The following is a 136,120-nucleotide window of genomic DNA, read 5'->3' on the forward strand; positions in this document are numbered from 1 at the left end:
CAGGAGGTCAGGGCGAGAGGTCCACATTTTCTCAAACCTGAAAGGATGGTATCTCCTATGTACCAGAGGGGAAACTAAAAGAGAAATGGAAGAGTGGTCCGAACCAATTCTGGGAAGCAGAGATAGTCTGCAGCTGAAGGATTGAAGCCAGTCCGAAGATATAAGAGCTCTATCCAGCCTAACCTGAATGCAATCATGGCCTTTTCTCTTGTTTGACCAGGTAAAGGATCCGCCCTTAAGCTCTACGTCCATAAGGGCCAGATTATTTATGAAGTTAGAAAGATCTTGTTTACTTTCCCAATCCGGGGGCATACCTCCCTTTTTCTCTTTATCTTCTAGCGGTGTGTTAAAGTCTCCCATGATTATACCTTTCTTAATGTCACAATCTTGCACCATATTACCAACTTTGGTCCAAAAGTTTTTTCTATCTCTCTTATTATTGGGGGCGTAAATATTCACTAAAAACCAGGAATCATTGGTGTGCAAATGTTGAACTCTGCAGAAAAGAATGTTATCTTCATCATACTCAGCTACTATATTGAAATACTTATCATTGAAAAGTAACAGCAGTCCTCCAGACGCTCCTTCAGAGTTAGAGGCTATGCCCTTCATGCTATTGTTGAACTTAATATTTTCCATCCTTTCCTTCTTCATTTTAGTTTCCTGGATTAGAAACACATCAGGCCTTTGGTCCCTTATCATATTTCTAATAACTTCTTGCTTGTGGATTCCATTGAGTCCACGAATATTCCAAGATAAGATCTTCATGATTTAACTACTGAACATGCTTCCTGGATGGTGCGCTGCGTACCATCCTTAATGTTTCTTCTAGCTTCCTCTTTCCTGATTTCATTCTTGTTTTTCCTTCCCACTAGGTTAGATTTGTGGCCGAGATCAGCCTTGGCCATGCTTCTAGTAGAAGGGGGAGATACCGGAGAAGGGTCCCTGCTATTCTTCTTCTTTCTACTCCTGACTTCTGTCCAAGGATTCTCTTCTCCCTCTAGTCCTTTGTCCAGCCAAGCATCAATTCTCGCCAAATCTTCCATTGTCGATGCAGACAGCCTCTCTATGATTCTGTTTACTATTGAAGGGGGGGGACAACACACCAGGTTAGGGTCCTGGGACATGGGTTCCCCCTCCTTTAGTTCTTCCATGGAGTTTGGGACAAAGGATAGTTTCAAGTCATCCTCCTGAGAATCCAGAGGGGGAAGAGTCATATTTTCACCTGTCTCCTCAGGTTTCTTCTCAGATTCCTTCGCATTGGGGAGAGGTGTTGAATCGTCTTTCACTCCTTTCTCTTCTCCCCCTCCTACGTTTCCAGTCACCCGAGGAGGCCCTGATTCCTCTTGGGGCGCATTAGGAGCAGTATTTGTTTTTCCTTCTGCCTCTCCATTTGCCTTGACTTGCGATGGTTTTTTCCTCCATTCTTTTTTAGGATCTAGAGAATCTTTTATCCCCCCTTGTGGACGAGCCTTTCCCACCGTACTCTTCCCTTTGAAAAGTGGGCATGATCTAGCCTTGTGGCCAGCCTTCTTACAATGGAAACAAGCAAAAGGCACACTTTCATAGTCAATCTTTTGAGATCTGTTTCCCAGACGAGATTGTAGTTCTAAAACTTGAGGCATGTCCTGGCCTTCGATGACTCCTACACAGATTCTTGCATAGTTCAATCTTTTCTTAGCTGCTGTGACAGGGTCAATGGAGAGGAGCTCCCCAAAGGTCCTGGCTATGCCATCAAAGACATCCTCATGCCAATATTCCAAAGGAAGTTCCGGAAGTCTCAACCAAACTGGAACCTGAGATTGGAAATCATTGTTCAAATCCAAGTTGGATGTCCATTTTTGCAATATTAGGTTGGATCTGCCCAAAGACCAGTTCCCAGCACATAGTATACGGGAAAAATCTTCCGAGCAAGAGAACTCGAAAGACATGAAGCCTTTGGCCATAGCAGTCACTTCTACATGCCCTTTAAGGTCCCATTTTCTCCTGGTAAATGTCCTCACTACATCAATATTAGGTCTTGGCCCTACAAATTTTCCTACCAGAGTGTTCGCCATGCTTAGGATATTGTGGTCAATAATTTCCCTAGGGATTTCCAGAGCAAAAATACCTTTCTCCTTATCAGATTTGTCAATGACTTTTGGGAAAGACGATTTACCTGATGGTTTTATCCCGAATAGATTCGACCAGCGTCCCCATGCCCCAGACGACCCACTGCCCACATGGGGGGGAGGGGGAATCTTCTCACCTGGATGGGGCATCATAACCCGTGGGTCCCCATCCTTTGAGGCCTCCTCATCTTTCCCCTCCGTTTCCTGCCCTGCGCTTGCTGCATGCCCTCCTGCAGACGTGCTCTCCTGTCTCCCGCCTTTCTCCAGATTCGAAACAACGTGATTCGAATTGCAGTTCTCACCCGCTCCATCCCTCTCTCTCACCGTTCCCATCTCACGTTCAGCTGTTGATAATCAATTTGTTAAACATTGACAGGACTAGAAATAAAACTGTTCACAATAGCTAGTTTACGGAGCCTGGTAATTATAATTTATAATTTAAATTGTAATTAATGTATCAGAACTACTCTTCCTTTAGGTGAAGCTTAATTTTTCTTGAGACAATATACTCCTATTTTCCTTATTTGGAATATGTGTGACAGTGAACAATACCAATATGTGTGACATGGAATGACAATTTGTAATGTTGCCTGCTAGCAGGCAGCATAACAATAAAAAGACAAAGTATAAATTACTTTATATGTTACATAAATAACTATTATATAATGCTTATTTCATTATAAACATATATCATATATCTACATATTAAATCATTCTTATAATTGAATATTAGATCATTCAGAAATATAGGATAGGATATCTAGATATATAAATTAAAACATTTGGATATATAATTCAAATATATACTGTACAAACACACACACAAGACTAAATAGTAAGTAATTCTTAGTCCCACCAAGAGTAAGATATAGCATTTGGTAAATCAACATTACTCATAGATATGCTATAAAAGTAATCTATTGTTAGACAATGTTTATCGGCATTGTAAATACTTTGTTTCCTTACTTATCTCTTTGTGTACTCTTCTTCCCGTTGATCAGAGTACCAATTCTATTAATATATGTAGTCCTTTGATCAATACAGTATATATGTAACTGATATTCTATGGTCTTTTATTGATTGCCTGATATATCTGCTCTGACTTCTGATCCTTTGATAAGTACTCAAATATATTTTCTAATCCCTAGTTCTTCCAAATATATATCTTATATTCCCCTATTCTTCCATCGAATGCCCATATTCCTCCCTTCTTATTCCTATTGTCTATCTTTATTATTATTGATATCTTTTATGAGCCATATGCTTTTAAATGACCTTTTCTTTGAAAATATGTGTCTGTCCAGCCTTCATTTAGAATAATTATTAGTATTCACTTAGAAAAAATGTCCCTCTATTCACAAATTAATTTCTTGTAAAGAGTGAACAGAGAAAGGAACAGTGGGTGACTGATGAACAAACTAATAGGAAGATATATATTTCACATCCCTCCTATATATCTTTATAGGATTACAAGAATATTATATTAATTAATCAGTTTATTGATTTATATATAAATTTTTTATATAACATGATTTTGGGTTGCACATATTACACATATGTCATTGGTTGTCCAATGGGGAGTGTAGATTATCCAAAACATCCAATGCTATCGCTATCAACTCCATGACAAATTCCTCTACTTCAGGTCTGTCCTACCAAACTCTAGCCCACTTGAAGCATTGAAACATGGTTGTTAAGCCTTGGAGAATCTTCCATAAAATTTTAAATGATGGGCACCCAAAAAAAATTTATTAACAACATTTTGAGCTCCTAGACCTACAACATTTTCTCCTTCACACTCTCCATGCTTTCTTTTCTGCAGATGAAAAAAAAATTGTACTAGTCTTGCAACAAAAACACCAAATAAATCTCAAATGCTTCAAATGTATGAGGATCACATGGATGCAATGAGTGCTAAGTGGACTATTTGTAATCACAAGAGATGAGCTCTTGTAAACCACTACTCTTGCAATTGTTTCAAGATCGGTACTAATTAAACATCACATAATTTGACATGATGAAAAATACCACCTAGTTGTTAATGAAGGAACTAAGCAGATCTATGATCAATGGTTCATAAGGCACATAACTTGTTGAAGGTTTTTCAAATGGCATGGCAAGCTAAGAAGGCTTAATCTTGGGCAAAACTTTATGGTCAAGGAAAGTTGAATCATCACAGAATTGAGTAGGTAGACCTTCTAGGAAGTTGCAATACTTCAACCTTGTAAGTGTCACCTCAATGCAATGGGCACTAAACAAACAATTTAAGTTGATGAGAAATGTTTGTTATGCATTCAAATTGTAAGTGTCACCTCAATTCATTGGGTATTAAACAAACAATTCAAGCTGATGAGTATGGGTTTTTATGAACCACAACTCATGAAATATGCATTAAGTCCATACCTGCTATTTACAGTGAGTATGGGTTTTTTTTAAGAACATACCTGTTGTTTACAGTCAATAAGTTTCTATATCCTCTAAGAAATTTGAAGCAATGAGCCAAAGTCACACGGTTGAAGATGATCATTGTCCCCTCAAAGCGCCATCGTTTGATAAATTGTTGCATTGAAATATGATCTAGAAAGGGCCTTTTCACATAGTATGTTGGCACTATTTGGCAATCATCGATCATGTGGTTATTGCAAAGAGGCTAAGGACCAAACATGGAATCATGGAGATAGTGCACAGATGTACAAAGAAAATGCAAGAAACATCAAAGAGATTGTTAACCGTTCAATGGCCTTAGTAAAGACAAAGCTTGGCACTTGAAATGCATTGTGCAATGGGATTAGTAAGATATCAAATTTTTTGATAGAATGCCCAAAACAAAGCTTGGAATGCTAATTGATGGACATGCATATGGGAAAGCATGATATGTAATGTTTTATGTCAAAAATGGCTTTGACTCTATTGGCTCAGTGCATGAGATACACCTTGAACTTCTCTACACAATCAGCTTGCTATGAAATATTTTAATCCAGATGGTCAAAACATGTACAAAGAACATGAATTGTTTGACTGAAGGCATTCATGACATTGGTGTCAATGGGTCTCTATGAAAGGCAAAGAAAGGATACCAATTCATTTAACAAAGTCCCAAATATCATACTTCCATCACAATTCAATTATGAAATATAACATGCAACACCATGTCTAATTAAATTGCTTCCATAACTCACAAGTTATAACTTTATTCCCTCTAGTTTCATAAAATGATCTACCCCAAAGAATTCAGTTCTTGTGCCAAACACCCAACTACTCTTGTTGTCCATTGCAGGAACATACTCACATGCATCTTGTTTTGTTGTTGAAGAAGCGTGATTGGTATTGAAGAGTCATTGAGCTTCTTGCATGGTGTACAAATAGATTGAAAAAGATTTCTTATAATAATAGAATCATGATAGCTCCTTTCAAACTTCTAGAAACTCTTTTCTATCTTCTTTCAAACATCAAAAATTGCTTGATGAGGACAATGCTTTTCCCAAGGCGATGGAGATATTAGGACCCTGTTATTCTATCCTTATATATATAAAAAAGCTGAAGCACTTGTCACATGCTTAACCTTAAAATTAGTTTACATTACTCCCTTAAAGCCTATATATTTTCTAATTATTGGAGGTTGCCTTCTTGATGTGGTTTGCAATTTCACTGATTTTTAATATATTTAGAAGAAATATCATAGCAATTTAAGCTATGTATGTTAGTATTAGGGTTCAATTTAGGGCTACCCCAAACTCCTGCACTCATGCTATGAAGGATCTTCACACAGCTACACTCGGGAATTCAAATGCACTAGTTAAATTGTTAAAGATAATGATGGACATCAAGCTGTTGATGTGATTAAAGAAAATACCAAGTGTCTATTTATTTTCCAATTATTGGAGGTAGCCTTCTTGACATGGTCTATAATTTTGTGGATTTTTGCATTTATTCAGAAGAATATCATAAAAATTTAAGAGATGTATGCCTTTATTAGGGTGTGATTTAGGGCAGTGGCTATGCAGCCACCAAAATAGCTAATTCATATGAATGGACTATAGAAAATGTATATAGAATACTGCGATTTAAGGCTACACAAAAATCTTGCACTCGCACTATGAGGGATCTTCAGAGAGCTAAAATCAATAATTCAATAGCAATAATAGTTTAACAAATTAGTTTAACAAATTAGTTGTTTAAGGTAATGATGTAAGTTAAGCTGCTGATGTGATAAAAGAAAATGCAAGTGTTGATGTAAAAAAGGTTGCTATCTATTATCCAGGATCCTTCTTTAGAAAACTACTTCTAAGATGTGTTTTTGAGTGCATGTTTTAGGTAGTGTGCAGCTTAAGTGAATAATGTGCAGGTTCCATATGTAATTTGAAAAATAACATTGGAAAAAACAAAATAAATATGTCCCATTTACCTGTTGAATACTTATCTTGTCAATCTGCACTTGTGCATATGCTCTATCTTTTGCCAAAGCAGTAATGTCACTGTAACATGTGTATGCAAGGTTTTTAGTCAAAAATGCAAAATTTTGCAAAATAAAAACAATAAGAACAAATCATTTAAGTACCTTGTTCCTAACACACTGGCACAGCTAACACCACTTTGTCGTGCATTTCCAAATCAATCACTAATAATTAAAATATTAATAAGTAAAAAGTGTACTGTGCGATAAGTATAAACACTGATGGAATCTCATTTGTAAAAATGATTCCAATGAATGGATACAACTTCACTAGTACAATACTTTTTCAATATACATTACCTTCTGGAATAGATATCCACTAGTGAAAAAATTTCTTCAACAATTGGGATTGCACTTACTTGAGTTGCAATAGTAGAGAAGTTGTTAGATTTTAGGAAAACTGTCATCATCTAAGAGCATTGCACTTGTATTTGAAAGTTTCATCTAGGATAGTAGAGGCCATAGTCAGACTTTTGCATGGGACCAATCAAATTTTGCATATTCCAAAGTACTTAGCAAAAAATTGTGTCCCTGGATCATGATCCTTCAATAAGGATTTCATCTCCACTTTATTTTCACAAATTCATACTTGAGACTCATTGTTGGATTTTAAATGGATCCAAATAACCTATCTCTATAGCTAATTAAGCCCCAAATTGTTTAATATATTTTTTAACAGAATTAAGACACCTATAGTGCATGAGAATTATGAACATATGATAGCAACTTGCAAAAAGTTTCATCTGAAAAAACACATACTACAAATAATGCATAATGTCATCACCTACATTAAGATGAATAATATATTCAATGATAATAAACCAGACTCCTGATATAAGAAATTTAAAAATAAAATTCAAAAAAGATGTATCATGATCAAGAAGAATAAGAAGAAATGAGAATCATAGTAAAGATATTTGACACAATAAAATAAATCATTGAATGATTGGATCATGTACAAAAAAAAGAAACCCAACATTGTGAAGCTCAAGCTCCTATTAAAATCTCATAGTAAAATATATAATTACTTAGCCTAAGAATCAATACTCACCAACTTTAGAATATAGATTTTCCAATCCAGTATAGTTCATAGTTTACCTAAATTGCATTCATCATTTTGAAATTTTATTATCCCATGAAAATTTCCAGTGCATGGAGCTCTTCATAAAAGTGATCTAGAACAACACCACAAACCAATGTAATATCCAAAGAAATTGATGGAACAGCTGCAAGCATGGAAGAGCAGCTTAGAGAGTCTAGATAAACAAAGATGATGAAATGGACTTAAACATGGTGCCAAATGTGTGATTGAACTAGGCTAATATGCCAAATTTTGTAATTAGTGATGAAAGCTCCTTTCCCCATGCACACAAGAAGGGTGACAGCCAAATGTGAGATGTTAAGTTAGACAATATGCAATATAAGAAGTCTATGTAGTTCAAAAGAATCCTCTGGTGAATGTTGATTCTAGCTGTAATCTAAAGTTTACCATTTTCTTTAAAAACCAGTATTCAATGTTTGGCTTGTGGCTCATTGTACAGAAATGGGGTTAGTGATAGAAGATTTCACCATAGATTCTAAGCTGCAAATGCTTTTTTTTTTATACTAGTTCAAATTATAACATAGGTAGAATGATTAAGTACTATGGTGGTCAATTAAGGGCTACTTCAGCAAAGATCATTCTGGCTGGAGCTTGACAAGGTAATAAATGAAGCATTGTGTGTGGAAATATAGAAGATTCAGCTACGTATTCAACTAATCAACATGATAACTTGTTACTAGATTGAGGATGAAAGAGATAACTTCAGAGTTAAATCAAGGAAAAGCTGAGTGGGGAAAGGAATAGAGTTGTAATAGAAGATGTGCAAGCAGTAATGAATGATGGCTATCGAAAAATAGCAATACTAAATGGTAATAGAGCAGAGATTACATGGATTTATTGAGTCTTGTACATCAACAGAGTATTGGTACAATTAAGGGACCTGCCATTGAAGGTTATCAAATCCATTTAGAAGCAAAATAATAGCAACCCGAACTACTCAAGAGTCAGCTCATACCATTCATACAATTACTCAAAGAAACTCACAACATTCATAAGGTAAAGAAATCCTTATTTGCAAATCTACAAAGAATATGCAAGCCCGAATGAAAATTTTATGGTATATCTCATAATTTTTTCCATATTCATAAAACCCCAAGAAGAATGCTCAAAATGGTAATCACATTGCATTTTTTCCAAAAAACCAAAAAACAAAAATAAAGATGTAACTTACAGTAGTAGAACTCTTGATTTGGCATTGAAAATATCAGAGATCTCATTGCATACAATTCACAACAAACTCACGCCAAGGGTTGCATAGAGATCTTAATAAGCATGGCGTCCATGGTTGGAAAGAACCCAACAAAATATGGCGTCCAATGAGAAAAGCCAGGCAGATTTGTCCTAATGGGAATAAAGTCCCAATTTTTCTCCCGCTTGTGCTCACACGAATTTGAAGTCCCAATTTTTCTCTCGCCCGTCCTCATACCTTTAGGATTGCCTGCGAATTAATGAAAGTTTTTCTTTTTTACCATTGCATGAATGAATGAAACTTTTCTTTTTTTTACATGTAAGCCCCGTGTTGGTCAAAATTTCGACCAACACGGGACTTACATGTAAAAAAAAAAAGAAATTTTTGTCTTAACATTCCGCCCAACCTAAACTTATTTAGTTGATGGTCAAAAATTTTGGTTGAAAATTGAGGTTAAATGTAGTAGTGACTTAAGATACTACTAATACTTGAAAATAAATCTATTCTATCCTAATCTAATCCACCTCCCAAGTGGGCCCCCTTGGTTGGCTTCTCTAAACTATTAACACAAGATAGAAGCCAGAGACAACTATTTCATTCCATTCAGATATTTCATTACATAACATAGAACTGTAAAACACAACTGTAAAAGTTAATAGTCTGCTCTCAAAACTTTTCTTCTTACTCACTGAAAAACTTAACACACTGTGGTTGATTCCTACATATATAGGAGATTAACACTTTATTCCATAACAAAAAAGTAAATGTCCTAGCTTTAAATCTACAGGACAGAAAATAGGAAGAACAACTGAAGGCGGGAAGAAGAAATAATGGCTTAAGGCAGGAATAATAAAGTCTTAACATCCACTCGCCACAGAGTAAATGCAGAGAAGGCAATGAATCTTCATAGCTCCTCCTTACTCGCTGCCATGTTTTCTAGAACCATTACAACTTTCTCCATCATGGTTGCTCCTTAGCATTTGCTTCTCCTTGAATTTTGTTGACGCCTAACTTTTGAATCCCTCCACTCATCTTTCAATCTTCATTCATAGGTTAGTTATGACACAAATCATGTTTGCAAATAAACATTCATCAAATTAAATTCAAACATAAGAACACACATTTTGATAACTATATGAAATATTGCATACTAGATATAATATGAGCAAAAGATGACATAGTTTCTACCCCATAGGTTCATCAAAGGTTTGGTAAACATAGGTCCATAAGTGTTTTAACAAATACAAATAGAGTATCAACAAAGTATCTTAAACACCACAAAATAAAGGCAAATTTTAGTCACATCATCTGCCCCCTACCAAGCTAATGCTTGTCCTCAAGCACTACACTCTCCAATTTTTGCCCTCCCCTTTTTGTTGCTCTAAAAAGTGTAGTAAAATCCTCTTGTTCTCTCCCACACTTCTCTCTGGTGATCTTCCTACAACTTATCAAGTCTATCAACATTGATATCATACAAGGGCCATAGGAACATTAGAGGTTGCATTGTTAAAGGACACCACAACTCCAGTCTTGGTTACTTTCCTAGTTCTAGATATTTTGGAACTCTGTGTAGTGCAGCTTCTAAGTTAATAGGGCTGTGTGGTTCTAATTTCTTAAGAGATTCAAGTAGTACACTTGTCATGGCTCTCTAAAATGTAAAGTAGGGAAAATTTTCATATTCAACATAAACCTTAGTTCTAGTAGCAAATATCTTCTCCCTTACTGTTGGATTCTTGTTTCCATTGGTCAATGTAAACCAATCCAAGAGCATCTCCTCTGGCTTACTACTTTCTGCTCTCAAAGGTAAAGGTTCTACTTTCTCCTCATCTCTATAGTCATTCAACTACCTATCATAATTCGCTTCATTGGACATCCATGACATGAGAGCTTTTAAATGTACATCTCCTATGTAAAGCAAAGGATTCCACTCAGTCTCTGCAGGAATAGCAAAGTTATGAACATATAATTCACACAATAAGTTCTACTGCCATGGGGGTAAAGTTTGATATAGCCCATAAAATTCCTGTGATGACTTAAAATCTACATTCACATTATTGAGAGTTAACATTAATTGAAACAAAAGAAATTGCTCTTTCAAGCAAAGAGCATAAACTCTAGGTGTTGGCCTACAAGTAAGGGCTTGGTCAGCTAGCTTAAGGGCATGGTCCATGCATTGTTTTTGGCTTTCTAGTTGTTCTTTCAATTCTACAATTTCTTCATTTTGTCACACTATAATCTTATTCATCTTCCTCTTTTCTTCTTTCCACAATGCTTCAACAAACAAATACTATCCATAAAGTTGAAAAAGGACCTTCTGTAGGTGACAACATTGTTGTCTTCTCCTTCATGATCCCTTTTCCTCCTTCTTTGTTCCTACCATAGATGCTCTACCAAACTATTGATCCATGTTGATCTATGTATAACTAAGGCAGTATTTAGATCAACATACTTAGGAACTATTTCATCCCTACGACTAGAAGTGTTTGGTAAATCTGTTGGGGTATCATCTGTACTTTCTTTAATTTATTTTCCACACTCTGCAGTAAGATTATTAGGAGTATTTTTTTTCTCAGGATGAGGGGGAGAATGATTGGAAACAATTTGCATGGGAGATTCCCTAGTGGATGTTTTAGACAACATGGGATCCTTAGAAACCTACCCTCTCATTCTAGGATTTCTCCATACCGGGGTCTCTTCCTGTGTTACAACCTTTTGCCTACTTTTTTGATTCGGTGTCACTACTGCAGGATCAATTGCTATAGGACCCTTCTTTGTTCTCTTTTTTTTTATAATTGTAGGACTTGGTTCTTGCTAAACAGAATTTTCTTCTGGTAATTTTTTGTTTCCTCTTCGCTTTGCTGGTAGCAGGTTTAGGGATTTATTGTACAGGTGGAGGCACATTTTCTTGAATAGGGGCAGTGTCTTGTTCATTTCCTTGAGTCTTTTCAGTTTCAACTCCTTGAATGTTTTGTTCTACAGGCTCACTACTGGGAGCTATGTTTTCCTCACTATGTTGTTCGCTAGGGCCAGCATGGGGTTGTAGGGTTTTAAGTTGCACAAACTCATCCCATGTTAAAGGGGATACATCCCTAAGAGACCTCTCTATTAACAACTTAATTAAAGCATGGTGAGTAACAGAATTCTCTTTCCCTTTCTGAGTCTCCTCAACACTAATGCAAAGCATATTATACAAGAAATTTAGAATATTCACAACAATATTATGCCTTACACAGCTAAGTAGCTTGAAATGATGTGCATGCAAGTGAGAAAATGTGCCTTTACAAGTAAAATACCTAATAATGTGCATCACTAATTTAGGGAATGGTGGTGGCAATGACAACCTTTCACATCCTTGTTTCATGACATCTAATTGATGGTCATGTGGTCTAGTAAATTGGGCCCTTACTGACCTAGCGTCATGCGTGCTCAAGTAGTGCTCTCCAACCACAGGTAACCTTATTACTTTTGCGATGTGCTCCTCTATTGCAACTATTGTCAAGCCCCAAATAGAAGCTTTTCCCTCGTCGAATGTCCTAAAAAATTCTACAGCCATCTCTTCATCATATGTCGTTAAACTTAAACAATAACCTAGCCATCCAAAAGCATTAAATCTTCTCACAGCTTCTACGTCGAAGAGCAACACAGTGTGCTCTACTAGCTCTCTCCTTTGCAAATTCCTACCCATTTCTCAACAATTCCTCTGCTACTCTATTTTCTCCCCTTTTTCTGAATTCAAGCTTCAAACTCTACGTTATTCCTCAGACTCATCACACTGCTTTACTTTAGGAAGAAATTAATTGCCATAACAAATTGTTATACAATAATTAAGCTTTGAATGAAGGTAAATCATAAGTTTGTGTGGAAATCATCTAGAAACAGGGTTCAAATGACAAAAAAATTTAAAATGGGTCACATCATAGCTTGACACAAAAAATCATTCAAAAATAGGGAGTACAATGCCTTACTTTGCGTACTTATGGCAACAAATTTTCAGTAATAAGGGGTAATGCGAAGATTTAGAAAATCATCATGGATAATCAAACATGCCATTGGATAGAAGGACCTTCCTCTGCCCCCTACTAATTTTAGACAAGTGTCTTCAATTGTCAGATCAATACCAATGAGGGACTGACATACACCGCTATTATATATTTCATGCATTATTAAATATAATTGATGAAATCTATGGAATTATAAATGAAAGATAATTTGAAAATGTTATACCTGTCGAGTTGATTGTCGTACCTACCAAAAAGGTCACAAAAATAATGTTAGCAACAACATTCGTTAGCATTTGCAGATTTTATTGAAAATATGGAAAATTTAATGATATGGAAAGTGGGTGGATGGAAGATTAAGAAATGAGATGAGGCAAATGGGTGGAAGATAAAGATATGAGATGGGAAGAAAAAATGAATAGAAAGTGAACTTTATGCAAACATAAAGTTATTATTATGAGCATGCAAACTAAAAACTAATGTTGAAGAGCAACAGTCGAAAGGTTGACACCTCTACAGGAAGAGTTGCTTGAGTCATATTTGAATCCAACTATTGGAACTATTATAGGAAATTGGATTTTTTTTGTGGCCTTTTGTATAACTTGAGTTAGCGACCATTGACAAACAATTTGGAAGGCACTTGATCAAATGTGGTTAGTTGCACAGCTCCGTTCTCAAAGACATGACTGATTTGATATGGTCCTAACCATCATGTCTGCAACTTCCTTGGCATATCCTTGAAGTGGGAGTCATATAATAATGCCTCATCACCAACTTGAAATTTTTTACTAATAATATGAGAATCATGTCATTGCTTCCTTTGTTTTTGTACCAGTTTAGTATGTTCCAAAGCAGCGTTACGCATCTCATCCAAACAATTAAGATGCAAAAGGCGTTCTCCTTGTGCTATAGGAAGTTCAATGTCCAATGCCAAGGTTGTCCTTAGAGTTTTATGTTCAAATTCAATTGGAAGCATTGCCACCTTTCCATATAGGAGCTTAAATGGTGTGGATCTTGTAGTAGTCTTCCAGGTTGTTCTATAAGCCGAAACAGCTTCTTGTAATTTGTTGGTCCAATCCCGACGATGCAAATGGACTATTTTTGTTAGAATATTTTCAATTTGTAACATCTACTTGTCCATTAGTTTGTGGATGATAAGGACTAGATTTTTGGTGCCTGATATTATACTGTTTCATCAATTCTAAGATCAAGTTGGAAGTAAATTGTGCACCTTGGTTAGTAACCAGCTCTTTGGGAACACCATAGTGAGTAAAAATCTCTTCATACAGGAATTCAGAAACTTTTTCATCACGAGCATGCTTCATAGCCTTAACTTCAACCCATTTTTTTAGGTAGTTAGTGCATACCAGAATATAGGACTTCGCATTAGATGGAGGATCAATTGGACCAATGAAGTCCATTCCCCATTTGTCAAATGGTGTGAGCACCATTTGAGGATTAAGAGGCATTTCATCTATTCTTGTTGGTCAACCCATCCTTTGACATTGGTCACACTTCCTTGTATAGTTGACTGCATCCTTATGAAGTGTAGGCCAATAATAACCAGTTGTCAGGCTTTTGAAAGCGGTCCTTTTGGCTACAAAATGTCCTCCGCATGGTTCATTATGAAACACATGTAGAATGTCATATGTGTCATCTTCTCTCACACATCTTCTCATAACTTGATCAAGTCTAGTATATACCAAAAGATTATCTATCCAAGAGAAACAAAAACTTTTCTCTACAAGTAGCTTTCTTTCCTTATAAGAAAACTGTGTTGGTATCTTATTGGCTGCAATATAGTTAGCAATATCTACATACCATGGAATTTGAACATCAATATGAAACAAATGCTCATCTATAAATGCATCATCTACCAGAGTAGTGTCAGTATCATCATGATGGATTCTTGATAAATAATTAGCTACAACATTGGCTTTCCCAGTCTTATCAACTATGGTTATGTCAAATTCTTGTAACAATAGTGACCATCTTGCCAACCTACCTGTTATAGTAGGTTTGTTCATGAGATATTTGATTGTTGCATGATCAGTATGAACATAGATGGAATAACCAGTTATGTAATGCTGAAATTTGTTTAGGGCATAAACTACTACTAGCAATTCTTTTGCAATCATGATGTAGTTTAGCTTTGGGCCATTAAGACTCTTAGTGATATAATAGATGACATTTTCAAGATTTTGGGATTTCTATGCTAGGACTACACCTATGGCATAATTAGAGGCATCTGTATATATGTGAAAAAGTAAATTCCAATCAAGGCCTTGTAAAACTGGGGTTGTGGTCAAAAGATTCATAAGTTGTAGGAAGGCTTCATCACATTCAAATATACAACTAAATCAAGCTTCTTTTGGAAGTAACTTATACAAAGGAATACCTATTTTATTGAATTTTTTAATAAAACACTTGTAATATCCAGCATGTCCTAGAAATGATCTTACATCTTTTGATTTTTTAGATATGGACAATGTTTGAATTACCTCTATCTTAGTTGGGTCCACTTGTATTCCTGCAGTGGATATGAAATGACCAAGTACCACACCCTCCTGCATGAGCATGAAACACTTTTCACTGTTCAGTGCCAAATTATGTTCTTGACATCTCACCAAAACCTTTTGAAGATTCATCATTGCTTCTTCAAAAGTAACTCCAAATGTTGTGAAGTCATCCATGTAGATTTCCATACAATCATGTGATATATCAGCCAAGATACTGATAATTGCTCGTTGAAATGTTGCAGGAGCATTAGATAGACCAAATGGTAAAACAAAATATGCAAAAGTACCCCATGGACATGTAAATTTGGTTTTATCCTGATCTTCAGAAGCAATATTGATTTGATTATAACCACTATACCCATCTAGAAAGGAGAAATACTTCTTTCCAGCTAGTGTATCTAGAGCTTGGTTTATGAAGGGTAAACGAAAATGATAATTTTTAGTAGCCTTATTCAATTCTCTATAATCTACACAAATTCTCCATTTCCCTCCTTTCTTAGGCACTATAACCAGAGGTGATACCCATTTACTATCAAATATAGGATAAATGAAACCAACATCAAGCAATTTCTACAATTCGATTTTGACTATTTCTCTAAGGCTTGGATTTATCCTTCTTTGGGGTTGACAGAGTGGTAGAAAACCTTCATTAATGTATATTCTATGAGTACACAATGTAGGGCTCAATCCTTTCATATTAGCATAGTCCCATGCAAAAGCCTTCTCATGCCTCTGAAGCAATCCTTTTAACTATTCCGTCTATGTGGATGTTAATTTGGGATTAACATGTAGTTTATGGCCTTTACTCAATTCAATAGTAGTAGTGGATTCTATCATAGCAACTTCAAAGATTGGACTTGCTTCTAATTCACAAGGGAGGAGTGAACAAAGAATTTTAGGTTCTTTGAGTAAAGTACAATTCTTATGAAATTCCTCATATGTGATTAATTCTAACACAGATCTTCCAGATACATCTTTCTCTACCGCACAAGTGTTAGTGAGGATACTCTGGAGTACTGAATCTTCTTCTTGCAATCTTAGAAAAGACTATCTATGCAACATCATGAGTTGTGCTATAGAATTTAACTCTTCTTCTTCATCTCCTAAATCTAGCCAAACAGATGTACTCAAATCTAGTAATGGTTGGGCTGGAGGATATAAATCAAATTGCTTTGTTGCTTGGCCATTTGATATGGTCATGTTCCCTAATATGCAACTTATATTTGCATCAGTTGTGGCCAACCATGGTCTACCTAAGATGATAGGATAACTAGATAGATTGACTTTAGGGGACAAAATCATAAAGTCTACATGATACTCTAGAGAATCTAAGGTCACAACAATATTCTCTATCATCCCATCAGGAGTGACAGTGGAACTATCTGCAAGCTGCAGAATGGTTGGTGTAGACCTTAATCCTTCCATTTGTAACTTCTTCATAGTATCCTTGGTCATCACATTTATAGCAGCTCCAAGATCTACTAAAGCATTTCTAACAAACTGACCATTTATACTAGCATTCACTATTGGACTTCTTGAATCAAAATATTTTGGTGTAATCACTTTCCCTGGCATGATTTTAGCCAATTGTCCCACAACATGGACTGTGGTGGGGTCCTTTTTTTTTCTTCCAAGTTTCTTCAAGTAGGCTTCCCTGATAGCTTTTCAATAGACTGGAATGTCCTTAATAGCTTAAAATAGTGGTATTTGGACATGTATATTTTTCAACTGATCAACAATGTCAAAAGGTTGTTCCTTGGTTTGTTCAAGTTTTTTTTTTTTTTTTTGTTCTGGAAAAGGAGGTTCTAATGCTAGTTGAACTGGCATTGTCAAGGTAACATTAGGTGAGTCAATAGGTTCAGCAACACAAGGTTCTGATGTTGTAGGAGAGTTTGGTATTTCAGTTATAAGAGGTAGTTTAGGCACTGGCAAAGTTGTTCTAGATCACAAATGTATATGTGCAATACCTAAAGCATAAGCAAGATATTGCTAGGTATCAGCACTATACATGGGCTGTTGTGGTTGTTGGCTATTCGAATTTGGCTGAGGTTGTGTGAGTAACTATATTTTCTTTTGAGGTCCAGGATTTGCAAGTGGTGGCATTAAAGCAGGCTATTGAACTGGAGGGGGTAATTGTGGAGCACCAATATTTTGGTTAGGCCATTGTTGAGATCCCTTCCATTTGTTTGTAGATTGCCAATTCCCTTGGGGTGGTTGCCATTGGTTCTACTAGTTTTGCCAGTAGTTATGTTGGTTCTATGGCTATTAGTTATTCTATTGATTAGGCTAGGGTTGTTGGGAATTCTGAGGCCATTGGGATTGTTGTGGGTTATTTTGCCCAGCATTATTCCAATTGGATTGATTTTGTGGAGGACCTTAGGTATTATGATTTTGCCATTGACTACCATATGAATTTGAACTTTGCAAGGGGTCCTGACTCATACCTTGACGTTGGGCCCATGGTCGATGTTGAGGAAGAAAGAATACTTGCTCATCATCTCCATCTATCTTGACGTATTCAGTTGGAAGCTGTTGGTTCTCCATGCTTGCAACCAATTTACATTGGCAATCCTTCTTTTGCTTCCAACAATGAGGATAGTACTCAGCTGGTTGTAATTCGACTTCTGCTTGCTTCTTCTTTACAGTCATTGTGTCCAGCTGTGTGGCAACATCATTAATAATGTCTTGTTTGAAATCTGACAATAGATTGGATATCTCAAGCTTTGAAATGCCTTGATTGATCCCTTTAGTGACTATAGAATGCAGTCCTCGGCCTTTCTTCATAGCTAACCTTGAATAGTTCTGACAGATCTTTTTGAGGTCATCCCAAGAAGCTTGATATACATCATCACTAGCCATCAAGTCCAATGCTTCCAAATAGTCATCATTCACACCTCTCAAAAAGACTAGCTTTTATGAGTCTTCAAACAATGTGTGCTGAGGATTCTTTTGCAATGTATATAGAAAACATGAAACATAGTCTTCCAATGTCTCCTCCTCCTTCTATGATATTTTGAAGATATCATACCCTCTTGTACCATATGCTTTGCAATAGTCTTTATACTTCTCTAGGGACAGAGCTTGCATTTCATCCCAAGTTGTGGTTGCATTGACTCCTAAGCCCATGAACCATCGTAGAGTTGATTCTTTCAATATTGCTGGAAATAATTTAAGTTTATGGGCATTAGTTTTGTAGTCAAAACTATGACAAAGCATGTCAAACTCAATCAAGAAAGTATTAAGGTCTTCGGTTGCAAGGCCATAGAACTTTGGAAGAGTAGTGGGAGGTATGCTCTTGAAATTGACATTGGTTACAAAACTTGGAACTGGAAATGGAAAAGTAGGTTGTGCTATGACTGGTGGTGATGGATTTTGAGGTTGCTACTAAAAAGGAACGTTGGGCATTGAATGATTAACAACTAGTGGATTCAAGGTAGTGTTAACAAGGAAACTAGCCAATACTTCAGTGAAAAGTTGGAGACCAGATATATCTATGGGTTCAACTCTTGATGATGATGTTGTGGGGAAAATAGGACTTGCATCTTCAAAAGGTAACTCAACTTCTTCTTCTTCAACTTCTTCATTCAAATTAACAGATCCTCGTAGAAGAAATCTGCCATGTTTGTCTCATTGTCTTCCTCTTCAATGCATGCAATTAAGCTTTTCACACTAGTAAAAAGAACTCAAACTTAAAACTATGACTCAAAAATGCTCCTAGCTTGACACCATCCTCGACAACGGTGCCAAAAATGAATAGCCTCATAATAGGTGTATCATAGTCATGCACTAGGCCTTGCTTAGGAATAATATAGTTAAACTAAGGACTATTTTCCCCACCATGAGGTGAATTTAATCCAACCTAGGGATGTATACTTGAAATGGTCGACACAGTATGTGCACTAGGTCTCTGAATGAGTCACTAAGCTTATGCTACAGGAAAGTAAAAATGCAAGGAAAAGAACTTATACTACTGCTACAAGAAGGTAAAATACTTTTCTATGAATATTGGAAATATAATGGAAAAGATAACAAATATTCCAACTTGGCTCATCCACTAAAATTGTTCTCACATGTGTTGCAGGAACATTCACAGAGTGCGATGCTATAGGAAGGAACTTACTACTTCTACTTAAGATACTACTAATGCTTGAAAATAAATCTATTATATCCTAATATAATCTACTTCCCAAGTGGGCCCCCTTGGTTGACTTCTCTAAACTATTAACACAAAATAGAAGCCAAAGAAAACTATTTCATTCCTTTTAGATATTCATTACATAACATAGAACTGTAAAACACAACTATAAAAGTTAACAGTCTGCTCTCAAAACTTTTCTGCTTACTCACTAAAAAACTTAACACACTGGGGTCGATTCCTACATATATAGGAGATCAACACTTTATTCCATAACAGAAAAGTAAATGTCCTAGCTTTAAATCTGCAGGAGAGAAAATAGGAAGAACAACTGAAGGCGGGAAGAAGAAATAACAACTTAAGGCAGGAATAATAAAGTCTTAACATCCGCTCACCATAGAGTAAATGCAGAGAAGGCAATGAATCTTCATAGCTCCTCCTTACTCACTGTCGTATTTTTTGGAACTATTACAACTTTCTCCACTATGGTTTCTCCTTAGCGCTCACTTCTCCTTGAATGTTCTTGACGCCTAACTTTTGAATCCCTCCAATCATCTTTCATTCTTCATTAATAGGTTAGTTACGACACAAATCATGTTTTCAAATAAAAATTTATCAAATTAAATTCAAACATAAGAACACAAATTTTGATAACTATATGAAATACTGCATACTAGATATAATATGAGCAAAAGATGACATAGTTTCTACCCCATAGGTTCATCAAAGGTTTGGTAAACATAGGTCCATAAGTGTTTTAACAAAGACAAACAGAGTATCAACAAAGTATCTTAAACACCACAAAATAAAGGCAATTTTTAGTCTCATCAATGATCTCAGCATTGAAAGGAAAAATTCAATGGAAAGTGTTACAGTTACAACAAGAGTGGTCATAGAGCAAGTGAATGCACAGAGAAACCTAAATTTGAAGGTAAATATCATAATTGCAAGAAACAAAGATAGAAATCTTCAGAGTGTAAAACTAAGAAGTGGAACCCAATAGAACAAATTGTGAAAGCAATAGTTGGATGAGATTACAACACATGGTGTAGATGTCACTACTGTGGTGAATTTGTGCATATTAGAAAAACTATGTGAAACATCACATGAGGAAAAGAGACACTACAAAAAGATATTTTATTTGTATAGAACTTTGACATCTTGCCAAGAACTATATGAACACATGAAGAATTGAAGATAAAAAGAAAGCCAAAGCTGACAATGTAAGAAAACAAATAAGGCAACAATGGATACCAAAATCTCCAGAGAATGCAAATCAAAGTCATGAAGTGAATGAAACCCAAGTCAATGAATCGAGTGGATCAATCATTTCAACTTAGTTCCTTATGGAGATCACTGGAACTATGATTCAAAAAAGTCATTTAAACATCAATTCCAACTAGCAAGAAGGAATATCCATATCAGCATTCAAGATGCACAAGGATCACCAAGCATGATGAGAAGCAAGAGATCTTAATGAGCAAGGTTTGGTTGCAAGACGTTATCGAGCAAAGTCGGGTCCCATATTATTTCGGGTTTCAGACACAAAGTTGGTAGTTCCTGCCTAGTTTTGGTAATTCTATTGAGTTGTAGATGTCTCCCAAGCATTAAAGACTAAAACTAAGTGGAGGATAGCTCGTCACCGAGAAAGTATGAATTATGAAGCATTAATAGTGATAAAAAAGAGGAAATTTGTTAAAAGGAAGAAATTAATTGTATTATTTAACCACAAATTTCTAGAGGTATTTATGAAGAGCGAATTTAGAGCCCCCGAGTGATTTGAGTATTTGTTGTTGAAGATTTCTCGCATTTTCAGAAACCCTACTAAGTAATGGCAGCATCAAGTAGCAAAGTCAAGAAAGGTTCTAAAATGTTGGTTCATGGAGTTGACTGTAAGGCACCTAATTTCAAGTTGAGTTTGATGATTGTAGAGGTGCTCGACCTAGCTGGTGCACAGTCTCAAATTCTGCCCAAGGTATTACTCATCCATGACATCCATTCATTTTATCACTATTCTATTCAGGAACTCAGAACCCTAGAAATGAATGGGGCATTCAAGGAATTGTGTGTGGATGGTGTATTGAAACTCGAGCATCAACATTTGGAAACTAAGGTTTCAACGCACATTTCACATTTGCCAAAGGATTTTCAAGTCAAATGGATCAGACTTATTCTAATTATAAGTTGTGTTCACAATGGACAATTATGGTTGGATCAACATGTTCAAATTACTAAGAAAATGATTTACAAAATCATTGGGCTTCCAATGCTAAACAAAGCAAAGATGACCAAAACCCTAGGTCAGGCTAAACTAAACAACAGGACTCTTGTTGTATGGGATTGAAGAGGCATGAAACTAAATGTAGTGACAAACATGGAACTAAAATTTGGCATGCATGTGATTGCACACAAAATATATAGTTCTAGTCAATTGAACAACATATCATGTGAAGCTATTGATCTTGCATACAAGGTGATGAAGAACAATCTATCCTTCAACCTTGCCGAGTTGTTGTTGAACCAATTCAACAAGAACATGGAGACCATCAGAGTGTCAAAGAATAACCCATGTAATTTTGGTTCTCTTTTGACATGTTTATTCTTGTTTTTTCAAAAAAAAATCCCTTCCAAAGGTACAATAGTATGGAGGAAGGATGTTCCAGCCTTATATTAGATCAATGAGTATATAGCAGAATGGGTGAAATTTTTGATAGCATCATGGATAATTTTTTTGAATCATTCAAAGAGAATATGCAAAATAGGTTTAGAATATCCAAGAATATTGTGGAAGACTATGAACAAGATATCTATTTCATAGTTGACTATGAAAAAGTATACATTCAGATAATTAGACCTAGAGTGGTATGGGTTAAGCCTCTAGACTATGAGCTTAACATTGATGACACCAAGGATACTATAGAAGCTCTATTGAATGAGCCTATGGATCCTAAAGCCACCTATTTTAGAACATATGATGAAGAAAAGACAAGAATTGAGCTTGAGATCAAGCTACCTCAAGTAGTAAATAAAGGAGGGAAGAGAATATAAAAGTTAATGAAAAGAACAAAATAAGCACTTTTTATTCTCATGCTAATAGAAGGAAAAGGAGATGATGTAGAAGATGATGATCAAGAGGATGAAGCAGAGGAATCTGAATCTAAGAAGGAAGAGCCTCCCAAGAAGAAGGGGGAGGTTTTCACAACCAAACCTACCAAATCCTCCATTGTTCTATTTACAAGAAGGGTAGCCAAATCTAAGAAGTCAAAGTTAGGTGAAGATGAAGCAGAGAAGATTATCGTCAAAAGATCTACACCTACACTTCAAGAAAGATTGAAGAAAATGGAAGAAGGAACTGGCAAGGCATATTTCAAGTTTCTCAAATATGAGACAAGGAATGAAGAAGAGAAAAGGAAAATTGAGGATACACTCATGACCAAATCAGGTAAATAGAAGTACTCCTCAGATGAGCTTGCACAAAAAATACCTAATGAACCTATAAAGGCAACAAAGCCTAGATGGAAAAATGAAAAAAGACTACCAAAGACATCTTTGAACAGACTTTAAAGAAACTCATGTTGAGTCCCAGTAAGAAGGAGGTAAAGGAATCCTTGAAGCAAAATTAGAAGAAGTTCAATCTCAAATTAAAAACATGCATGATATTGCTTAAGGACATTGAATATATGGTGAAGGCAGCTACAACTACATGGAAGAACATTTATTAGTTGCATCAACCCAGTGACTTTGTTGTACATGTTGATGACAAGAATGATGAAGATGAGGAAGAAGAAGTAGAAATAAAAGATGGTGAGAGAGATGATGTCAATCTAGATGATGAGGAGGAAGAACAAGAAGCTTCTGGAGGAAGCCTTCTAGAGATACAAAGCATTGAGGAAACTAATGAAGAGAAAATTGTAGCAATTTTCATGGCCTCATTTCCTCACTCTTTGAGAAAAGTCTTAGTGAAATCAAGCTCAAAGAAAGCTTCTACTAAGTTGGTTGTGGATACCATTGCTATATTAAGCACCCAACTAAGATTTGGATATGTTCAATTGAGTGTTACATTGACAGAAGTGCCTAGCACTTCATCTATCAAGAAACAAGTTCCTCCATCATCAAGCTTGATCGAGCAACAACAAGGTATTTTTGTTATTAGTGTCATTTCTACATTTGTTGCTAGTTTTCTATAATTATTTCTATTCCAAGTGTATCCATAGCTAGTACAATGACAGTTGAGAACTAGTCTCAGCCAAGTACTGAAGTCTTAGATAAGGGTAAACAAATTGTTTCTATCATTCTAAAGGAAAGGGTAAAGAAGAACTAAAAGCAATTGATCTGGATGAGGACATAGTTATTCCAAATTGGGATATCTCTACCCTTACCCCTGATCAAATGGATACCATAGGTGAACTACTGAAGAAGAGAGCTATGCAACAAGAGCTTAGAGAAGAAATGAAGAAAGAAATTCAAGTGCTTGAAGACATAAAAAGCATATTTATTGATGCTCTGAGTATTGAGGTTAATGGCAAACAACCCATTCTAGACTAGTTAACAGAAATTGTCCACAAATATAATGAAGACTTGAATGGATAGGATAAATTGCTACAAAGAGCTGAAAGAAAATTTGAGAACAGAATATTGGAACAAGTTGCATAGAAAATTGCAAGAGATAAAGTAGAGTTATCTACTATTGTCATTTCACTAGAAACATTTGTTAGTAATGATGTTTTATTATTTGTCAAACTGAGTGACACATCTATCTTCACAAATAAGATCAAGGATAAACTATCCAAAATAGATGAAGATATGAAGGCAAGTGCACACTAGTTGTCACTTGATCCAAGTCATAGTTCTACACATTACTCAAAGATCAAATATCTCACAAATCTACAGGCAAAATTATTGAAGGAAGAAGCTAGAATTAGAGCCACACATGAAGAAATTCAGGGCATGATTCTTCCAAAAATGGATGCATTGCATAAACACATTTCACATGTAAAGACACTCATCCATGATAACAACTTCTCCATAGCTGATCACATGATGGAATTATCATCAAAAGTTCAGATTGCATTGCATGCAAGTAAAGTATTACAAGATAATTGGGACAAGACTATGGTACTAATTTTGAAGGTACATTTTGATTTCTTGTCACATTTTGGTATTAACATATAGATATTATACACATTTGACATTTATTTCAAAAAAGGGGAGAAGTGAATATGTGTAATATGTAAAGGAGGAGAAGATATTGTATTATTTCATAAAGAGGGAAAAGATATTGAAAAAGGAAGAAAAGTTTACTACAGTCCAGATGTATGTATATAGGAGAGATATATGTATGGGGGATTAGTATAGTAGTATGTAGATACATGTATAGATAAGCAGAACATATCTTTACAAAAGCAATTTTGAAAAATAAAAAAATAGAGTATGTTATCGAGCCACGACAATAGAAAGTCAAAACCCCGTTGAAGACACAAAATGATGATAAAGGAAGCTTTGACTTATAGTTTTAAATGATCAAATTTTTGTTTTGATAAGTATTTTTGTCACTAATGCACAAAGGGGAGACTATTGACATTAAGGTCAATTTGTCTGTTAGTGACTCAACAAATTGACCATCAGTGACTCAACACTTAATCAAAATGGTTACATTGCTACCGAGATCTATAATTGCTACCAAACTTATCATTTGGTTTGCAGTGTTAACTAAGTGATTTAGTTGTTCCTGAGCCAAGTAGTTAGAAAACAATGTCTACTGAGCACTTGAGTAAGTTTGTAGTGTTTGCCAAGCTACACAATGCTTATTGAGCATCAGAGACAAAGTACAGTGCAAACTGAGCATAGCAGAGGCCATTGAGCTATTCAGTGGAAGTGAAGAAGATCATAGTGTTAACTGAGCACTGTAGTATAAACCAAGCTTTATAGTGTCTACCAAGCTCGCAATGTTAACAATTGGAACCTAGTGTCAACCAAATTATTCAATAGCTATTGAGTTTCTCAGTGTTCACTGAGTCACATAGTGTTGACTGAGTTCAAGCTACTTGGAAGTAATTAGTATGGACCAAGCTTCAAGTTCAATGGAATGCCAAATTTTTCCAAGCATTGACAGTGTTTTTCGTGTATCAAAATATCATCGAGTTTGTCTTTAGAACCCAAGTTATAGCAGTTGGGCTGACTTTGTGAATTATGATGAAATTGGTATTGTAGTTGACTCAAGTAAGTTGTGATTTGGATTGGTATATATATAATGTGTTGTATCATATCCAAATAAGAATGTGAAAAAGTATATGATGAGTAGGAGTGTGAATTGAAGAAGGCTACAAGCAGTATAAGGGACAACATAGATTTATCTATCTTAGTCAGGTGATCATTATAATTCAAGGAATCTCATTTGGAAAATAAGAGTTGTAGATAAGAGATTAGCCACTTGTTCATCCTAATAGGTGCATTAGTCAAATCCTTTAAAAGGGTAGACTTAATAGTCTTTTGCTAAATTTCTTAACTAAGTGCATACTTTATTGTATGTTTGTAAATCCTTTAACAAGGTGGACCTCACAGTCCTTATTGCTCCTAACAGGGCAGATCACCATAAGTGGTCAATTGTAAACCTTAATAGGTTAACTTTATACTACAGTACTAAAGATTGTGGGTATCATCCCCACCCCATTTTTACTTTTTAATTAGAAGGTTTCTTGGTCACCATATGTTGTGTCAAAGTGTTATGAATATTTTATTGCTTTCATTCTTTCATGCATGTAATTGTTTCAAAAAATTATATGAAGGATTAATTGATGAAGTAAGATAAAGTTTTATTAGTTCTTGATTCACCCCTCCCCTCTTAGTAACCTTGCCTACCTTATATTTTTTATAACTAACAATGAGAGCATTGTTTGCATAGAAATGCCTTGCTCGTTGATAAACATTACAAAAAAGTTCGCATTAGAGCAAGATCTGTTAGGGCAATAAATATATTGAATACCAAGGCATCATAACACTTCCCTCCAAGTGATCTTATTTCTCATAGGGACAAACTACCTAATTCTATCCAACTTAATTGGGGCATCGAAGGCCATGAGATGAGACAAAGTAGTAAGCTTTATGGGAGTATCCATGGCTTTAGAGTGTAGAACAGAGTTGTCATTATTCTATTAATAGGAAAAGAAAAAGTAGAAATAAATAACAACACCATCCAAGATGAAATGTGCATTTATGACTTGCATAGGAAGGAGAGAAATATGCATGGTAAGGACACACCACCCTAGCTTCAATAAAGTAGGAAATAAATGTTAGAAAAGTACACGTGATAGACTGAGCCAAGGACTAACTCTTCATAAGACAAGCATTGCATAAATTTAAAGGTGGTAAATGTTGGCCTAAGTGTTGATGATTGACTAGTAAAGCAACCTAGTAGACTTAATCATTAAAGGTGTTGTCATTGTTGGCAACACTTAAAAAGGAAACAAAATTGATAGAAATGCATAATCAATACACACTAGAATGAGAAACTCTAGTTAAACATGAAAAGAAGATATGGGAGCCCAAGTAAGGTAAAGACAAAGGTGATCCACTTAGACAAAAAATGCTAAGTGAAGTCTGCATGCATAATGAGAAGTTAAGTGATAGAAAAAAAAAGAACAAATCAACATAAGATCTAGCCTAGACACCATGATGAACATCAAGCAAGAAACTCATACCTATTCATGAAGAGGGCAAATGTTTAATCTGTGTTGCATTAAATGGTGATGGGAGTAGAGATCTAGGAACAATTGGGAGAATTTGAATTCTTCCTAACCAAAGAAAGCCATCGAAGGATCATGGCACCTTTGACTCCTGTACGAGCTCAACACAGCTGATAGGAGCAATACACCACTGAAATGGGAAGCAAAGCTAGCAGTAGGGTGAGAATTTTAATATTTGAATTCATAATCTAAGGCTTCTAAGTGAAGCTAAAAAGACAATATAAAAGAAGATAAACTGAAAGGAGAAAAGATTAGATTGCCAAAGTGATTAGCCATAGAGCTAGAGAGCTTATCTAAGAGGAATCTCAAAGAGGAGAAGAAGAGTGACATGAGAGGTTATCTTAAGAGAGATATTGTAAGAAGGAGCTTGGGAGAATCCTCCAAGATAGAACAATATTAAAACGTCATGTGCAAGAGCTCAAAGAGCCAAGCACACCAGAAGTCAAAGTTTGAGGATTAAAGAGCCAAGATAAGGAAGAGCACAACTGTAGATTGATCATGAGAGCTAGACAAAGATCTACACCAAGCTAAGTTCAGTAGCTAAATTGATAGATCATTTCCATGTTGTTACTTACCTTAGGAACAATAACAGTAGACCAGAACGAGGGTGAACATTAGCAGGTTCTTTGTATAGATCCCTTAACAAGGTAACACATTAACTTGTATTCTTAAGTCCTCTAACTAGTCTGCTCTTAACATGTCTTATCTAAATCCCATAATAAAGTGACACCTTAATATATCATTATAATATTTTAATAGGGATAAGCTCTTCATCGAGTACACTTCAAAAGAGTGCAAACTTGTGAGGATCGACTCAGACATTGTGCTTTTTACCCTAGCAAGATTTCCACAAGATAAACATTGTTCTATGTGTTGCTATTTTCACATGGTATGTTTTTTCTTGGCCCCTGACAGGTTGAACCATAACCTATACTAACTTATAAGTGGAAGTATAGTTTAATGCAAAATAAAAATTTATAACTAGTGAAGTATACCAATTCAACCCCACCCTCTTAGTATATTGAGTTGTATTTGGAACCAATAATAAAATTTTGATCTCAATAGTGATTATAGGCATTAATAGTCAAGATGGATATGGATGAGGATAAATAATAGTTTCACAAATTCCATTGGCTCCTTCATTAGCTAATTTATCTACAATGTTATTACCCTCCCTATAAATATGATTGATAATTACTTTTTAAAGTTATTTAGCAAACTCCAAAGCTTTGTTTAACAGAGTACTCAATTCCCAATTAGGCTTCAATTGATTCCTAAGAGCATTAGTCAATATGGTTGAATCTCCCTCTATTTCTACCTTATTAAGGTTCAATTTTGAGAAAATCCAAAGACCCTCTACAAGAGCTCCAAGTTCAACTTAATTGTTAGTAGCCCTGCCTATTGATTTTGAATATTTTGCAAGAAGTTCACCAAGATGACTTCTAATACAACACCCACTACCAATCGTCCCTAGGTTGCCTCTAGACATCAAAGTTTAGTTCAACCCAATTCTTTGTTGGAAGGTACTAGACACACTGAACTCTTTTCTCCTTACTTTCCTTACCCCCTTCCCATAAAATGGAGGAAGTTTTAACCCTAGCCACCTATTTCTTATCTTATCATCCCAAGGGGACATTGGCATCATTGACCCATTGTGCTTGAAGACTCTATAATTTAAGGTTTTGATAATAGACACCTCTATTGATGCAAGAGCATCATAGGAAAGTCAATGATCCTATATGCAGGGGCTTCGAGCTCAGATTTGTGGAGTTATGGTTTACATGGTTGGGGATATGTTTTAGGCATATTGGGGGAACCTTGTCCTAAGTGAACATGATTATTGGAGTAATCATCTTGGACTTGGAGCCATTTTGGTGACTATTGGTCACATGTTCCTAATTTACTGACAGACTTTGGAGATTATATTCATGAGCTTTGATCCAAGGGAGTTGGTGTGTGAGCTCTTGGATTTGGATCATTGGATGGCACATGGATCTATGTCTAAGTACACATATTCTTATGGGGTATTTTGAGTTTTTTATTGATTGTAAACTTGGGGCTTGTCCTAAGTATTTAATTATTTCATGTATTTAATTTTTGTTGCCAAGCTGACTTATGGCTTGTGGGTGTATTTAATGAGAGTGTTTATTTAATGTCTACTATGCTAGGCTAACTCGTGGCTTGGTTTAGTATAGGTAGAGGATCTTGTGAAGTCTAGAATCATGATTGAGTTCAACATGAAGGAAGCAAGGTGTAGCTAAGAGAGAAAAGTTTGTTAGCAGAGCTAGTAGTTGCGTCTTGGGAAACAAGAAGGTTGCTTGGTGGCTCACAAGCACAAGTTTAGATTCTTCTTGGGGTTTCCTACCAGATTGTGAATTTGGGCTAGCCAGGGTTTGGATCTTGCGATGTCTTGTAGAATTAATATTGTAGTTGCTTCTTTTTTTGTCGTAAACCAGAAGGCCTTACAACCAGGCATGTTGAACAAAAATCTTATGAACTTATTTTAAAATTGGTATTATTTTGAATCTACAACTCTATGTTATTGTTAATATTCCATTATGTGATTATTTGTTGGGGGCTAGGACATCTTAATTAGGGATTCCCCATCCTTGCATTGCATCAAGTGGTATTAGAGGGAAGGTTTTATCTGGTTGGTTGATCTTATCAGAGAAAATGTTGGAGTTGGTTGATCTTTTGGATTTGTTTCTTTGGGTTTGCAAAGATCTTGGAAGATGCCTCTGAGAAGATTGGACCCTAGGACAATTAAATATCTCTATGATATCATGGAGACTAGGATTTTAGAGAAGATTAGATCAGATTTCACATTTGAGATGGAGCTAATGAAGAACAAGATTATTAGAGCTATTGTTGGTGTACCTAGGAATGTGGGTACTAAAGATGTTTATGAGGAATCTGTTGAAAATTTTGAAGTTGTGATCTGATCACATAGAGAGACCTATAGAAGATAGGGCTAGTTGATTGGATAGATCTGGATCTCAATTGAAGCTTAAGCATAAGATGGATGGTTCTAATTTCTCAGGTACTTTGAATCATGAAGACCTGATTAATTGATTTGGTGAATTGGAAGACTACTTTGAGTTAGAGGATATTGGAGATCTACTCAAATTAAGGTTGGCACAGATTCAATTGAAAGGACATGCTACTTTATGGTGGAAATAATTGACAATGGTAAAATGAAGATCACTAGGTGGATATTAATGGTTACAAAATTGAAGGCTAAGTTCATTCCTACTGATTATGAACTTGAGTTATTTAATAGATTGTAGAATATGAAATAGAAGGATATGTCTGTGAAATATTATATTGAGAAGTTTTACAAGTCAACTATTCAGTTTGGACATAAAGAACTTTCTAAGGAAAAGGTGGCTAGATATATTAATGGCTTGAGATTCAATATTTAGGATGAAATTAGTATGTTGAATATTGCTTCAATTGAGGATGCTTATCAGTGTTCTTTGAGGGAAGAAGAGAAGTTGAAGAGAAGACATCAAGGTAATTCTTGAGGGAAAGAAAAGAAGGAACATTTTGAGGAGAATAAACAGGTTGCTGAAGATGAACCAAAAACTGTTGAATAGAGGAATATAATAGATAAAGGTGCATTTAAGGGTACTTGCTACAAATGTGGTGAAGAAGGACAAAATCTTTTGAATTTTCACAGAAGTCTGTAGATAGAAGAACTACTATGGTGAATGAGGCTAATCACTCAATTAGTGAACCTAAGTAGGATGGGGATAGTTTGTTGATTTAGAGAGTGTTGCCCGATAAGAAAATGTTGGAACCTTGTCAAAACAGAATTTATTCAGGACTCCTTGCAAGTCTAGAGGTAAATGTTGGAATGTGATTGTGGATGGTGGTAATAAAGATAACCTAGTTGCTAAGGAGATGGTTCAAAAACTTGGTTTGAAGAAAGTGAGACATCCTTTTTCTTATAGGATCAGTTGGTTGCAAGATGAGCAAGCTTTGGAAGTAAGAGAGCAATGTCTTGTTAATTTTCATATCTGATAATATGTGGATCAAGTATTATGTGGACATGAGTAGCTATCACATATTACTTGGTAGACGTTGGCAACATGATTGCAAGGTTGTGCATGATTGTGCCAAGAATGTGTTTACTATTGAGAAGGGTGGCAAGAAGCATTCCTCGACTCCTTTGTAGAATGTAGAAATTGGTTGGTGGAACCTGAGAGTTGAAGTGAGGGATTCTGAAAGGGTTAGAGATCAATTTGGAAAGTAGACTTTTTGAAAGTTGAGGAAATTTGTGAAGAAGATGGTTACATGAAAGGATTTGTCAAAGAAAAACAAAGGCAAGAGTGTACAAGTTGATGTGGTGGAGGGTAATGTATGTGAAGAACCAATTTGGGGTTTATATACTAAACCATGAAAGATATTTCTCTAGTTGTTAAGAACATCTTTTCTTTGCACTTGGGTTGTTTGATGTAGGAGAATCCTAGGAAAGTCAACGATCTTGTATATAGGGGCTTCAAGGTTATATTTGTGGAGTTATGGTTTGTGTGTTTGGGTATATGTTCGAGGCATATTGGTTGAACCTTGTCTTGAGTGAGCATGATGATTAGAGTAATCATCTTAGAGATAGAGCTATTCTGGTGATTGTTGGTCATGTGCTCCTAATTTATTGGAAGAATTTGGAGATTGTATTTGTGGGCTTTGATCCAAGGGAGTTGGCATGTGTTCTCTTAGATTTGGATCATTGGATGACACATGGATGTATGTCCAAGTGCATGTATTGTTATGTGGTCTTTTCAGTTTGTTATGCATTGTAAACTTGGGACATGTCCTATGTATTTAATGTTTGTTGCCAAGCTAACTTGTGGCTTGAGGGTGTTTATTTCATGTCTATTATGATAGGCCAACTTGTGGATTGATTTAGTACAAGTAGATGGTCTTCTAAAGTCTAGAATCATTATTGAGTTCAACATGGAGGAAGCAAGGAGTAGCTCAGAGAGAAAAGTTTGTTAGTAGAGATAGTAGTTGTGACTTGGGAAACAAGAAGGTTGGGTGATGGCTTGTGAGAATAACTTTAGATTCTTCTCGGGGTTTTATACCAAATTGTAGATCTAGGCTAGCTAGGATTTGAATCTCACATGGTCTTGTAGAATTACTGGTGTAATTACTTTTATACTTGGTTGTAAGTTGGAAGGCCTTATAGTTGGGCATGTTGAATGAAAAATCTTGTGAACCTATTCTAAAATTACTGTTATTTTGAATCTACATCTCTGTATTATTATTTATATTCTTCTATGTGATTATTTGTTGGGGGCTAGGACATCTCCTTTGGGGATTCTCCTTCCTTGCATTGTGTCATCTATTTTGACGATCATTAAGTCATAAGTCATACTCAAGTTCTTGAAGATTCACTTATTTCTCTCCTTCCACAATTCCTAGAGAATGATAGAAGGCGATATGATCCATAATCCATGAAAGATATTGCTTGATGTCAACTTAGGCCAAGACTGGAGAAAGGACATAATAGAATTAGGCAGAGCCAACCTATAGTTCATTTTGTTTCAAAACCAATACCATATCGCTGAGGCATATGAGTAATTTAGGAGGATATAATCAACATCTTTCTCAACTAATTCACATAAGGGACACCCAGAAGGGCCTTCATAGCCAATTCTCCTTATTTTGTCTACAATTAATATATATTTTTTGAAAGCTAACCTAGAGAAGGTACCATCTTTGTGAAAACATAAGGGATTTGAACACAAGGCTTGTAGCATCGCCACCTTGGGGTGGTGCCTAAGACTATATAGTAATTATATCCATCTCTAGAGTTGTATTCTCTATTTTTAGATCCATCCCAAATCAATATATCTTCCTGTTAAGTGAAGGTGATATTTCTTTCTTTTAGTGATCCATAAAGTTTTTTGGCTTTCTCTGAGGGAACATTGAAGGCTGAGAATGAGTTCCATTTCCAACCCTCCAAAGACTTATCAATTGTCTCCAGATAGCTGATTAGAGAGGGACCAAGACTTCCTTCCAAAATTTGTCTAGTTGACTAAAAATTATCCATGTTAATAATTATTTAATAACCTCCCCAAGAGTCCATCCAAAACCTAACTTGATCACCCTTACCTATTTTCCTTGTAACTTTATTGAGGATAATTGATTTGCAACTTAGCATAAAGTTCTGTAAGTTAGATCCCCTTAGTGGGTTTATAGCAGTGTAACGGGACTCGCCGAGTCAGCCTCGGACTCAGCGAGTCAGAAGTAGAGTCCACCTTTCCAAGGCAGACTGCCTCTTAACTTGGACTCTGCCGAGTCATGTTTGAGTCCAGTCTGACTTGGCGAGTCCATAGATTCGCCTGACTCGGCGAGTCTCGATGCCAAGACTCTCACCGGCGGGTAACAAGTAAAAAGGAAAAAAAAACATAAAATTCTTTGTTTAATTGGATTTTTTTGGTTTTTATAACATGTTATTGACCTAAAAAGGTCATTCCACCATTTTCTTGTGCTCACAAGAGAGAGGAAAGAGTTAGAGAAGAATATTAGGGTTTTGAGAGAGAAATGAACAAACCGGTTTGCTCTCCCGTATTGATTGCTAATGGTTTGTGCATCTTTCTAGCTTGCATTAAAGCATTGAGAGGAGCTTGAGGAAGCATTTGGAGGAGGTTTCTACAAACTTGCATTTCCATTGTTTGTGCAAATTTGAAGAGGTAAGCTACAAGTTGTTGTTGCATTTCTTTGTGTTGTTTTATACTATGTTTTAAACTTTTACATTCATATTTTTAAAGTATTTTCACTTCTCATTTTGTTTAAATTTGTTTGGTCTCTACTCTCTACTACTAGTCTACTATTTTTTTACTTCTTATTTTGTTTACATTCATATTGTAGCAGGCTGACAGCAAACAATAACTTATTGAAATTTGATATAATGTCTCAACAACAAGGTGAGGGAAGTGGAAAGAGGCCTTCATTTAACCCTAATGCAGACCCGAGTGCAATAGCAAGGGATAGGGCTTGGAAACATGCCATCCTAGGGAACAAAAAGGGAGTTGTTACATGTTGGCATTGTGGTGTGGTATATAATGGGGGAGGAATAAATAGATTGAAGTATCACCTAGCAAATATACCTAGACGTGATGCTAAAAAATGCAAAGATGTACCTCAAGATGTTATGCGAGACAAGCAAACTCTTCTAGAGGAAAAAATGGAGCAAAAAGAATTGAAAAAGAAGCAACATGAAGAAATGGCACAACTAGCCGGAGCCCAACAGCGGTCTTCTAGTTTTCGCTCTCCATTATCCCCTACTCCACCTATGGATACCACTGCTTCTACAAGTGTGACCATTGGGCCTCGCATTCATAAGCAAAAATTGACACTTGATTCCATGTTTGCTCCATGCACGACTCCAGGTTCACAACCATCGCTTGAGGGCATGGGTTGGAACAAGGATAAACATGATTATGCAAAATTGGCACTTGGGGACTTCTTCATCTACAACAAAATTTCATTCAATGCAACAAGGTAATTATTTATGTAAATTTAAATTTAAGTCTTCTCTAGCTTTCAAAGTTACAAGTTTCAACTTTCACCTTTCAACTTTCAATAATATGTTTTTTTTTTTAATTTTAATTTTAATTTTATTTTCAAATTTATTTATAATATACTAATTTGTTTAACTTTAAATATTATTCTATTTGTTTTAGGTCCCCTTACTGGCAAATTGGAATCGATGCTATTGTTGTTTGTGGTCCGGGGTTTTTATTGTTAATTACAATAGGAAACCCAAAATATATCATCTTAGGTGGAATGTTGGTGGACGTTTTTCCAATTATTATTTATTTCATTAAATGTAGTGCTAATGAGTAGCAAAGAAGTATATAACTTACTTCATTTTATATAAGTGATTTATGAACAAATTAGACTCTAAAATTCAATGCGATTTTATAACTTTTTTGAAAAATAAAGGAAGTTATTTTAAATAATTTATTTCTTGCACTTATGTTATTTCTTTTTATTGGGATATGGTTGTGAATGATGTCCTTGATCCACATATTGAATTTATTTCTATCACTATTTTGTGGTAGTGTATTCCATTGTTTCTTTCTCTTGGAATAAAGTGATGTTTTATTATTATTTTATAATGTGATACAATTAAGTTTTTTTTAATTTACTAAGATTTTTTTGAGGATTCGTGAAACATTAAAAAAGGTAACGGTGTAATAGATACTATGATAATGGGTGAATTTATCAGGGAAGATTTTTGTAAACATGGATATAATTAATATATGTTGCATATTTGGGAATTTAAAGTAGAATCTAATTCTAAATTAACTTCATTGAACTGAAAGAATGATGCTTAAATGTTGCCTTAAAATACATTTTGTTTACACAATGTCTTTCAATAAGAGCTATGCTTTCTTACGAAGAAGTTGAGTTTGTGATGTGATATTATTACATTGTTGGAGGAGATTATTTGTTTGATTCACAATTCCATTACTCCTTTAGTTTTTCCTGGTTAGACTCCCTTGTTGTTAGGCTAGGTATCTTTCATGTTAGGAAAGATTCTAGGGAAGCTTAAGAGCTTCGTGGTAGGGTGGTAAAGCACTCTTACAATATTCTCGCCCTTGTGTTCTTGGACAAGTTATGGAGTCTCTATCAACTTGGATAGGTTCGGATCATGTTGGTATTCTAGTAACTAGCTATGGTTTCTTAGAGAACTTTTCATTTGATCTCTTATCTTCACACTTGTACATATATATGTATTTATTATAAATTTAATGATAATTGAAAGATAATGTTGCCTAGTAAATGTGCACATCGACCTTAACTCTTTTTTACTTCTCTGCTTTTTAGAAAGATTGCTACATGGATCCTATTTTGTAGGGGTAGTTTTTACATTGTTCACATAAATTCAACTTTTACTTGTAGGTCTTGGTATGGGTTGCCTCATGTTCAATGCTCTAGCTATGCACTCTAAATCTCTAGCTTTGGTACCATTTAATACAAAACACTACCTCCTTTAATTAATCCACAAAAATCACAAAAATATCTATAAAGATTGCTACAAGTAAAAATAATTTGTTTATCAAAAGTATTCAAATATAAGACCTAAATTAATACAAAGTCTCCATTCTATTACTTTACCCAAAATATCTCCTCTTCATTTCTCTGTCTTTCTTTATTAGAACAAATGTGCATTCATTGTCTACACCTAACTATCAATACAAATGGAAAACACTACTTTTGCCAAGACCCTTCTCATAGCCTCAAATATCTTTCTTTGGTCTATAAGCCTCTCCCCAAAGTTCCTCTCTCCACCTTCCTTTTTTTGTGAATCCACATCTCTTGCATAGCTAGAACCCTCCTTACTAGCTATCATGCAATTCCTCCTTACAACATGCATTGCTTTCTTTCTTTTTCCTTAGTCACAACCCTTACTATGCAATCACACCTTGTAATTTAGATACCTTCTTTTTTAACTTGTTGCCATTATTCATTGAGCTTTATTTACCACTAGACATTGTGTGACAACCTTTCTTCTTCCCTTTTCTCCATGCAATACTTCTTCCTCTACCACCGATCTCTCAAGTTCTTTCTCCATTGCGAAGAATGCTAGCAAGGTTTGGGAATTTAACATTACACTTGCCAATTTCTTGAAAGTGTGCTAAGCCTTTTCTACAAATCCACTTCCTCGTATGTCACATTATCAAATAATCAAATGTTGACATTTTGTAACATAAAATAGATTCTTGGTAATATTGTGGTTTTACTTATGCCACTACATTCATATGAAGGTTTCTTGAACAAAACCATTTTGGTGCAAAACAATTATTATATTCCATGCAATGACATTTCTTTGTAAACAATTAAAGTGTGTTGTCTATATCTCCACAAAATAGTATGTGGATATCATGGTCAATGACAACATCCATAACTTTTACCATGGTTGCAGTGCTATCATATTAAACATTACCAAATGAGCTATTAGTGTTGAAATAGTAAACATGTTGGTAACATGATTATAAATAAGAGAATCCATGCATGACTTGATGGATGCTCACTCATTCCAAAACTCCATATTTTACATACATATCAATTGTGGTAGTGATAGTTACAACATTTAATAAATTCCTTATTGATAAATGACTAGAGTCTATTCCAAAGCTTGCCTAAATTGAAAAACAAATGGGATATTTTTTTGGTTGATGTAGATTGCTAATTCACCCAAGATGCTTTTATATCAAACAATATTATCAAAATGCTTGTGAAAATGATAAAAGATAGTAGGTGCAAACATGCAATAGATATCTTAGATGATGCAATATAAGCGATTTAATAAATGTTCATATATAATTGTGCAAATAAGAATGCAAGTTATGATCTAGATCTAAGATCCCCTTAAATGAATTATGATTGCCCTTTAAATATAAATTTGAGAGTTTCAAATGAAATAATTTATGATTAAGTTTTCACACAACAATCAAATAGGAGGAAGGTCAACTATATGTTTAAATTTGAATTTGTCAAACTTTCTTTTTTCAACAATCACATATCTAATCCAAGTCATTTGTACACATTCCAAATGTAATCTAAAGAAAAAAATCAATAAATATAAGAATCAAAACTAATCCCTCCAAATAAATAGAAATAGAAAAATTTGAATATTTTAGCCGATAGGCTATTTGTGGGAACTTTGTTCCCGAAAATGGAAATTTTGATGGAAAAGTTGTAACTTCATCGAAAAAGTTGTCGATTGGAAAAGTTGTTAGTTTGGCCGGCAAATCGTAAATCCTCTCCGTTAATTATTTACCGGTTAATTTTCATCTCATTCCACTTTTAACTTCTGTTTGATATTTATTAGTTGTTATCTCCACTTTTAACTATTATTTTTCTTTTTCTATTTATTTAAAAAATAATTACTTGTGAATTTATTTAACTTATAATTTTTTAAATTGAGTTAGATTTTAGTTCTTAAATTATTTTAATTTATTTTTTATATTAGTTTAATTTTATATATATTTTAGTTTCTATAATTTATTTAGTCCATAGAATATTTCTTAAAGACGTTACGCTAATATTTTGTATTTCTCTTATTATTTTTCATATTATATTTTTTTATGGGGTTTTTTTAAATGATTATTTTTTTCATATTTGATAACTTGAATTCAAATAAATAATATTTATTAATCTATTTAAAAGATTTTAATAAATATTATATTATTTAAATTGAAAATTATTAATAATCTAATTTGTTCACATAAGATTATACTTTTAAATCTTCAATTTTAATTACTATTTTTGGTTTATTCAAAAAACAAGCACTTGTGATCTTGTTGTCTCTGTTTATTTAACTTTTGTTTTTTAAAATTGATTTAAATGTTCATATATAATTGTGCAAATAAGAATGCAAGTTATGATCTAGATCTAAGATCCCCTTAAATGAATTATGATTGCCCTTTAAATATAAATTTGAGAGTTTCAAATGAAATAATTTATGATTAAGTTTTCACACAACAATCAAATACGAGGAAGGTCAACTATATGTTTAAATTTGAATTTGTAAAACTTTCTTTTTTCAACAATCACATATCTAATCCAAGTCATTTGTACACATTCCAAATGTAATCTAAAGAAAAAAATCAATAAATATAAGAATCAAAACTAATCCCTCCAAATAAATAGAAATAGAAAAATTTGAATATTTTAGCCGATAGGCTATTTGTGGGAACTTTGTTCCCGAAAATGGAAATTTTGATGGAAAAGTTGTAAGTTCACCGAAAAAGTTGTCGATTGGAAAAGTTGTTAGTTTGGCCGGCAAATCGTAAATCCTCTCCGTTAATTATTTACCGGTTAATTTTTATCTCGTTCCACTTTTAACTTCTGTTTGATATTTATTAGTTGTTATCTCCACTTTTAACTATTATTTTTCTTTTTCTATTTATTTAAAAAATAATTACTTGTGAATTTATTTAACTTATAATTTTTTAAATTGAGTTAGATTTTAGTTCTTAAATTATTTTAATTTATTTTTTATATTAGTTTAATTTTATATATATTTTAGTTTCTATAATTTATTTAGTCCATAGAATATTTCTTAAAGACATTACACTAATATTTTGTATTTCTCTTATTATTTTTCATATTAGATTTTTTTATGGGGTTTTTTTAAATGATTATTTTTTTCATATTTGATAAATTGAATTCAAATAAATAATATTTATTAATCTATTTAGAAGATTTTAATAAATATTATATTATTTAAATTGAAAATTATTAATAATCTAATTTGTTCACATAAGATTATACTTTTAAATCTCCAATTTTAATTACTATTTTTGGTTTATTCAAAAAACAAGTACTTGTGATCTCGTTGTCTTTGTTTATTTAACTTTTTTTTAAAAAAATTGATTTAAATTTTAGTTTTATTATTATTTATATTAGTTTAGTTTTTCTTTAAATAATATTTTTTAGTTTCTATAATTTATTTAGTCAATAAAATATTTGTTAGAGATGTTATTTTTTCATATTATTTTTTTCATTTCTCTTATTAATTTTTCATAATAGATTTTTTGATGAGATTTTTTTAATATTTAATAAATTGAATTTAAATAAATAATATTTATTAATCTATTTAAATGATATTAGTAAATCTTATGTTATTTAAATTAAAATTTATTAATAATTTAATTTATTGACACAAGATTATATTTAAATTTGATATGCTTTACTTGGTGTCATGGTCTATGATTTTGTTCGATTGTTTTGATGTATATACTTCATTTTTGAAGGTGTGAGGCTTGACCTATACTTTGCGATCTCCTGTATTTTTGATCTCCTTATTTCTAATATATAAAAAAGATTATATTTAAAAATAATAATAATTTTATTGTCAATCGCTTAGCACAAAAGTGTGCAACTGCTATTATACTTTTTTTAAATATCCTATGTATTTGTCGATACATTATTTCTCACAATTAACTGTTTTCTTAATTATCACTTACAATGAATTGTTTTCTTAATTAAATCGGCTGATTAATTAATAGAATTATTAAGCTCATGCCTTATAGACGGCATCGGTAGAAAGTATCATCAGACCATTCAACAAACCTATGATATTAATCCTTTCTCGACCTTCGGCTTCGATAAAACTGCATGTAGCACAGAACTGGAATTGCAACGTGCATTACATCTTTTCTCTTCATAAAATTGCATGTTGATGTAATTTGTTCTGTGCCTTGGATCAAATCTCAAGCAGGAAGAAGAATCATCTCAAAGCCAGATCAAATCGTTTTAAATAAGAAGATCACAAAACCATCATGCCTGTAAGTAATTGGGTAGTCAATTTTACTTTTAAACTACTTTTTCCCTTATCAATTGCTTTTCCCCTTTTTGCAAGTCTTACTACGAATTGTAGAACTAGTCCCTATTTCAGGCAATTCACTTTTCATCAGTTTAATAATCAAAACCTGCAACGCTATTGGATTGGGGCCGCTGTTCGGCCCGTTGAAAATTTAGCGTATAGTTCGTTTATGTTGGATCCATGTATTCTGTATTGAATTGGACATGACTGGTCAATGAAAACAGCTGAGGAGGCTTTTAGAAGTAGAAACTCCAGGGCCTGCAAGATATTTGATTGGGGCGTTCATCATGATGGTGGGTGTGGTTTTGCCCGTGGGATATATGATGTTCAGAAACAAGCGAGTCCCCAGTACTTCTGTTTACGCGAAGCAGACGTAGGTGTGCTCATACCCCTTTACACCTTGTTTTTTGGTATAGATCTCATTATTGTGCGATTTTTTCAATTACACCCAATTCTGTTTTGTGGATGGTAGGGAAGAAAAGACCAAACAAAACGGAATTTCTTTATAAATGAAAGAACCTCCTTGGAAGATGATATTTTAATCGTGAAAACCATCGCAATTTTTCGATATGACAACTCGATTTTCATTTTCTGGATGAGAGAGCTGAGCCTAAAAAATCATTTGTATCAAATTCTAGCTTGTGGGTAATAAAGGAAAAACTGTAGAACATGACAATATGTTTAAGATCAAATTAGAAACTAATGTATAGGAAAGATTATTTTGACCATGTGTCAGAAATCCCAGATTAACAGAAAAACTCAGATTTGTGGACTTCTACTTTTGATATGAGAGCATTGAGATTCATTGTAAAGTAAAATTAGCTTGACGTAATTGGAAATCCTAGGTTTTCAGCACTGGAAAATGTTTTTCACGGTTCTTGAAACCTTTTGTACTGCAAAGAGTTTAACTATGTAAGTTGTTCTTGTTGAAATCTATATTCATACTCATTTCGATAATGATTTGCAAAGAGGAGCCTAGAACATTCATATATATCTCTTTTCTATGAATTTTCATTAGGAAAATAACAGTTAGAAGTTATTATTCAAACAAGAGTGTCGAACATGTACATTATGTAATCTATATTGTCTGGCAGGCGGTACTCTACTGCCTCAGCAAAACAATTGCCATGTCCTATTGCACATGCTTCTTGTGTTAATGTGATTGGTATTCCCTGTTGAGTTTCGTCGGAATAGATGATTCTAGCTATACTATTCAGGTCTTCTAAATAGAAGTGAAAAGCAAAGATGATCTTTTAAGGTCAAATTCTAGCCAGCATGGGAATGTGATTATGTTTGAGACTTTAGTTGTGGAAACCCAGGGTTTTATAAACATTAAGCTATACAGACCGGTGAAATCCTAGCTAGCATGGTGATTTGATGTGTGAGACCTTCCTTTTGGAAACATGGGGACTTTGTAACTCTATGGACTGTTCAAACTTTGTACCTTGTAGGTTTTGACCCAAGCTCAGGATTATACCAGTGCCTTGACAATCGGTCTGCACCATAAAGCAGTGGGAGTGTTACCCATCTATCTAGAAAGAAAAAATCCAATCCATCTTATATAAAAAACTGAAAATGGAGAAAATGAGACGGGCAGAGTAAGTAGCAACTAATGAATTAGAATGACCACCTAAGTGGATGTTAGGTCTGTTCTGTTAAATGAATAAGAAAATAACCTATGTCACTCTAAAATTAATTGTATCACGCACCCCAACTATATCTGATATTTTATGGCTATGTTTGTGGATAAGATGAGCAGTGACAAGGGAAGGATTTGTGTCAAATGATACTTTATCTTGCAGATTTTACATTAAGCATCAGCAATTGAAAGTGCGATGAAGTAATTGGTTTTTAGTTTAACAACCCTTTGATATCTCTGATGATAGTTAGCTTCAGAACTGGCTGGCAGTGGCTGGTGAGATGGCACTGTCCTAAACATTGTACTGACAGAAAAAAAAATGGCTGTTACCTGATCAGATCAAATTGCTCTCGATCAACTCAAGATCAGGGGAAAAAGAATTAAAGTTACCCATGTTAATTCAACTCTACGTGCATTGCTTTTTGGGGCACCTGCTTATCTTTTTTAATCATATCCCAAACTGATAGGCAAACCCTCTTGCTAGATACACAATGGTATTTTAATATTCTATTTTATTTATTTATTTAATTTGATATTAGGTTGTTTTAGTTTGCTTTACATCTGTTTGCTTGTTTACAGGTAGATTCTTGTTATCGTTTTTTTTCTTTATCTTAGGTTTCTTTGGATCAATTTTTTTTTCTTATTACTTCCTTGCTTGTTTTGTTCTCACTTATTATGCAATTTATTTCCCGTTTTTCCTTTTGTTATTTGTTTGCTCTGGATTAATTTTATTTGATATTTTTCTTTCTGGTTCTTTTTCTTAATTTTTTATGTCCTCTTGAGGTTTTGATATATTCTTTTATAGTTTGTTTTTTGTGTTTTGCCCTTTCTTTCTTATTTTTACTGCTTCTCTGTGCTCACTCCCCTCCTTTTCTTTCTCCTCTATTTAAAGAGAGTCTTGATTGGTAACCAACCATTTTACTTCTCCTCAAGCTCTCTTCCATTCATCCTGATGATGGCACATGGAGTGTCACCAGAAATGTCAATTCAAATATTCATACACAGTCAAATCCACAAACAAGAAATGATAATGGTAATCCTGTTAGGCTTTAAGTGTCTGCAGGACCAGGATGATTTTCACTACAATAAGTTGCAATTTTAGTTCACTGGGATCATCTGACCTTTGGCAGCCAGTGCATAATCCATCTGGAGAATCTCAGAGCAGAAGATTGTTGAACTTCTTCATCCGAGTAAGTGGGGGATAGTGTTTGAGCCCTGAGCATTACCCTCAACATCTTAAAATTTAAAAGAAAACTGAGACTTAGAGAATTGATTCTCTTTTCTATGCTTTGCTTCCCAATGCTTCAGTTGATAAGATCTTCTTGTAAATTCTGATATTAAGGGTTTCATAATTATTAATCACATCCACAGGAATCCATGACACTCTTTTGTTTGTCTTCTTTGGCAACATTGCATCTGCAGGTTCTGATTGGAGATTAGAAGTCTTCCATTTGTTGCATTAGCTCCCTCATTTGAAAGATGTTCAGTTTTCTCTTTGGCTTGCAGCCTTTTGACATCATTGCATACATTTGGCATATCTTTATATCCAATTAGGATGGGAAAGTGCTTTATGCTTATTATTAAAATTTCTGAGCTGCTCTACTCTCAAAGTTTGCTCTGCTCTCTTTGTGGAATTTGTGGTGTTGCCGGTTACTAATTTTCTGACATGCATTTTTTAAATATTCGTTCTTTTACTGAAGCCTCCAACAGACTGTTAGTGACTTCAAGCTGAAATAAACAGTTACATGCGTGGTCTCTGATTTATATAAGACAACTGAAAAAACGATTTAGTTAAATTTTATTCCTACTGGAAACAGATCTTGAATCCACATGGAAATTTACATCAATTCTCATGATTATGTTATCTGTCATTCAATCCAGTAAACAATGGTCTGGCAAAAGAGGAAAATATATTTATCTTTTTTCTTCTTTACAGTTCACATTAAAACTGGATTTAGGGCGGATACAGAAGTTGTCTACTAGTCTTTATCAGCTTCTAGGTCTCTAGCCCCTTTTTGGTCAGGTCTGGGTGTGTACTGTCCAGGGGTGACTGTGAATGGTGGTATTGATAAGTGACCCCAACAGAATAACTGCAAACCCTAACCTCAATGAAAGGCAAATTTAATATCTCTTCGATGGCTTTTTCCCAGAAGTGTGCAGCAATTCTGCTGTAATCTCAGTGCTCCTCTGTGACCTAGTTCCCTTTCAAAGATACAAAATACTGTGATACCCTTTAAGAAAAACAACCCTATCTGGGGTTCGCTGCACTTAATCTCTATCAATAAATTGCCAAAGACTATCCTCACTTTGCAGTGATTCAAACCTGGATATGTGGAGTGCTGAGTTTTCAAAATGGCACAGAATAGTCCTTAAACTACTGCAAATGATTCCCAAGGTGTAGAAGCTTGATTCACAAAATGCTACGTCAATGTCTTTACCAAATTTGCCTCAACCTTCCATTAATCAGTTACAAAATACTAAGAACTGAGTTGTACCCTGATGAAATTTGTCCCATAGTTAAGCCTAATGGGCCATGAAATTAGCTCCAAGATTTCAAATCAATTCACTTGCAAATACCAAATTGCTTGACCCTAATGATGATGATTTTTCAACTTAGTCCACATGCAATCCCTGAAATGGAACTGCTAATGCAAGAGATAGGGGTTCTTTGGCCTAATGACAATTCTGCTCAAGGGTTTTCCTCCCTGGCGCTGAATCACTCAAATTGAAAACTCAGCCAAGTAAATTGAAAAAAATCAGATGCCAAAAAGGAATGCAACAACTTCTAAAAATATCTCATCCAAATAGGACCTATTTTGGGCACCTAACTTTGTAATTGTTTTATTTAAGTTTATCTTATTACCTCATCTTAATATTATATAATATCATTTAATATTAATGCATTAAAAAACTATGTTCAATTAATAATACAAAAGTTAATGGTGGGAAAAAGGGAACATGGCGATCCTCCCTACCTGCAATTTTTTGCCCTTAAAACAATTTCAGATTTGGATGAGAACATCTTTGAGTAGAAATTTTCCTTCATCTTCAAGTGGTGGCAGCTCCAAAGAAGGTTTAACATGCGCTCCAGGAGCTCTCTTAAGGCATGTCACATGAAAAGCATTGTGAATTTTGCTGTTATCTAGCAGCTTCAACTCATATGCAAACTCTCTTATTCTTTGCATGATCTTGGAAGGTCTATAAATTACGACTTAAGCTTTTCTGCACCACTCTTCTTAAGGGAGTATTACTGATAGCTTCAAAAACCATGTCTCATGCCTCAAAGCTCTCTCCAATTGATGGCAATCAGCATATATCTTTTGCGGATTTTGGGTAAGTGTAACATACACACCTATTTTTTAAAAATAAATGCTAGCCTTAATTGTAAATGAGATACATAACATTTCCCTTTTCACTATCTAATCACATTATTACCCAGATCTTGGAGTAGGCAAGGTGAGAGCATATGGTGTTCAGGAATGAGGATCACGATCAACTGGAACAAACTGCTGAAAGGAAAGCATCAGGTGGCAAGATTTCCATGATCAACTATTCAATGGGATGTGTTGCAATACTGAAAGAAAGTAATCTTCTACTTGTTCAATGGGAACCACAATGACACGGACTGGGAAAGTTTAGAGGCACATTTGGTTGTTTAGTGGGAAAGCCTATACAAGTCTTAAAGTAAATGATGAGTTTGTGGACACGTCCACTTGCAGTGAGAAAATTTAGGGGCACATTCACTTTTCAGTGAGAAAGCTTATTCAATGCTCAAAACAAAGCAAACTCCTTCCACTTATCCAGTGGCGGGTGAATCTAATGAATCATTTAGCCAGGGAGTAACAGTAATTAATCAACTCAATGACATTATTACCGTCCAAAGTCAAAATTTGAATAGCTTAGAAAAATATATCTTTGACAGTATAGCATTCCAAAGGGTAATAAGTTTACTCCACATTCATTATAATCCCTGAACAATCGCTGTAATGAAGTATACAAAACAAATACTGAACACCTCTTCAAAAGGACCCAAAATAATGAAACCAATTCACCCATTTGGAAATAGCAACAGTGTACCTTATGTGGACGACTGGGAAGTCATCACAGGTCTGCAAAGGGACTGCCAACATGCTGTAACAGCCTGGACAGCGACATATCAACCTGGATAGTTCACCAACACACATTCAGCATATTCCTTTATACGCTCCCAAACTTCATTGAATATCATTGGAAATAAGTAATATCACTTTTGATAATTATGATCAAAACAAACATCAATATTAATTTATTCTATGCTAAACTGCATGGAAACATGTTACCACACCTAGGTGACTCCATACATCAAGAAATTGGTTTTAAGCTCGGGCACTTTGCCTGAGCTCACTCATACCTTTCCTCAGCCATGGGACAACCAACAAAGTAAAATGGCATGACCTGGCTTAAATGTGCTTCCACACCCTTCAATGATGTACAACGTTGAAAAACCTAATAAATGATGTCCAAACAGCAGATAAATCAAGCACTTAAATTTAGAGTTAAACCCTCAAATAGCCAATATTGATTTGGTATAGCCTGGCTGGAGGAATGGTACAGTCCAAAATAAGTTAATGTCCTCTGCGTAACAAACTCCGAAATCTTTTTCAAAAATTCGCAAATAATCTGTGACATAAAAAGCATCAAATAATCTCCATTCTTGCAAACAAGTTTGAAACTCCAGTTGACGCACGAGAGTCACCTCTTGATGAAACCGCACTAATCTAGTTAGGGGGGTTTTGTCCCCGAAACTAGAAACCTTGAGAGGAATTTCGTCCTCAAAAGATCGTGGAAGAACCCAAGCTCATTCCTGCAGTGTAACAATAACATTCTTCAGCATATCCTAAAAATGATCCCTAACACCTTTTTAAATAGCTTTTGGAGGTAAAATATTCAATATTCAATTTGTAAAATAATTATCTTTTTTGCCAAAATGACTTTTCAGAAGATTAACATACTTTCTAATGTACAAAGGTCTCATATTTCCGTATTGCTCCTAGGTGTCCACTATGAGGAAAATAAACACTTTTTTCCATTAAAATTACATTTAGTATTACACTTAAGTTGTCGATTTAATAATATAACATTAGAAACTTAAGTGCAAGATTAAAATATTCCACCCAAGTTGCATAAAATACTACGACGACATTGAAATCCAACTCTGACCACACCATGATGAAACTGAAGAAGTGGGATGATGATTGGAGCCAATTGGGTGAACTTGTAAAAATAGATACTTTCTCCAGGAAATTCAGATAACAACTCAAATCTCAGAAAAACCTTTGAAAGTTCATGTGCTCCATGCTGTCAACTGAGTTCATTTCAATGAATAGAAATATTAAAATATTGAACATGCATCCTCCAATAACTTTGGAGTTCCCTTTTCCTAAAGCCTTTGGGAACTCAATAAATAGGCTAATTGGCATCAAACTTACTAGGTCTGAGAAGGGGGTATTACACTCTGTGGTTCTCCTTGATTGCATTTTAAATATTTTAACTTTGCTGTAGCAAATCTTTAGCTTTAGGAACTTTGCTATTTGAAAAAATTAAATGCTGGAATGATAATGCGTCATATCCATATAGTGCCTTCAAAAGAGTATGATGAGTGAAGTTGTAGCAATATTCCCAGAAGATGGAGCCATTTAATCCTTTTCGTTTGCTGCTCTATTAACATAATTCCTCTAGTGCCCTTCAACTTACTCATTCAATGTCTTCATTTGTCCATTTGTTTGAGGATGATAAGTAGTGTTTAGAATCAACTCAATGCCTGTCATTGAAAAAGATCTTTGCCAAAATAAACTAATGAAGTTGCTGTCCCTGTCAGTCACAATATTCCTGGGCAGCCCATGTAGTCTAAACACCTCTGTCAAAAACAAATTAGCCACCTGTGGAGTCTTATATTACGAAGATACAGCATAAAAATGATCATATTTAGTGAGTTTGTCCATAGCCACAAAAATAAAATCCTTATCGTGCATTGACGGAAGACCTATGTTAAAACACATGGAAATGTTCTTCCAATTTTGATTTGGAATGGATAAGGGCGGCACATTGTCCAATTGGAAATACCTACTCTGCTTTATTTGTTGACAAACCAAACACACTCTCTCTCATGCTTCAACACATCTCTGTTGAATCCCTTCCATGGAAAGTGCTCCCTCGCTTGTAGGTCCTGTAGTTTCCCAGTCAACTTGCTAATGAGGTATCATGACACATCGTTGAAATCTTCTCCTTCATATTTGATTCTAGAACAAGATACACTGGATACTTATAGAGAATGAGCTCATGAACCACTCTGTACTTATAATCCTGTAGCTTACCATCCCATATGTTAGTAATAAATGAGTATTTGGCATGCTCAACTGTTACAAAAATCCTCCTTATAGCAGACACCAGTCTTGGAATACAAATAGAGCTACTTGGATATAGCTATAACCACAACATTGTTCTTCCCCTAACATGCTATAGGCCTATAACTTAAAAACTTTTGTTTCCTATCTTTTAAATCTTTTTGATTGAGGAAAAACTTCAAGCTATTGTGATTCATCTTCACCACAAACTTCCATGAATCAAGTAATGCTTGAACTTTGCAAACACATGCATGATGGCCAACATCCCTTTGTCATAGATAGAAGCTCCTTTTTGACTACTGCTTTCTACTCTCAAATGCTATGGGGTGTCTACTCCAATTCTCTCTTTTGAAGCATCACACTCTTAAGGAAGTGATAAGTCTGGAATGGCCAAAATGTGGTATGAACTCATCACCTCCTTGTGATTGTCAAAAGCTCTTTTTGTTGACACACCCAATGAGAAGACCCCTTTTCTTTGTCAAATTTGTCAATGGAGAAGCTAGTTGTCAAATCCTTGTGACAAACATTTTCTAATTATTACAAAGACCAAGAAACCCTCTCAAGTGTGATATAGTCTTAGGTGGATGCCAAATAGTGATTGCCTTAATCTTTTTTGTCACCTACACGAACCCCCTAGCCACTAATTTTATGCCCTAGTTATAATATTTTTGCCCGTCAAAACACACATTTTAATGCCCTGGCAAAGGATGCTTGCTGCTCTAGAATATCCAGCACCTTATCTGTGTTTCAATTGATCCTCCCAAGTCTTACATTAAATAATTATGTCATCAAAACAGATATATACAAATTTCCTCAACTGCTTGATGATGTAAGGTTGGAATGTGACCGGTGCATTAGTAAGCACAAATGGTGTGATCAAGAACTTGTAATGCCCATAATGACACCTGAACATTGTCTTATGTATATCTGATCGCCACTAATTTGATGATATCCTGATTGTAGATCAGTGTTGGAGAAGCACAATGCACTATGAAGTCCATCTATCAACTCATCGATCTTGGGAACAGGATAACAGTTTTGACTGTCTTCAAGTTGAGGGCTCTGAATGTAATGCATATACTCATGGTATCATCCTTCTTGACCAATACCTTGGAAGAAACAAATGTGTTAGAGATCAGTCATATTAGTCCCATTTCTAACAACTCCTTAATCACCTTCTTGATCTCTTTCTTATGCATCCTAGGATGCTGATAAGGTGTTCTTGTAACCGGTTCTGATCTTTCCTCCAATTTAATAACATGCTGAACATAAATATGCTGGCAGCCCTGATGGAATGCCATTGAACACCTTGCTATACATCCAAGATGAATTGGAAGTCAACATAATAAGGATACCCTTGGACGAACCTGTCTGTAATTAAACAGGGTGCTGACCAAGCCAGTTGGCCTATACGAAAAATAACTCTCCATCCTTTTGGCCAAACGATTTTGGGAGTTTTGTTGGATAAACCTCGAAGAATGACCTTCTTCCCCTTGAATTTGAATCTGAACTCCATAGTCTGATAGTGTTGGGTAGAATCACCAAGTGAATGCAACCATTGCTTGCACACAGAAAATCAGCTATGTTTTAGCAATACTAACTACCTGCATTTTATGTCTCCATAAGGTTGTCTGAAGATGTTGAATCCCCTTGCTGCACAAAATAGTAGATGCATCAGCCACTATAACATTGATTCCCTCAAATAATTTATCTTCAATCCTATCCTAGTTATGAAAACCCTCATCAATGAAGTTGTCAGTACCCATTATCAATCAATATGATCACTATGTGATCAATGTAAGACTCAGACTTAAAATTTAAAACTTAAAATGGATGACATCTGGGTGGGTTTAAAAGTGTCGCAAGTGTGCTTCACACAGGCTCCTCTCCTTGCTTGCCTCATGTTTTTTCTTACTAACTACAACCTCGGGTTTGGGTTCTTCTACCTCTGAAGTCTCATAAAAAACTACCTTTATGTAGTGCACTTTTTCCTTTCCCAAATATCCATTTCTTGGCTCCCGTGGCTCTCTACAAGAAAAGCATTGTTTTTTTCTTTCAAAAAGTATTTTTGGATTTTTCAATCGTACTTGGTTTAGGAGGCAATGTCTTAGGTTGGGGGAAACCTTATGAAATTTTTTCTTATGCTAACCCAATGCTGTAGTCTTGGAGGGAAACTAGTCACTAAGTCCTCTAAACACAATGCTTTCTTGATGGCCTCTTGTAGAGAAGCTGGACCAAAATTCTTGACCAAATCCTGAGAGGTTTCCGTTTGGATTGTCTCTCTCTAAATACGGCAATAAGTCTCCTCTCTATCACATCTAGAACCATACCTGACATTCACTGAAATTTTGCTATGTGGTCATTCACTGTTGTCAACTAGGCCAACTTCTTGAAATGTATTTTAGGGTCTTTCTTGTCAAATCTAACAACAAATCTTTGTGTAAAATCAGCAGAGCTAAACAATATGATTATGTTTTTATCATTATGTGATCAGCCTGTGGTGCCACAACTCGCGAACAACATTTTCCCAATGAAGAATTGCAATTTGATTCTGTGAAAGATAGGTGTCCAACTTTTGGACCCAAGCATGTACAGTACCATTTCTTCATACATCGGAAGCAGGGAGAGTCAACTTGCTGAGTCTCTACTACAAATCTCTATGGGGCTGTTGTGTAGGACATCTTCTTTCCACTCTTGGTCTGTTCCTTGATCTAAAATTACAGTAATTTGCAAATGAAATCTGATTTTTAATCTCTGGATCAAGACTCATATTCATCCAGGCAGGCATTGATATCATATGTTGCTGGATTTTGCTCATCTTCCATTGGTGTCTCACCTCTTGGCAAAAAGGTATGTTCAAAAGGCATAGCTGCCAACCCAATGGAGACTTGATTATGACCATTTTGATTTGAATAGCTCCCTTGTTTTGCGAGATTCATTGTGGGCTTGGTAGAATTTAAATTGGCGTTTGTATTTTACATTTGTTGCATCATCTTGATGACTTTGCTCCTGTTTTTGGATAAAAAACGTTAAGCTTATATCCTTTGATTGCCATACCTATTCCTAATTTACAACTTGTTTTTTTGTTTTTTTCCTTTCTAAAGCTCTTAGAGCTCTTTGACTGAATTGCATGCTCTCAATAATTGCACCTACGGGCTGGCAGGACTGTTTTCTCTAATGCAAATGTGGTGCCCTTGGTTATTACTTTTCTGATATCCCTTTTTTCAGACTTTTCTCTCTCATTTTAATCTTGCTATTCTTAGTGATTTTAAACTGAAATGAATGGGTACATGCACTGTCATTAATTTATATTAGACAACTGAAAATGATTTATTTATTGCCACTGGCAACAACTCTTGAAGGCACAAGGAAATTGACATAAACCCTCATGATTATGAAATCTGTCATTCAGTCCAGTAAAACATTGACCTGGCAAAAGGAAAGATGTATTTATCTTTTTCCGACTTACAGTTCACATGAGAATGTAGCAGCTAGATTTAGGCAGATACAAAAGTTGTCTACCACTAATTATCAGCTTCTGTAGCCCCCTTTTTGGTCAGATTTGGGTGTGTGCAGTCCTGGGTTGATTGTGTTGCGTTAACAGTAGAATAAAATATTGAAGTATCTTATCCTCTCTTGGTCAAAATGCCGGGTATGCTAAGATTGCAAATAGGATCGCACGTGTAAATTCCAAGGCTCCTTCTAGGTTGGATAGTTCAATGGTTAAGATATGCTGGTCTCACAATGGGACTTGTGTTATATTCATCAAGGTGACTTCAATTAATACTGGCTATGGGAGCTTTAAAATGATATTGCAATGAAAAAAACATTTTGGGGTTTTTTTCGTGATATGTAGAAAGTAAATGAGAGTGGGGTTGAGGGATTCTATTCTAATCCTAAAAACCTGAAAGATGAATACTGCTATGATGAAGTCTACCAAACTTTGCTTCACCAAATTCAGCAACAACACAAAGTTTGTGCAATCTTCAATGGTTGTGCAAATAGTTTTAATATCCCAATAAATGCTACCAAAATGAACAATGTGCATCAAGGATAGAAGTAAAGCATCCACATGAAGGCTTGGATCCAACCTTACATTGGGGCTTAGAAATCACCTAAGAACAAAAGGTATGAGAAAGATGATACCACCATAGCACTTTTATCAATCACATTCACCTAATAAATTAAAAAAAATGTAAGTGAGAGAACAAATAGAAGCACCGTAAGACATCAATAAATTATCAAACTTCAATGACAACTTTATTATCTTGGTAGCTCATAAGCAACAATCTCTGAATTCCTCCTTACAATTGATAAGACAGGTCTCAAATTACGATGAGTAGCCCAGATTGAAACAAAACCGATGGCCCAAATATTGCCACCCCAGTCCTGATTTAGGTAAGGGCAAGAAGAGAGAATCTACAATCAGTGAGTGGGTCTATGCAGACTAATCAGGAAAATCCACTCTCTTAGTGGGGTAACAAAAGTCCACTATATAAGTCCACTTAGTAGGAGGGTGGGGTGAAACGAATGCCCACTATGCATTAAATGTCATCTTCCCATAATAGCTTGCTATTTATTCCTTTCCTACAACATAGAGAATCTGGACATGTAAACTCTGGAAGGTGATTGATCGCCATTCTTGTTGACCATTCGGTCACTGCTGAAGTCTTTTATACTTGAATTGGATCTCAGGAACTTGAATGTCTTCCTTGCACATCCATAATTAAAATTTTTCCTCGCTCTTTCCTGATTGGGATCTTTTGATTTTTTTGGAGGAACTTCAAGGTGTTTCACTCTTCCTTCCTTAGTTATACTCGAACTTTGATCTTTGAGTTCTTGAACCTTGAATGTCTTGAACTGGAATTCTTCTGCCTTCAAAATAAAATAATTGACATAAGACTCATGCAAAGAATATAACACATAAAAACTCTTCCATATTTGCTCTCTCTCTCTCTCTCTCTCTCTCGCCCTCCCTCTTTCTAAAAATCCTTTCTTTTTGATTCCTAATCTGCTTTAGAATTACATTTCTTTGGAATTTCTCTTTGATATTTCTCTCTACAAATGTACTTCCTTCTTTGAAGCTTAAACCCTCTCTCTAAGAACCTTTTCTCTACAAACTCTCTTGTCAAAATTCTCATTTCTTCTCTTGATTTTCAAAGTTGATTCCAAATTCATTTTCTTCAAAATTCCACACCTTCTCTCTTGAAATCACACCTCCTCTTTCTAGAAATTTGTTCTCTCTCTAGAATTCTCACCCATAGGCACTCCTGGCATATGATGGTGTAATTTTTTGTTTTTACACAGTTCCTTGACTACCATGGATTTGTGCCCAAGACACATTTGAGCCCCGTAGAAGGATCACTGCAAGAGGATTTTCAACACTTCAGTAAAAATTTTCTTGCCTACCTTGCATTTTTGAGCATTGCATTGCAGAAGGATTTCCAACATTTACATGAATTTCTGCTTCTCTATCTTGGATCACTGCAAGAGGATTTCCAGTACTTAGAGGAGTTTTCGGTTGTCTACCTTGGATATGCAGATGGGCTTTGTGGATTTTGTTGCTTCTCCACGCATCTTCATTTAACACATAGCCATTCTTTTCTCATTTCTTATGCTTTCCTAGCTCGTTCCATTTGCATTGCTTTCCCAACTCAACTTGCCCGCATTGCTTTTCGGACTTGGCTCATTTGCATTGCTTTCCAACTGGGCTCACTTGCATTGTTTTCCAAACTTGGCTTGCTTGTGTTGCTTCCAACTTAGCTCACGTGCATTCACTCTCATTTGTTTCCAGCTCAACTCACTTGCATTGTTTTCCCAACTCGGCTCGCTTGCATTGCTTTCCAACTTGGCTCGCTTGCATTGCTTTCCAACTTGGCTCACTTGCATTGCTTTCTTGACTTGGCTCACTTGCATTGCTTTTGCTTTCTGGTGTTTGAGCTCACTCATTGATTGAACATGGCTCCCTATATAAGTTATTTGCCTTGTTCTCAAACCTCTGTAGAAATGAGCAACACATTACTCGCTGACCCCATTTCAGTGCCTTCTACTTTTTAAACTGGTTTTTCGCTTTTTGACACTTTTTCAGATTTCTTTTTGGAGGGTGTTTTTTAAACTGCTTTTTATAGAGACTGCTTTTTCTGGAATTGTTTTTTCAAGCTGCTATTTTCAGAGTCTTCTTTTTTAGGAATGCTTTTTTAATTTCTTTTTTTTGGAGGATGCTTTTCGGGAGTTATTTTTGTGGATACCCATTTTCATCTTCTTCAGCCAGTGTTCATCAGTTGCCTGTAATGACCTACTAAAAATAGACTTACTTTCAATAGTAAGTTTGTTCAAATGCGAAATTTAGGGAAATCTAGGACTTGCTAAAAGTAGACATCCCTAGAAAGTAGGAGACCCTAAAAAATATGAATTCTTAAAAAATGGCTTTTGCCAAAACTCAAAATGAAGCCAATTTGATACTAAAATATGAACCCCTAAAAAATAGGAACTTTAAGACACTTAAATTTCACTGGCTCATTTTTGGAAGGACTTGCAACTTATCATGTCATCCAAATCTGTAGTTCTCAATCAAGTACTCTTTAAAAACCAAAACCCTATAATGCAGGAAACAATTCTCCATTCTGGACTTAGCCAAATTCACAGTTCTTATTTGAAACATGGGGAACTTTGGGTGATCAATACAAACTATCAAGAATGGAACCCAAAAAGGCCAAGTGGACCCAAGAAAAGAAGGGGTTCCTCATTTGCAATGGGGAATGTGTGAAAAGGTCATAGTATAGATAGGTGACTCAAATAGAATATCTGCAAACCCTAACCTCGATGAAAGACAAATGTAACCTGTCTGCAATGGCTTTTAATGGACCTATTAACACTTTTGCTGCACTTGATTTCTATCAATAAATCACCTTATACTGACCTCACTTTACCACGATTCAAACATGGAGATATGCAGTGCGGATTTTTCCTTAAAATAGTCTAGAAGAGTCCTCAAACTACCATACTTGTTTCCTAAAGTACAGAAGCTGAATGCATAAAATGCTATATGAATGACTACCAAATTTGCCTAAACGTGCTGTTAATTTGCCACAAAAGATTCAGAACTTAGTTGCACCCATACTAAATTTATTCCACAGTTATCCCTAAATGGGCTCCAAAATCACTTCCAATCTTGACTTGAAAATGATAACAAATTCCCAATTTAGTTCACATGTAATCTGTGAAATGGAATCGAATGCTAGAGGTAAACGCTTTTGTCCGGAGACAAATATGTTTGAGGGTTTTAATTCTTGATGTTGAATCATTGAAACTGAAAACTCAGCCCAATGCAAAAATGAGTGCAACAACTTGTACAAATACCTCACCTGAATAGGACCATAGGGTCTATTTCAAGTGCCCAAATCTTAAATTGTTTTATTGGTTATTTGTTGCTTTATATTCATACTATATAATTGTAATGTTAAAAAGTTCTATTTTTAATTTAGAATAAAAAGAAATATTTGTGGGACACTCAGAGAGATAACAAAAATAACACTCTCAACTAGTGGAGTAGAACACTCGGCCTCAACCTTGAGTCCAGATAGAAAGGAATCAGTGTAGGCTTTCAATTATGCTTGTGCTAAGCAAGAGTGATCCCAAAAGAAGACTTATTTGACCTCAATATCAAGAAAATAGTGCAAAGAGCCTAAGTCAGTCATAGCAAATCTGTCATGCAAAGAAGATTTGATTGTGTTGATGATGGATGATGCGTTCCTTGTAATGATCATCATCAATGTAGAAGACATGAAGCAAAAGGGAGACTTCTTGTTGCAAAATGTAGACATTTGAATCTGATTGGTATTTGGTGAATCTTGTTGAGAGTCCATCTTGGCATACCATGCCATAGGGACCTGCTTGAGGCAATCGATATACTTCCTCAATCTGCAAACCAAAGAAGCATCCCAAGCAAATCCCAATGCTTGCTGCATGTAAATCTTGTCCGAACATCCCCATGAAAAAATGCACTCTTCACATCCATTTGACGTACAATCCTAGGATGAACTATGGCAATTGAAAGGGACAAGCAAACAAAATTCAGCTAATCAATGAGGGCAAAGGTCTTTGTGTAATCAACACCAGGAACTTGTGAGAAATCTTTGGCCACAAGCCATGCTTTGAAATTATCGACTGTTCCATTGCTGCATATTTGGTTCAGTAGAGCTAGTTACATCAAATCATTTTTCTTCCCTTGGGAAGAGGGCCCAAGTCCCATGCACGGTTCATCATCAAGGAACTATACTCTTTATTGCTAAATCCTACACATGAATTTCTAATGCTTCCTTAAATGACTGGATTAGAAGCAGAGGCAATGTAAATGCATTGAAGATATTGACGCTATGGCTGAGTCCTTTGAGTTTTAGAAGAATCCCTAAGGAATATGCTTATTGACTGTAGAGTCTATCAATCCCAACAAGGCATTGAAAAAGATGGATATGTCAGACGAGAGTTCTCGACATCAAAATGTGAACCCTGTGGAGTTGATACCCTGCATATTAGAGCTGGGATAGAATAGTGAATCATTATTGAGATAGGCTGAGAAGGATTAGAGGTAAACTAGGAGAGATTTCCTCAAAATGAACACTCTTCTCAATTGGAAGAGTTCATGCGTCTATGGATCCAAGAGCTGATGCCATTTGACACCATTTGGAAATCAAACAAAGATGCAAGGCCTGCTTTGAGGTAACAAAGCCTGGAGTTTCTCTGGAGGAATGTGCCCTCAAGCATGAGAACCAAAAACTCAAATATGACTGACAATTACCTTCCTACCATACCAAGCCACCAAGCCTCAAAAGGAGTCATACCTTCCAATGCCTTGTGGGAACACAGTTCTGAATGTGTGTAGCACAATTAGGCTTAAGGGCCAAATATTATGGGGTAAGAGGACATGTATGAATCATGCAGCTAGCCATCTTCTTGGGGCTCCTGTTTTTTCCTTCCAGCAACACCTTTCTATTGTGTTGTGTCATGAGAGCCACTTATTTCCATTTAGTGTCATATTTTATCCTTTTCATATGCCTTCATACCCTTATCATATTCCATTTCCATACTATATTATACCATTGTACCACTTTTATGCTACATACTATTCAATATATATAAGTGGTATTTAATATAGTTTTGGGGTGAAATATGAATTGAGTAATCTTTACTAGTAAGCTCTTTTATTTTAGCTTCAGAAAATAAATCTTGTAGCCTGCTGATTTATGGAAAATACAGACCTTCCTATGACCACCTATGTAGGAACTTTCTTGTCGCTCTGTTGGTTAACAGTTTGTCTTCCTTGGATTTTGGTTTATACCCTGACTCTTAATGTGCCCAACGTGGTGAAAGACAAAGTTGTTAGCAACAAAATGGTTCAATGTAGGTGTTCTATCAAGGACCCCTAAATTGAAAGGTACAACTCCCTTGTGTGCAAAGATTTGCAATGAATATTGTTTTAGGTAGATCAGTAAATTTAGGGGTATGCTCTTGACTAGAGAGCAGAAGAGGTATAACTAGATTGCCCAACACTTCAAGTAATCTAGGCAGATTTCAGATGACAAATCACAACGTCCACAGCTATGAATGCATTTGAGCCATTTTTAGGCTCTTCTAATGCCTAAATGCAGTCTATTCTATCTACGTAAAGCAAGATGCAAAAATGCAAGACTATCTACTGATGCATATTGCATAAGAAGAGAAAACGTGATTGACTAAACAATACCCAGATTACCCAAGCTACTGAGATTTCACAACCACCATTTGCTTCCTACTCAACACTTTACATTAACCAAATCCCAAACTTCTCATACAACAACGAAAATGCACATGAAACTAACTTGCATATAACAGAGGAAATGAGGGGATATTGTGAATGATGGTAATAAGTCATACAACCATTGAAAAGAAAGCAACAAAACCCAGTTTATCTTCAATCCCATAGCTTTCATTAACAACACATTTCATTCCCAAGACCATGCAAGAGCTAAAACTAAACTAAGATGAACGGCAGGATCAAAATGTAGACACAGAGTCTCACACAGTAGTCTCAGCTACAAGGGTTTGCCCACATAATAATTTGCCAATCTTATTCGCTTCTTAAAAAGTTACATTTATAGGCCCTTTAGAACTTGGCTAGTTACATTTCATGATTACCACGCAGAGCATCTTTGAACAGATATATTCTAAAAATAGGATTGATTGGTCAATCATCCGTTACAAAGCCTCAGCCTATGAGGAGAATGCCAAATATGGCTACAATATCAGAGAGAGAGAGAGAGAGAGAGAGAGAGAGGGTGGGTGACACTTGTCACATCTTGCAGGTTGAATGTAACACTTTTGACGAAGTATCAATTCTTCTTTGGGGTTCCAGATTTAGCTCTATAGGCCTTCATTTCATTGGTTACATTCTTCTGCTCCATGACACTTGGAATGAGGATATTGTTAGCTCTAATCATCTAGTAGTCACACATTTCTATCAGTTCTTCAACTCTGGAGATCGTTGATTGGAGCTTCTCCGCTGCACGCTTCAAAACACAACCCACTGTTGTGAGTTCCAGAATCTTTGCCACTTGGAAGTTTGCCGAGTCAGTAGCTTCTTCAATGAATGCCAGAAACTTAGTCTTCATTCGTTCAATATCTACCAGTTGGCCATTGTTGGTGACATATGATTCAGTGTCCAAACCTTTTAAGTATTCAAATATCTTATCCATTACTTTCTTCACTAAATCATAGACACATTTTAGTTCATGCTCAGACTTCACTGAATTCTCAATTTTGAATTCCAACGATTGCTTCCAATGAAGCAATGGTTCTTGGCTTGACTTAAGTATTCCATGGGTCACAACAACATTTGTCTTCATGTCAATCACCTCTTGTAATAGGGCCAATTGCTTTGTTAGGCTTTTGGATTCCTTCTTCATTGAGGTTTGGTGATTTGACACTGTTGTTCTCAATCTATCTGTGTTTAGCAACAAATTTCCAAGGTTCTCAATGAGAGGGGGACCTTGGGCCTTTAATTCATCTATCTAGGCACAATTAACTTGACCAAACTGCCTCTTTAGCTTGAGCAGTAAATTCTTGCACTCCTCTACACTTGGGTCAAATGTGCTTGTAGAGGTGTTTCCAAGCACAACTCTGATGTAATCCATTAATTCTCTATTCAAGGCTTTCAATACCCCTTTCTTCGACCTTAACTCCAATTTGTCTTGAATCTTTACATTTGTTGATTTCTAGATGTTGACCATAGAATCATGCACTGGAATGCTCATGTCAACCGTTCTAATTTGAAAATCATTAGGAGTTAACTCATGAAAATTTCCCTCCTTCTGAGGTTCTGCAATCTCCACTAACATGTGACTAGTAGAAGAATTCGTTGCCAATGCTGCTAGGGTCTTCTACATCTTCGCCTTGATACTGGTTGAGATTGAGTTGCTTGTACACTGAGGTCTTTAGATGGTGCACTTTCCTCTCATCTCCTTTTCTTTCTATCAATGGTCTCTTCCAACCAAGACTGAGTTGAAAGGACATTGAGTGCTGATTGTAGGGCTGTTGATCAAAGAGCTTCCTTGCAACTATGTTTGTCACATTGCTTCGGCAAGCAAATGGGAAGGTAGTTGCTTTAGTAACTGAAAGGGCTAGAGTATCACCTTGCTGAGATGCTTCCTGCTCTTGACCATCTAGAGGGTTATTGTCGCCATCAAGGTTGATGACTGGCACAGGGGAGGAGTCCTTGATTACTAATTTCTCCTTCTCCTTTTCTTTATCTTTCTCTACCTCTTTATCTCCAACTTTTCCAGTATTTGACAGAGATCCTCCTCCATAGGTAGGAGGGACTTGTACATTCTTCTTAGGAGGTTGGTCTCCCCCTCCACCAACAGATTGTGCTGGTCTAGTTGATGTTGATGTAGCAGTAGTAGTGGAAGTAGCAGCTGATGATTGAGTTGTTCTGGATGCTACTCCACTTGCAGAACTTGCAGCTCCAGTTCTCTTTCTTCTTGCTCTGGTCCACTCTATCCATTTATCTGTCCCCTTGATGAGACCATCAGGCGGAATTGACACTATAGGAGTGTCCTTGATTTGCTCATAAGTTGACGGCCTCATAAAAGAGCCATCATCTGTGAGATCACTAACATCAACAGTGTCATTATATAACTTTATCTCATCAAGTGTCAATCTAGACCAATACCTCTCTCTAGTTTGGTACTCATTATGACATCCGGCCCAATAATCTTCAATATCCAGAACATGCCTATAAGCATAACCAAGCTTCAGATAATCTTTGACAAAGCTAACAGGATCATACTAGGGTCTTATAACTTTGTAATCGATCAACCTAATTCTGTTCTCAAAGGCTTTGATCAAATTCCGAGCATCAGACCTTCAATCACAAGAATAAGGTCCTACTCATAGTTGGAAAACTCGGATTCGGTAACAACTCGCCAAGCCCCCCAAAAGTTTAATTAGGAAAAACTCGGCCATTAAAAAAAAAACTCTGGAAAACTCGAGAACGTAAAAAAACGACTGAAATTTAATTAAAAATACATTTTTTTTTTGCAAAATTTAATGAGAATATGCATCTAATAAGTTAATTAAAGAGAACGCAAAAGAAACAAGCAGAGTTTATATATATATATATGCATAGTGGGTACAAAATCGCATTCTCATGCGGAATGCTGACGGCGAGAAGAAAAATAGTAAATAATTTCAATCTGTCAAACTAGAAGTAAATACTAAATACATCAATACAATCATGTCTTCCTCTTTCCAATTGTACTAGCAGGAAAATGAGGGGGTCTAGTTCTCGAAGAAGTGCCCTGCACTGGGATTGGGCGTGAGCTGTGTGACTGTGAATTCTGTGGCTGTGCCTCCTCGCTCGACATCTGTACTAATTGGCTCGGCGTCCTAGAAGAGGATGTATCTCCTCCTATATGTGGCACTGGTAATCCCTTCTCCTCTGAGCTTGAATCATCATCATCCTCATCCTCAGTGTCCTCCATTGTGAAATGAAAATCTTTTCCAACACCCTCTTCCATGGCCTGCCTCTCCAAATCAGCGATCTCATCTGCTGAAAGCAATGGACCTGGCTCCTGTGCCGTCCTATCAGAATAAAGATCTATCTCTTCCAGATCAAGTGGATTAGGTAGTGCTAAAATTTGTGCCCTTTTTATGCGCAACTTAAGATTATAGTGCACATAAACAAGGTCATTAAGCCGTCTTTGAGTCATGTTTCTTTTCTTTGTGTGGATGGACTCAAATAAGCTCTAATTACGCTTACAATGGGATGCACTACAAGGTTGGCATAAGACTCTGAGAGCAAAATTCTTTAAATTGGGGGTATTGCCACCCCAACATGCCCACCAACCATTTGCAAAATAAAAATTATAATAAGTTATAAAGCAATGAAAAAAGATAATTAGAAAACACAACTTATCAATTTGCAAAAGTTTTAAAATTTGACGCTTTACCTGGTGCTTGAGTAGCTCTTGCTCTCTTTGCTAGTATAGAAGAGAACAAATTATCTCTCAATTCCACATAGACTTGTTGTTCAGTCACAACAAGGTCTCTCTTCGCTTCATTGGATATCATTCTCTCAATGCATTTAGAGAGACCTTCCATGACCTCTCCGTTAGGATTTGAGTAGGAATCATCAGCCCTAAAACAAATAGAAAATGATATTAAGTCTTACTACACAACCTTAAAAAGTAAAGTAAAATGAAGTCTTAGTAAAGTCTCAAGGACAATCATAGTACCTGAATTTGGAGTTGAGGAAGTAGCCTGTTGCATGAATGGGTTGGTGGAGCGTATTGTTCCACCTCCTATCAATTATTTCCCAAATGAGGTCAAATCTGAGTTTGTTTACATGATAGTAATTTCTAACAGCCTCTTTGGCCTTATCCATGGCCTCATAAAGACCTCCCATTGGGGATTGTTGCCCATCACATATGCGCAAGACTCTAACTAGGGGCATTGACATCTACATTTGAAATTTGAAAAATACAAATTAGTTAATAACATAGTAAGTTATGAATTAATAATGAAACTTGAATCAATTAAAATATAATGTTTTGATTCTTGAAGTTACCTCCACAATCTCTGTAGCCTTTGCAAAAAAACTATCATCAAAGACTATTTGTCCCACAACCTCTCCTTCGGGCTTCTTTGAGTAAGGTGAAGCAACCCAATCATCATACACAAACATTTGTTTCAGAGCCAATATGTGGTCAAGAATACTTTGCAATGTCAAGAACACCGTTGCAAACCTTGTCATAGCGGGTCTCACCAAATCTTTTCCTTTAGTGGTCTTTCTTATCAAAATGAGAACCTATGGTTGATTATAGATATATTTGGTGACTCGCCTAGCATCCTCCACAATTGGACTCACCCAATCAAGTTTTTCTATGTCCTCCAAAAGAAGGTCAAGGACATGTGGTGCACAAGGTGACCAAAAAAGTGTGGGATGCCTCTCTTGGAGGATTCTATCTAAAAGATTAGTAAAAAATCAATAATTAGTTACAAACTTACCATATTTACATCAAATCTAAATTGAATAATACCATAGCATTACATTCATGATTCATTTTGAACATAAAAAATTAAATTTACTTGCTGCCACATATGCTGCTGCATTCTCTGTGATGATTTTGACCACATTCTCTACTGCCACCTCCATGACAACATTTTCCAACATTAAAGCTAATGTGTGTGCATTTTTTACTTTGTTGGAGGCATCAACAGATTTCCAAAACGCCACATCAGCTTTGCAAGCAACCAAGAAATAAATAATGGTTCTACTTCTTTCATCTGTCCACCCATCAAATAAAATGGTGCAGCCATATTTCTTTCACTCTTTATTTTGGTCTTCTATCAATACTCTTGCCCTATCAACCGCATTGTCAAGCAACCTACAAAATTTAGGTGTAATAAAGTTTTAGTAAAACATGAGAAATAACAATTAAGATTTAAATATAACAATGAACTAAAGTGAATCACAATTATCTACAATTACTAAATAGTAAAATACTAACCTTCCACTCAAATCCTTGTGAGGAGGCGGGTTGTACCCTTCGTCCGATATTGAAATTGCATTCACCAAATTCAACTAGTAGGGACTATCAGCCACATACATTGAGACATTGTTGAAAAACCAAAAATCAGCTGCTGCAATATCAGTTTGCTCATGCACCTCCTTGTTCCATCTAGTGCCCTCTAATGATGGCTGTGATCTAGCTGTGTTCCTGGACACAAAATAACTCCCTATCCGTAATGTGGATGGTGATGAAGAACTAGGAAATGTCGAAGAAGTGGAACCAGCAAAAGAGGCACTTTATTTGCAGAACCGTGGGCTACGAAGAGATCCCCGTATGTTCTCAAGTGCTTCTTCTTCTTGCATATCAAAAGGAGCTCTTTGAGATTCAGCTATTGCTGCCCTCATAGCTAATTTCGCCCTCTTCCTATTCAATTTTTTCTCTTCAACAGCTGCAAGTAGGGCATTGATGAGTTATTTTTCTTCTTCAGTTACCTTGAGACAAGGATTTGAATCATGTTTCTTTATGCCTTTAAGGTGGTATTTGAAGTGGTTTATGCCTCCATAAATAAGTTTTTCACATGGAATGCATATGACCTTCCCAACATCATTTGGAGCTTCATAGGCAAACTGCCATGCCTTATCTTTTGCATTTCTAGGCCGAGTGCCTATATATCCAGATGGGCATGGTTTTTGTGGCCACTCTTCCTGCGGATTTGTCATGCTTTTTTAATGCTTAATTGCTGCCCTACACATAAATTTATAGCAAAATGAATAAACAAAGTTAGAACTTAGAACTTAGATCTATGAGTATGAACTAGTTACTAAACAAAGTAAACAAACAATTAGGGTTTGTTTTTAGAAAATTTTCCATATTCTTCAAAAAAAATGGTCAAACATAGAGCTGAATGGCTTTCAAATGATTCAAACATAGAGTTAAAATGCTTTTAAATGATTTGAATTCATTTACAAGCAACAACAAAAAAAATAGAACATTTTTAAAAACTATAAAAAGTTTTCCAACTATGATAAAAAAGAACATACCTGGAAAGAGATTTGCCTTCTAAAACTAGTTAGAATCCTTGACAAATCCACTCAAATCTGCCTTGAATCACTTGCAATCACCTAAGAATGCCTCCAAGCCTTCTTCTCTCCACACCTCAAGCCTCTAGAACACACAAATCCAATTGGCATTGCAAAAAAACATACTTTTGCCCTATATTGTTGGGCCAGTGCACGGGTTATGTCACCGCGAGTTTTTAATTAAAACTCTCCAATTACTTGCTGATTAATTGGCAAGTTTTCACCCCAGCTGAGTACTTGGAATCCACGAGTTGCCCAGCTTAAAAACTCGGCGAGTGTTGGAAACTCACCAAGTACTCAGCGAGTGTTGGAAACTTGCCAAGTACTTAGGGAGTGTTGGAAATGAAAAACTCGCCGAGTACTCCGGGAGTCTCTTTGGGAAGCCATTGAATGCACCAATCCTCAAGTAGGAGAAAGATGGAAATTGAATAAAGCAGCATTCGAACTAGCTGACTGCTGATATAGCTTCTAGTGAAAACCTCCGCTTAGGGCACCCTTGCAGTTCCTGACATATTGTGAAGGCATCATTTACGTTTATGTATTCTTCAAAGCTCCTCTACAATTGTAGGTGAGGATAGAATTCATATACCTTGGTGTTCTCATCAAAGTCTTCAATACAGGGCAGACCAGGCCATAGATGATGTGTGGCTAAGGCAGATATTAAATATGATGACATAAAGAACTGTTTAAATGCCCTTGCCCAATTTAGCCAAGAGGCAAGCTCTTCACATATAATTTGAGCCCAATCAATTTGTAATCCTTCAACACAGATGGCCTGAACCAAGTAGAAGTGGTGCTCACTGTTATCCTGGAATCTCTTCTTTCCCCTTTAGTCTCAGCAACAGAGCCAAGATATCCACGATTTCCTTCTTCAGATTGGTTCCAAAGAGAATTCTTGACATTTTGCTCTTTTTCCCTCGAGGAGAGTCTGAAACCATGTTTTTTGCATATCTTCTCTCCTAGAGTCTTTTTCTCATTAAACATTGATGCAGATGATGAAAAATCAATGTTACAATACTCTTCCGTTATTGGAATGCCAAAGGCAGATTGCATCAACTCCTTATTCACAAAAAGCAGAATAGATTGGTCGGGCAACAAGATTTGCTTTGTCTCTGGATTATATCTATCAATGCATTCCTTCCCCAACTCTGGCGCTTGCATAGCCATATGGGGAAACCTACAGCTTCAACCAATCCACTCTCCTTCAATTTCTATGTGATTGGATGGATGGGCTGGGTGTTTAGTCTTTTGTGCATATCACCTAGGTCAAAAAACTTGAAAGAAGTATCAGAAAAGTTCTTTAACTCACTCTCTAATCCAACTAGACTATCATACCTAGCAGTTCTGATTGCCATTCACTTATAAATTCACACAGAGAAGGCAATTACTTAAATTATAACCATTACGAAATGAGGAACTCCGTTTGGTAGAAATTCGATCATATAGATTCATAAATTCGAACATGGCACCACACTAACGAAATAAATCATAACCAACAGTTATAACTGTCGGATTTGCATTAAATTAGGCATATTAACGGCTCTTTAAATCATTTTACTTCTACTTGTATGATAGCCCATAAATCCGACTAACATAAAACTTAACTTTAATCTCCTGTAGTAGCGAGATCATATCCTTTCCGAATCGCTTTAGCTTAAGCTTACTGGAAGCTACCCTTTTAATTTCAAAATCCGGCACAAGGGCTTGCACTATAATTCTTTAAGTGTGGGGAAGGAGGCATTAACTTGTTTCTCCATAAGCTTGCCTTTACCTTTTATTTCCTTTGATTTGGGAGCGCATTGTGAGGACTACTTCTTTAGTGCCTTGAGTACTTTATCGCTTCCTTTTTCGCACAAGGCTTTTCTTCTTTTAATCACTTAACTTGGAGGAGCCGCAAAATGAACATTTCGCACTTGGATGATGATTTCTTTTGTATTGGGCTCGCACCTAACAAATTACTCCATCAGAAACATCTTTTTGGCATCTCCACAGAATGTCTTCACATCTGGCTTCAACTTTCTTCATCTCTTATATGCTCCAGGATAGAAGCTTCACATTTTCCTTCTAAATGGAAAGCACCATCGAGACATGTATTTTCTGAAGAAATAAACAACTAGAAATATCTCCCATTGATTTGGTCACTTTTCCCTTTTATTTCCCAGCTTTGCTTTGGAAACATACTTGAAGACCTTCGCTTCCAAAGGGGAAGCATACAGATAGATGGATCTCCGTTTCTTTGCACAGAATTGGATTTTGACTTCAGATCTTTACTCAGAGAGTTCCATGGCTTTAGATCTTGTTCTTTTGATCTTTTCATCATGAATTAACTTCAAATATAACTGGAGATGTCAGAATTACTTTTTTCATCAGGTATTCCTCAGGATCTTACCTGATGAAGCACGCCAACGATGGAAATCCAACAGCAAGGGCCAGAATCCGGAAGAAATGCCTTGCTAGAGATAGGAACATATTGCAGAACCAAAATAGACTTTCTTCTCATTGCGAAGATGCTCAGATAGAAACCCACCCAAACCTAGATCACCTAAGACCTTGATGTAGAGAAGAAGTGAGAATCCCACATAGAGGTTTAGGGGAAGCGGAGCAAGGAAAACCCGGAAAGACACATAAGGCAAGCCCTAACGATGTTTGATAAGAAGAGAGCCACCTATGGGCTATCTAGATAGGGAGTTAAACATGATTGCATTGAAAATTCACCAAGTTAGAAGCTTAAAGGGATGGACTCAAAGTATGGCAACACGCTCTCTACAGGAATTTCTTGTTTCATGGTCCATGAAGTTTTCACTCTCTTTGCTAGCTAGTACATGCCTTATTCTGACAGGCACCTCAGCACCATCTGTCATGTGGATTGTTATAAAATATGCACTTGTTATTAGTTTGGAGACAACCAAAACTCTGTCCGTTTTCTATTTCAGCTGCTGCTGTAACAATACAGTTTTTAATTAGTGGCCAGTGGCCAAGGTTTTTCGCGAGCCATTAGTTCGTTGGTCATAGGCCAAAACGAACTATTCTATTTTAAATTGCTTTAGAGATCTGTTGTTAATGCTGATAGAGTTGAGCCTTATATATTATGTAATATCAGCTCTGCAGCAGACTTTAGTAGGCAGACTTTGGTGTTGAGACTCTGTATTATTTTCCGGTAAGGAAAACAGCATTTGCATGATCAGCCTAGTGTAGAAAAAGCTTTCTTCTGTTTCATCACCTGACAGACTAAGGAGACATGGCCCACTTCTTGGGACATCTGGTGATTTTTGTTTTTTGCAGTAATGTGTGTTTGATTAGTGTTGGATTGTTACTTTTCATAATATGATTAAGAACTGTCTGTTATTGAGTGAGATTGTATAAATAATTTATTGATATTTTGTTGGATTTTGATTCATTTACTGAAGTAATTCAAACCATGAATCTACAATCTGGAATTTATATAGGAAACTGCCACTGTTACAGGTTGTTATAGTTTCTTTCACAGTCACTGCAATAAAGACAGAATGAAAAAGCTAAATCAAAATTTTTGTCTAAGTGATTCCTGTGTGTTTTTAGTTGCATTCACCAACACTCAGCTCACTATCTACAACCCTTGTGCATATAGCTATGGCACCTTTCACAAGTTTACACTGCTGGATTGACATGTAGACCAAGCTGAATCTATTTATTAACCCCTCTTATTTTTTACCTGAGTTTTGGCCTATTAGTGTGTATGCAACCAAGTTCACTTATTTCTCACCAATCGTTAGTCTGTAAAATCTTGACAGCACGAGCCTTGAACTCCAAGGTTTCCCTTTATCAAATTTCTCTTTTGGATGTCACAGCACATACAAAAGTTGATTTGAGGAATACTGTGATTATATTCTCTTAGCTGAGCAGCTGACTTCAGAGTAGTTAGGGTTGGCCAAACCGTTCATGCCATAACTCACTCTCCAAGTTTGAATGAGGTAGTAATGCTGTAGAAGGAGATTATCGTACAAGGTTGGAGAATGCATATATCTGAGACTAATGATTGACTTGTCAATACAACCAAGGCATAGTCTTGCAAGATTTTTGGTCACTACTTTATCAAGAGAAAACTCATCTTTCTAATCAGTTGATTTGGTAGACATAAAGAAGGTTGGCACACAAGTCCGGAACACACAACATTTTCAAATGATCCATCATCCATGTCAACTGAACCTTTCCCTACAACTTCCACCTGAGTATCACCACCTGTATGAATGTGTGGCACTGATTCCAACAATGAAAACTGTTGTCTATCAGAACCCATGTGACATGTAGTGCGAGTCAAGTATCCATGGTGTGGAGATTCTGCAGCTGCAATACGTACCTGTCCTTTGCCTTTCTTGATTTTGAAGAAGTGGAAAGAGGTGCTGCTTCTTTGTAGGAAGATGGAATTCGATGTGCTTTTGCTTGATAGCGTTTGTCAAGTCATCAATTTGCTTAGCATGCAACACTGTTAATCATGACCAACAGTGGGAACTGTTAATTTCTAGAATCACTGCAAATGTACTAACAATGCCATTGTATTGTTTGTGTTCCAAATGCAAATGAAGGCTTATAAATATGTGAGGAGGAGACATGTCTCATGAAGAGACATGTTTCTACGGTTAAACATCACTAGTTAACATATTAGTATAAATAACCATATGCGTAATATATTATTTTATAATAATATATAATATATATTATATATATAAGATATTTATCTTAAAGATGATTTACCATCAACAAGGTATCTCATGTTAAAATCAATCCGACAGAAGCTACAACCTCGACACTCCCTCTTAGTTAAAGAGGATTTATAGAACACATTATGCTTTAAAGAATATGAAGAGATATCATCTTAGTATGATATTCAATTCACTATGAGGTTAAATTTCTCACCTTTCATAACACACAATTTAAGCAATTTCCATAACTTTAAAACACCACCTTAAGTGTGGCCTATAGTAGTAACTATGTCATAGTGTTCGGCAAGATCTGGGCCAAAGAACCATAACAAGTTGGTTATCATGTTGTCCGACAAAATCCTCCCCAAAGAACCATGATAACAAGTCTGGCATTCATAAGATCGCCACCTTACAATGGTTACCTTCCGTCTATTCGTTATCATGATTTCCAGCACTCTAGGACAACAATTTAATGAAGCTGTCATAATAACAGGTCTACCATTTATAAGATTGTCATCTTATAATGGTTACCTTCTGTTTATATATGTCAATAAAAGATCGTCACTTTTCATTACATATCATATGTGAAATAGTAACCATCATGAACCCAGTCAGAGGGTGGTACAATGGTTTTCACCTTAATTTTCTTTCACAGAGAAGAATGCATTACATGGAGTTTCACTTAGAACTTCTCCTCATAGAGAAGATATCATTCACAAAAGATTGCACCTCAAAAATTCTCCCTTTGAACAATGATCCTGAGAAGTCAGGTCTAGTAGTTACTCCCTTAGAGGCTCTCTTTCCACAAGGATTCTTGTCACATTCACTTTGAGTCTGATATCAATCTACTCATTTTCTAATGATAAGTCCCATCAAAATCATGCAATCACACATGTATTTCTAGAATCCCTTTTATTAATCTTCTAAGCTCCACATTGCCTTCGAAGAAGTGTATTACTCCCTCTTAATTCAGAAGGGATACTGATAATCTCAATCATCAAATACATTTGCTTCAAGAGCCTCACTTTATCCAGCTTGATCATAACTTCTTTCAAGCTACTGTCATAAGCTACCTAATGTGTCATTCTTCTTTTCCTGCAAGATCAAGGATAAATAGTTCATGTAGTACATATAGAAATAAAAATAAGAGAGACTATAATGCGTGGATAGATGTAAAAGATAAGAATTCTTATCTGCACACGGTCATCCATGAGACTGATTTCTCCAATGAAGGTCCATATGGGAATGAAACGTTGGGTAATTATTCACCCCCCCACATACTTCATTTTTATATAGTTTTCAATCAATATCAAATCTAATGAGAGACAATCATCCATGAATGATATCAACCTCTATCTCTAACTTCTTCTTTCTAAGTATTAATCTTAGTAAGGAATCATTATCATGTTATCATTAGTACTAATGAAGAAATTTAACTTGACATCCTCAAACTCTTGTACTAGAACCTTATCATAGGAAGATTGTCAATAATTAACTTGGTACAAAGTATTGATTATCTTCTTTAGATCTTGCAGATTGTAATGATAGGTTGTTTCCAAGAACAATGTCTATTCAAATTTTCTTCTTTGCCTTATAGGTTAGTCACATCACTTTCCAAATTGCCAATCAATTGAACAATAGAAATTTCCATTTGATTAATGATAATCTTCCTTGATTAATAATCAATTAGTTCGATCTTGTAATAGTTTCTTGTAATCATCCTTTGGTCATGTAGGTATTTGATATTGTAACTCTTCAACTAACATCAATAAATTACTTCAAGCTTACATCTGTCATTGAATTTGTATGGTCTCAACCAATATAAAATGATAGTTGTCAATCTATATTTATTTCTCGAGAAGGAATAATATCAATCAATCTTTTAATATAGATTCTCCACTTGAATTTAGAATGTTGACGATGGTATATTCAATTCATCATATTACTTAGCCAAACTTCGATGTGTCATTTCCAAACGGACAAGTCTTTCTTGAAGTCTTTAGATTCATTCAAATTGACTGCTACATTGTAATAGTTTTGGCCATTACAGTGAGTTATTTCATCTTGCACTAGTGTAGATTTGCCTTAGAGCGCATTTCAAGTATTGTGAAGACATTGTTTGTTCTGGAAACATTCTGTGATTCAAGTGGAGAATGCGCTTCATATATTTCATCCGACATAAAGTGTGGGAATAGATTGCACCAAATTATGATAAATAGAAGAGAGTTTCCAGAGGTTGCACAGAGGGTACTTAAATCTCCTTCCTACAACAACATTCTCGGAAGAAAAGATCAAGGCACATATCTTTTTATAGTAATAAGATCACCTTGAATAAGTATTCTCAATAACATTAATATATTGAAATTTTCAAATAAATAAATAAAACATACTTAAGTACCAACCAATAAAAGAATTCCATAGTAATATTATTTGAATAAATTTCATTTCAAATGATAATAAATATAATAGTTAATAATTAAAGTAATTTGGGAACTACCATGTTCCCTATATTACATATACTCTTAACACAAATATTCCATATTCATTATAATTAGAAAGTATATTTCTCATAGTACAATCAATATACCTATATAATAAAACATAATCATAATAATATATTTTATTTAATTAATCTTACCTTCTCACCCTTTGAATGTGGGGTCCATGCCCTTGTCAAATATCTTCCTTTGCTTAATTAAGACTCCTTTTTATCTCCTTTGATGCCTTTTGTAATATCTTTATCCCCTATAAATAGGGTGGTCAATAGTGGAAGGTTGCGTCCATGGTGGAAATGTCACCTCAGATCTCTGCCACATATGCTGCTGACTGGGAGAAGTTTGTCCTTGATTTGTTTGTAGTCCGATGGAATTGGATGCTCTGTGTTCCTCATATCATAGTCTCATCCTTTATACATGGGATGATGTGGACATGTCATTTATTCATAAAACTGTGCACATCCTTTAATAAATTTTTCTTTCATTATTTCTTAAATTAAGGGTATCAAAACCTTAGTTTACCCCTCTATTTTAATCATGACGCATACTTTCTATTTTATATGTTTGTATTGTATTCTTTTATGTTCCAGATTATTCCCATGTGATTCCTCCACGGTGGCAGTATTGTGTATTGGTTTGGACTGTACTATCTCTTATCTACTTCGGTGTGGCTCCAGATTGGCCTATAATTATTCGATGCCAATTCCTATCTTTCATTGCAGATATATTCATATTACATATTGTATCAAGTAAAAGTGCCACATCTTGGTTCACTTAAGAACAGCAAAATACATGTCCAGTTTCTCTGCATGACCACCTGTAATTTTCTTCTCGCCACTCTTAATGAAAAATATAGGGATGTAGCTCCATTGGATTAACCATCACAGTGGGCTGGCTATTTTCTTGGCACCTTTGACGGTGCCAAGAAAATTTCGAAGTGACAATATTCTTCCACATAGCTGATCCCCTTGTCGTGTTGAGTTGAAGTCTCTAATATTCCCTCATGATCGAGTTCGGTTATTAATACGCTACTTCACTTCATTATTATTATTCCCCATATATTTATTTCTATGCTCCACGGGGACGCGTTTCCTGCCTCTGTACCCTAGTACCCGTACCGGGTACGAAACGGGGACGCGGGTACGGATTTTGGCCGTACCCTGCGACGTCCCTTTTTTGAAGAATTCAGAAACGTCCCCGAAACGGCCAATTTTTTTGGGCAGGAAACTTGGGGACGGCCAGCAGTATCGGGGACAGTTTTGCCGTCCCCTATCCGTCCCCGAAACTGCTGGCCGTCCCCTTTTTTCCAGTCAATCTGGTAAAGGCAAACCATCCCCAAAAAAACATTTTTTCCTAATTTTTGTTGTTCGTGTGGCCCCTAGTCATCTTAAAGACATAATAACAATATGCAACCCATATTTGGTCCATTAAAACACTAACTCTTCTACTCATTTTTCGATTTAACATACTTGCTAAGAGGAAGGAAAAAAACATAAGAGCAGTAGCAGCAATGAGCAAAGATTGTGTTTAGTGAGGCAAGACTGCGTTCGGTATTTACTATTTACCAACTATTTTAGTTGGACTTCTCTTTATTTCATTCTGATTTCAGCATGATACTTGAAGCCTTTAGGCATTTTAATTTTTGCTATATATGTATGTGATATTGTTATAATGGAAGCACTTAGTATTTGCCATTTGATAATATTCCATGTATTTATCTTCTAAAATGTCTATGGTGAATGGTTTATCAATGTTATGATATACATATTTGAATTTTGTCTCTATAGTAAAAAAAATCCCCTATGTTTTTAATCGCCGTCCCCTGATGTCCCGTCCCCTAAATTTTGGCTTCGACCCGTACCCGTACCGGAAACACGTCCCCGTCCCCTAAAACGTCCCCGTCCCGGAAACTCCGTGGAACATAGATTTATTTCTGTGAGAACTTATGCTGGGACTGCATACATAATTATATATATGGATGAGTAGTCGTGGTGGTATGAGTTCTGCATCCTTTTCAATTGCGATCAACGTAGACCCTCTTATATTATTTTCTTGATCGGTGATAACCATGGCCCATGAATATTAGTGATGGATTATACATACGATCTCAGTGGACTGACTACCACTTTAGGAATGCTTACTTGATGAGGTGTTCTGATATAAGTATTCAGAGCTTCCTAATCTTAGTGTCGATGATGCCTAGCAAAAGAGTTTGCTCCGGTTATATGTCTGCTCCATGATACCTCCAGAAGATCGTCGCTTCTTTTCATGACTCCATAGCAATATCCACGTAAGTATTCTTTCAATTAGACCATCCGCCACAAAATACACTACCCATTTTGGGATATCGGAGTATGCAGATGACAAAACCAATAGATATTTATAGTTTATCCGCTTATGTTCATACTTGCCTTTAAGGAATACAAACCCTTTTCCCTTGTGTATCTTCCATGTATGATCTGCAACCAAAGAAATATACTGCAGTAATATGGTTATCATTCTAGGGTACATGACCCATCGGTCAGCTCATTCCATTCAAGCTTCAGCCGCATTTTTGGGCTGAATTTGATCATGAGCCAAATGTCTGTTATAACTTATAACTTTATTTGTTTATAATTTCATATGCCATTACAAAAACACGATCTCCATTAGACTGATTGAACTCTGTGTTGAGACTGCGCTTACTTCTTCGTAAGTGTTATGCGACATCAGGCACAAGAATCTTGGCCATGCTATCCCAGTCGATTGTCTTCGTGGCCTGCTCTGTGATCATTACTTTGGTGGTGTTTTTTTTTTCATGAGAGGCTTCCCTTGATCACTTGCACTAATGGTTCCTCAATTTATTCAATTTCCCTAATGACACCAATAGATTTGTTTTATGTGTGAATATTTCACTGAGTTTGACATCGATTCTGAAGTCCTTGATACAGCAAGTCATATATGAAGATATGAGTCTATATATATTTTCAAATTGCTGCATATGAATATTACTCATCCAAATACCATTCATCAACTCTCAGTTGGCTCTGATACCATGTTAATTTATAGGATCGCTGCAAATGTACTAACAATGCCATTGTATCGATTGTGTTCCAAATGCAAATGAAGGCTTATAAATATGTGAGGAAGAAACATGTCTCATGAAGAGACATGTTTCTACAGTTAAACATCACTAGTTAACATATTAATTTTATAGTAATATAAATAACCATATATGTAATATATTATTATATTATTATATAATCATATATAATATGTAATATATATTATATATGTAAGATATTTATCTTGAAGATGATTTACCATCAACAAGGTATCCCGTGTTAAAATCAATCCGACAGAAGCTACAGCCTTAACAAAAACAAGTCGGTCTTCCCTACAATTCCCTCTTCTTGAAAAAGTATGGTGTCTTTTTGTGTAGGAGAATTATGCTCTATCTTTGTTTGGCTTTTTCTTTGATTGCTTCTATTTCTTACTAAATCCTATCCCACGACTTGCCACCAAAGCTTCTGGCTTGAAAGATTGGGGAATATCCAGAATTTTATACTTTGTTTGTTCAACTGTCAAATCTTTGTGAACGAATCAAATGATGGTGTAGTGTAACAAACAAATTTTTATATCTAAATTGAAGACGGTTTAAACTAAAACTCCCAGCATTTATTTCACATGACACTAATTGCTTTTAACAATTAACAGAAAATAATTGAAATCACATTCAATTGAAATAACTAGATCAACGATTAACTATTCACTACTGTATTCATATTCAGCTGAAATAAAGAGATTAACAATTAACTAGCATAATTGCATAGAAGTAAAGTAAATGCTTAACAAGAAAAGAAAGAAAGAACATACAAGTATCTTCGAAGGATCTTTAGTTGGTTGTGCAAGCCTCGGCTTTGGTGAGAGGAGAAGTATTGACATAGGCTTGACCTCCCAACCTCAGACCATACTTATCCTCACACATTCTATCAAATTAGAATGGGCCTCCCTACCTCGGGATCGGCTTGGGATGTTCTTCAGTCCAACTACTTGAGCATCTTGGTGTTTTGAGTGTCCGCTCAGTTATGAAATGGACGTGCTTACATAACTAGCGTTACTGACATCAAGTGATCATTAGATGACAAACATGCCTATAAACTACCTTGCCTAGAGATTTCCGATTGGGTTCAACGACCCGATCACCACCGCTCGACTTGACAACAGGATTCATAACAGAGATGAGCACGAGCTATTAAATATATTTCATTTAAGGTATTCTTGTCTGATTTCTCTTTTGTTTTCTTGCAGATTTATTCCACCTCATCACCATTTCATGGCTGCCGGCTGGTGAGTCACAGGTGCATTAAAATTATGAGTGCTCTACTCTTTTACACCTCTTCACCATATCATGGCTATATTGCTGGTGAATCCCAAGTGTTTTGGAAAGGTTATAAGCAATCTGCTCTTAATATCTTTTATCATAATTTGAGACAGCATAAGACTTGATATTGTTATTAGTAACTTCATGAAGGTTTTTACACATTTTGAGATTCCTTTTAAAGAGATACCACTCAACTTCTTTTAAAGATGATTATGGGTATAATGAGAATAAAAGAAAAACTCAATATAATTCTCAGGAAACAGTTAGCAAATTGCATAATATAATCAGAGTCATAGAGGAAAAGACTCCTAAGCTTAGCCGGCTGCAGTAGAATATGCATTAAAAAACATAGAAAAGTAACTCATGACGTGATATTTTTTCTCTGGGTAACTTGCAAATCTGATCGGCTGCCTCTCGTTTCTTCAGCACTTAATCCTCAATATCCTAGCTGGAAATACTTGCTTGGCTGAGTTGAAAATCACCCAAACTGATCAAAGTTTTAACAAAGGTAAATTGCAGATGTATCAAGGGCAGATTGTAGACGTATCAAAGGTAATTGTAGATGTTTCAATGGCAGATCGCAGATGTATCAATGGCATGATGCAGACGTACAATTCAGGGTTGGATTGGTTAATGAGACAAGGGAAATCTGAAACGTAGCAAGGTAGGAAGAAGTTCAAGCACCAAGGAAAAAGGTGATCCTGTCTCTCCCTCACGTCTTCCATATATGGAGAGTGATCAGGACTCCTTGGCTTCCTTCACTTACAAAAGATTAAAGCCGATTCAAAATTTCAAGTATTAAATCGATTATGAAAAGAGAGGGAAAGAAAAATAAAATAAAAAGTTGAAAAGAAGAGTTGGACGGATTATAATTTTCAATATTATAATATATACTCATGTACGTTCATGTAAGTATATCAATGGGGTGACATCATTAAATTACATTATTATAATTTATTGATGCCATTTCATTTTTATATTTATATGTACGTATGTAAGTATTTATTATAATAATATGATGAAGATCAATTAAAATCTCTCGAGGTATGTTTTATATTTTAAATTATATTATTTTATGTTGTCTTAGATTATTTTCTTAATAGCTCATGCGGTCCCAAAAATGTATCTTGTGATCAAGTTGTTGCGTCCTTTCCAAGGAAGTTTAAGGTCATACCTGCCGATCCTGAAGACTGAACTAAGCGAACATCCCATTCCGATGATTCCGTTTAGCAATGCTTCCCCCCTCTACATCTTCTCCTGCAATCACCCATAAAAACACTTTCGCCATAATAATAATTCCATAATAATTTCATATAAACATAATAATCGTTATTTTAAATCAAGCAACTGCTAATCATCTAATAACAGTTAATGGTTAATGACCATTTTCATTAACAGTTAATACAACATATATAAATAACTACCTATTTCACATGATCATGAAAGAATAATTTGTTAAATTCAACGGTTATGAATAAGTTTAAAATTAGGTCAAAATTTTGGGATGTAACATGTAGTACAGGGGAGGAAGAAATGTGATTGTCTATGGGTCATTTATAAGACAAGGGAGGAAGAAATGTAATTGTCTTTGCAGTCAAGGTGAGAATTCTTCCATGGTCAGGTAGAGTGGTGTCTCAACACTATTGCTCTGAGTTGATTGAAAACCCTTTGGCTGGGAAAGTCTAAATAACACCCTTAAATAAAAATGGAATTGTTTCAAGAAGAAAATGCAGATATCATTGTTCTATTGTGCCATGTGGCTGCTAGGCCCGAGTCTGAATATTTTGAGAAGTGAATGTGTTGTTGTTCTTATTGTTTGTGATGACAAGGACCAGGTTGATTAGGCAAAGTTGATAAGTGACTGGCTGCATGAGCAACTTGTAAAGTTTAATGACGAGAGGCAATTTCACATGTGCTCTGTGCTCTTCTATGTGCTCATCATTGGTAGAACGTCTTGGCCAGGCTTAAGACAAGAGGGTAACATTGCAGAGGGTACCCCTATTTAGAAATGTTTTCCTCAATTACAAGAGGAAGAAGGCATGAATGGCTTTTCCTGTGTTCTTGATGTTTTTTAATGACACTCATGAGAATGTCCTAAAGGGAGACTCTCTAAGGAGGCTAAGGCCTTGATTCAGAATTATGGTAGCTTCTACATACAGTTTTAGAGCTTTAAATATTTGAGGGTTGGAGGTAATGACAAGGCACCCTTAAAACTACCTAGGTATGCCTTTGATCATTTTTATTCTTTGAACTTTGGTGCCAAATGGCATTTTTGAATATTAAATTTTCAAATGAGGAAGAAAGAATATTCTTTTCCCATGAATTTGCCCCATTTTTCATGTTAAAGCAATGAATCCACTAAGTTTGTCAACAAACTGCTGGCTTGGTTTAGTTTCCATTCTCTGCCTATGAGAATCCATTTTGTTAGTAAAGGGTATGTCAATCAAAACTTTTACAGGTCCACCTAATATGTCCACTTACCAAAGCTATAGGACTTTTGGGAAGATTTTATTGATGAAAATGAAGTTTTCAGAAGAAAGCTCGACAAGGCTGACTTAGGATCAAATGATTGCTTTTGATGTTATTGTTTTTGTTTCTTCGGAAATAAAGAAGAGACGTGTATCAAAGTCATAGTTTCTTGGGTTCCAAACATATCACATGCATGGTGGCACAGTAAAGTTAAAATACTTTCTCGCTCCTCATCACATGCAGGGAGGCCCAAAGAAACCAATACTAATGTCCAAGCACCCCAATGTTTTTTTGTGACACTCGCGATAAGTATTGAGGGATGTCTTGAAGAGAGAATCTCTAAGGAGGCCAGGGCGTTGATTCAGAATTGCAGCTTCTACATACAGTTTAGGAGCTTTTCATATTTGAGAGTTGGAGGTTATGAAAAGGCATCCTTGAAATTACCTAGGTATGCCTCTGACCATTTTGTTTTCTTTGAACTTTGGTGCCAAATAGTATTTGTGAATATTAAATATGTTCAAATGAGGAAGAAAGGATATTCTTTTCTCACGGTTTTGTCCCATTTTTCATGTTAAAGCAATGAATCCGCCAAGTTTTCTGACAAACTGCTGGCTTAGTTTTGTTTCCACTCTCTGCCTATGAGAACCCATTTTGATAGTAAAGGGCATGTCAAACAAAATGGTTCATCCAATATGTCCACTTACCAAAGCTAGAGGACACTTGGAAATATCTTGGATAGATTCAGAGTCTGGCAGAGATAATGACCCTCTGGAGAATTTTTAAAAGTTGGAATCCATCTGTGAAGTGCGTGTTGTGGCATTGTCTAAGAAAAGAGCTCCATTGCAAACAAGCTCAAATGAAAAGGATGCCCAAATTCTAAATCTATTAGGAGAACAAAGTCCCATAGTCTCTAATAAATGGAAATCCCTAAATGTCAATATTCAATGATTTCGTGCTGTCGTCTATTTCTTGTGTTAATACCTTTTTAATTAAAGCTCCAAAAGTACTTCATCCACCACATGGCTTAAAAAGGCCATTGAAAAAAAGAAAAAGAAATACTCTCCAGTCGTTGAAGCTAAAGTTGATACAGTTGCACGCTTATTAGGCGAGACTCCCAAGTCCAAGGAGGCAAGGCGAATGGCCAGGGTGGTTGTGGATCCTCAAATTGAACATCATGTGTTAGAAATTGCCCGATGCTAGTGCAGACAAGCATGAACATGAGCCAAATTGTCATGGGACTCTCAACTACCGAAGGTGATGTATACCATGCCACATCTCTGTCTCTGTGCTGTCTAAAAGAATTGTAGTCGCTGAAAAGAAAAATTGAGAACTCATTCAATATATGGACACCCACACCTCTTTTATCCAATCCGCTTGGCCCAGAAAATGATTTAACTAGCTAATCCTCAGGGGTATCCATTATAGATCTTATCTACTCCAATGAGCTGGTGTCTGTCAAAAGAACTCAGGCAATTGCTAAAGCAGTAGATGATTGTCCCTCATTGAAGATGGCTTACAAAACTATGACACACTCAAGTAAATGATTAATCTTCACCAAGTTGAGCTACGGAAAGTGAAAAGAGAGACTGGTAGATTATGCACCACCCTCCTGGAGATGCACGAAATTTGCCTAATTACCCCCCTCTATCTTGATATTAGAAGGTATCATTGCTAATCTTGACCCCAATAACATCACTCTTTGGGTAGAAATGCTAGATTGGAAACACCATGTTACAAAAGAACTGAATTTTAGTCTTAGATCTTATCTACTGTAATGAGCTGGTGTCTGTCAAAAGAATTCAGGCAATTGCTAAAGTAGTAGATGTTTGGTCGAGCAAGATGATTGTCAAAGGATTGCCCGGGGCCCCTCATTGAAGATGGCTTACGAAACCGTGACACACTCAAATGAGCTATTAATCTTAACCAAGTTGAGCTACGGAAAGTGAAAAGAGAGACTGGTAGATTATGCACCACCCTCCTGGATATACATGAAATTGCCTAATTACCCCTCTCTATCTTGACGTTAGAAGGTATCATTGCTAATCTTAACCCCAATAACATCACTCTTCAGGTAGAAATGCTAGATTGGAAACACCATGTTACAAAAGAACTGCAGTCTAGTCTTACAACATTCATTGTTAAGAACACGAATCTCCAAAGTGATCTGAGAAGTCACTTTTCTACAATTGGTATAAGCATATTTGGGCATGATGGGAAAGAAGCTAGAGGCAGATATTGTAAAGGATGCTTTTCGTCGAAAGGTCAGGGATGACCTCTTGACCTCTCTGCATAAGGCCGATTTTAGATCCTTGGAGCAAATGAAGAATGCAACCATGGTGGTGGACTCTCAGTGATGAGGTCAAGGATATTCCATGGGAGATTGTGGACGTTGGGAAGAAGGTGGTGAAGAGGATAAGAGTTGGATTTAAGTCTGATCTCGTTGAAGAAGAGATATTGCCAGTCCTCATTAAATTCAGGGCATGCAGAAAAAGGACAAACCCACAGGTAACACAGAAGCCCTAGGGTGATGCGGTTGATGCAACTGTACTGGTTCAGTGGGAGTTGGACGAGTTGGAAGAGCTGGAAGAAGAAGCAGACGAGGATGAGAAGGATTTGTTAATTGATGGTCTCTAGTTGTTTAATTTCATGCTATTCATATCCCAAAAACTATAGGCTCTGGAGGGCCATCTTTATGTTTTATGCTATACTTCAATACTTATAAATTATAACTAATCTTTGGGGTGGTTATCTTCAAGAAGTCATCGGTTATTAAAGTCAGTCTTGTTAAATTTTTGTTGTGCAAGTGTTAGAAAGAAAAATCTTAGAGAAAAGCTTTGATGACATATTATGTGAAAGTAATTTTCTGTGAATTATGAAGAGATTATTGCAGTTCAATTACTATAGGATACTGTCATTGTCTGTTGATTTCTAAGTTCAGATGATTGATTGTTGCTTCAGCATACAACTTTGTGTGAAATTGAAATGGCAATCTGCAGATGCTCAAAATGAATTTTATGGTTAAGGAAACTTTGTGTTCCAGTTGTGATATAAAAAATCTGTTATTTTGAACCTTTAAAAGAACTTTCTGATTAAAAGTTCCCTTCCTTATTTGGTTTTGGGTTAAAAGCATATTGGTTATTTTTAGTTCATTTTCAAACCATAAGAAGGTAGCAGCGTCTTCTAAAATAAGCAGAGAGTTGGTGTAGAAGGTCATCGAATCTGACTCAACTGTTGTTCAGATTGCCACTTGTTGGGCACAGTATATTGTAAGAGTTAAGTGGTAAAAATCTGCAACTAACAGTAGGTAAGGACATAAGTCCTATAACAGTTAGTAGTAGCAATAATTTTGAGTTGTGATTTCATTGTCAAAAAATGTTTCGAACTTGAAAATTCTTGATATTGTATTCGAGCCAATTAATTTTTGCTGGTTGCTAAAGAGATTGAAGGCGCATTGACCATGGTCTGGCACAGTGTGGTATTGAATGAGAAGTGTAGGGAAACAATTTCTTTTTGGAATGTGTTTTGCATTTTGATTGTGTTATGTTCTATTGCTGTAGTTATAGCTGTCCTTTAACTTGCAAAATGGGGCTCTCTCAATCTATGTAGTTTTAAAAACTTAATATACACATTATTGCCGTACCCAAAATGGCAAAATCTGGCTCTTGGTCTGATATCTCTGTAATATATTTCCCATCCTCATCATCCCCATCCTGGAAATGCTGTGGAACACAGAAGATCTCTCATTTTTTATCTTTTTAAGTTGAAACTAGTTAATGCTTTTTTTTAAAAATGTATTTCTCTTAGCAGCATTTCATAGTTTCCTGTAATAGTTGAAGTCAAATATCTACTAACTGATTTGGATCAAGGGTGTGTTTGAAGGTGCTTGCTTACAGGAAAGTAACCATGATTTGCAGAACAACTAATGCTTTTCTTATTTATCTGTTTCAGGAGTAAAGGTTTGACGTAAGGGGGATGCAAAATTGTTAATCTCCACTATTCTTTTGTGCATGTTTGAGGAGGATTAAATTACAGTGAAGGAAGCCTAGACCTCATAAATTCAGTAGTTATTCAGTGTGCTGAGATAATTTGTTTTAGGGGAGTGGTTTTATGTTAGCAATTACTTTAGAGCTCTAGAAAGTTTTTCATTGAAGATATTATATTATTCAATGGTAATTTTTGATTATTTAAACTTCTGATACTGTTGTCTATTGAGTTGCAAGTTGCAACAAGAGAAGTGCATGTGAGCAATTTATGGGTTCAAATTTTTCTTGAAATGTGTATCAAATTCGTCACATATTTTCATGGAATCATTCCCTGATCCATATGAATGGATATGCTGCTTTGCTAGACATTTCCTTAAAATGGACTCTTTGGATTTGAGATACAATGTGCTCTTGTATGCGCTTGACCTTACTGCTCTTGTTTGTATTGTTCTTTAAGGAGTTCTGAAGGGAGACCTAGTGAATAATGTGAGATGCCTTAACTCCTTAACTTTGTCATTTTTTTCTGTAGACTTTGTATCCAAATATACTACACATTACCTCCGTAGACTTTGTATTTCAAATTTTTCTTGAAATGTGTATCAAATTTGTCACATATTTTCATGGAATCATTCTGTGATCCATATGAATGGATATGCTGCTCTTTTGCGTCCTTTTTGCAGACATTTTCTTTAAATGGGCTCTTTGGATTTGAGATACAATGCGCTCTGTATGCACTTGATCTTACTGCTCTTGTTTGTATTGTTCTTTAAGGAGTTCTTAAGGCAGACTTAGTGAATAATGTGAGATGCCTTAACTCCTTAACTTTGTCATTTTTTTCTGTAGACTTTGTATCCAAATATACTACACATTACCTCTGCAGGCAATGCAATATTATTTTAATCGATGAATCTTGCCCTGTCATCTGGAAACTTGTTTCAGATTTACATCTATTGAAATTTGATGTAGACTTGTAGCAGGTGTATCAAGCCTTATAGAACAAGCATTAGTCATCTGTTTTCTGTGGTGCAAATCAGTGTTCCAGAATGGTTCGAACACAAAATAGCACTGTGAACTTAAACAAGAAGGAAAACCACAGAACCTAATAATAATATTTGAAATATTGATGCATTGGTACAATGTAACTATATGTAAATAACTGGATGACTTTATGTGGTTAATCATTGTGTCTTTCATAGCAGAGCCTAATGTTCAAGTACCCAAGAGATAGGTGTTGAATCTGGGAAAAAATATAAGCTTTTAATGGTGTGTGGCATGCCTTAATGGATTGGGTATCTATGCAAACTGTTATTTTGCAAGGAAAATTTACCAATAAATGAAAGATAACTGTATGGAAATAATTAATCTCTTCTGGACATTATTCTGTTCCATTTTGGTTATATTTGGCTTTTGACAGACTTTTGAGCCCATCTTGCAATCCGTTCCACCAAAAAGTTTTTACCCACTTTTTCAGTAATTCTGTTAGAACTTACGCTATTATGATTGAGTAAGCCAAGCATTTTTTCAGGTTGCATTAGACAATCCTTAGTAGAAAATATACTTTTCAGTGTGTATCTGTTTTCAAGAACTTGGTTGCCAAACTATTGAAAAACTGCATGGTCCATAATAATATGATAGAATAATTTTATGAAAATGGTTATCAGATTTCTCATAACTGATGATTCGGATCACTCTACATGATTCATTATTAAGACTTAATGATACTGTTGGATTTTAGACTAAAGTAATATTACAAGTATCTCTAGTCAAGTGCCGGATGCCAGAGCTAACCAAAAGAGAACACAATAAATAAACTAGCTATTACGAGCATTAGTTATTTGCAACCCACTAAATCAAATATTAAATGTAATTCTCCTAAAGTAATAGTTCCTGTTTTTAATTTGCTTATTGGGTCTTCAATTGGACGTCATTAAAGTCCTTCGTTCACTGCGTCTTAAGCTCAAATCCCTTGTCCTATCTTGATTGACTGTAAAGCACTCCACACCCATTGCCTCCCTTAAGTGACGACGGAAATAGTAATTTTAGTACAATTACCTTGGCATCTTTTCAATGTGGATGTTTCTTAGACGAAAATGAGTGCCCTATGGCTAAAATTAACTTATGTGTTCTTCATTAATGATGTTGTCGACTTTTCCTTCTATTTACGCATTGATGGACCTTCCCAATTTCCCCATTGTAAGGTACCCCACAATAGTAGTCAGGACAAATAGATATCTACTGTAGGGGGGTCTAAGTTGTTTTTCTAGAATTATAGCTTTTATTAACTTATTCTGGGTAGAAATATAGACTTGGGTCCAAAGAGTAACTTTAGTTGAATCATGATAACCAGTCTTTGATTGAAATTTGTTTGCTAAAAAACTTAAAAGAGCATGATTGAACTTACTATTGTTCTCTGACTTAAATTTACAACAAAGACTGCATAGCAGCTTGATAAACTGCAGTCCAACAACCATACCTTACTTATTCGCAATCTAATAAATGGTTCATAATGCTTTGCTTTAAATTTAAAACCGTTTCCTCTTGCTTGTTTTCTTTAAAATATAGAATTGATTCTTTTCTTTTTTATGAGCAAGGGATTTCACATACATTATTTTTGTCAACATGTCTGTGGATTGGTGTTGTATAAAGATGAGGTTGTGTTCATGGCATGGTGTTTACATCTGATCACCTTTGAAGCCTTAGTGAGATTGTTTTGATTCGTATTATCTTTGTTTCGTCCATGTGATGAATTGCGTCGAATTGGATACGATGAAGCTCAAATCTAAATATTCATTTTTTATCTTCAATATGGAGCTTACATTATGATTAAATATTGCTGGGGGTCAAGCTTTTTTTCATTGAGTATGGAGCTTGTTAATCTTCAATATGGAGTTTACAGTATTTGATGCATCTGTAGAAAAGCTCTTCACATAATTGAGATATGAAGTATTCTAGAGGGCATAATTAGGATTTTTTTTTGCAATTTGATCTGCTTGATGATGAAACATATTCAGATTTTTTACTAGCTATGTTTGAAGATCTATGCTAGCTTGACATTGGAAGCTATCTATTGCCATTGCTGATCACTCAAATATGATCACTCTCAACAGTATTAGCATGCTCAAATGTAGATAACATGAAGGGAATAATATAAATAGGGATTAAACAGACAAGTTAAGAAACAGATCACCAACTTTAAATTGGAGATGAAAGAGATGGATTTTTAAGGAAGAGTGCCCTAGAGATATCTATAATCACTTCTTAGATGCGCATTACAAGTGTTATAACACCTTCAAGGCTTGTTAAAGATTCGACAACACCTACCACCTACAACCTGTTCAAACCTATTCTTTCATCTTGGATTTGCAAAAACCACAAATTTCCCATTTGAATCAACATAAAGATCATTAAACAAGTTTTTCTTCAAAGAGCCAACTCTTGCAAATTCAAGAATATGTTAGTTATACAACTCCTATAACATTCCATGGGTGTTAAGAAGGTGAAAAGGACATGAAAATAATCAATTCAAAGTCTAGAACCCTTTATGTTATACTCTTTGTCCACAATTGGATGTGTCCATTACTTGTCATGCTATGAGTTTGTTGTTTGTCATCAGTTGGTCATGGTTACATTATGTTGGCATTTTGTTGTAAATGATGCTCAGAAAGCTCAACTTAATAATTAAGTTTGGCATTTGTACCTTGAGCTGGAGGTTACAAAGAGTTATGAGCATCTATAACACCCTTGAGTTCACTTTGCAAGTTGTGCATAGTATATTTTCTGTTTGAGTGTAGAAAATCTGAAAATCTCACTAGTACAGGTCTTTCGAAATGTTATCCAAATAACCCGAGTGTCCAAGATTTAACTTAGACCTATATTTTTTGTATCATAGTTATCCCAAGAGGAGGCTTTTGGTCCATAAAAGATTGTGCAATAATTAAATGCGTGCATTTTCTACCCACTCCTTTAGGAACCCATTCTGTTTTGTCATGCAACTGCAACCATATTTCATGCTCTCTTGTTAAGGAGCAATGTTATTCTACGCTTTATTGTTCCTTAGGTTCAAAATTGTCCATTCTGATGAAAACGTCTTTATCTTCATCTAACAAAGAAAGTTCAAGTGAACTCATCAAAATTGATTATGGAAAATATCACGTCTAGGCAAGTATACTTCAAAAGCATTATGGTCTGACTATTCTAGAATCTCAAAGGGAGTACATCTCAAAGGTCGTAAGGTGCCTTGGAACCTCTCTTTATCAAAGTGCACCCATATTTTTCTCACTAAAATTAAATTTGATGTTTTACTTGATGTTGATTATAGCAGAGCTAGTGTTTGATCACTCTAAAACTCCTTGATATTTTACTGGACTTGGAAGATGTATTTTTCTAATCTTTTCAATAAAATTTAGTATTTATAATCCTTTTTCCATCCATCATCTTGGCTATACTAAACAAACACTAAAGGAAAATGTGTGTAGAAGCATAATATGTGTAAATAAAGACAAATTTGTAGAATAGTGAATAGAACAATTATAAAAGCATTGTATATATATTAATGTTAATCTCAACCTTTAGGATATTGTTGCATGTAGTTGCAAGCAATTTTATAATTGCTACTCATTTTTGTCCATCCATTTGGAAATGGGGAGTTGTAGCACATCAATTTAGTATCTATTTTACATGGTATGGTGCACTCTTTCTCTAAGCTTTGTATCTTAATCTAAAATGATAAAGTTCAGAAGCACAAATATAATATTTGTGAAGAATTATTCCCAACTCACCTCTTTAGAAGCCAAGCATGCACATTTTAGAAAAATGATCTACAACAACAAAAATATATTCATTATTGTGCTTCATCTTAAGCATTCCACTGTCAAACTATACGGAGATGCTCCCCAAAAGGTTTTTTAGGCATTAGCAATAATAGCTACACCCCAAGTTTCTTATTATTGGGCTTGCTAATGCTCCACAATTGGCAACTTCTTATAAAATTAAAGGCAACCACTTGAAAACAAGACTAGTACGTGGATTGTTTACATCTATTTAAAACTTGAAAGTGTTTCTAATACTGTGACCTATGTGTATATCTTATAAGGCTTCTCTCTTTAGGCACATTGCAGAAGTTCCCTATTTCAAGAAGACACTCATCAACGACATAAAAACTAGTTATTTGTTTCAAATTCATTATGCTCACCTTTGTTTGCCAATTGATGCACCTAACTAAAATTCTTATCTTGTACTAAATAAAAAGAAGCAAGGAGCACAAGAATGAGGCAAGGACTAAGGGTCCTTCCTTGGTAAAAAGAAGCCAAGCACGGAAGGGTACGCACTAGGGCGAGCAAGTGCCCTAAACCGCTGCCGAGAAAAGCTGGGAGGGTGTTGCTGACAAGTATAACAACAATGAGGTCCCACAGATTTGGAGAGGCTCGCGATGGTGGCACTGGAAGGTTGCTTTGTCCCACGAGCAGGAGACGAGGGAGAGAAGAGAGCAGTACTAAACTAAACTGGGGTCACTCTCTAGGGGAATAAGAGCTGTAAGGTGTGGTCGCAGAGCTGCATAGTGTCTTCGAGGTATAGTGCAAGGCATCTATGGTCCGTGTAGCTGAAAAAGGTCGCAAGGGAGCTGCACTCCTTAAATAAGCAATAGAATCTCCTACGAATCTTGTAGTAGGTGGGACAACGAAAAATGAAATGGATCTCTATCTCGACCATGCCCAAGATACACATATGGAAAGTTTGGTCCTCTCTATCCATGTGGTGATCTGTTTGAATCCAAAGCTGGTGGGAGCAAACCCTGAAGGAGCCCAGAGAGGTGTAAGGCATGATACCAATGTTGACACAAGTAGCTAGGAGGCATAATAATACTGTCTCTGATGACCAGAAAGTGCTTAGCATAAAAGGCTATCTTCGAGTGTAACCCACCTGTAGGGTTACACCAAGTCATGTTGATATATTGTTTATGTTGGTTAAGCTCAAGTCTAACATGTTGGTTCAGCTCCTCTTGCGAGGGAAGGAGGTGGGCAGAAGCATCAAGAGAAAACTGGAAGGGAGGGAGGTGGTCAATATCAATCCCAATCGAGCTCAACAAAGACGAAGCCTATGTGAACAAGCAATGAGCCCACGAGGATGGATCAGAATCCACTACAATGACAAAGGAGCAATATGTAACGCTCTACTAGGGAACCCAAAATAAATTAACCTAAAGTTTCACTAAGTTTGCCAAACATTTTTTTAAAGATAATAAACAACAAATATGATATAGCGGGAGCAATAACATACACATATACATAAGCAACACATAAAAAATTACATCTCTTAAGGGTCCCATGACGTTGAATCACATTTACATTTATTAATATTAAATCTAACACAACCAAAATCGACATCGTGGAATAATCACAAGTACAAACCTAATAAATAATATACAATTACAGGATGCCACTTGGCAATAACCAGAATGCACAATCATCCATTGTACAAGTCATAGGGTATGAAAGGCTGAAAGAATATACATCATAAAATAGATTACATCATCTTGTAAGATCTGTGAAATCAAATACAATACAATACAATAGAGTATAACCATCCATCACAGTACACAAGAACAAATGAAAGGAAATACCGAACAGGGAACTTCAGCAACATCCAATTGTTGGATCTTAATGCACCTAACCTCGTAGAACCTAAATGGCCCACTCCCACCGCCCTGAGGAGATAAACCCAAGTCTCATACGTATATCAAAACACAAGTCAAAACCAACACCTAGGTAAGGGAAACAGCTAAAAGAAAACTATCTTAAAGGGTACCAAGACACCAGTATCATCTAAACCTAGTGGCAACAAAGACACGTAAGAAATCTACTATGTAAGTGGGCAAGTGTCATCACATGAGCCAACTCCATCCCCCTAATGCCTCTATGTGGCACTAGTATCCTCTCGTATAGATAAGACATACTAACGAAGCAAGGTTGCAACCAATCATCATTTCTACTCCCATCCTAGCTTGTAGTAGCACTCAAGGCATGGGCAAGGAAAAACACCGACTCTTATTAGTTCATTTTAAACCCATTTAATGAAATGTTATTAAACAACTTAAAATGGGTTATCCAGGTAGCCACTCTAGGCTCTGACCTCCATTGCAAGCCACTTCCCAACATACACATAGATTACCTACCCTAGACTCATAAAAAGTACAACCCAAAGAATCACAATTTTGACCTCAGCACTTTACAAGTGACTGGAAAGCACCTATAGATAAAACACAAAGTTCACCTCAATTCTTTACAAGCAACTAGAAAGCACCTAAAGATCAAATCTCGATGTCACCTCAGTCCTATACAAGCAACTGGTAAGCACCACAAGACAAATCACAATAATCACCTTAGTCCTATACAAACAATTGGAAAGCATCCAAAAGACAACTGATCAAAACTCCAAAGGTTACAATAGGAAGTTATAATTATCACCTTAGATCTATACAAGCAACTGGAAAACACAAACAACACTAATCATAACTCATGATAGAACACATGACACATCATCATGGTCAGGTATAAAAGATTGTATACAAAACATCCTCACAGAACAAAAACCCCCAAGTCTCTGGTAAACACCCTGACTAGTCAAAGAACTAAGTCAAACCCAAACCCCAACATGAAATACAACACACATCTCATCATAAGTTTTAACAATTGTTTCCATAGTTTGTTTAGGTTTGAACTCATAAAGGTCAATTTTTACTATGGTTTTCAAAAAAAGAACACAAGATTCGATATGCAACTGGGGTTCCAATTTTCGTCTTCGCAAGGTATTATAATTGCTAAGCTTTTTTGAATAATAAAATTTTCCTAGTATAACAAATCATTTTCATATATCTAAACCATATAAACACATTCAAGCTTATAAAAAAATATTAATTCTCCCAATTAATTTTTTTAATTTTCAATTTACTTTAAAATTATATTTAAATAATAAAGTAATAAATAAAAAATAAAAAATAATTAAATTAAAATTTTTAATAATACTTATTATAATTAATAATTATTATTATCAATTATTACCAAAATAATTTTATATTTATTAAAATGGAAAAACTTTTTCAAAAAGGAAACCTGCTAAAAATGGAAACTTTCTAGAAACAGAAACTTGCTACAAATGGAATTTTTTTCAAAACGGAAACCTGCTAAAAATGTGAACTTTTAAAAAATGGAAACTTTCTCGAAACAGAAACCTATTAAAAATGCAAACTTTCCAAAAACGTAAACTTGCTAAAAGTAGAAACTTTCCAAAATGGAAACTTGCTAAAAACATAAACTTTCCTGAAATGGAAACCTGCTAAAAACGAAAACTTTTCCGAAATGGAGACCTACTAAAAATGCAAACTTTCCAAAAATCAAAACTTGTTAAAAACATAAACTTTCCAAAAATGGAAACCAGCTAAAAATAAAAACTTTTCCGAAATGGAAACCTACTTAAACAGAAACTTTCCTAAAATGGAAACTTGCTAAAAATGCAAACTTTCCAAAAATAGAAACCCTCTAAAAATGAAAATTTTCTCGAAACAGAAGCTTGCTAAAATTTTACAAAACGCGAGGTTCTAATTCTTAATTCATATACAGATGATTTCGAAACAAGGAATAATAAAATTTGCAACAAGGGTTTCAACCCAATTGAAATTTGAAAACAAATTAATAAGAAGACACAAAGAAGACATAAATTTCAAAGGTCGAATCTACTACGTAAAACCCACAAGATCCTACCTGAATTTGATGCTAAACAACAAATGCACAAAGCTCACAAGTGAATTCTTTTTCTTTCGAAAACCCTCGTCTTAGAAATCAACTCCTCCAAACCTCAGTATGTAGAAATGAGCTCTAATTTCCTAATAAAGAGCTTTTCCCCAAATTAGGGCTTCGATTGTGCAATCACGTGAAACACCTTTTCCTTAATTAATTTATTATATTTAAATTTTCATACACAAAATTTATGCAATTAATTAAAATAACTTTATTAAATTCATTCTTTTCTCTCTTTAATTAAATCGTGAGACATTTTTAATAATATATAAATTAATTCAACTAATAATATTATTTAGAGTTTATTATTAAAATGAAACTCTTAAATAAATTATTATTAAATTACATAATTATTAATACAACAAAATTATAACTTTAATCCAATCTTTAGATTTAATTCTTTTATTTAAGTAATTTCTTAATTAATTAAATATAATCAAATGTAATTAAATATAATTAAATATTGATTTTTCTTTATAAAGTTTTCATTAAATTATCTTTTAATTCGATTTAATTATAACTGAAAATCACAACAAACCCTCAAAACCAAATACGAAAACTCAATAGTAAGACAAAGCACAAATTCAAACCCCAAGGTCAAAATCACAAATTCATGTCACTTGACATTCAGACGGGTAAACTCAGATACTTGTCCTACTTTCTAGGACAATTGGCTTAGGTTAGGATTTGGACTCAAGAATGATCTCCCCACTTATACCATTATGATACTACGATAGGGTACACTCATCCTAGCAATTTAGGGAAGTCGATGCCCAGTACCTGCAATCTATATAAAATCTACAAATGTACATACTCGTATATTCTAAACTAAAAAGGCAATGGCAGGAAGTGGTGCATCATGTAGATCTCGACTAGCAGTTGACTATGACTCCCTCCCTCAACCACATCACAAACGTCAATCATAAAGTAAAATAGACAAGTATGGGGTAAGTAACCATAGAACTGCATATAAATAATCCATCTAATCATCATGAGATAACTAAAATCACTAAATGAACATACATATATCATCATCAAAATAATCATGAACACATGAAATAACTAACTCATCAAATATATCAACTGAGTATGAATAACATCTAATCAAATCTGGTAACCAAGTACCAATGATCATAAAACATAGTTATAAAACATGCCTAAAAGAATCTGACAATCCAACATGAAAAGTCAACTAGGGGTAGGCATTACACAATAAGCCAAGTAAGGGTATCTCAATCGGTCACCTACAGAGTCAGCAAAACAACGAAGACAATGAAGAAAACAAGTCAGATCAAAATGGCGACCAACCTAAAGGGATGGGCCCTAAACTTGGCTAGAACAATACTATGGGGGGTGAACTAATGACATCTGATAATATGCCGAAGAAAAAGGGTCTCGATACACTCAATGGAAGCCTAGTCAGAATCAAGGAGAGAGGTCGCCCAAAAAATTGAGCCATAAAGAACCCTCAGTCTGACCAAGGAGTTTAGGAGGAACAACTTCGATGAATTGTCCCAAGAGTGATGTTTGAAGCATTGTCTCTCAAGCATAGAAAGGGAGCCCCTACCCTTGCAAACCCTAGGCTGGATGATGGGTCTCAAAATGAAGCAAGGTCTAGAGAGCTTGACCCTAAGGTACACATATGATGTGGTGATCTTGATCTCATGACCCTGAAAGTAGATTTGTAGATGAGATTCTTCAGGCAGTTGAAGACCATAACCCGAGTCTTGATCAGGTTCACAGAGAGATAATGAAGGTCACAAAAGGAGGCCAAGCCATCAAGGAGTCTCTAAAGACTCTTAGGAAAGGAGCCCAAAAGGATCACATCATCGATGAACAAGAGAATGGAGATCAAGACCTTATGTAGGTAGCAATCATCCACAAGGAGTGTGGAGTCTTTGAGGAAAGTCTCTAGCTCATCAATATAAATACCAAACAAGTTGGGGGAAAGAGGACAGCCCTGTTTCACCCCAACGGTGCTTGAAATAGGGGTTGAGAAACCCTTTGGCATTCGAAACTACTAATAACACGCTCATATAATCTCATAATGGTAGTCAACAAAATCTTTGAAATACTTATGTCTCTCAATCTCTGGAAGAGGGAAACTCGCAGGAAGATATCAAAGGCCTTACAAAATTCCAAGAAGTAATAAGACTTTTGTCAAGCAATGAGGAGCCTCCTCAATGATGCCCCACAATGTCAAAATATGGTCCATGGTCTGGTAATCAACCTGAAAACTAGCCTAACCCCTAGCTCTGCACTCTCTCTTATTAAGCTCACTAGAAAGAATAATTTTCAAAGTTGTAGAATAGAGCTTAGCAAAGGTGTGTCCAATCATGATAGTTTTGTAATTACTTGAATTCGAAGCCAAGCCAGTCTTGAAAATCGGATAGATGATGTGCCTTGACCATGAATTAGGAAGGCCAATGCAAACCACACTATTGAAGAGCACAGGAAGAAAGGAAACCAGGATGGGGATGCCGAGCTTGAGAAGTTTAGCCTGAAAACCCTCCTCGTTTGCAACTCTACTGGAGCTCATGAATTTGATGGCCTCACGAATGATGGACAAGGTGAAGAGGTGGAAAATGGGAGGTAGGATAAAGAGGAAAGGAGGCTAACGAGGGATATCATAGAGAGTGGAGGCATGTGCAATGAGGGAGTGGAGGGCGGGGGAGAAAAGTATGTCAGAAGAGCTTCGAGTTGTGGGATAAAGTGTCACAAAGGGAATGACACTGGGAAGAAATGAACAAATGCTTCTTATAGCCAAGGAAACGACTATAGGAGTGACAAATACTAATGAAATCCTTGGAGTGCAACAAGAACACAGAGCACAGGCGATGCTGAAAGGATTTACAGTCATTATCAAACCAGTGGTTCACGAGGCAAGTGCTACGATGAAAAGCATGACTATGGGGGTAGTGGGGGATGGAGAGGAGAGAAGACTCCTAGATCACAACGACCAAAATTTCAAACATGGAGGAGACCTCACAAGACAAGAGGGAACCAACCAGGGGAAGGAGCCATTGAAGATGGAAGAGGAAAAGGTCACCATCACTCTCAAGGAAGCAGAAGCAGACATGGGTGCGTACAGGCACCTATTGGGCACATGAGAGGGCATAGATGAGGAGAGGAGGCGAATGATGGTGGGAGAAATGAAGCATAGGACTAAGAAGAGCATGGTCCACCAAGGGAAGGTGGTGATGGTGAAGCAGCAAATGGAGGGAATAAAAGGGGCACAAGTGAGGTCATAATCCACAATAATGGCACCACCACCGTGGGGCCTACAAGTGAACAACTCAGAAGCAAGAGAGGCCATTCAGAATCACTAGGTCAGAGGACTCGTAGAGCTAGAGGAGGTGATGACTATAAATAGAGAGTGGCTCCTGATAATCCTCTGAGGTGCGCTAAAAACCCAAGCAAGCGTGATCCATCTCAAAAGTGCAAGTCCAATTAAAGCGATGGTCATGCTTAGGAGTCTGCAAATCTTTGGTCTGGGCATTAAAATTCCCTAGTAAAATGATGTCACCCATAGCTACAAACTTGGAGATGCACTCATAAAAGTCAAGGAATGGGTACTCTTCCTCTATACTGAGAATGACATACAGTGAAGAAGCAGGCGAGAAGTAGCAAACAACGATAAATATGTCCCTCTAATGCCAACTAGTAGGACTAATACAAATCCACATGAATATGGCATAGACATCAGTGTGGACCAACGAGGTAGCACATAAGAGATCATCTCTAACAAAACAACCCACACCACCTGAACCCCAAACACCACCAAAGGCCCACACCTCCCCCCTACAAGTAGCTAGCCACTGATACCCAACAAAACCTGGAAGATGACAAATGGGACTCTCATGCATCTCGGTGACAACCAAGATATACACAAAACCAACAACATCATGGAGGAGACCCAGGAGGGACCACAAAGAGCCACTACCATGCCAACTATTGACAAGAAGAGAGTCAGAGCAGGGTCCATTCTTGACCAACTGCTGACAAGAATGTCATGTGACAATGGGGGCCTATCTTGAAACCCAACCACTAGCAGGAAAATCGTGAATAACTACCTCGAGGTTACGAATAATTGCCCACTTATCATTACACTTAGCCTTAGCCATGAGGCTCCTGGAATACTTCAACTCGGTCATCTGAGATTTTGTGAGGTCCTCACCCAAGTAGATCTTGGTGAGAAGAGGGAATAAATTTCTCTTAGCCCTAAGAGACCCAGCCTGTTAGAGAGAGAGAGAGAAACTAAATAAATAGAGTGTCATTAGGGCCTAACCAATACCTGTCAAGTTTGATGTCCGAGCTACCAAGATGGTCCATGAGAAAGGAGTACCCAGTTGTAGATGGATCTACATTGCGAGGAGACCATAGACCTGTAGGTTTAATTCATGAGTTCATCTCACATGTTCATCATCCATCTTCCCTTGAACTAATAACTCAACATATTACAACTTTGTGGGACTTGTGAAAGACATTCCTAAAAATTAGGAGGCTAAGATAGAAAAATCTGAGTGAGCTAGTGCATACACAAGAGTGGTAGTTAGGCGTTGAAGTAGGAACTTCCTCATATCAAAACTTATCTAGCTAAATTACAATCCTCTCTCTACTACAAACCTAACATTTTGTAAATGATATCTTGTAGTTGATTCCAAATCCATTAACTTTGAATGTTTCAATTTTCCATATTTAAGTTAGGTGACAAGAAAAATGGGTTATGTTAGATGGAAGATTACCTTAATGAGCTCCCTCTTTGATATAGAGGGATTGAGAAGGAAGGCCCTTGAGGATCTAGGACAATTAGCATCTAATGATGAAGGGAAACAATAGAGATCACCAAGGAAGACTTAAATATGGTGGATATTAAAGTTTTATCCATGGAGAATGAAAACTAGAGGTTTAGAAAACTTAGTACAAATCATTGATGAAAGAAGAAAAACTATGCAATGAGCGAGCTTGAGAGGTTAATTTTTATTGTTAGAACTCAAATCAAGATCAAGATTTTTTTAAAAAAATCTTGAGCTTAGATGACATTTTGAATATAACTTGGGGCAACACTTGTTTAGAGTTTTCAACATTTCAAATTTGGAACCACACAAATAATTTAGATGATATTTTATTTATCCTCTTTAGCAGATACAATTTTTTTCTTAAAATTGAATTTAGTTTGAGGAATTTCAAGGTTAATTGTAGGTGTGAAAGTAAGTCTAGAAGTAGGACAACATACATTAGTAACGGTTTTATGCCAACACAAAGGTGCATTGACTTCTAAAAATGTCCATTAGGGTTAACTTAAAATTGAGTAGACATTTAAGGTGGAAATTGTAGACTAGACTATTACTCACCTTATTAATATCCCATCCTTATACTTGATGACAAAGTTTACTTTGGTGGAAAATACACATCCCTCACAATTTCATGTAATTAATTTTATCTCTATCAATATTTGGCCAGTAGAATCTACTCTTTCGACATCGTAAATTCAATATTTTTGCCTACAAATTTTGGAGCTTATCTTAGTTGACGAGCATAATTCGTCAGTAGTCATATAAAGATCTATTTGGGGGAAGACCCAAATTATCTAGAATTTTGTGGAACTGTATCCAATTCACCATAAATTTTACCAACTCTATTATAATTGTTGATTGGATGGACCATAGTTGCCTAGAAAATCACATAAGATGTGTTATAATTAAGCAATATTTTCCAAATAATTGTATACCATATAAAATTATTGCAAAATTTTCCATAAGGATTGACATATATATATAGTCAAGGATGAAATTTATTTCGACACAATTTGGTTAGTTCCGAGCTTCTGATTTGGATCAATAACAAAGTTTCAAACGAGAACAACTATTGTTGTTGAATACATTAACAACTCATTTTTTTTGAAGAGTTATAATATTATTTTGAATTCATCTCTATCTATTTTTAAATTTTGAGTTCATTCTTATTCAGTGGGGACCCATTAGTGGTCACCAGGGAGACCTCAAGCATCTAGATTGTAGGTCCTAAGGCCAACAAATTATATAGTCTATTTTTTAATTAGGCAAAAATAAGTTTTAAAGGGCCACCAAAACTCTTTACATTAAAGAAGGGGAAGAATAATCCCCACAAAGACAAAATGCAGCCATGTCAAAAACTCTTATTGTCTAGCAACCCAAAAACAACTTATAGAGAAAAGTAATGAATGAATATAACAACAAAGCTCCAACTAAATCAAACAACTACAACATGCAGCTGAGAAATGATACAAACAAAGACCAAAGTGCTCTTGAGAGTTTTGAAAGTAGGCTCCTACAACCTTAGAAAAAATGACAACCAAAGGAACACATTAAGATTTCCCTTTGGTACACTTCTCATGAGAGCAAAGGGTCATATTAAAAGGACAAAACTACTTTGAATGTTTTTTGAATGTTTTTCCTTTAACTACAATCCAACTATCTTTCACCTTGGTAGTCGTCTCTTGCCAAGCCAACGAATCCTCTAATAAGATCCCAACACCCCTCAAGAGACTAACACTCTAGGAAGTCCCAACTAAACTAGGGACAGATTGAGACCTAGAGATAGTAGGTGTCTGCATAGATCTAGCAACCAAACTAGTAAGATGAAGATCATCTTCCAAAGGAGGAACAATAGGAGAAAGATCAACAGAATTCATGAATACCAGAGTTATGCCAGCAACATATCAATACCAACACTAACCCCCTCTAAAGAAGGAGAAAAAGAACATATCCAACAAGATTATCCAAGGCCAAACCAGAAACACTGACAAATCCAAGAGAAATAACATCAAGACCAATATAAAAGTAACCCTCAACCACTACATCCACATGAGAGTCCACCTTAGAATCCATAAGATTTGAAAAAAACATCATCTAAACCATGCTTATCCCCGTTATAGGACCCCTTAACAATCATGTAATGATGAGAAGAGACCCCATCCCACCAAGATGAGGGCTTCTTTAATTCAAGTTTCTAGAAATTGAACATAGTCCATTTTGAAGCATTTTCTATATCTGAAAGAGATCCCTTCATGGTCCAGAGATTGAATCCATAAAGACTTGTTTGATTAGCTTAATTACCTCAAGTAACTCCTCGGAAGCATCTATATCTACCAAAATGGGAGCACAAGTGAAATGGAGAATATTAAAAAGACTCAATATCCACCATAAGAAAGTCTCCAAACACATCACCCACTTCCTCAAGGATTCAATCCAACCAAAGATGAAGTGGTAAGTAGGGGATTCTAACCCAAATAGAAATTTTACATAAGGATTTAGAATCAATTTTAAAATTCTTATGCTAGGATTTAATCATCAAGGGAAAAATATATTCCCAAGTAGACAATGTTCAGAAATGATGACATTTCTATCCTCTACATCCTCAAATTTGGTAGTGAAGAAACGAAATCTAAACTAAGTCTGGAATAAGTGGATCCCAATGCTTAGAAATCCAAGGAAAGTGGGTCAAAACCCCCTAAACCTAAAAATCACTACATTAGAAGAGAGATCAAATGAACATTGGTCAATCTCAACATTCGTCTCCTCATCTAGATTAACATGGATGAGACAAAAGATAGGGAAAGGAACAACCACCTCATGCCCCAAGCATGCACCATTAGCTAAATGATCAACATAGGAGCCACTAGAAACTCCTAAAGGTGCAGAAGATCCACCCAAATTAGTTTACTAGAAAGAACCGATGGAAAAATTTAAAAATGGGCTAGGAAAATCCCACTAAGATGACCCAACATCCACACTTGATACAACATTGGGGTGATCCAGGATAGGATTGCCGCCAAATCCACCTGCCTGAGCCTTATTCATAATAAAGATAAGACATGATTTATGGATGAGAAGAAGCACCAAATGCCTAAATGTAGACATCAAACATAGAACCCTCAACACCAATAAGAGGTCATCCAAAACCATAGTGTTGATTTATGATAGCTTCAGTTAGATTATTGCAGATCTATTTGCACATATATGTGAATGTATGTTTCACATACATATCTCTGTCATAACAAGTCTGCAAATATACCAACTTCATATCTAACTAAGTTGAATCATGTGCATAATATATATAGTCAATATCTTGTATATGGATCAATTATATTGGATTGAGTTAGTTAGTGAACACTAACTAATCGTGACCTTTCACTATTAAGAGTCATGACCGATCCTAAAGTTGTTATTTGAATATAATAAATATAATATATATGCTTTCAATGATGGGAAGATACATATCAAATCCATAAATCTAATATACTTCCTATAGTTTGAAGATCATCTTATTTGCAGAACAATACTTATCATCTTAAAGAATATCTTATATTAACATGGTATCAAAGAAAAATCTGGGAGAGATATAAGCTACAGTAGGATAGTCAATTGGCAGGTGAAAAGGATTTGAATTGTCCTACATAGAAATAACTTCATGAAGTGGTAATGGAAGAAGGGCATTAACTTTAGGGGAAGTATCTCAACACCTTATTAAAATTACAATATTAGATTCACTCGATCTTAGGGGTCTTTCAAAGGACTAAAGTTGAATAAGAAATGGTTTGCTGATATACTTGAAATTATTATAAATATTTGGAGCACAAGTGGTGAGACAAGGAAGTGAGAGCACATGTCCCAAGTTTCAGATCTCCTACACAATGTTGTGAGATCAATGTTTGGATGTGTACTTGTGTAGGTCATAGTATAGGATAGAAAGCTTCAATGATGAATCAAATATCTATGTCACTTGTGAATGTATACACAAGGCTTCTTCACCCTTCGCATGGATGTATTAGATCCTTATCATCTGCAACACATTTTGGGACCACTTGTATCTCCCCCTCCATGTTCAAGTTGTTGAACATTACAAAACTCAAGCAAGTTAGGCAATCAATTATCAATGTTGTGCTAGATGGAAAACATGCTCAACATTCTTGTTGTTTGCACTTCAATGTTGTTGAGCATTGGAGGGAGATACGATGAAAAATGACAAGAAGAGACATTGGAGAGTGTTCGATGTCAATGCTAATGGGCACCACGACATGTGAATGATTGATTAATGTCAGTGATTAAGTCAATTTCCATATTATCTATATAGGGGAGCAACCTCAGGACACTGAATTTTCCATATCATCTATATAGGGGGTCGAGTCATGTTGATAGATAGATATATAGGCTGTCATTCACGTGAATATAATCTTTTGGTGACTTATAAGCTGCCCTAGCAAGTAGCATGAGGAAGAGTTTATTATAAGATAAGTTGCCTTGCTTCATATCTCGATGTTTCCTCTGCATGCATTCAACGGGAAGGGTTTCATAGAAATGGAGATGACCACAAAGATAAGAGCATTGATCAAGCTTCAATCAAGATCAACTATTCATGATGGCACAAAAGAATCCTAAGGGCCCCTATCTATATCTAGATATGGGGGCCCTCTTCTGCTAGACAGATAGTTAGAGTCCCTACCCCTACTATTTATAAAGGAAGGGTGGGAGGGAAGGCCGAGGGGACTATCTAGAATCTAGAGCCCCCCAAAAAATGTAGGCAATGTAGATGTTTGATGTTTGTTCTTGCGTTGGAGATTAATCAAAGTTTGTTTGGATCATATGATTCTTGAATATGTTTGCTTCAAGGAAATGTCACATGATGTGCTTAATCTGTTGATGCAATATTCTGGAAACATTTTGCACGTCAAATGTTCAGTACAATCAACATCAAGATGATTGTTTTGAAGATACACTAGAATATACTCAACACTCCCTCTTTAAAGATGAGGATAGGCAACAAACATAATAGATGATGCAAATTTAAGAGAAATAACTATCTTTCCAAGCGCTTGTTGAGTGGAATTTAGGGATGACACAACAAAATTGAGTTGAGGATGTATCGTTGGGTTTGATGGATCCATATGCTATTCGGGGATTGGGTTTGTTGGGTGGATGTGCAATACTATGAAAAAGATCTGCAATAATTTTCTTCTCTAGATTGAAGATAAAGATTCATGGTGGCTTGGTGTAGAGAGCTCAACCACGATATGAATGCTACCTATGTGACTTAGATGATCATTTGGAGTAGATTGGGTGGTTTCCAAGAGAGATATAAAGTAATAAGATTTGCATCAAATCAACCAAAGCTCTTGATTAATATTTCTCTTATGATCTGATTGATTGCATTTGTACTAACTAAGAAATCACCATAACATATGAGGTGATCATTGTTGGGTAGTGTGAGTAGTCAACTAAACAATTATCATTATGTAAGATTAAAAAATCATAATCAAAAGAAACAATTTCATTGTTCAATATTTGTTGTCCAATATGCAAACTTAGTGTTAGAGAGGTCATGAGGAAGGCCTTCCATCAAGACAGCTAGCTTGGAGGAGAAGTAGGAAATGAAATTGACACAATTCTTGAAGAAGCTTCAGAGATAACATGGTAACTTAATTTCAAAATCACATGCTCCTATGCCCAAGAATGAGGAAGAAGTCATTGTTGTAACTTCATGGGGATTTGGGATCTTGTATTCTAACACCCTTGTTCATTTGAAGGCCCTAAGAGATTTTTTTTTATAGGCACTGTACTTATGAGGCCTATGCCAAGTTCAAGAAGATGTATCCAAATTTTGATAGTACAGAGGAAGTGAATGAGATTAGAAATGATGAGCATCGGTTATCTAGAAAAGACTGAAAAGACTTTGAAGGGTTACTTGGCTTATGGGTTTGGACTCTTTTCTTACCTAAAGCAGTTCTAGCATTGGAAATCTTCTTCATTTGGTTTTATCAGCAATATCTACAAACTTGAGCTCACATGCACTAATTGAGCTACCTAAGGTAGGTATTGCAGAGCATGATATTAGTGATAGGATAATGGATTATATTAGTATTCCTCAGAGTGAGTACTCTACGGTATTCACTATCAATAGAGGCTCTGCTTTCAATCTTCTTGCAAAATCCTATCCATTTTATCGAAATAGGAGATTGCTAACTATGCATGGTTATGAAAGTGAATCAATTAATTGGATGCCACAAAATGCAAGGGAATGAGCCTTGTGATTATGGAATTTACACTTAAACAGAACTTGCTTCTTCAACTTCTTACTCTAAACTCTTCACTAAAGTTATTCTTCCAGCAATGAGAATAGCTGCTACAAATTCTTGGGAGCCTAGGGACCCCAAACCTATGCTACATTTTTTGTTTTATGGAAACTTGAGAGAAATTACTACCAAATTTAGTACTTGGTATCCAACCATTTGTTATAAGTTGGGGAATGTGCTTCATGCCTGGAATGCAATGAAGCATTTGTATATGCAATTTTATCACCTTGGAAAACTGTATTTGACCCTACTAGTTGGGAGCAACTAATTGTCCATTTTATTGTACCTAATCTGATGTCATTTTTACAAGAATTCTTAATCAATCTAGCTAATCAACAACTAGACTAATTCAATTGAGTTATGATCTAGACATATACTATTTTCATATACCATAAGGCTAAAATGTTGGAGGCTACATCATTCAAAGAGGCAACAATTAGGATCTCGATCATGTTGATTTAAAGGGACCCTAAGTAGCAGAGGGAGAGTGCAAACTCATGTAGTAGTGTGACTGCTAAAACTCCATGTTTGGTCATCATCAAAATTAACTCTACAAAATGGAATGAATGGGATTTTACATTGTGGGGGGAATGGTAAACCAATGTTCGATTCCCATTTGAACCATTCGTAGAACGGAGATTTCAGAGAGATGATACCATCAGAGTTCAAATATGAACCATTTTTTAGATCTTATACATATGGACCTTAATTGGTGCAACTAATATTAAGGATGTTGATGTGCAAGAATAAGAAAGAACTGATGCATTGGGAATGATATTGAGGCACTTTTTGCAGATGATAACATTTGGGATTATGAAATAAAGCCCAGGGGCTCTTCCATTGAGAGGGAGCATATCGTAAATGAATTTTGTTCAAATATAAAATGATCATAGTTCTTCAAAGAGGAAGAATGAACATTCAAAGGGAGTTTTGAAATCCATCACAGGTAGACGAGAAGCACAAACGTTTGGTGCATGTTCTTGGAGCTTTAGATAGAAGCCATAATATTATAAGTATTGGCTAATTACATTACCTCGTGTTACTATGAAATCAGACAAGTACATCTATGTACGAGAAATTACTCCTATGATTAATGCTATGATCATAATATAGAGAGTTGTCAGAAGGTTTTCCAAGTGGATCTTTGATCATAGTGGTTTAGAGGAGTAGACCATGGAGATGGTTTCTAGAGAAGGTACATAACCACTGGAGTACGAAAGACTAATATTATCACCAAGTGTCATATCAAAGTAAAGTTTGTGCATTTGGAGACAAGCTTGAAGTTGTGAAGAATGAAGCCATTTGCTAAGAGGGAGTCTTAGCATCAATTATTTCTTGAAATGTACTTTATTGGATTCTTCTCTATGAAAGAGAAGTGTAAAGTAAAGCCCTTTTTCCACCCTCTAATATGATTCATGGTGGATGTCATGTGTGTAATTCCATTACAACACCACATGAGAGAATTTGTGGTGACTTCATGTAAATATTTTGATGTCATGTGTGTGATTCCATAACTTTGATGGACCCGCCCCCTGTGTATATTATAAAAAGGTGATGATCTTTCCAATAATATACACTTGTATCCAACATTGTAAGGTGGAAACTTTGAAATGCTTACTATCATGATTAATATTATGTTGACTTGATATTCTTAGAAATATCTTAATAGTTAATATCTCATGGACTTATTGATAGATATCATACAAACTTGATATCAGTTGTATATCAATTTCTTCTTTATGAGATAATCATGGGGGATATTATGTGATGTAATATCAATGGATATGCCATGATAAGTTATGGTAGAAATCATGCAACACGATGTTAGTGCACATACTATAACTAGGATATATGAATATCATGTTGACTTGATGTTCAATATACTTCTTGATATCATGAGTTGTTCAACTTTGTTAATCTTCCCTAGCTAAGAGGGAGTGTTGATTTATGATAACTTCAGTGTGTGTGTGTGTGTGTGTGTGTGTGTGTGTGTGTGTGTGTTTCACATACATATCTCTATCATAACAAGTCTGAAAATATACTAGCTTCATACTTGACTAAATTGAATCATGTGCATAATATATTTATTCAATATCTTCTATATGGAAAGATTATATTAGATTGAGTTAGTTAGTGAACACTAACTAATCATGACCTTTCACTATTAAGAGTCACGACCGATCCTAAAGTTTCTATTGAATATAATATATATGCTTTCAATGATGGGAAGATACATATCGAAATCAATAAATGTGATATAATTCCTATAGTTCAAAGATCATCATATTTGCAGAACAATACTTATCATCTTAAAGAACTATCCTATATTAACATAAGAAAACCACTGACAGGGATGACATGGCCATTTCTTTGACTGTGAATCCAAAACCTCTGACATTACAACTGTTACTTTGAATTCCCATGAATCATATAGTTTGTTATTAACTTTTCAATAAGTTGATTTATTTTTTAGCCTTTATTTTGTTGGAGATATCAAACATGAAGAAGGGTAAGACTCTTGAATGAAGGGAGGCCAAGAGAGGCCAACAAAATGTAAGACCTTATCTTCATATTTTAGCGTTGACAAATTTTGTGGTAAAAATTAGGAAGGTGCATCATAAGTACAAGCATAAGATTCAAAATTTACACCTCATATTAAAGAAGGTGACAAATCTAATCATGATGACTATGAAGAGAATTTTCTAGTATATCTCTAGTGTAGCTTGAATGATATAATTGGCTTGGGTGAGAATGTCTCATTTGATGATGATGTGTGAAAGGGGAAAAGAAAATTCAAATAAAAAAAGATTGGGAGTGGGATCTATTGAGGAATTTTGAAATTGGTTGGGCATCAAAATATCCATTCAATTAACCAATGGAGAATGAAATTGAAGGTTTGTCTTTGAAAAAATGTAGGTGTACAACTTGTAGTTGAAAACATAATGAGGAAAGTAGGTTACAACTAAAAATTGACACCGTAGAAAAGTATATGGGTAAAGTTTATGAAAAATAAATCATAGATAGACTTTGAAAATCAGTGATAAGATGGAAAAAAAGGATGAATCTGAGCATGTTAAAAATGTGAAATAATATTAATTTCTAGAGAAAATATAGATGAATCTTGTTGAAGTTAAATGTTTTATTGGAGATATTTTTGGAAAAAGGAATGCAAGTAGAACAAGTAGGAAAAGGTCATTAGTTAAGTTTTGGTTTTTATATTTTGAGGGGTGTGCTATGACAAGCTACCCACGAATGAGTGCTTTATTATACTTTTTGAAAGTTCCTATCTATCTCGATAGTCACTAAATAGATGAGAATGGGCAAGTTGTCTTGTTGAAGTTGAAAAAGAACATGTAAAGGAAAAAAAGAGAGTCAAACTTTATTGCATTGTCTTTAGATGAACTTAGGATAATAGATAACACTATTTGTTGCTAAATCAAAGGATAGTGTGATAGAAGAAAATTTATTTCAACTAATAAAGAGTTCTTTAATTGAAAATGGAGCTATAGATGACATTATGGTTGCAAAAAAGATGGTGTGTTGGAAAACATAGTTTCAGTAATGCAAGGTGACAAGAAAGTTTTTATATGCATTGATGAAAACTTCTTGTGCATCGTACATTACTGATGTTCACTTCATGACCCATAGAACGAATCTAGCTTTTAGAATTGTGAGAAAGCATGATTCATGAAAAACATTTAGGATTTAATTAGATAGCTCTACTCATACATTTGTCAAAATTCCAATTGATTTTTAGAGTTTCAATAATTTACCAATGGAATAAGCAATGGGAACACAATTATTGAGGATATTGATATCAAATAGATCTCTTTGGATATACCAACACATTTAGGTTTTTAAGAATATTCATCCTTGATTGGATTAATGCACATGAATTATGACAATTTAGAGTATTTGAAAGCTCTTGAGGCCCTTCAAAAGTTAAGTATTATAGACACTCTTAACTTTAGCAACTCTTCTCTCCATTCTAGAGGAAATGAGGAATGCAATGAAAAAATCCCAATTAAGAGCCATGTATATTGCATAATACGCTAAGCTACATAAAATGACACACATGACCCTTGATAATATCTATCAATCTCACCTACATTATTCAAATTTTTTTCCTAAGTGATAGACACTCAGAGATTTGAACAATCTTGATAAAATTTTATAGATCGGTGCAAATAGGGAGTTGCGTGTCAGTGTAAATGGAGTTGAGATACCAATGCACTATTATTCCATGGTCAAGCTTAAGGAACTAGGAAAGCACCTCAAGAAGTGACTAGAAAGAATTAGAAGGGAAGAGTTTAGAAAGACTGTTGAGTCTTTTTTGAAGGAAATCATCTATCATATTTCCTCATAGATTAGAAATAGATACCTTCATGAGAAACTACTTGAAGCCATGCCTATTGTGTTTCCTCAATATTGGAATCTCAACAATTTTGCTGATTTTTTATATAAGCTACTAACTTTGACAAATAAATTTTATAAACCTAAGGAATTCAATGAAGTAACTACAAATGAAATTATGTATTTATCTTAGGGTTGTCTGATGATCTCAATTTCCTATCTTTGACAACGTTTTGGCTTTGGGTTCTAGGTCAATTTGAAACTCATTGTAAAGGGTTTGGGGTCCCTTTAACTACTTTTATATCTTTAGTCAAAAAATATAAATGGAATTTTAAATGAAACTCTTCTTGGACAGAAACATACCCACTTTACATACACTATGAGAGAATAGTATTGAATAGTGGAGTCTACTCGTGAAGAGAGATCAATAACAAAGCTTTGGACAAATCTAGGTCAGAGTGAATTGTTGCATGATTCGATCTTAGAATATTTTGTGATTGTTAATTAATGACAAAGCATGATATTTGGTTTAGTGGAGGATGAAATTTTCCAATGCTTTGGGGTTCCTAAAATCAAAAGTAAGAAAAAAACTAGACAAGAATTTAGAAAATAACTTGAGGCTCTATACATTTAGGTATGGTGTCAGTCATTTCCCTTACAATAGGGCAATGAAAATATTGAGGTCCAATGTTAAAATAAGAGCGTTGAGAAACACTTAAAACTAAAGTAGGATAATTGGAAATTCCAGAAAGAATGATAGTGTCTCATCTAGTGGTAGCATTGAGTTGTAGTGAAGAGAAGGTATGTAAACTTAGAGTAAAGAAAACATAGACAATATTAAAGGAGCTCTGCATTTGATGATAAGATGACGTGGTAACTTTAAGATATTTAAAATTAACAATTCCTATTAGAAATATTTAGAATAACAGAGAAGGGGGGGAGGTGAATCAGTTACTCAAGGTCCTTATGTACCATTTGAACAATAAAATAAACACTCACTATTCTGCTAAATCTATTGTTGCTCGGTCTCTATTGAAAATATTGTCTTAAACATAACTTTCTTTTCATAATGAAAATATTATCAAATGTAAAACATATAAAGCATTCACTACATATTTGACACAAGGATTTTTTACGTGGAATCCAAATTTGGGAAAAAAACACCAACAACATGTCACTATTTTTCACTCTTTCAAAGTGAGCTCTATTAGGAGCCAACCTTGTTAAAGGTTACAAAACACAATGTTAAGTGTGAACTTTTTAAAGGATTTAATCACACTGTTAGGAGTGGCCTTGTCAAAGGACTTTGATCATTTCATTTGGAATGTCACCTAGTTAAAGGATTTATACAGATTGTTAAGTCTTTTAAATGAGTGTTAGGTCAACCTTTGTTAAAAGGACTTCAATACAAACTATTTACAATGATAAGAAATAAAAAAATAGGTTTTGATATGTGTGATTACAACTCACTCTTGCAGGTTCAGATCTATGTTCGGTCCTTGTGTTGACTCATTAATAAGCCTTCGATTTTCATCTCTGATCTTGATTCACTTGGAAAAATTTCAAGAAATAACTCCACTCTTCTCAACAACACTTAAGCCTTCTTCTCAGATTCACTTATCAACATCAAGATCATCTCTGCAAGCTTTCTCCTTTAGCTTCACATTCACTCACACTTGTGTGTTTCTAATCTACCTTTATCTGTATGTCTTGTTCATACACATCATTTACACATGCACGCACACAAAACACACTTTATTTGGCTCTGTACCTCTTTACATAGATAATTCTTGTTTTACTATTTTCCATCACCATCGTAGATCTTAGGGTTTATAATAAGGTTCAACTGAATTCATTATATTTTTCCATCTTCTTGATCTTCTTCTAGAAACTTCTTTGGAATTCATCTATTAGGACTTTACATAATCCTTTCCTTGAATTTAATGATCCATCTCATCAATCTTATCTTCAATGCAATTTACATCTCCCAAGAAATCAATTGTGTCGGCTTGATCTCATGATTTCCTTGAATTCATTGTCATATGGTCACTCAAAAATCTTTGAATTTTGACACTCAATCATCATTGAATTACTCAATTGTTATAAATATTTTTGGCTCAGAATCAACTATCTTTCTTAATCAATGCTAATGCTCAATCAACACTAGGTTTTCTCGGCACTAATTATAGCTTGGTTGACACTAGTATCACTTGACATTCCTTAGCCTTTTACTCTATTACTCGGCTTGCTTAGCTTTCTTGACATAAATAATCATTTTGCTTTATCAAATGTCCATTGTAACTCCCTTTTCATAACTCAACCTTTCCTCTAGGTGCTATTGTTATGAGAAATATCTCAAATCCTCTATGATAAGGCATGCTCATCTTGGTAACTTAGGGAAGTTGATTATCAGTACCTGCAAATCATCATGAAATATAAGCATGTACATATGCATATATAACAATAGCAAGGAGTGGTTAATTGTGTAGATTTTGTACATAGGTGACTAAGACTATCTTCCTCAATCACATTAGATGTGTCAAGCAAAAATATAAAATACACAAGCTAGCCACACAAATGCAAGTATAGGATAAGTACCACTAGTAAATCCATGACTATAAATAATATTTTATCCTATAGATCACCATCAAGAGAATAATGGTAAACATAAAATAAAATCACATAATATATTATTATCATAAGAAGTAATCATCAGTATCCACTAACATGATAAAATTAAATGCTACATATATATATATATATATATATATATATATATATATATATATATATATATATATATATATATATATATATATATATATATATATATATATATATATATATATATATATATATATGTATATGTATATGTATGTATGTATGTATGTATATATGTATGTATGTATGTATATTAAAGTATCACATCGCCAGATATTATTGAAGAATTAACATACTAACATAAATAGTTTGGTAGGGTTTGAAAATATAATCTACAGTGATAGCATAGGGGTGGGTATTAAATGCTTCATCTCTGGGAATGTCAAATGAAGGTAAGGTGATATTAAGAAACGTATTTACAATGTCCTCTTACTCTCAAATATCATCATAAAGGGGTATGTCTTAGGAGGAAGATCACCACCATATATGAATGTATCATCTCTAGAGGGAGTAGAAGAAATGTCAACCATTATATCATTTTATTTTATTAAAGTTTCTTTATGAGGAGAATCATTGAGAGAAGGAATGTGTTGGTGAATAAAATACACTTTAAGAGAGGAATAATAATGAATCACTAAATATTGGTCCCTAAAAGGTAAGGGGTGGAAAGGTAGGTATGGTAAAATGCCCTTCTCTTGCACCAAAATGTCTTATGAGGGAGAGAGTAATCAATTTCCTTAACTAATGGTTCATCCCAAGTAGGAATATCATCAGGGCTAGGAATATCTCTATGAATAAAGAACACTATCAGAGAGGAATAATGATGAATCAGTAAAGCTTCATTCCTAAAGGAAAAAGATAGACAAGAAAGTAGGGTAGGATCAAAGTCATCTTTCAAGATTAATGCCCTTGTTAGGGAACCTGGTAAGACTAAGCTAAAATCATCTAAGTGGTAAAGTTTTTGTTGTTGTTATTGGTAACAACAGGTTCCCTAATAATTAAACTTTACATTATTTTCCTTAGATCACCTTAATTTATTTATCAAGTTTATAACTTAACCTTAAGATATGATTGTTAATCATAGCAAGACATACATTAAGAGCAAAGGATTATTGAAATAAAAAAAGCGTGATCCTTACAAAGAAAATGAAACATAAACTTAACTCATATTCTGAGGTAGTCATAATGATACATATACCAAAAAAAAATTCATAATAGAAAGATAACAATCCTATACCCTTTTATTTTCAAAAGAATATCAATATACAAAATCTCACCTCTATCTTCCCAATCCTTATACATGGCTTTTCTTTTAAATAAATCAAGCATAGTTCCCTTTACATTATACATCAAATTACATCAACTTACATCAATACAAGAATCAGGAACATCTTTAGGTATCTTCAAGCATTATCCAAGCTTCTCTTCATGAAAGAATTCCAACACCAAACAACAAACAAGCCTCGAGTTTTTTCCACCCAACCATGTGGACCCTAAGGAGCCACCCCTCGATCTAGGAGACAAACGACGATCCAAAAAGGCCTAAGCTAATTATAGGGCTTAATCCTAAAGAAAGAAACAACAAAGTATAAAGATCAAAATTCACAAGAGACCTTGAAAAGCAAGGTCAAGAGTGAAGGGTGTTTTTGCCTCTAGGTGAGTGTCATCGTACCTTCCTATATGTTGGGATCCACCCCTTGGGCTTAAGACCATATTTTCACATAGAACTTCTTGTCCCTGAGTACTTTGATGAGGATAGGCACAAAAAAGTAATATTGGGATCAACCCCCTAAGATTAGGGACCTATAGTCTATGCAGTGATTCCCTACTCCAAATAATCCAACAAAACTTCCACAATTATCTTATTAATGTGAATACCCATGCCCCAACCCATAGTTAATTTTTTATTATGTTATCACTTGTTTACTCACTCACAAAAAAGCCAGCCTATGTAGGGCTCTAGTCTCCCAGTATAGAATTCCCTAGCTGCCACTTCTGGGCCCCAAAACCTATGGTGAGTCACTCACCTAGGGTTTCTACCCTACTCAAATTTACACATCAAAATTTTTGTACAAGAAGTGTTATCATAGAAAACAACATGCCCCGATCTCACATGAGACGGTAACAAGTACGAACCAGAAATCAACCAAAAGAACATCTTAAGACACTCAAAAATGACTAGGAAACTGTAAAACTACACATTTTTTCAATATAACTATGCATATGCCCATTACTACTGCACTTTCATTATAATTGTGCATCTATAAAGCAAAAAGGCACATTAGTTTCTTACAATTGTGCATCTAATTTATTTTCACCAGTCATGCGCATTATTTTGACCGAATGATGTATATGTAAATCATAATTGCACTTTTATTTTATAGTGTTAGACTAATATTAAGTAGAGTGACAAATATTTTTAAAGCAGAATGACAAAAAGGTTGACAGTTTAAGCTTACAATGTCATGCATATGATCGGTATAACTATGCATATGTATAGTATACCTATACATCCATAACAAAGGACTCAAAAAAATGTACAAATGCTATGAACTGAATTCCTAGAGTTTATTGGATAGTGGGGGGACTTCCAGCATGATCTGGGTTAAACTATAGACAAAAACCCTTCTAGCATCCCCACTCAAGGGATTCAATTCCTAGAATTCTATCTACACACTTTATTTATTCAAACAAGTATGAATTGAAAATACCACATGAAAAAATCCATAGTATTCAAGAACTTATAGATAAAAGCATAAGAAACAATCTCACATTGAATAGATCAACCATGTCTTAGTAATTTAAATTTCAAACATAAAATAATGTGATAATGGCCTACTTGTTTAATCTTTTGGGGTGGCTTGTGGAGTTTTCTCTAGGTGCCTTCCAATTCTCCAATCTTTCTTGCCCTCGAATAAGACTATTTTCCCTCCTTCCTTGGCTTCTCTCAAGTTTCTACTAGTATACTTCTCCAAAATATTTGAATATAGTTTTTGCATGAAATTTTCTTATGTTTTGGTTTCTAGGAAAGCTCCTTCTTTATAGGATGTTGAAGCTATCAAAAATAGTTGCACCCATTGGAAATGGATCCTAGCTAAGGTTTAATTGAATAAATCCCTTTTGTTAAGTTTTTTTTGAAAATAATTAATACTTCTCAATGGTTTCTAGTGGTTGAGTTGTGAAGTTTTTCCTCAAAGGTCATAGGTTCAAATCTTTTTCCACTCTAAGTTTTACCTCTTGGTCAAATTATTATGAGTTCAAAACTTCATTCCAAAAAGAGATTCTTGAAGGTTCATGTATGTGAGTTGGTTGAAGATAGGGTTGAATGAGTGGTAGGTTCAAGGTTTGGATCTATTTTTATATTTTTCTTCTTTGTAAATTTTATGTTACTAAACTTTTTAGCTATTTATTTTATGTAAGGAATCACATTAAAATACAATTAATCATGTGTGAGTGTGTGAGTGTGTGTGTGTGTGTGTGTGTGTGTGTGTGTGTGTGTGTACACGCGCGCGCGAGTGCTTGCGTGTGTGTGTGTGTTTGCGTCGATGTTTGTGTGTGTGTGTGTGTGTGTGTGTGTGTATTTATTCGAGCATATACTTGTGCACCATATATACTTAGATAACTATATACATAAGAAACAAAGAAAAAATTCAAATAAGGTTGAAAATAAAACATTAATTAGAATAAACATACAATCCCCAAACTCCCAAAATTAGAGTAACTGACTCTCCTATGAGGAATCTCTAGGCTCGGGGTGCCCCTATGGATCATGGTTCCATCTCTAGATCAAAAATTATCATAGAGGCTATTCTACCTATACCTGCACACACTTGCATCACCAACTAATATTCATACATATCTACATAATTGCATCATATAGTGCTATAAGAATCAAGTGGGTTAGTAGGGTTAGAAATCTATAAAACTGACAAACACATAAACATAAAGAGGTGTAGGTGTAGGTGTGTGTGTGTGTGTGTGTGTGTGTGTGTGTGTGTGTGTGTGTGTGTGTGTGTGTGTGTGTGTGTGTGTGTGTGTGTGTGTGTGTGTGTGTGTGTGTGTGTGTGTGTGTGTGTGTGTGTGTGTGTGAATACATGTAAGAGATGTATTTCTATCATCTCATGTAAGGTAACATCACATCTCCTATCTCTAGCATGAAATATAAATCTGGTACATAATAGATAAAGTTGCTAGGATGGGCACTACACAAGATCTCACCCTTTAGCAGGAGATTCTCTGAAGAAATGTTAATAGACTCTTCTTGTCCTAAAATATTCTCATGGGTGGGATTGGTTCTAGGAGGGATAGTAGTGTGACTATGGATGAAATTAAGAACTAATATATCATTGTATGCATGAAAGGAAACATCTTGAAAATCTTGAAAGAAACTAAAATTGAGCTAGTAAATGCTGATAACAACCACAATTATAAAATGAAAGTGTAAATACATGAAAAATATATAAAATGAAATGTTTTTGTTTTTAACTATTTTGAAACTTGTAATCATGAGAATAAAATGCAAGAATGCAATAGATTTGTGAACCAATGTAATGCATGAAAAGAAGATATAGATGCATACAATATAAATATCAATTAATGAAGTACATACAAATAGGATATAGCTACCACATCAAAACTATGAAAAACTATATTCATATAATAAATGGATGCATAGAAAGAGGGTCTAACACCAAATTCATAATGGAAATCAATGCAATACATTAAGTCGACCAAAAAGTATAATAGGTGAACCTAGATACCCAAATGCATAGATTGTATAAATATGATGTAAATGCATACCAAATAGATTTAGATATCTATTGCTTACAAGGGAATCTAACATAAAAAGTAGAATGGAAATGTGATGTATTGGGTTCACCAAAATGTATAGTAGAAAATGGTGAGAAATTCTAAAATGTAGATCACTCACCAAGATCATATGGTATACATTAGAATACAAACCCACCCTTAAGAAAACCTTATTAGTACAATTGAAAGATGAAGGGTGCTAATGCAAGTACTGGATTCAAAGAGGTATTTGGATTCTTATGCAAAATGTATGATATGTAAATGATGGTAAGTCTAATCTATGAAATTAAATGCAATAAAACAAAAATAAATGTGTATCTTGAATCTTGATGAGGTATATCTAATTTTGACTATTGTTAGAATGTCAAAATATGTCAAGACCCTATACCCAAAAACCTAAGATCTATAACTATCTATTGTGCAAACTTCAACCCAAAAGTGCAAGACAATGTTCATTATATAGGACTATATCAAAAAGTCAATTTTGTCCTAGGAATAAGTCAAGAAATTGAATAAGGTTTAACTACTTCTAATTATCCATAATTTTAGAATAACTTATGACTGTGTTTGTTCTTTCCAGGTCCAAATCTACAACTTTTGTAACATGTTTTTATACAGAAAAGAAGGGGAAAATATTGTTGAAAGGGGTTTTTCTTGTTCTAACCCTTGTTTAGGAATTAACCTTGAAATTAAGTTGAAATTGTATAAGGAAATATGAAATCAAAGATAAATATAAAAGATATATCACCTTATAACTCAATGATGCAATTCTTCTTTGGAGGCGATCACAAATGTTGATGCAATAACTTTTAACTCCACAAAAATTAAATAGGAAATCATGAAATCAAATCCTTAAATGATGGATGGTGTAGTTTTCCACAATGTTTGAGGAAGAAGAAGAATAAGAAGAAGAATACTTGAATATTTCAATGTTGGAAATATAAGAGGAGTAACTGAGAAGGGAGGGGTGAATCAGTTACTACAAAAATAAATCTGAGATCCCTTAGATGTTAATACAAAACATAAACTCTATTGAAACTATTGTTGCTCGATTAACACACAAGCACTCGATTAACACTAACAATATTTTGTAACTCGACAAGCACTATAATATAAACTGTTACTCAGAAAATAGAAATTTTAAGATGTTAACTATAATTAACTTAGTTACATACACATAAAAGAAATAGCATGAGCACAAGTGACACCAAGATTTAACATGAAAACATAATTTGGGAAAAACCACCAATTGCAAATAGTTATTATTTTTTACTCTTCTAAAGTGAGACCTATTAGGAGCCAACCCTGTTGAAGGTTACAAAACACACTGTTAGGTCTGACCCTTTTAGAGGATTTAATCACCCTATTAGGAGTGGCCTTGTTAGAGGTTTTTAGACACTTCAATCTAGAAATGCCACCTTGTTAGAGGATTTACAAATAGTTGTTAAGCTAACTCTGTTAAGATATTTGATACACTGCTACAATGGTTAGAGAGTAACAATGATATGACTTGAATGCTAAATGCAACTACATTGCTGATTTCAAATCTCAATTATGACTCAAATACTTGATCCTTCTTGATCAAATACATCTTTGTAGCTCCTCAAGGATATTCTACTTATCCTTCCAATTCGCTTCTTCTAACCATCTTCTTATCTTTCGCACACTCTTACACGTCTTCATTCCTCAACTTGACCTTATACTTATATCATATAAATTATCAAGTCAACTTGAATATACCTTAGAACAATTAATATTCATCTCTTCAATCGGCTAGAACCAACAAACAAATCCATTAAACTCAATATGCCAAAACAAGAAAATCCTTTGTTAGTCGATCCTACTTGATAGACACTAACACTAAAATAATTTTCATGTGTTAACCAAGTGAACTCATTAACACTGCATCTTCGTTGTTGGAATATTCAAATAGGAAGAATGCTTCTGAGAGGGGGGAAGGGGGCGGGGCGGGGGTGAATCAGAAGTATTGTATTTTTATCATTAAAACCTTTTAACTAAAAGTAGATTACATACATAAAAACATATCAAACAATTATGAGATACACATAAGCATCACCACATAACACTTGAGATTTTGGTAACCCAGAAACCCTCTAGGAATAAGAAGGTAAAACCGAGGTGGGGATGATACCCACAAAATTTACTACAGCAATAAGGTTTTAACTATTTTTGATGGTCTGCCTTGTTAAAGGCTTTACACTGTATCAATAGTGACCTGGTTAAAGGATTTACAAACACTTTACATGAAGTGTCACCCTGTTAAAGGATTAATCACCTAGTTAAAGGATCTACAAAATAGTTGTTAAGCTAACCTATCACCATAGGGTTTTCATTCTAATACAATTGCTAGAGAATATTAGGTATAATAAACCTGATAGATTACAATCCTTCGATTGTTGAATACATGCACTTGGTCTGCTATCTCTGATCTTGATCCTCTATGATCTGATACTCTTTACTCTGAAATAGTTTTTATTTTACACCCTTGTATATCCACTCACTCTTCTTTACAATGAAATTTTGTCTTCTTTATAAAGACATTCAATAATTTAGGGTTAGGTATGGATCTACGATCCATATTGAATCTCTATTTCTCGCTTATTGTTTGCACTTCTTCCATTAGTTTCATGCCTTCATCATTTTTCTTATTGGCTGCACGTAGATTGCATAGGAAGAATAAAAGATTCGATCTTATCATTTAATCCTTTGAGATTCGTCACATGTCAGCCATGAAAACTGTCTACATATGAATCAATGAAGTTACAAACTCATATGTACATTCTGTGTTACTCGGCACTTGCTGATTCCAGATGCTCGGCACTAATAACAAAACTGACTTACTCAGTACTTGTTTCATTTTTGTATTGCTCAGCATCATCTATGACTCGGCACTTGAATATCACTCGGTACTTGTATCTACTCGGTACTTGATTCTGCTTGGCACCTAAAGTCATTCGGCACTTGAAATTCACTCGACACCTGATCTTCACTCGACACCTGAAGTCTTTCTTGACTCGGCTCATGTTGTTGCTCGACATACATGGTGTACTTGGCTCCAATATAGAAAGTGGTTAAGTGTATTGGCACTCAAGTGTCAAAAACCATTATGAGGTTAACAATCTCCCCCTTTGACATGAGTGACAAAAACACTTAACTAACCTTATGAGTACATTAACTAATCTGCTTAGTATATACAAAGGTAACTTACAGTATATACCTCAAAATTATTATAACTCCCCCTGAGTTGGTTGTGTCATTATCTGTATATCATGCTCTCCTTGGTTTTGTTTGTTTCCCCCATTTTCTCACCTCCCATATGCATCTTATAGTATCTCCTCTTTAGTTAATATCTCCCCCTTTTATTCTTATCTCCCCCTTTTTGACACTTATGTGAAAGGGTTTTAAGGGTTAAGACCATATTTCGCCAAAAATGTGTTGTTTACCTCCATAATCATCCTGAGAGTTGCATCCCAATTGTTCAAAGCAATTTCCAGTGACTTGTGTTGGATGGCAGTCTCTGTAGCAAGATGAATAAGTCCATCTGATGTAGAAAGATTAGGACCTTTCTTGAGAACAGTTTATGCATAGACTTGTTCCTTATGGAGTAATTCCAAATGTGGGGTAATGGAGGACTGCAGCTGTATCAGTTTTGCCTTAATATTGGCCTCATCTGCTGTTAATACAGCTATTTCTTTCTGAGTGTGAAGCAATTGAGAAAAATGCTTCTCACTTTGAGCTGGATCATTTGGTAACTGTATGCTTGAAATGTTTAAATTTCTCTCCAAGCTCAGTATCTTTTGGCTTGTCTCTTGTGTGAAGTATGAAAAGTCACACAACTTTTTGTACAATGAGAATATATTCTCAAGTACCTTTTTCACTTTGTCTATTAACTTTTCCAATTCTACCTGTGAAAGTGCTATTTCACTAGATACTTTCTCATTCACTTTCCCTTGAAATTTTCTTTCAGACCATTCCATAAGTTTTGCATTTGTTTCTTGGTCTTCATTTGTCACCTGGTCAACAATATCTGATAATTGCTCTGTGATATGCTTTGACTCATCTGGTGACTGCAAACTGAAGGCATCCATAAAGATGTCCTTAATCTCATGTAGTGTTTGTTTTTGTTTATACTCCTTCCTGAGTATCTCTTGTCTATTTCTCATAGGCTTGCCTTATTTCCATATCTCCTAGGGATCCTATCTTACAATTGTAGCATCTTCTCACGTCTTGAACCATTACAACTTTTGGGGGTATTTGGGAGAGAGCTCCGGCTAGGTCATTTTTGTATGCAACTTCAAGAATGGGACAAAAATCAGGTTGCTTGACCTTATTGGACACTAACTGAACTTCAAACGACTCTTTGTCCTCGATTTTCTTGGAACTTGACGCCATTTATGCAAACTAGGGTTTCCTTTTTACGAAATATGAAATTGCGTAGCTCGGCACAAATGAAAAATACCTCAAGATCGATGAAAACACATTGAGAGATGTTGCAATCTACTTGAAATGTTGGTTTCTCTGCTATGAAGTTACTCTGCTCTCTTTCTCTTCTTTGCTTCTTGATCACGATGAAGAAAACTGATTAGAATCGTGATAATATACCCTATTTTCATAGCATTAAATGCTCAATTGCCAACTCAGCTTTTGAAAGATTTTAACCTTACTCGACATCAGTTATCAACTCGATCGCTGTTAGGAACTCGGCATGTGTTGGAGTTTAACGGCATCCAAAGATAGCTCGGCAACATCATTTAGATTTTGTCTCGACATCTTATCTCATGTAGATTTATACTTTGCATTGCTTTTTTGTCTTGGGATTGATGTGTGATATAGCTTTGTATATCAGTCCCATATACTTATGCTTAGTTTGATGAAGTTTGATCACTTGACCCATTAGGTGGAGTGATCCCTCCACTTGATGTGTTGCATTCATCTTCTTTTTCCAAGTCTTATTCATTTGCCCCCTTATCTTTTCGACATCAATCTTTTCTTTGCCCTTATTTTCTTTAGTCTTGGGTGCCTTTGACCTTGTAGGACATTTTCTGCTGGTATGACCAGTTTTCAAACAATTGAAACATGTGGTTTGACTCAACCATCTTTTATAGTTTCCTTTGAAATGTGTTCTTATGCAGTTCTATGGTATATGTCCATATTCCTGACAATAATGACAGCTATACCTGGTGTTGTAATCCCAATGATAGTGACTTTCATTTCATTTTGATTTTGATGGTTGATTTGATGTCCATATAGGCTTTGATCTGCATTCAAATGCTCTATGTCCATACTTCTTGGAATTATGATAGTGTCCATCAAATTTTTGTGTTCTTGTAACTCTGGATCTACAATCTTGTGTCATATGTCCTTACATGTTGCACTTGTGACAGTAACTCTTGCTCTTGAGTGTATTTGGTTGATTGAATCTCCTACTCCTGCAAACATTAGCAGTATGCCCCCTCTTATTATAGTAATGACAAGTGGATTTTGAATTCTTACCTGTGTCGTCTTTTTGCTCAACACTCTTTGATGATTCTCCAACTTCAGTGTTGTTGTATCCAAGTCCTGATGTATCATGGGTGGATCTTGGGGATTTCAGCAACTGTTCAAAATACTTGATGGCTTCACTTAACTTGTTGAGATTCTCGGCTACCTCTTTTTCTCTGTTCAATTCATTCTACAGTTGTTCATTCTGTATCTTCAAAGTAGAGATCTCAATATCTTTTATATTGAGTTCATGATGAAGGTTCATCATTTGGGCAAGTGTATCCATCTGCATGTTTGAGATCCTTGTTAATTCAGTACATTTTTCTTCAAGCCTGTTTGCGAGATTTCTTTTGTCATTTTCCATCATGACTCTATCCTCAACTACTCTTTTCTTTTGTTCAGTGATTTCACATATTATTATGGCCTGTGATTCATGTTCCATCTTGAGAGATCTTATCTCCTCTACTTGAACTTTGTTTTTGTCCATCACTTCTGCTATTGCTGCATCAAACTCTTTAGTGTCTCCATTGGCACACAGTTTTGTGGTATCAATCTCCTTGTAGTTTATATCTTTTTCAGCTATGGCTATATACTTCCTTCTGTTCAAGGATTTTCTCAATTTTTCCCTTGCTTCCTCTACTTTGTGTAGGGCCAGTTGCACATCAATCACTTGATTGTCAATAATCTTCCCAAGTTTGAGGACTTCCATCTTTAGATCTTTTTCTTCAAGTTGTTAGACTTCTTTTTGTGAGAACCAATTGTTGGAATATTCAAATAGGAAGAATGCTTCTGAGAGGGGGTGGGGTGTGAATCAGAAGTATTGTATTTTTATCATTAAAACCTTTTAACTGAAAGTAGATTACCTACATACAAACATATCAAGCAATTATGAGATACACATAAGCATCACCACATAACACTTGAGATTTTGGTAACCCAGAAACCCTCCAGGAATAAGAAGGTAAAACTGGGGTGGGGATGATACCCACAAAATTTACTGCAGCAATAAGGTTTTAACCACTTCTGATGGTCTGCCCTATTAAAGGCCTGCCCTGTTAAAGGCTTTGCACTGTATCAATAGTGACCTAGTTAAAGGATTTACAAATACTTTACATGAAGTGTCACCCTATTAAAGGATTTAATCACCTAGTTAAAGGATCTACAAAATAGTTGTTAAGCTAACCTATCACCATAGGGTTTTCATTCTAATACAATTGCTAGAGAATATTAGGTATAATAAACCTGATAGATTACAATCCTTCGATTGCTGAATATAGGCACTTGGTCTACTATCTCTGATCTTGATCCTCTATGATCTGATACTCTTTACTCTAAAATAGTTTTCCTTTTACACCCTTGTATATCCATTCACTCTTCTTTACAATGAAATTTTGTCTTCCTTATAAAGACATTTGAGAATTTAGGGTTAGGTATGGATCTACGATCCATATTGAATCTCTATTTCTCGCTCATTGTTTGCACTTCTTCCATTGGTTGCATGCCTTCATCATTTTTCTTATTGGCTACATGTAGATTGCATAGGAAGAATAAAAGATTCGATCTTATCATTTAATCCTTCGAGATTCGTCACATGTCGGCCATGAAAACTGTTTACATATGAATCAATGAAGTTACAAACTCATATGTACATTCTATGTTACTCGGCACTTGCTGATTCCAGATGCTCGACACTAATAAAAAAACTGACTTACTTAGTACTTGTTTCATTTCTGTATTGCTCGGCATCATCTATGACTTGACACTTGAATATCACTCAGTACCTGTATCTTCTCGGCACTTGATTCTGCTTGGCACCTAAAGTCATTCGACACTTGAACTTCACTTGGCACCTGATCTTCACTCGGCACCTGAAGACTACTCGGCACATGAAGATCACTTGGCATCTGAAGTCTTTCCTGACTCGGCTCATGTTGTGACTCGGCATACATGGTGTACTCTGCTCCAATATAGAAAGTGGTTAAGTGTACTGGCACTCAAGTGTCAAAAACCATTATGAGGTTAACACTTTGCAAACTGCCTTTGGTAACCAAGTGAGCTCGGTTAACACTGGTTCCATCCAAATTTTCCTTTGTAAATTGAGTGAGCTCGGTTAATGCTAAACTTTTGCAAACTTCTCTTTGACGCCTAAGTGAACTCAGTAGACATTGTCTTCTGAACTTGGAAAACACTGGAATGCTTGGCAAACACAAGAAATTGTCTTCATCGCTCGAGTGAGCTCGACATACACTGACTGATAAAGCTATGACATTTTGTGTAAGATCAAAGACAATATACAATTGATTAATTGTTTTTAACATTAGACACATGGATTCTTGATATCATGCTTGATTAATGAATCATAAGCATTGTAGATGAAATGAGGATGGAGACCTTAATATAGAGATCTCAAAGTGAACTAAACTCTAGGATAACATGATAGATTATCTAAGCTTTAAAATAAGGTGAGGCCTATCATAAAGTAGGGAAAATAAAATTATTAGCCACAATAAGATTTCTTGTGAGAATAAACTAAAACATTAATTTAAATTAATAAAGGGTTAATTATTTAATTGGAGGAGAAAATAGAGAACAACTCTTAGAAATAAGGGTTAACCTCCAATTTTGAACCTATTGAGTTAGTTCTAATAGTAATTCAATCTAATAAAGGAGGTCTCATATTATTAATATTTAAATTAATAAAGGAAATATAATATTAATTTAGATATTAACTTGAACTAAATTAAATTAATATAAGATCTAGTAAGTGCAAGAAGAACGTGAAATCAATGTGTGAACCTATACATACTAAAATGGGGCTAAATATGAGCATCTAATAAGCGCATTTACTTTTTAGGATGATATAGATACAAACTCTTGAGTTCATGCAACCCAACAAATTTGATTTGTATTTTTGTCAAAAACATTTTCCTCTTAGTTAGGGGATCTACGACTCTATTAGACTTTCCACTTGTGTGCTTCAAAATAAAAGTGCAACTCTAGAAAAACATAAACTAGTTTAAATGCCTTTGATTCAACTTGCATTTATTATTCAAATATTATATTGCTTGATCTCTAATAAATATAATAAATCTTTAGGTAAAAGATAATGGCTTAATCTCCTCAATTCATGACCTATATAGAAAATTTTCTTTTGGAATCAATTAAAATCATCACTTAAGTAAGCAAGTGGGTCTACCTTCATGACTCAAAATAGCTCCAATGGCATTGCCACTAGCATCACAGTCTTATTGAAATACCTTACTAGAAAATGATATGCCAAAACAAGTTTTTTTGTAACTTTTATTTTCAACAAATAAAGAATATTTTCTACTTTTGTAAACCACTTAAACTCTTTTCTATCTCCTAAATGTTTCAAATAGATGACCATAAACACTAGTAAGTTTTTTGATAAATTTTATGTAAAAACTAACCAAACCATTTACAAATATCACCTCATTAGTACTCCTTGGAATAGGTCATCCAAGGATAGCCTTCACTTTCTCTAGGTCCTTTTTAAAACCATCAACTAAGACAAGAAAGCTTGGATGGTAGAATAACTCATTCAAAAAAATACTTCAAATTAATCAGTAATAATTCTTCTCTTAATCTATCAAAGATTGTACAAATATGCATCATATGTTCCTCTAGTGTTTTATTGAGCGTTATAACACTATCTAAGTAAACATTAAAACATTACCTAATCACCAAAAAATAAGTTTTTAGTAGCTCATTCATGAATTGCGTGAATTTTCTTCATATATAGGTTAGCCCAAAAGGCATGACTAACCACTCATACAATTCCTCTTGTGTTTTGAAGGTTGTTTTGCATTCATCTCTTCTAATAGAGCTTTGGTGATATCTACTCTTCAAAACTATTTTTTTGAAGTATTTGTATCCACTCAAATATCCATAATGTCAATTATCCTTGGCAATGGAAATTTGCACTTGATAGTAATCTAATTGATAACTCAAGAATATGCACACATCCTCTAATCTCTATTTTTCTTTAGTGTCAATACTACTAGTAATGCACATAGACTTGAAATCTCCCAAATCATCCCTTTTTGCAACAATTCTCAGAGCTCTCTATTCAACTTTGCACTCTCTATGGGAGTCATTCTATTGGTTCCCTTATTTGTCAAACTATATCTGAAGATCAAGTTTTGATGACTAATCTTTTATTCTGGAAGTGATTCTTTAAGAAAAATGTCAAATATAATATCTTGAAACTCGTCCAAAAAAATTGCAACTTCTATTGGTATATCTTCTACTTCATTTTTTCAACTTGTATAATTAAAGAAAAACCCATATGCTCATACTTCACTCCTTCAATAAATTATTGCGTATTGAATAGAAATATTCTTACATTATTACATAAGTTTTCTTTTATTTCTTCTATGCCTTCAACCTGTGTCAAAATCTATCCCTTGTCAAATGTATTTGTATACCCATCATGCATTGCATGACAATCAATTTTTTATGATATCCCAAATGACATATAAAATATTCATAGTAATAATAATGTATTAAAGACATCATCATGATAGTTTCCAATTTTTTTAATTTACTTAGCAATGTTTGTTGACAAAGGCCTTGTGGTCCTTTGCAACCAAGAAATTTTGTAAAGGATTTGGATGCCTCCTTGCTAACTTCAATTTAATAATTATGTCCTCTAAAATAAGTTTACCAATGCTACCACAGTGTACAATAACATTAAAATAATTATCATTATACTTACATCTTGTGTGGAAAAAATCTTCATTGCATTGGTTCCTTAGCGTCACTTAACAAGGTTCTTTTGGTGGCAATAATATCTCCTCTTTAAGTATCTTAGAGTCTAAACACTCAACATCCTCATCTACATGTGCAAATTGTGCATTTCCCTTGAGTGTGCTATTATTCTTCTCTTGGTGTTGGGTGTAGACAAGGTTCAATATTTCACATAATCTCTCATAGTCTTCCTAAATAGTGAAATGGAATTGATGGTGAAGGTATTATCCCAACATATATTGTAGAAGGATAAATAAAAGGATTAGAAATACTAACATTGAGAGAAGATTGTTCATCTTCAAAGCATTTGTACAATGAAAAGATGAGATACTGGCATTCCTATGAATTTAGTAGTGAAATTCCCCTACATATGAACACATAGAAAAACATTGGTACTTGTGATGCTAGATGCTCACCCCTTCATCATCATGCACAAAATTTGAACATTAGTAAATTATAAAAGGCAATTGCTTATACATGGTAAATCTAATAACAACTTAGATGACCATTAAAGCAATTTTAATTAGGAATGCAATTAATTGGGGAAGACATTCACATTAAGAATCAAGCATTCTAAGCTAACCTCATACACTTCATAGGATTTATATTAAAACTGACGGTCATATGGACAGTTCCTCAATAGTTATATTGATAGAAAAAGTAAGATTAGCTAGGATACCAAAGGAACTCCTTGCATTGATAAAGCCTCCAATGCATAAAGGAATATTATAACCATTAGAAGATTTCTCAAAGAAGCAAATTGGTAAGAGTACCAATACATGAATACAAGGGAAACCTAGATAAACTAACTACAAAAGTTGAAGGTAGAGTAAATATTAGGAAAACTATCAAAACAAGTAGAATCTATTAATACAACACCTATATGTAGGTTATGATCTATAGAAGCTACAAATTTACTACCTTTTTTAATCACTCCTTGTTGGGAAAGAAAAGGTGAAGCTATAGTAGTCACAGGATCCTATTGCAAATCATCATAAGGCCACAAAGCTTCTAGTTAAAGGGATGTCATCCACAATAATAGTAGAATGCAAGGATAATGAGAAAGGATAAGATGAGATAAAATATTATCTGACAAAAGAATACAATAAAGAGATTGTACATGCCCCCCCCCCACCCCCAATACGCACACACGCACATGTTATGTATATAGAAAAAGATATAGTGTAACAAAGATAATGAGAAAGAATAAGATGGGATAAAAGATGATCTAACAAAAGAATACAATGAAAATATTATACATGCACATACGGGCGCATGCATGTTATGTATATGTGTGTATGTGTACATTGTATGTCTCTATGTGTGTGTGTGTGTGTGTGTGTGCGCGCGCGTGCGTGCGTGTGTGTGTGTGTGTGTAGAGCGAGGGGGGGGGGGGGGAGAGAGAGAGAGAGAGAGAGAGAGAGAGAGAGAGAGAGAGAGAGAGAGAGAGAGAGAGAGAGAGATTAGTATTGAGACCTTTTTTACACTCATATCTAGAAAATGTATCAATTAATTTCAAAAGATATTTTTCAATGTTGATGATTGTTTACAAATATTTTGATCATATGAGCACCAACATGAGTTCAGAGAGAGAGAGAGAGAGAGAGAGAGAGAGAGAGAGAGAGAGAGAGAGAGAGAGAGAGAGAGAAAGAGAGAGAGAGAGAGAGAGAGAGAGAGAGAGAGAGAGAGATTAGTGTTGGGACCTTTTCTACCTTCATATCTAGAAAATGTTTCAGTTATTTACAAAAGATATTTTTTAATGTTGATGATTATTTACAAATATTTTGATCATATGAGCACCAACATGAGTTCAATACAAGCTCTTGAAAGAATAACAATGATACTAATATTGATACATTCAAGCAACCCAACTAGAACCCAAGTATAAAAGACCAAGAGTCACAACTTAGAAATCTACTTATTTTAGAAACTACCTCCAATCTAGAATCCAACTACAAAAGACTATGAAGCACAATGTAGAATTCCATATTAGATGTGTTGAGATAATGGGTGTTGCACACATTGCATAATATTGTTATTTTATATTATTTTATTTTATTATGTAATGTTGTATCTAGAAGCACCTAGATAGACGTTAATGAGAACCATTTATGTCTCGTTTTACACCATATTTCATCCTATTTTACACACTATCATACACATTTCTATATTCCACCTTCATATATAATAATGTATTATTACAATCTCTTGTTGCATATGATTAAATATTAATAAGTGATATTTAGTTTAGTTTTGGGATAAAAATATGAAAAAAATAAAAATTAATTGTCTTTACTAATAAATGTTATTTTAAGTCTTGTAAATGACATCTTGTAGCATGTTGATGTAAGGAGAAAACTTAAGAGTTATTGTCAATTTTTGGACTTCTTGTTTCTTGTCAAAAAGGACCTGTCAACTGCCAGACAAACTTCCTGTCACATGTCGGACAGAACCCAAACCTCCTGTCACCTACCAGACTTCTTGTCACTTGTCAGACAAGACTCAAACTTCCTGTCGCCAACCAAATATTATACATTTTGTGTCACCCATGGGTTTATTTTCCAACAAATGAATTTTTGCCACAATATTAGTTTCCATGAGATATTTTGGCTATTTTGTTGTAACTAAATTAGTATGTTTTGGTTAAGTAAAAACAAGTTTTGAAAGGAACCAAAACCTTGTACAAGGAGAAAACAAAGATATAGTAATGAAGGATCTTAACACAACTGTGGAACACCACCCAGAAAACTAGAGGGACACACCATAGTTCCCAACTAGAGGGCTAAAAACCAGGCCATGAAAAACAAAGGACCATCAAGATTTACATTTTGGTCTAGTCTTTTGAGGACGTAAAGACATATCAAATGAAGGTTTGGAGGATTTGAATTTTTTTCCTTTAACTGATGTCCATCCATCCTCCACCTTCTCAACAATCATCTGCCAATTCAAAGATGAACCTGAAGAAACAGAGCAGACCGCAAGAGAATCCATAAGAGGGAGAGGGGTAGCACCATTGTTAATCCCCAAAACCCTCATAGAAGAAACATGTCCATTGATACCCACAAAAATAGGAGAAAAGACATCTAAACTAGCTTCATCAGCAGCAAAAGAAGGGACAACCATAGAAAAATGATCTGAAGCCGCCAAAGAGATAGCATTTGTATCATCAAGGACAATAATATTATCATCTACCAAAGAAAGAGAATTTTGAGGTGAGCAATCAACCCCATCCCCTTCCCTGGAAACTTTTTGAACCGTATAAGGATGGTCTAAAACCTCCAACCACCAAGAAGGTGATTTCTTCGATTGAACCTTATCAAAGGAACACCATGCAGCGAGATGGTCAATCTTGTGACATTTTCTACATCTTAAAGGAATACCCTCAGAGTCAAGATTCTAGGTCCAAGAACCATTTGGAGAAGCCAAAGTAATATGTTCAGGGAGACCCTTATAAACATCAACCTCCACAAGAATGTGAGCATACATCATCTTAAACACATCATAAGACTTTGTATCAACCATTTGGAAATCCCCAATGTCCTCCCCTATAGACTCCAAGACTGAATCCAACCAAAAGGGAAGGGGAAGATTCGACAATCTTACCCACAAAGGTATCTTATTAAAGGATTCAATAGCCGGATCAAATCCCTGATACCAAGGTTTGGCCATCAAGGGAAACCTCTCCTCCTAAGAGAAACAACTGTTATATAGGATGGTTTTCCTATCTGCAATATTCACAAATTTTATAACAAAAAAAACCCTTTCCATAGGGTAAATTTGAGCAGCATCAGAAATGATTAGTTCCCAAAGTTTGGAGATCCAAGCATGTAGATCTGAAAGAGAGGGCCATAAACCCCTAAAACAAAAAATAACAACAAGAGAAGAGTAATCCTCCACATTTTTGGAAATATCATCAATAGTTTCATAATCAAGATTTACCATAATAGGTCTACTTACAGGGACAGGCACAGCCAAAGGACGGGGTCCCCCTCTCCCAACAGAAGTCGAACCACCGAGACTTGCCTCAAAAGCGGCCACATATGCATAAGAAATCATAGACCTCTCTGTAGCAACTTGAGACCTAGAGAGAGTCGTTTGAGACAGCCTAGAAGAACCACCAGGAAACACAGTAACATGGGTAAAGGCCTTCTCACAAGTAACACCTCCAAATGTGATAGACACACCAGCCATAGCAGAAGGATGGTGGGCGGGACTATGTGTTGTTTGAAACATAGCATGAACGTGTTGAGTGGGAGCCATCATTCAAGTTCATTTCCTATATTAGTATGTTGTTTATGATTCAATGGAAGAGAATTCTTTTCAAAAAAAATCATATTTTGTTGTGACTATGAGCTAAATAAATATACAACTCGGGAGGGTTTAAACAAAGACAATCAGTTAAAGTTGGATGGTACCTAGGATGTGACTATTAATTCAGAGAAAATGTGTGATGATGAGGCCAATGAAGATGACAATAACAAGATGAGGTTGTCTTTCCTCCATAAGGATAAAATTGAAAGCCGATGCCTCTCTTTGGGTTGATTCTTGGCTCTATAATGAAATCATTGTACTCAAAGAAAGAATGGAAGAGCTCCAGAGTGAACTAGATGAAGAAAAAATGAAGAGAATCCAGTTGGAGAATCAGGTGGGTAATATCCCTAAGAAGTTAAAGGCCTATGAAATGGAATTGTGCCAACTAGTTAAGGATAGCAGTCAAGGGATGGACATGGTAACCTTGGGTTTGTGTTGTTGTTGCAAGCATCGGTAAAAGAAGTAACAAGGAAATTATTTTTCCTATTGCAGTTAAGCAATCTAGTGGCCCTAGTAAGAGAACTAGGCAAAGTACAAAGAAAGTTGTTGTTGCTCAGGGTTCGGTTGTGGAGGATATCCTTCAAGGTATTCTGGTGGTTGGTAAGGAATTAGCTTAGATGAACAAAGAGTTAGCTTAGTTGCGGGCTCTAGTTGTTGGTAGGGTTGTTGGTCCTGGTTTTCTTGTGTATGTTTTGTTTCCAGCATTTGTTTATCTGATACTTTGTTAGGTTTCAAGTCCTTGTAAAACTTGGTTTTGAAATTTTCTCATTAATTTGTAGGTTCCAAGTCATTGTAAAACCTGGTATTTTGATGTGTTTGTTAACCTTAGGTTCTAGGTCCTTGTAAAACCTGGGGAACTTTTATCATATTATCTTTTTTGCTAGTTGTAAAGGGTCTTGAGTCCCCTCAAAACCTATTTTTACCTTAATCTAAAACTATGTGCTAAATAAGCTTCTAAATTCTAGGGAAGTTATTTCCAACAAATAGAAAAGTCAAACGTGAGCCACAAAATAATAGCAAAGTGGCATGAGAATAGGAAATAACTTGGAGCTATATTATAATATAAATATAAGCTACGTGTGTGTGTGTGTGTGTGTGTGTGTGTGTGTGTGTGTGTGTGTGTGTGTGTGTGTGTGTGTGTGTGTGAGAGAGAGAGAGAGAGAGAGAGAGAGAGTATTACTTCTTGATTAATTGAAATTAGCATTTTCATGATTGGTCCTGTGTAGAAAAGTTCTCATTTAGTTCATTGTGCAAACCAGGAGCAAGGGCCCACTCCTTGGGAAGCTCTGGAATAATTCTTTTATGCATTTTCTTTTGTTTTGATTTTATTTATTAAGATAGATCTAATTAATAGTTGTGTTATTTTAATTAGTTTGATTTTAATAGTTTTGTCATTTTAATTATTTTAATTATATTTTGGTTGTAATTTATTTGAATAATTTGTGTGGTTTTAAGTAGCTTTATTTTATTTTGATAAGATAGTTCTAATTTGTATTTTCATAACTGTGTGATTTTAATTAGTTTAGTATTATTTCAATAAGCTAGATCTAGTTTACTTTAATAATTGTGATATCCAAATTTTACTAGTTTAGTTTGATAATATATTTTAGATTTGAGCTTGTTTGGAAAATTAGATTAATGTTTTATTTTCTTTTAATAAATTGTTTGTTTTGTTTGATGTTTGTGTAGTTCCAATTGCTAGGAAGTGGCAATTCCTATCTCTTGAATTATTTTCTTTTTTGTAGGTTTCCTTCTGACTGATCTAGCTACACTCATCCCCACTTGGCATCCTATCATCATCCCTTGAGCAGACGGCCACTATATCTTCCACCAGTTTACGACCCTGGATTAACGTTTAGATGTAAGATAAATTGGCTCATTTATCAACAATATTAGAACCATAGTTCATCCCTACAAACGTGTAACAAGTAAAGACTCCCATGGAATATTCTTGATGAGTTGTATTGTGACATTGTGATAATATTTGTATAATTATTTAATATTGGGGAAAAGAATTAAATGTCCAATATTAAATGTAGGGTCAATGGGTTAGGTAGCACATGGTTTATGTAATACCACTTGGTGGTTTTGTGGGACTTTCTACTATATTAGCAGCCACAAGGGTAGTTGTAGAGACAAGGGAAAAGGGAAAAGGGCAAAAAGGAAAGTCGATCAAGACAAGGCTTGATAAGTTAGCCAAGGAAGCATGACATAAGATAAGATAAATATTTTAATATCCAACAAGAGACCACAACATAGGTCTATAGGATGTGTTTATTCATGTTTATTCACATAGATTGCTTAGTTGTGGCTATGACTTTGAAGGCTTCCATAGTTGTATTGAAATGGTGTTTTGTTGAATAATACTAGTGATGGATGCTTTTGGAGACTGGATTTTTTTTCCCTCAATGAGGGTTTCCTAAGGTATATCTTGTGTCACATTTTGTGGGTATGTTGTTTATTCTCTTGCATGTGAATTTTAATTACATATTTATTTCATATCTATTATGGGTTATGTGGAAACAAATATATTTTTGTTGCAAGTTTCTTACAAGATGACCCCTTGGACTAGAAACATGTTTTGATTAAACCACAATTTAAATTATATAGACTATAATATCCAAAGATAGCTTACATGTTTTAGTTGTAAGTTTATCTAAATAAGTTAACTTACTACCAAATTAAAAGATAATGAGAAAGGTCTTAACATTGGTATTATATTCAATTAAAGCAAATTGAATTTAGTATTTTCTTTAATTATGGTCTAACAATGATCTTGGCCAAGCAAGAGGATGTAGTAATTGTAAGTACATAAATGAGATTGCTTTTATGGAAATAACATAAGTTTCTACAAGATATTCGACAACAATATGATTAAGTGTCATTATTTGGCTATGCATATTTTGTCATGAAAAATAGTATCGTGAAAATATGAATTTCCGTTGTGTTAGAGAGAATGCCCTCATGAATTTTGTACTATGTATACATTTCATGATTTTAGATTTATATCATGGCCTAGATTAGAGGTTTTCTTCTTCGTTTTAATAAAAAGTTTAATCCGCATAGAAATATCAAGTGTGCTTTTTAAAATTAATTTTCATTTTTGGAAGTGATGTCGACTCTCTTGCATCAATCTCAATGTCTAGTTTCTAAGTATCTATCAAATTTATCCTTGTGTAATTCTCTATTTCTACATATAAAGAACCAAAATGTTCTATCTTTATTGTAGAAATAATTAAGCATCAATCTAGCCAAACTAGATAATTAGGGGGCACAATATATACTATAATCTACTTTAAAAATTAAAGATTAGGATTACTTAAAAATGGTTATGTTGTGTTGTGTTGAAGCTTACTATCTCTAGAAAGACAAGTGATTATACCCTATTTAATGCACGAAATCAATATAAAGTTTTAGAAAATTCTAAAAATGATAATTATTAACTTGTAGGAAGTTTAAGGAAAACAATAAATATACATACACGAAAATTCAACCAATCAACAAGATTCTAGATTTAAATCTTCTAAAACCCAAGGAATTCCTTCTAATAAAAGTACTTAGATGTGAAATGAACTAAATAAAAAATTAAAATATAATCAAATTAGGTCAATTAAATTTGAAAGCAAGAGAAAAACAAAGGAGATTTGTATGGCAGAGAAAACTTAATTGAATTTCAAAGTGTTTTGTATCTATACATAGCCTCATAAAGATACAACATTAAAAGATGTGATAAATGTGGATCTATTCTAGTGTCAATAAGAAGATTAAACTAGCACTTGCACTAATTGAGATAGACTTCACAAATTCTATCATATTATTCAATATTCTACTATATAATATTAAAATATAGTCCTTATTTGGATATAACATATCTTAAAATATTTAATGATGAATCTACATCTGGAAGTTTGAAAAAAAAACTAAATGTCCCCCTAGATAAGATTTACATTTTAGTTTATGTTTTAGAGGTTGCCATATTCTATTAAATCTCATAAAAAGTAGAAAATTACTTCAATTCAAAATGAAATTTTTAGCTAAAATAAAATTCAGACTTGAACTCATAAAAGAAAAGAACTGTACTATTCAAGCACTTCAATAGAAGCATAACATTATGATCAAGAAAATTTTAGTTACATTTCCCAATCATCCTTCAAAATTCATTTTTTTTTTTTAAAACAGCTTTTATTGCTCAAAACATGTTTAGATAACAAAACTTAAAAGGTTTGGAATTTTAGCCCAACCAATCAAAGGTTCCAATAGGGCCAAGTATAAAACGTTATCTCAATAATGAAAGAAAAGACTTGACTCAACTAGACCTCTCTATGTATAAAGTTGTGCAAATTATTCATACAAATGATGAAACAAACGACCATTATGATATATTCAAATAAATTATATTGTACAAGTAGAGAATAACAGAAATAACAATATTCAAACTTTAAGACATAAAAGAAAAGCATTTCAAAAATCTGAAGCACCCCAACAAACTTATGAAAAAATATAATTTAATTATAATCATGCAATATTTCAGTTGGATTCTTAATCATCCTTCAAAGTAAAAAATATAATAATTTTTTTTATCACAAATTTGCTTACACTCCTCACCATGAGCAGTGTAGTGTATCAAAATTAGCGGTACGAAAAGAATCATGTGCCCTTATCTTTGCTGCTGTATCCATCAAACCTTTTGTTGTTTGCATTGACTCATACAACGGAGCTGTCTACCGTGCAACCTTTACGCACCATTTTTCAGTGTATTTCATTTATTTATAATGGAATTGAGACTATTTAACACTACTACAGGTGCATATAAGTTGCCCTGTAGCCACTGGCCTCTAAATATGGTTTGCTATTGTGCATAAATTCTGGTGTTTTGGAACTATAAAGCATTTGAGAGCTGCCTAATTTGCTTAGCCAAACATCGGAAGTACTATTAAGAATATATATGGATGCATGAAATTAGCTACCTATTTCCCTACTACATTTTAAAAAATAAAATGAAAATGAAAATTTACCATGTTAAATCATTCCACTCCAAGACCAAGAGAAGAATTGGCATAGCTATGCAAAATTGAGCTCTGCGCTGCAGTCAACAACAAATACAGTACTGAGAAAAAGCACTGCTGTCAGAAGCCCCCACGCTTTTATTTCTTCTAAACCCTTGGGTCAAAGAAAAACATATATTCTTGCATTGGTTGCTTGAACTTTCCTCCGGCATCGAGCAATAGTGCATCACACAATTCTTTCAGATAATAAAGCTAACTCACGAGCAATTTATCTAATATAAAAAAAAGGAACATTCAATAGACCACTGCAATCATCGAATTACAAAATATTATTGGCTCATCAACTCCAATTTAATCCTTCGAATTTGTCTAGAAAATTCTTGACGAGATTCCAACTTATTCACGATCATATCGTAGCTGCCCCCCTTATAGCGAGTAGGGCCTACCGGCGCCAAGAGCCATTACTATGCTTTAGCAGAATCTCCCTGTAGCAACTAATCTACCTCCCTTCCCTTAGAATAGTAGGGGCCACCCACCCCATAGTTCCCCCCTGCGGCAAAAGTTGCTGGATCGTATCCCACCTCAGCTGGGGATCGGTTTGTGGCAAGGGATGCAAAAGGTACTGCCGGAAAAGAGAAGATGGCTAGCCCTTCAATCGGTAGGGGAGGAGCATCAAATTGATATTATTATCAGATTATTCAATTATTAGAGAAGGGCCCCTGGAACTCAAGATCCCACTGTTAATCTAGTCATACGGTTTAAGACCCATTCCCTGAGCCTATTCCTGTTCTATATGCAGGGCCCCCTGCACGCACCACTAGACTATAATTCCAACCGCCCCGAATTGTAGGCCAGCCCGAAATGGGCAACAGCGAGGGAGCCTACTATTCTAAGGCAGAGAGGAGGGGCCCCCAATGGAGCAGCCACCCTTACACCCCCGCCCCCCCTCTCTAAAATTGATTATTCAGTACCCCCTACTATTCTAAGGGCCCATAGAATTGTAGGGTAGGGCATTCCTGCTCCTTTCTTCCGTTCCCAGTTCTCAGGGACTTGGGGGCAGGTCGAGTGCTGGTGCAGAGTGCCGCTGACACAATTAACTCTTTTGCAAATACTAATTCACACAATCTCCATTTAAAGCATCTCTGTATCAATAAAATCCAAAACTAAATACCATATATGATTTCCAAAACCAAATGCCAAAACTGGCACTCAAAGCTGAAAAATTATAAGTCATTTTGAGAACAATTCCAATATAGAATGTAACTGACAAATTTGTAACTCCACCACCTCAGGGAAGCTCAAATTTTGACGGATTTCAGCTCTTCAAAGATACTCCTACGTCAACAGGCCCTTGGTCTACTGGTGAAATTGAATGGCTTACAAAAAGCTGTAACTCCGCCACCTCAGGGAAGCTCAAATTTTGATGGATTTCAGCTCTTCAAAGATACTTCTACGTGAACGGGCCCTTGGTCTACTGGTGAAGTTGAATGGCTTACAAAGAGCCCACCCGGGATCAAGTCTTGCTGAGTGCAAGGCCCATAGACATCATAAGGGATGAGACCAGGATCGTGCCCCGGGCGAATTTGGCAGCGTGGATGCTCCTCAGTCCTTGGCTCTTAGCCGAAGAGGTTTTCAGGCACGCGTGGGCCCATATCGGGTACCTAAAACGTGAATGGTGGCCTTCGCTGGTTGGTAGCTCGCAGGCTTCGTGCCTCGCAGGTCTGAACCCTCCATCAAAAGAAAAAAAAAAGATACTCCTGCATGTTTGTATGTCTCATAAAATAGTACGAAACACTCCATAACTTTTGAATCCATTCAAAAGTTCCCTCTTATTTGCTCTTACACATAATAAAATCTTATGCATCTTACATGTCATAAATGCTCTTAACATTAGATATTACAAGGTGTACAATGCATACTCCTAACAATCTTGACATGCTTGTGGTTCAGGGTTTTATGGCGTCAGTGGTGTTTGGCTCATTAGTTGATTGTCAGACAATCAATCAGTTTCCTTAGTACTTGTTTCGGTGGTAGAGCTGCAGAATTGTTATCGTCCCGTTTTTTCCACTTAT

At 35.2% G+C, this 136,120-nt stretch overlaps 1 protein-coding gene across 8 annotated transcripts; it reads left to right on the top strand.

Moving 5' to 3' along the window:
* Nucleotides 1–40,301: 40,301 nt before the first annotated feature.
* Nucleotides 40,302–83,113, top strand: LOC149540034 (uncharacterized). Of its 8 annotated transcripts, none has more exons than XR_016356337.1 (4): nt 40,302–40,559; nt 40,822–40,970; nt 76,210–76,348; nt 82,700–83,113. XR_016356337.1 is itself a non-coding variant. In XM_089801221.1 (4 exons), the coding sequence occupies exons 1-3, from the start codon at nt 40,554–40,556 to the stop codon at nt 76,250–76,252; spliced, it is 198 nt and encodes a 65-aa protein (XP_089657347.1). In that variant the 5' UTR covers nt 40,302–40,553; the 3' UTR covers nt 76,253–76,259; nt 82,700–83,113. The 8 variants fall into 8 exon arrangements, 5 of the variants coding, with proteins under 5 accessions (XP_089657347.1, XP_089657346.1, XP_089657350.1 ...); XM_089801221.1 differs by having other exon boundaries at nt 76,210–76,259; XM_089801220.1 differs by having other exon boundaries at nt 76,210–76,248.
* The last annotated feature ends 53,007 nt before the right edge of the window (nt 83,114–136,120 follow it).

Source organism: Cupressus sempervirens, chromosome 9, assembly GCF_028749045.1.
Source record: "Cupressus sempervirens isolate cs-2001-9-10 chromosome 9, ASM2874904v1, whole genome shotgun sequence".
NCBI classification, from domain to species: Eukaryota; Viridiplantae; Streptophyta; class Pinopsida; order Cupressales; family Cupressaceae; genus Cupressus; species Cupressus sempervirens.

Excerpts from the sequence above, each read along its gene's own strand:
- LOC149540034 (XM_089801220.1), top strand. Across the intron at positions 40,971-76,209 it reads TCTGTTTACGCGAAGCAGAC|ATTTATTCCACCTCATCACC; the intron begins GTAGGTGTGCTC and ends GTTTTCTTGCAG.